At 36.4% G+C, this 124,801-nt stretch overlaps 12 protein-coding genes and 1 pseudogene across 15 annotated transcripts; 8 read left to right on the top strand and 5 right to left on the bottom strand.

Annotated features, from left to right (window-relative positions):
• Nucleotides 1-22,241: 22,241 nt before the first annotated feature.
• On the bottom strand, nt 22,242-22,642 carry LOC111466475 (cysteine proteinase inhibitor 5-like). Its single transcript, XM_023111142.1, has one exon. It carries the CDS (start codon nt 22,591-22,593, stop codon nt 22,249-22,251), a length of 345 nt encoding a protein of 114 aa, XP_022966910.1. The 5' UTR covers nt 22,594-22,642; the 3' UTR covers nt 22,242-22,248.
• A 4,889-nt stretch (nt 22,643-27,531) lies between these two features.
• On the top strand, nt 27,532-31,936 carry LOC111466554 (inositol-phosphate phosphatase-like). Its single transcript, XM_023111262.1, has 13 exons — nt 27,532-27,549; nt 27,658-27,786; nt 27,968-28,023; nt 28,120-28,170; nt 28,540-28,620; nt 28,719-28,822; nt 28,912-28,996; nt 30,102-30,156; nt 30,243-30,286; nt 30,900-30,968; nt 31,047-31,147; nt 31,221-31,277; nt 31,666-31,936. Exons 2-13 carry the CDS (start codon nt 27,774-27,776, stop codon nt 31,754-31,756), a joined length of 807 nt encoding a protein of 268 aa, XP_022967030.1. The 5' UTR covers nt 27,532-27,549; nt 27,658-27,773; the 3' UTR covers nt 31,757-31,936.
• Nucleotides 31,937-40,372: 8,436 nt separating this feature from the next.
• LOC111466302 (vesicle-fusing ATPase-like) lies at nt 40,373-53,117 on the bottom strand. Its single transcript, XM_023110898.1, has 21 exons — nt 52,902-53,117; nt 52,308-52,403; nt 52,123-52,204; nt 51,963-52,013; nt 51,408-51,578; nt 50,426-50,580; nt 50,245-50,353; nt 49,570-49,669; nt 49,429-49,484; nt 48,982-49,047; nt 48,780-48,862; nt 48,563-48,696; nt 44,902-45,112; nt 43,344-43,475; nt 43,165-43,225; nt 42,955-43,014; nt 42,698-42,756; nt 42,498-42,585; nt 42,146-42,268; nt 41,717-41,782; nt 40,373-40,859 (listed from the first exon to the last, which is right to left on the bottom strand). The coding sequence occupies exons 1-21, from the start codon at nt 53,084-53,086 to the stop codon at nt 40,716-40,718; spliced, it is 2,232 nt and encodes a 743-aa protein (XP_022966666.1). The 5' UTR covers nt 53,087-53,117; the 3' UTR covers nt 40,373-40,715.
• A 509-nt stretch (nt 53,118-53,626) lies between these two features.
• LOC111466304 (ras-related protein RABA5a-like) lies at nt 53,627-60,240 on the top strand. 2 transcript variants are annotated; one of them, XM_023110900.1, is made up of 5 exons: nt 53,627-53,806; nt 58,127-58,572; nt 58,707-59,018; nt 59,676-59,724; nt 59,816-60,240. In XM_023110900.1, the coding sequence occupies exons 2-5, from the start codon at nt 58,233-58,235 to the stop codon at nt 59,883-59,885; spliced, it is 771 nt and encodes a 256-aa protein (XP_022966668.1). In that variant the 5' UTR covers nt 53,627-53,806; nt 58,127-58,232; the 3' UTR covers nt 59,886-60,240. The 2 variants fall into 2 exon arrangements, with proteins under 2 accessions (XP_022966668.1, XP_022966669.1); XM_023110901.1 differs by lacking the exons at nt 59,676-59,724; nt 59,816-60,240 and adding an exon at nt 54,298-54,365 and having other exon boundaries at nt 53,781-53,806; nt 58,707-59,153.
• On the top strand, nt 54,359-56,750 carry LOC111466303 (pentatricopeptide repeat-containing protein At5g64320, mitochondrial). The gene has a single exon (XM_023110899.1). It carries the CDS (start codon nt 54,529-54,531, stop codon nt 56,722-56,724), a length of 2,196 nt encoding a protein of 731 aa, XP_022966667.1. The 5' UTR covers nt 54,359-54,528; the 3' UTR covers nt 56,725-56,750.
• A 1,187-nt stretch (nt 60,241-61,427) lies between the features above and the next one.
• On the bottom strand, nt 61,428-65,231 carry LOC111466370 (heterogeneous nuclear ribonucleoprotein 1-like). Its single transcript, XM_023110987.1, has 4 exons — nt 65,032-65,231; nt 64,509-64,733; nt 62,248-63,433; nt 61,428-62,012 (listed from the first exon to the last, which is right to left on the bottom strand). Exons 2-4 carry the CDS (start codon nt 64,722-64,724, stop codon nt 61,999-62,001), a joined length of 1,416 nt encoding a protein of 471 aa, XP_022966755.1. The 5' UTR covers nt 64,725-64,733; nt 65,032-65,231; the 3' UTR covers nt 61,428-61,998.
• Nucleotides 65,232-70,551: 5,320 nt separating this feature from the next.
• On the top strand, nt 70,552-73,156 carry LOC111466371 (thymidine kinase a-like). Its single transcript, XM_023110988.1, has 4 exons — nt 70,552-71,014; nt 71,965-72,109; nt 72,265-72,386; nt 72,576-73,156. The coding sequence occupies exons 1-4, from the start codon at nt 70,677-70,679 to the stop codon at nt 72,832-72,834; spliced, it is 864 nt and encodes a 287-aa protein (XP_022966756.1). The 5' UTR covers nt 70,552-70,676; the 3' UTR covers nt 72,835-73,156.
• A 2,130-nt stretch (nt 73,157-75,286) lies between these two features.
• On the bottom strand, nt 75,287-75,977 carry LOC111466374 (NADH-ubiquinone oxidoreductase 20.9 kDa subunit-like). The gene is made up of 2 exons (XM_023110992.1): nt 75,703-75,977; nt 75,287-75,613 (listed from the first exon to the last, which is right to left on the bottom strand). The coding sequence occupies exons 1-2, from the start codon at nt 75,854-75,856 to the stop codon at nt 75,465-75,467; spliced, it is 303 nt and encodes a 100-aa protein (XP_022966760.1). The 5' UTR covers nt 75,857-75,977; the 3' UTR covers nt 75,287-75,464.
• Nucleotides 75,978-78,021: 2,044 nt separating this feature from the next.
• On the top strand, nt 78,022-79,731 carry LOC111466372 (PLASMODESMATA CALLOSE-BINDING PROTEIN 5-like). Its single transcript, XM_023110989.1, has 3 exons — nt 78,022-78,141; nt 78,362-78,613; nt 79,422-79,731. Exons 1-3 carry the CDS (start codon nt 78,063-78,065, stop codon nt 79,454-79,456), a joined length of 366 nt encoding a protein of 121 aa, XP_022966757.1. The 5' UTR covers nt 78,022-78,062; the 3' UTR covers nt 79,457-79,731.
• LOC111466373 (PLASMODESMATA CALLOSE-BINDING PROTEIN 5-like) lies at nt 78,036-85,530 on the top strand. Of its 2 annotated transcripts, XM_023110991.1 has the most exons (4): nt 78,036-78,064; nt 83,864-83,940; nt 84,161-84,412; nt 85,221-85,530. In XM_023110991.1, coding segments are annotated over exons 1-4 (366 nt in total). In that variant the 5' UTR covers nt 78,036-78,062; the 3' UTR covers nt 85,256-85,530. The 2 variants fall into 2 exon arrangements, with proteins under 2 accessions (XP_022966759.1, XP_022966758.1); XM_023110990.1 differs by lacking the exon at nt 78,036-78,064 and having other exon boundaries at nt 83,847-83,940.
• Nucleotides 85,531-92,419: 6,889 nt separating this feature from the next.
• On the top strand, nt 92,420-95,148 carry LOC111466412 (CASP-like protein 2B1). Its single transcript, XM_023111049.1, has 3 exons — nt 92,420-93,085; nt 93,448-93,580; nt 94,705-95,148. The coding sequence occupies exons 1-3, from the start codon at nt 92,862-92,864 to the stop codon at nt 94,954-94,956; spliced, it is 609 nt and encodes a 202-aa protein (XP_022966817.1). The 5' UTR covers nt 92,420-92,861; the 3' UTR covers nt 94,957-95,148.
• A 3,091-nt stretch (nt 95,149-98,239) lies between these two features.
• Nucleotides 98,240-105,033, top strand: LOC111466411 (annotated as a pseudogene).
• Nucleotides 105,034-110,097: 5,064 nt separating this feature from the next.
• Nucleotides 110,098-112,576, bottom strand: LOC111466593. 2 transcript variants are annotated; one of them, XM_023111317.1, is made up of 5 exons: nt 111,977-112,576; nt 111,406-111,624; nt 110,865-110,960; nt 110,571-110,672; nt 110,098-110,487 (listed from the first exon to the last, which is right to left on the bottom strand). In XM_023111317.1, exons 1-5 carry the CDS (start codon nt 112,520-112,522, stop codon nt 110,281-110,283), a joined length of 1,170 nt encoding a protein of 389 aa, XP_022967085.1. In that variant the 5' UTR covers nt 112,523-112,576; the 3' UTR covers nt 110,098-110,280. The 2 variants fall into 2 exon arrangements, with proteins under 2 accessions (XP_022967085.1, XP_022967086.1); XM_023111318.1 differs by having other exon boundaries at nt 111,457-111,624.
• Nucleotides 112,577-124,801: the final 12,225 nt, after the last annotated feature.

Here is a 124,801-nt window from a genome sequence, read left to right as displayed (position 1 = left end):
GGGGGGGGGGGGGGGGGGGGGGGGGGGGGGGGGGGGGGGGGGGGGGGGGGGGGGGGGGGGGCGAGCTCACGTGTCTCGCGACGTCATCTTCGACGAAAGTACCTTTTGGCAGTGGAATGACGTGATCGAGGCAGACCACAACCCAAATCAATTTACGGTGGAGTACCTCGTCACGAATCTAGAAGAAGGAGGAGCACAGTGTCACGGTCCTACATTTTTGGCCGTGCGGATCGTGATCTTGACACGCTCACGACTAGCCCTGAGGGGGAATGAATCCCCATATATGTTTTTCGCCACGGCTTTGTGGCTTCATCAGACCTTAGGCGAGGTTTGTCTTCGCCCATCAAACATCACTTGTGAAGAATCCAAGCTTGTTCGAACACACACGCCGCCTGCTCGTGCATGTTCAATCGTCTATCACACATTCGACTTGCCTCTACGCTAGGCCAAGTCATTTGGCTCGACCTTGACTCTGCTTAGGCAAAGGTCTCTCAATGCAACGTCGCATCTCATCTCGTCATCTCGATCTCCATCGATAGGGTCCATATGTCTTGATGCCATCCCGAGTCTCGGGATATCATCGGCCATCATAACTTAATTAGTCATCCCATCTAGAATGGGCCCACGTGTCGTTCATCTCATCGGGACTTCCCGAACATCCATCCATCCAGGTTCTATCGAGGCATAGGCCCTCCCGTGCCCATGCCGAGTCATTTACGGATACCGTATTGGATAGTGGATGTATGTAGCAACCTCCAACACGCGGGCTAGGGCGCAATACCGGCACACCTGTGTCGTCCAGTACTGTCCTTCAAAAACCCATTTCAAAGAAAGTCGCCTGAGACACTCGTCTTGGCACGCTCACCCACACTGTGACACACGTATGTGTCACAGGATAGCTCACTTAGGCCACAGGGCCAAGGGGTGGTGGAGAGCTTAATGGTGTTAATATAACACATGCGGAAGCAATTTGGATCTTAGGCACTTTTAGAACATCAATTATAGTAAATAACTAGCATGTTCATATGTATTAAAACGTAATGAGTTTGAATACTAACCTTTTGTAGTTCAAATTCTTTTTTCCTCACGAACCGGTTTCAAACCAGCACTAGTGTCTTCTCCACTATCCTTCGACCTTAGAACGGGATTGTGGAATCTAGTGAGTGACTAAACTTGGGAGGATTTAATATTTATGAAGAGAGAGTTTGTGAGAGGTTTTTCTCAAGGTTTTTTTTTTCACAAAAACCAATTTTCCATATACCATGATCACTCTATTTATAGAGTCATATTGGCATGTTCATGCAAATTTGAGATCACCAAATTTTAACACTCAAAATTCCACTCAAATTTGTGGGGTTTATTTGGAAAGCATGCAAGTTTGGTTAAACCAAATTTTGACACCTCAAAATTCGACCAACATGGATTTTTCCATTAAATGAAGTCAACATTTTGACTTTCTTCATTTTGATTCAACAATCAATTTGAATTATTTAATTCAAATTAAAGTAATATTAAATGATTAATTAAACTATTTAATTAATATTTAATATTAATTCAAATGCCAATCCCAATTAATTCCGACACATATTTGATTAAGATATTTAAATCTTATTTCAATATCACAGATTCTCTCTTTTTGTTTAATTCGTAAATAAAACAAGTTAAATATATCGTATATATGTAGCGCATTCTCCCTAATTTTTATTCGAACTCACTCGTCACACTATTCTCTGGTTTAGTACGATATGAGCTAGTAGAGGGACCTAATGGATCTATAGATCATGGGCTCCAACGATCCAAGATTAATCGATTAAACTCATTAACCTTGTTAACCAACATTCGTTAACTACTAGGGCATTTCACTATAGCCTAGTAGTTGCACTCCCCTCACTATAGATATATTTCTGTCCATTTGATATAACCATGATAAGTAAGTCGATCATTCACAGGTTGTTCGTAACAAGATCTGGGTCAGTTAGCCATTTTACCCCTGAAGTTACTTCTTGTTCCTTATGTCTCACTTCTTGTTCCTTATGTCTCACTGATCGTCTTATGAACAATTGGTTTGTGGTCCAACCAATAAACCAAATCCATCTCAAGCCAATGAGTGGGTGGGGCCCCTTGTTCAAGACCTCGAGTCAGTACTTAAGGGAACTACCTCTCTTCTATCCCTAAAAGTGGGTAGGAGTGAATTCCATCTTGCACCCCACGTCCCTAGCCATTTACCAAGTCTTACCCCTAAAACGGGAGGCCTATTGAGTTGGCGAACTTGAGCCACTCTCACCCATGCAAATCTAAGAATAATTCTGAATAAACAAGAGTTCATGGTTAGCTCAGGATTAAGATCAAGTTACCTAGGTCACCGAATGAAAAGAAAATCAGTCTCAACAATAAACGACATTATAAAGTGAGAGTGATTTTTATCATGGTCCGATCTTATGCAATAAACGCCCCCACTCAAATGTCTCCACATGTACAATTTTAATGATCACATTGTTTATATCATATACAAAAGTGGGCCGCATCCATAGTGTCCCCAGAATAAGGTACTCAGCCTTATCCTTATACTAAAGATCATTTTGACTATATACTTGAACTTGATCAACTCTTATGTCAATACATATAGTTCAAGTAATCATACTATAGCCAGAGTTTTCTTAGTTTATTGGATTTAGATTAATGATCGTAAAATTCACTTTATTCAATAACAATTTTTACTGAATAAACAACAATAATAACTTTAATGAAAATAGAATATGTTTTTGTTTACAAACTATGAATTTTAGAACAAAAAACCCAACAGAGCTGACACCATGGTACCCCTATAATACATTTTTGAGCCATTTTCATTCTACCAGGCATAGACATGACTTTGGTGAGTTGTCATATTGTGTCGTGCATTGTTCGTCTGATGTCCGATTGACATCCAACTTGGCGAGCATTCATATTTCATATGGATGGACTTGACTCCCGAACCGCATGTCCAAATTCCTTCTGAAACCCTAACTTTTGAGGTTAAGGCTCGGGGCCCTACCCGGCCCTTCAACAAGCCTATCTTTGCTCTTCATATCTATTTTGATGTCTCTGTCTTGCTTGTGTCTCAATATGTCTTCAATGCCCATTTTGCGTGGTGGTGTGTTGGATGATGCATCTTCCTCCTCGATCGCATCATGGCACTCTTCTATATTTTCCCGCATATGGCCGGATGGGAATCTCTTGAGGGAAGCCACTTTGCTTGTCATGGCGTGAGGGTCACAACCTACTCTCTTCATAGTATGGATGTGACTTCTCCCCCACTTAACTTAGTCATCGTCCTCGACGACTTACTCGGCTCACAATCATATTGCAGATTGTGACATTCTCCCCCACTTAATTTAGTCATCGTCCTCGATGACTTTCCCGAGGCGCATTTGCCCCACTGATTGTGAAATTCTCCCCCACTCAATCTCGGCATCGTCCCGATGACGATTCGAACTCTCTAACTGTTGATGACTCGACTCGCTGGAATTGGTTGTGTTTCCGAAAAGTATAAAATTGTTGAGCACATGACTATCTTTTGTAATAATGCTCATCTTGCTAGCGTTTTCTTCCAACTTGGGGACAAGTTCGAGTGGATGCTTCTGACTTCTCTTTTGTCATGTGGCACCACGTTCTGACTCATGACTTGGTCAATTGTTGGGTGACCTTGCCTCAACTTTGGCTTGGTACTACTATCTACGGCTATCCCCCTTCGGACCTATTTGTGTTGTATGCCGATCTTGGACTCGGCCACCGAGACTCGCAACGTTGACGTGGCTATTCAGTGTTTGCCATAGTTGCGGGTGAGGCTGACTCTCTCTGCAGACACTCACCAAACAACTATGGACTTAATCTGTGTGTCCTCGAAATCACACGAACTAGTGCACCCCTCGGGGTGGGGCTCGCAAGCCCAGCCGCAACACTCTTTCGTCGCGACCACTTCTTCTATTGAGCAAAGTCAAAACTTTTTGACAGTCTCTTCAGTTGTTGGCACGGTGTTTCGGCCAACTCTTTGTACTTTGCCACCTTCGTGTGGCTATTGTTGTACTTGAACTTCTCGCGGTCTTCTCTATGTCCACTGCTAGTTTGATGATGCTCACTTCTCGAGCGGATATTGGTCTTGACGTCTCTTGTGGAGTCATCATTTTGACTTTCTTCATTTTGATTCAACAATCAATTTGAATTATTAATTTCAAATTAAAGTAATATTAAATGATTAATTAAATTATTTAATATTAACTCAAATGTCAATCACAATTAATTCCGAAATATATTTGATTAAGATATTTAAATTTTATTTAAATATCTCAAATTCTCTCTTTTTGTTTAATTCGTAAATAAAACAAAAATGCGGTTAAATATATCGTATATATGTAGCGCATTCTCCCTAATTTCAATTCGAACACTTCGAACGCACTCGTCACACTGTTTTATGGTTTAGTCCGATATGAGCTAGCAGAGGGACCTAATGGACCTATAGATCATGGGCTCCAACGATCCAAGATTAATCGGTTAAACTCATTAACTTTGTTAACCAACATTTGTTAACTACTAGGACATTCCACTATAGCCTAGTAGTTGCACTTCCCTCACTATAGATATATTTTTGTCCATTTGTTATAACCATGATTAGTAAGTTGATCCTTCACAGGTTGTTCGTAACTAGAGTTGGGTCAATTTTCCATTTTACCCCTGAAGTTGCTTCTTGATCCTTATGTCTCACTGATCCTCTAATGAACAATTGGTTTGTGGTCTAACCAGTAAACCGAATCCCTCTCAGGCCAATGAGAAGGTGGGGCACCTTATTCAAGACCTGGAGTCAGTACTTAAGGGAACTACCTCTCTTCTATCCCTAAAAGTGGGTAGGAATGAATTCCATCTTGCAGCCCACGTCCCTAGCCACTTACCAAGTCATACCCCTGAAATGGGAGGCCTATTAAGTCGGCGAACTTGAGCCACTCTCACCCATGCAAATCTAAGGATAATTTCGAATAAACAAGAGTTCATGATTAGCTCAGGATTAAGATCGAGTTACCTAGGTCATCGAATGAAAAAAAAATCAGTCTTAACAGTAAACGCCATTATAAAGTGAGAGTGATTTTCTTCATGGTCCGATCTTATGCAATACTCATTGCATGGGACGCCCCCACTCACATGTCTCTACATGTACAATTTAGTGATCACATTGTTTATATCATATACAAAAAGTGGGCCGCATCCATAGTGTCCCGAGAATAAGGTACTCAGTCTTATCCTTATACTATAGATCATTTTGACTATATACTTGAACTTGATCAACTCTTATGTCTCTACATATAGTTCAAGTAATCATACTATAGCGAAGAGTGTTCTTAGTTTATTGGATTTAGATTATTGATCGTAAAGTTCACTTTATTCAATAACAATTTTTACTGAATAAACAATAATAATAACTTTATTGAAAATAGAATATATTTTTGTTTACAAACTATGAGTTTTAGGATATAAAACCCAACAAATTGCTTGGAGATAGTAACATTTGCTTCTCCTGTTTGTCCCTTGTTCGTTAAGAGGGATTGATAAGTCTGTAGCTCATTGAGAAGAGCAGTCAAGTTATATTCTATTTTGTTCATCACCACATTTGTGCGGAATTGAAAGAAGCTCTTCGGAAGAGACTCCATGATAAAACTGACTTGACTCTTCTCATCAATGACAGCTTCATTTTCTTCTGCCACATTGAAATGGACCATCATGTCCAGGACATGTTCTCTAACTGAGGTCCCTTCTTTCATACGGCAGTTGTAAATGTATTTTATGGCTTCATGTCTAAGGGAGAAGGACGGTTGTCCAAACATCTCTTTTAGAGATTCCATAATCTCTTTAGCAGTACCCATAACATCGTGTTTCTTAGCCAAAACATCAGATATGCTGGCTAGAATGTACACTCGGGCTTTGTCATTTGTCTTTATCCATCTGTCATACGCATCCCGAACTGTTCGGTTTGCATTTGAGCTGGGGTTTGGAGGACATTACTCAGTTAAAACAAACCTTAAATCATCAATTATAAGTATTGTGTTTAGATTTGATTTCGTTTAATTTCTCAGAAGCGAGTAATTGTACTATTGAGTTTGTCATGCTGTAATATAAAGAAAATTCTATTAGCGATTTGACTTAATCCTGTTTAATCTAATCAGGTTTAGCATATGTAATAATGTACCCATAAATTATTAATTTGCAACGATACTTTAGTGAGTTAGAGCAACTGCTACCGAGGGGCAGTCAATCACTTTTTCACTAAACCAAGACATTCTTGACTTAAACATTAATCCCATAATAACTCTTGATCCTATAGTGTTTTAATTATCGCTATTTTGGTGAAGAATATACTAACTCTTAGTAATTTTTCGTAAGTTTGACCCACCATTTTCAGACCTCAGAGATCAGTCCCAACAATGCTATCAAATGAAAAAACAAAAGTTTGGAACGAACCTAAGAAATCCTACCCATTTCTGGAGTTTGCGTTGTTTCGCTCCCATGTTACGACCCTCCGAATGGGTAGTTGCTCTAGGGCAACATGCAGGCGGAACATGGGAATCTCACGGTGCAACCTAGTGGTGGAGACCATAGGACGTGTTGATATACTTCCTTCTCCCACTTACTATAAATACTTTCTCTATTCACCTTGTTATTGACTCATGCAAATGCCTTCCGAATGGAGGACGCTCCTAGGGCGACACGAGGCCGAGCATGAATCTCACGGAGTGAATTTGTTAGAGAGCGTGAAAGAAAAACGATGTATCTCATATACCTTCTTCCTCCCACTAAGTATTTTAGACAGTTGAGTATAATCATAACTTAGGTATATTCCGGCTAATTAAATATAACCTAAGTCTAGGTGATTTTTCCAAAACTTACATCACTCAAGCATGCTCATAAAACTGGGTTAACTATGCTCAAGTACTGGTCCGATCTCTAGGTAGTAGGTGTTCCGTAAACCGTCAACTTAAGTACCTCCAACCTTAGACAAGATCGTGCCAAGTGAGCTTTCTTGTAAGCACAATTTTACAAGACATCGACCTATTTTAACTATTAAAATTGATCGTGCTTGGTTCTTAACTCTAAGTGAGCATGCACTTATCTTTATTATAGATTTTAACGTTTATCTCGTTTTATGACGTTGAAAATAACCTATAACATGCATCTAACATGCTTTATATAACAATTACATAATCATCCATTCCAAACAATAATATAACAATTTATATCTATCACTCATGGAACCCTAAACATGCATACTATACATTATAACACTTATAACATACTTGGAATGAATGAAACATGCTTAGCCGATGGTGGGATTTTAAATCTATATGACATACTTTATGCATATACATTTTCTATTTAATTAAAACATACATTCATAATGCATAATTAATTAAACACACTAAAGTGGATTGATTTTGACATTTTAAAGCAAGCAATTAACTAAACTATTACATTAATAATTAAAAATAACTTGAACCGCTCCCGAGGATCACGAACTGGGCAAACCAACCCTTAAAAACGATAAACCTGACCCCAATGGGAGAAAAAACACCCGAACGGCCTCTTCCATCTTCTTCGGTTCATCTTGCTATCTCTTCCATTTTCGATCAATTACAACCTAAAATGCACTCTAATGACTCCATAAAAATTACGGACCTTTCTTCATTCATTAAAGCTCATACACATTAGGCTTATTACAATAATTGTATCAAATGGAAGCATAAAAAAATGCCAAAACCAAAAACCATCCACTTAAGCAACCACAAAATTTCATTCATGAAATGGTACCCACCATGATCAAATTAATGTAAATAAAGTGCCTACAACTTGCTCTGATACCAATTGATGGTGTTAATATAACACATGCGGAAGCAATTTGGATCTTAGGCACTCTAAGTATATCAATTATAGTGAATTAGCTAGCATGTTCAAAAGCATTAAAACTCAATGAGTTTGAATACTAACCTTTTGTCACTCAAGTTTCTTTTTCCTCATGAATTGGTTTCGAACGAACACTAGTGTCTTCTCCACTATTCTCTGGCTTTAGAACGAGATTGTGGAATCTGGTGAGTGACTAAACTTGGGAGGGATTTAGTATATATGAAGAGAGAGTTCATGCAAATTTGACATCACCAAATTTTGACACTCAAATGTTTGGGATTATGTGGCAAGCATGCAGGCTTGAGTTAACCAAATTTTGACACTCAAAATTCTACTCAAATTTGTGGGGTTTATTTGGCAAGCATGCAAGTTTGGTTAAACCAAATTTTAACACCTCAAAATTCCACTAACATGGATTTTTCCATTAAATGAAGTCAACATTTTAACTTTCTTCATTTTGATTCAACAATCAATTTGAATTATTAATTTCAAATTAAAGTAATATTAAATTATTAATTAAACTATTTAATTAATATTTAATATTAATTCAAATGACAATCAAATTCAATTCCGACACATATTTGATTAAGATATTTAAATCTTATTTTATTTAAATATCTCAGATTCTCTCTTTTTGTTTAATTCGTAAATAAAACAAAAATGCGGTTAAATATATCATATATATGTAGCGCATTCTCCCTAATTTTAATTCGAACTCACTCGTTACATTGTTGTATGGTTTAGTCCGATATGAGCTAGGAGAGGGACCTAATGGACCTATAGATCATGGGCTCCAACGATCCAAGATTAACCGGTTAAACTCATTAACCTTGTTAACCAACATTCGTTTACTACTAGAACATTCCACTATAGTCTATTAGTTGCACTCCCCTCACTATAGATATATTTATTTCCATTTGATATAACCATGATTAGTAAGTCGATCCTTCACAGGTTGTTCATAACTAGAGCTGGTTCAATTTTTTGTTTTACCCCTGAAGTTACTTCTTGTTCCTTATGTCTCACTGATCCTCTAATGAACAATTGGTTTGTGGTCCAACCAGTAAACCGAATCCCTCTCAGACCAATGAGAGGGTGGGGCCCCTTGTTCAAGACTTGGAATCAGTACTTAATGGAACTACTCTCTTCTATCCCTAAATGTGGGTAGGAGTGAATTTCATCTTGTACCACACGTCCCCAGCCATTTACCAAGTCTTACCTCTGAAATGGGAGGCCTATTGAGTCGGCGAACTTGAGTTAATCTCACCCATGAAAATCTAAAGATAATTCCGAATAAAGAGGAGTTCATGGTTAGCTCAGGATTAAGATCGAGTTACCTAGGTCATCGAATGAAAAGAAAATTAGTCTCAACAATAAACGACATTATAAAGTGAGAGTGATTTTCTTCATGGTCCGATCTTATGCAATACTCATTGCATGAGACGCCCCCACTCACATGTCTCCACATGTACAATTTAGTGATCACATTGTTTATATCATATTCAAAAAGTGGGTCGCATCCATAGTGTCCCCAGAATAAGGTACTCAGCCTTATCCTTATACTATAGATCATTTTGACTATATACTTGAACTTGATCAACTCTTATGTCTATACATATAGTTCAAGTAATCATACTATAGCGAAGAGTGTTCTTAGTTTATTGGATTTAGATTAATGATCGTAAAGTTTACTTTATTCAATAACAATTTTTACTAAATAAACAATAATAATAACTTTATTGAAAATAGAATATGTTTTTGTTGACCAACTATGAGTTTTAGGACATAAAACCCAAACGTCCCCCCATAAGGACTTACATTGTATACAGCTTTTGCACTTGGCCGACACTTGTCTTTTCTCTACTCTCGGCTTCTCTACTTGCAACCACTAACACTATTCCTTTAATGTGAATGGTTCTTTGGAAGGCATCGTCATGGTGTTTTCTGTTTCATCTGTCTTGTCTACTTTGGAACTACAAGCTCTTGTCAGGTGAGCTTAGTTTTGCTTGACGAGTAGATCTCCCCATATTGAGGTGTCGACACACGACACTAATGAATTTCGAGTAGTCTTGGCTTCAACCCTCAAATGATTATAATTCTGACCGGCAACTGTCCTGCCCACAATCTTGACACACTTGCAAGGTCTTCGATCAACTCTCGAATTTGTTTCTCTTGACTGTCTTGCCCAACTAGACACACAAAGTGTGGCTCTAATCCAATTGTCACGGTTCTACATTTTTGGTCGTGCGACGTCGTGATCTTGACACGCTCACGACTAGCCTTGAGGGAGAATTAAGCCCCATATATGTTTTTTGCCCTGGCTTTGTGGCTTCGTCGGACCTTAGGCGAGGTTTTTCTTCACCCATCGAACATCGCTTGTGCGGAATCCAAGCTTGTTCGATCACACACGCCGCCTGTGCGTGCATGTTCAATCGTCTGCGACACATCCGACTTGCCTCTACGCTAGGCCAAGTCATTCGGCTCGACCTTGGCTCTACTAAGGCCAAGGTCTCTCAATGAAACATCGTTTCTCTTCTCGTCATCTCGATCCCCATTGACAGGGTCCATATGTCTTGACGCCATCCTGAGTCTTGGGATATCGTCGGCCATCATAACTCGTTCGGTATTGCCATCGAGAATGGGCCCGCGTGTCGTTTATCTCATCGGGACTTCCCGAACATCCATCCATCCAGGTTCTATCGAGGCATAGGCCCTCCTGTGCCCATGCTGAGTCATTTACGGATACCGTATTGGATAGCGGATGTATGTAGTAACCTCCAACACGCGGGCTAGGGCGCAATACCGGCACACCTGTGTCGTCCGGTACTGTTCTTCAAAAACCCATTTCAAAGGAAGTCGCCTGAGACACTCTTCTTGGCACGCTCGCCCACACTGTGACACACGTATGTGCCACAGGGTAGCTCACTTAGGCCACAGGGCCCAGGGGTGGTGGAGAGCTGACACCATGGTACCCCTGTAGTACATTTTGAGCCATTTTCATTCTACCAGGCATAGACATGATTTTCGTGAGTTGTCATATAGTGTCGTGCATTGTCCATCCAATGTCCGATTGGCATCAAAATTTGCGAGCATTCATATTTAATATGGATGGACTTAATTCCCGAACCGCATGTTCAAATTCCTTCCGAAACCCCGACTTTTGAGGTTAAGGCTTGGGCCCTACCTGGCCCTTTAACAAGCCTATTTTTGCCCTTCATGTCTATTCTGATGTGTCTGTCTTGCTTGTGTCTCAACATGTCTTCAATGCCCACTTTACATGGTGGTGTGTTGGATGATGCATCGTCCTCCTCGATCGCATCATGGCACTCTTCTATATTGGCCCGCATATGGTCAGATGAGCGTCTCTTGAGGGACGCCACTTTGCTTGTCATGGCGTGAGGGTCACAACCTACTATCTTCATAGTATTGTTGTGACATTCCCCCCCCCCACTTAACTTAGTAATCATTCTCGATAACTTACTCGGGTCACAATCATATTGCAGATTGTGACATTCTCCCCCACTTACTTGGTTGCCCTTAACTGGCGTTATCCCTAAATTCGAGTATGTTTGCTTTTCCTCCCTCAAAATTTCTTCTAGTATTATTAGTTGTCATTTCCTATTAGAATGTCTATCTAATGTCTATCTAGTTTCATTAGTAATTACAGTTTCTTAACTCAATTTAACATAAATAGAGAATATGAACCTTATATTGAGTTTAATTTCCATAAACAAGGTCAATTTCAGCTTAAGGATTGTCGGAATGGTAAAACTTGGACAAAATACCTTTAGCGAGACGAATAGTAGGATTCTGAGCCGCAAAGCCGAGCCTAGCCGACTGAGCTGCGTAAGTCGAAGAAGTTTCTGGCTGCAACAATGAGGTGCGAACATGTGTTTTCTGGCAATTGAGTTTTTTTTTTTTTTTTCGCCTTTACACAATCTATTTGTGTTTCATTTTCTACCATGGTGTATAATTTTCATGGATGAATGAGCTCGAATACCTTTGTTATGCCATTATTTAAAGAAAAACCTTTTAATCTGCACGCCAAATGCAGTGTGCATAGTTGCAATAAGTGTAGTCAACATTTTGACTTTCTCCATTTTAATTGAACAATTAATTTGAATAATTAATTTTAAATTAAAATAATATTAAATGATTAATTAAACTATTTAATTAATATTAATTCAATTGTCAATCTCAATCAATTTCAACACATTGATTAAAATATTTAAATCTTATTTAAATATCTTCGATTCTCTCCTTTTGTTTAATTCGTAAATAAAACAAAAATGCAGTTAAATATATCGTATATATTTAGCGCATATTCCCTAATTAGAATTCGAATACTTCAAACTTACTCGTCACACTGTTCTATGGTTTAGTCTAATATGAGCTAGTAGGGGGACCTAATGGACCTATAGATCATGGGCTCAAATGATCCAAGATTAACCGGTTAAACTCATTAACCTTGTTAACCAACATTCGTTAACTACTAGGACACTCCACTATAGCTTATAGTTGCACTCCCCTCACTAAAGATATATTTCTCTTCATTTGATATAACCATGATTAGTAAGTTGATCCTTCATAGCTTGTTTGTAACTAGAGTTGGGTCAATTTACCATTTTACCCCTGAAGTTACTTCTTGTTCCTTATGTCCCACTAATCCTCTAATGAACAATTGGTTTGTGGTCCAACTAGTAAACCGAATCTCTCCCAAGCCAATGAGAGGGTGGGGCCACTTGTTCAAGACCTGGAGTCAGTACTTAAGTGAACTACCTCTCTTCTATCCCTAAAAGTGGGTAGGAGTGAATTCCATCTTGCACCCCATATCCCTTGCCATTCGCCTAGTCTTACCTCTGAAATGGGAGGCCTATTGAGTCGGCGTACTCGAACAACTCTCACACATGCAAATCTAAGGATAATTCTGAATAAACAGGAGTCATGGTTAGTTCAAGATTAAGGTCGAGTTACCTAGGTCATCAAATGAAAAAAAAAATCAATCTCAACAGTAAACAACATTATAAAGTGAGAGTGATTTTCTTCATGGTTCAATCTTATGCAATACTCATTGCATAGGACGCCCCTACTCGCATGTCTCTGCATGTACAATTTAGTGATCACATTGTTTATATCATATATAAAAGTGGGCCACATACATAGTGTCCCCAGGATAAGGTACTCAGCCTTATCCCTGTACCATAGATCATTTTAACTATATACTTGAACTTGATCCACTCTAATATCTCTACATATAGTTCAAGTAATCATACTATAGTCAGAGTGTCCTTATTTTATTGAATTTAGATTAATAATCGTAAAATTTATTCTATTCAATAACAATCTTTACTGAATAAACATCAATAATAACTTTATTGAAAATTGAATATGTTTTTGTTTACCTACTATTAATTTTAGAAATAAAACTCAACAGGTTCATCTAAGTACCATGAAGCTAAAGGAAAGGTTAATTCAAGATGAAGGGACTAAAGAGATGGAATTTGAAGTTACCCCTAATTCCTTCCATTCTTATCCAAAATCGAAAATTTCAAATTCCTTTCCCTTTCGAACTTGTTGGCCTTGGTGATTTTCTTAAGAAAGGTTGCTTGAGGGCTTAAAAAGTGAATGAAACGAATTGGAGGAGAACTCTCACTTCTAACTAAATGATTTAAATTATTTTACGGTCGATTAAATGAAATGAGAATGAAATGAGATTAAGCTCCACTCTAGAACTTATTTATGGGTCTCTTTTCTTTTCTTTCTTTTCAGGCGGAAATAACTCATTCACCTCTCCTTTGAAAGATGGTAAACTCGAACTCTTTATTCATTCTCCTTCACTTCTTCACATGAACCTCAATTCCCTTCATTTCTTCACATGAACCTCAATTACCTTCATTTTTTTTCTTAATGAATAGTAGAGTTTACAATAATATGGTTTATCTCATAATTCCATTGCCTTTAAAGTTAGCATATAAAATCCCCTTGGCAGGTTCATTCAAGTTTTTTGCCCTTGGATTCGAGTTAGAAAGAAGAACTTATTTGTCTTTTCTGATACAAGCGCACTAACAAATGAACCTCGAGAGTCACCTTATAAAGTTAGAAAAAGAGAGAGAAATGGAAGCGGAGGAGATAAGGTTTTTATACTACAACCGACGGATGCATACATTCCATATGGGGAGAACCTTGACTATTACGATGTTCACCCTTTCTATCCCTTTGTAATGAAGGAATTTTCAATGCTAGGGTGTTTCTATCTTGCATTATAATATGGAAGGCATGGACTTTGATAGCATATCTATGCCTTTGTACCCTATGAAGATAAAAATAATACTCTCTTCGAAGGAGCTTATTTGAAATTCTGAAAATGCTAATATCACATCTGCAATGCAATATCTTGGAGAATCCATTTGAATCTTATGCACTCTAATTAATCCATTTTAGTAAATTAACTATTTCTAGTTCACATTTCTTTCTTATTTTAATTCCATTTTCTTCAAGAATCGGTTTTGAACCACTACTAGTGTTTTTTTACTATTCTCCAGCCTTAGAACGGGATTATGAAATCAGTGAGTAACTAAATTTAAAACGAATTTAGTATATGTGAAGAGAGAGTTTGAAAAAATTTCTCAAAATTTTTTCGAGAAGTATTCTATATACCTTGATTACTCCATTTATAGAGTCATGTTTGGAAGCTCATGCAAATTTGAGATTACCAAATTTTGACATTCAAATTTTCACTCAAATTGTGAGATTATGTGGCAAGCATGCAAGTTTGTGTTAGTCTTTTCCACTAAAAAATTCCACTCATATTAGTGGAGTTATTTCAATATTCTACCACCTAACATTAAATCAAACGTCAATCCCAGTCAATTTCGGCACGTATTGATCATGAATTCCTTATTCATAATTACAATATTTAAATCTTATTTAAATCTTGTAATTAAAACAAAATACGATTAAATATATCGTATACATTTAGCGCATATTCTCTAATTCAAATTCGAACACTTCAAACTCTTTCGTCACATTGTTCTAATGTTTGGTCCAATATGAGCTAACAGGGGGACCTAATGGACCTACAGATCATGGGCTCCAACGATTCAAGATTAATCAGCTAAACTCATTAACCTAGTTAACCAACATTCGTTAACTGTCCTATGACACTTCATTCTAGCCTAGTAGTTGCACTTCCCTCCCTATAGATATATTTATGTCCATTTGGGACTTGACCAAACATCTCACGACACGAGCTGACGACAGCCATGCAGCACCTGTATGAAATGACCATCCCGTTAAGGACAGGTTTTCTTGTTCATATGTCATGTCCACAGCGTTACAACTCTCGTTTTGCTTCGCATCAAAGAACTGGTATTATGCATTAATCTTCCAAGCTTCTCAATGGTTTTAATCATAATTAGTAAGTCCATCATTCATAGGTTGTTCATAACTAGAGATGGGTCAATTTCTCATTTTACCTTGAGGTTACTTCTTGCTCCTTAAGTCCTACTTATTCTCTAATGAACAATTGGTTTGTGGTCCAACCACTAAATTGAATCCCTCTCAGGCCACTGAGAGGATGGGACCCCTTGATCAAGACCAGAAGTCAGTACTTAAGGGAATATCCTCTCTACTATCCCTAAAAGCGGGAAGGAGTGATTCCATCTTGCACCCCATGTCCCCAACTGTTCACCCAGTCTTACCCCTGAAATGGGAAGCTTATTGAGTTGGCGAACTCGAGCCACTTTCACCCATGCAAATCTAAGGATAGTTCTAAATAAACAGAAGTTCATAGTTAACTCAGGCTTAAGATCGAGTAACCTAGGTCATCGATTGAAAAAATCAGTCTCAATAGTAAATGACATTATAAAGTGAGAGTGGTTTTCTTCATGGTTCAATCTTATGCAATACTCATTGGATAGGACACCCCCACTCACATGTCCCCACATGTACGATTTAGTGATTAGATTATTTATATCATATACAAAAGTGGGTTGCATCCATAGTGTCCCTAGGACAAGATACTCAGCCTTATCTCTATACTATAAATCATTTTGACTGTATACTTGAACTTGAGCCACTCTTATGTCTCTACATATAGTTCAAGTAATCATACTATAGCCGAGTGTTCTTAGTTTATTGGATTTAGTTTAATGATCGTAAAATTCACTTTATTCAATTACAATCTTTACTAAATAAACATCAATAATAACTTTATTGTAAATAGAATATGTTTTTATTTACAAACTATGAGTTTTAGGATATAAAATTCAACAAATTCATGTGTAGGCACAAATGCAATTTATGAACCTTACTCCCTTCGAGTTAGTGATAGCTGAATTGTGAAAGTATATTTGAGACACTTTTAGCAGTCAATTGATGAAATATGACCCTCGAATTTAGAAGAAACATAAAGAAAGGATAGCCAAAAAGAAATACTTATAACTGATGATTGAAAGGCTTGATTCTTGTCTCGAACGACCTTTGCTTCAAAATGTAGACATAGCTTGCATTGATCTTGAAATTTCCAAAACTTCCTTCCTTTTAAACTTAAATGTTAGAAAGTTTGTCGAAAAAATCTACTCTTATAGAATGTTGCCGATTTCATTTTTTAAATTGAATCCGAAGAGATTTGAGTCTTCTAGATTATATCCGAATTTGGAACAAATCAACGGTTGGATTACAAGATTAAAAGGATTTCTCCAGCTCACCCATTCTAAAAATGAATTTGCAGTAAGTCTCGGTGGCAAGGGCATTTTCACGATTACGAACTTAGGGGTATTTTGGTAATTTGTCACTTTATAAATATTTTATTCTAAAAAATCTAAACATGTTTTAAAAATTCTTTAATTTTTAATTTTTTTAATTTTATTTTTATTTTTGAGCTGTCTTGAAATTCCATCTCCATAAGTGGTAAAAAATCTGAGAAGCTTAATAAAAAAATTTCTTTTGTATTTATGCTTACCATTTCCTTTCCAAAAATGAAATTTCTACTTACGTTAGGTGACTTCTTAAGCAAAAATAATCATTTAAAATATTTTTATATAACAATTTTATGGACATAAAAGGTCGTAAAAATAAAACATTAATGTCCTGTGTTAACCTATACATGTGTCATGGTCATTAAATTTGTAATACCGCTATCAATTGTGCAGCGGTGCCTTACTTTTACCTGACATATAGAAGTAACACATGACTTATTATCTTTAAAAAATACTCAGTCAGTGACCCCACTCTTGAGGCTAGATGCAAACACATGCAATCATGAATAAGATCTTTCATTTAAAACTGTATCCCCTCATGTGACTATCCTAAGCAGGTCATTTGGTGTGTATTTACTATTCTACACACGACTCATACATGCGAACAGGGATCCACTAGTTTGTTCGCACACCTCTTAGACCCCTTCCTTGGTCAGGCTAGCATTCTCTGGTGCTATTGTCGAACACCCGGTAGGAGTAGCGATCATCATAGTATCATGATAAACATAATGATCATATTTATTTTCGTAATGTATGCGTCGTACTCATTGTAAAGGGGGTAATTCTTTGATGCATAAGGTCCCAACATTTTCCGCATTTATTAAACCATGTAAAAACATCTTCCATTTTCCTTCAAATCATATCTTTTTATAACATAGCCTTTAAAACATATATCGAATTTGTATATCATGCCAAAACATATCTATTATGTATCATTCATGTCATCCATCGTAGTATGTCATATCGTGCACATAACATGTCCTTCAACATACCATATATATCATACATAACATGTATCATATTGTCAAATATATCATATCATAACATGTATCATATCATCAACATATCATATCATAGTTATATCATATCACAGACATATCATTTCATAAACATCTCACACATATCAAACATATGACACATGCAGAACCACGAGGCACATGTCAACATACAAAATACAAACTTCTAACCATGCCGATAATAATACCACTTACTTGGTTGACCTATATCAGAGTTTCTGACTATTGTTTGTACTAACTTGAATCTGCTCCTCAACATCCAATTTAACGTCGTATCAATCTTCTTGTTGATATAAATTAAAACAAAATGACTTCAAAGATTAGTCATCTTGTAGTTCAATTATTTTAGAATAAATAAATATCTAGACATATCTATTATATCTCTTTTTTTTTTCTTTTTTTCCAAATCAAGTCTATTGTTCTGTATTTAAAATTCTTGAAATTAAAAAATCATGTGGAGTTGGTTTTGTAAGGACCCTGAATTTTCACTTAATCTAAGTTGGCTACTGTTATACATATCATGAAACATTGAGTGTGGAAATACATAGTTTAAATTTCTTCATAAAACATAATTTCATCTTAAATCATAGTCATGGATTTACATGTTCGAAAATATCTTTAAAATGATACAATAAAATACTAAGGGAAATAAATAAACGTTAAAATTAAATACATGTTTTTTAACCTAAGTCTAAGAAATAAGTACAACTACCCTATGCATGTGTCATAGTCTCGAATTGTGATGTCGTCGTCAGTCATACAGGGATGCCTTGTTTTTACCTGAAAAATAAGAGTAGCACGTAGCTTGAGAATTTTAAGAAATACTCAGAAAGCAGCCCCCTATCGGAGTTAAATGCAAACACATACAATTTTATGAATAAGATCTATCACAATAGCCTATTTTTCTTTGGCGGCTATCCTAGACGGGCTAATTGGATGTGTATTTTTTGTCCTACACATGGTCCACACGTAGTATTTTTCATAGCTCGATACTCGACTTCTACTGATGATCTGAACAAATTGGTTTGCTTTTTAGACTTCCAAGAAATAATTGAATTTCTCAAGAAGATGCAGAACCCAGAAATATACCGTTTGAAAGTTCGACAACCACCCCAGTCAGAATCACAATATGCTTGTAATCTCAAGTTGTTTTCAGATGGTAGTAGAAGTTCTTGACCAGGAGTACCTTTGATGTACCTTAGAATTTGAAGAGTTGCCTCCTAATGTGGTTTTTTGATTCATGCATAAAGTGACTAAGCATACAAACTAAATACACTATGTCAAGCCTAGTAACATTTAAATATATTAATCTATCAATCAACTTTCTGTATTTGCTTGGATCATTCAACTTCTCTCCTTCTGTTAAGAAAGTTTCAGATTTTGCTCCATAGGAAATTTTTCTGGATGTGCTCTTGTAAGATCTGTATCTTGAAGAATGCCTAAAGCATACTTCATTTGAGACATAAGAGTTCCTTTTCTAGATCGAAAATTCAATGCCTAGGAAAATTTCAAATTCCCTAAATATTTGATAAGGAATGTCTCGAGTAAACAAGTTGAGATGTTGAATTTCTTTGAGATCATTGTCTGTCAACAGATATCATTAAAATAGATAAGAATTGTAGTGAAAGAAGTACCTTATTCTTAGTAAATAAAAAGTAATATGTTGTTGACTAAGTGTAGCCTGCATTTTGTATAGTGGTAGAGAATATGGAGAACCACTTCCGAGAAGCTTGTTTTAACCCATAAAGAGATTTATGTAGCCAACATACTGTATTCTCCCCCTATTGGTGAAGACCTGGTGGTAAAGACATGTAGACTTCCTTGTCTAGATTACCATGGAGAAAGGCATTTGAACATCTTGATGAGTGAACCATTTTCGAGAAGTAACAATAGTGAGTAAGCAACGAAGTGTAGTAATTTGTTGTAGGAGAAAATGTCTCGTTGTAATCAATACCTTCAACCTGAATGTATCTCTTTGCTATCAGTCAAGCTTTATTTGTTCAACAAAACCATCAGAGTTGTATTTAATCTTGTAAACCCAACGATAGCCAATAGCTTTATAGCTAGGTGGTAGGAAAACGAGGAATTAAGTGTGATTATGTTCCAAATCTGCAATTTCAGCATTCAAAACCTACTGCCATAATGGGTTTCCAATTGCCTCATCATAGATTATAGGTTCTGTCTGAGCTGTAATAAGAGATAAAAATGCATGTTGAGTAGGAGAAAAACGAGAGAATGAAAGGTAATGATGAAGGGGATAGGTGTCAATGCTGGGACTTGAGCTAGAGATTAAATGATTGACGGCAGAAGACATCTCATAATCATTATGCCAAGGTGAAGGTTGTTTAGTATGAGTAGAACCCGGAGTGGAACTGATATATCAGGTGGGATATGATTAGAATGAGTGGGTGAATCTAGAGAAGGAATAGAAGGTGAAGGAGATGAAGAAATAGGAGGAAAATGAATGTTTGAGTAGGATGCATCATGGAGTGGTAAAATGGGAGTTGAAGAAGCTAATGTCAAAGTTTGTGAAGCTGATGAAAAAAGCATATCATCTTCACAAAATTTAACATCATGGCTGATAAAGAATTTGTGAGATTGTATGTCATACAACATGTAACCTTTGTGACCACTAGGATATCCTACGAAAACACAAAGAATTGCGCAAGGTTCAAAATTTTTATTAAGATGTACTAGAATTGCATAACATTTACAGCAAAAAACTTTAAGATGATGAAATGTAGGTGGTTGTTTTTGTAGAATGCTTCAAAGTGTGTCTTGTTAGATAATAATGGGGATGATGTTTTATTTATAAGATAAACAGCCGTTAAAATGCATTCTCCCAAAAATTAAGTGGAACCTATGACTGAAAGAGGGGAGACCTAGCTACATTGAGGATATGACGATGCTTATGCGCTAGACTCCATTTTGTTGTGGAGTATAACAAGTGCGCTAAAATTCAATGCCAAAGAATTGTTGCAATGATAGAAACTCAATCCAATTGTTTGATCGTATTATCTTGATAGTAGTGTGAAATTGGGTTTGAACGAATTTAACAAAGTTCATTAACAAATGATGTACTTCTAAGTTATCTTGCATAAGTAAAACCCAAGTACATCAAGTAACATCATCAACAAAATAGTGAGAAAAAAACGCAAACCATAATGGGTAGAAATTTTATGATGTTCCCAAACATCAAAATGTAACAAATCAAAGGCAGAATATGTTTTTTTAAACGGGAAAATACTACAATTATGAGAAAAAGTAGTATTATTCAAATGCAATTGATCATCTATAAATTTAAAATGAGAAAATGAAGAATGACGTAGATGTAAATGCCACAAATCATGACTGAGATACTTGATGAAGTGAAGATTTGATTGGAGATGAACAAATATGATAGAGACCTCCGAATTGTTTATCCGAGCCAATCATCTTCCCCACGCCAATTCCTGCATAACACAAGAAATGACTGCAGCCTTTCATTCAGTTATAATAGAAGCTTTGAATATTATATGATACGTATCTCTACTAACGAGAATCCATGAATTAGAAGTAACATTGTTAATGGATAATGCATGTAACGCCCCAAGCCCACCGCTGGCAGATATTGTACTCTTCGGATTTTCTCCTATTCTCTCAAGGCTTTAAAATAAATTTGCTAGGGAAAGGTTCCCGGATCTTTATAAATGGTGTTTCATTCTCCTTCCCACCCACCGTGGGATATCACATCATTTACGAAATATCTTTATTTTATTTTATTTTATTTTTTTTATTTTTTTGTGTGCATATTAGACGTGTCATACCAAAATGACAACCAAATCTGGTCATCTTCATTATCTTTGGTCAAACATAAGCCGGTGGAACATAAGCCAAATCTACCATTTTTGTCTTTCTTTACGTTTAAGGTTTTCTCTAAATATATGAACTTGAGAAATTTCAACTTTGTGTTCGTAAGTTATCTTGACATTATTATCGAGCTTCAAATAAATTATTATAATTTTCTCGAGGCATAGGATTCTCTTACATACTTGTGAGAAGGAATAAATTTATATACGGGATGGGTAGAAGAAGTTGTAATATTTGGCTCGATCCATGATCTGAAACGACGCTACGGGATATAATATATTGAACAACTACACCAATTCTAAAGATCCATAAGCTTAATTGCAGATCCGGCACAACAACAAAAATGTTTACGTTGTTTGGTCTTGGCAAAAAAATATACAATAGTATCTTTGTATTGTATTCGGCTCAATCCTTTTAGTAAAAGATTGGACCGAGTTTTGTTTGGTACTGTATTTTTTTTTTAATTTTTATTTTATTTTATAAATATTGTGTTTTCTAATCCAATGAAATGGTATTGACTTCGATAATGCATGTTTGAATGTGTTTCCATACTTTATTTATTCATTTCTAAAGCGGTAGGAAGCATTTGAGATATTAATAACTTTTCCTTTTCCTTTTCCTTTTAATATAACATTACATAAGACTTTTTAGATAAGATTATCCAAGAAAAAAGAAAATTAAATTAGGATTTTATTGATGAATTAGGCGAGACGCGTGAAGGACACAAGCTGCTTGGAATGCTCCCATTTCTTCTCCAACACGACGGCCTGATATTGCGCATCTGAACTCCCATCCTTGACCTCGATAACGAGGCGATAGTTGATTCCAGAGGCGACTTGTGATTCGCCGCTAACAACCCTCTTGTATACGAGGCTGTTTTTGGATTCTAAGTTGTTCTCTTTCACAGCGAACTTTCCGATCTCTTGAATTTGCGGATCATTCACGTTTGCAATCGGCTTCCAAAAGCCGACTTGATTCTCGTTTTGAGCGATGGCTAGGATCGGGAGGAGAAGGACGAGGAAGAGTGAAGCGGAGTAGGATTTCATCGTAGGCGTAGAGGGAGCGGGTGAATGAACAAATGATAGAAAGGAAAGTTTTGGTGAGGAGTGTGGTGTGTTAGAGCAATTTATAAAGAATTTGGTCGTAAGGGATTCCAAATCATACTTATGGTAACCTAACCCTACTTTTTGTTTTTTCCTAGGATTAAGAGACACCGTTTCTAAAATTTACCATGTTCCAAAAACAATTAAAAAGAATGTTTTGATATTTATTTATTTATTATTTTTTAAAAAATAATGATTTAAAAAGGTTATACTTAACTCCTAAGTTTTGAGTTTGGTTTGTATTTAGGGTTTAAGTTTGACTTCCAACTTCCACTAATGTTAAATTTAGTTTGAAATTATTTTTAATTTATTTTTGCATCACTATTAAAATTAATTACAAAATGCTATTTCATAATATTTAAAATATCAATTTAAAAGTTCAAAAACTAAATTAAAATAGGATAGCACACGGCCTAAATATTTCAAAGAATATAGGGGTCATGAAAAATGTAAATTCATGCAACAATGCTCTAGGAACCTATGATTAAAACATCCTAGGGGTGACTCAAGTCCAAATTAAGTTGGATGTGTATTACTTTTCTACATACGACACACACGTGCGAGCGTGAATTTTCAGGTGGTTTGCACCTCCCTGAACCCATCATAGTCGAGCTAGTTGTCCGTAACAATGTCTGGAAGTCAGTAGACCCTTGAGTGTCGTATTTGACAAGTAAATTCAAAACTTAAATGTTGTCATGGACTTATATTTGCATAATTTATTTCAAACATCATGGATGAAATGATAATTATGTAGTTGAAAAAAAAAAACCTCTTATCAATGTTTTGAAATAAAATGTTATTCATACTAAAAAAAAAAAAACTATCTTTTTCTCATACTAGGGTCGGTCTCCAGTCTTAGACTACTATGGATGTGTAGTACTTTTCTACACACGACCCACACGTGCGAGTGTGAATCTTCAAGCGGCTTGCACACCCACTGGACCCTCTCTAGTCAAGCTAACTATTTGTAGCGACATCCAGAGGTCAGCAGAACCCCTGGTGTCATGCTCTCCATGAACACCCTCATCATCATACTATGTGCGCCTGCACTCATCGTCTCTAGGGAAGTATCCCTATGCTTATGTAGACACAACATGCATGAGGTCCCTTTAGTTCTCATCTTAACATCTCTTCTGACACAACCCTAGTCACATCTCTTTGTTACGTTTAGTAAAACATGCTCGTTAGATATTTATATTAATATCAATTTCATAGTATTAGGGTTATATCCTAGATCGATTTATCAACTTGATGCAATATGACTTCATCATCATATAGCATGCTTAATATGGAAAACATCAACATATTAAGATAAACGTCATGCAAACACATCATACTCATCATAACGCCATTAAGTGAATTAAGCATGTCAAGTACGTCATACATCGTAATATAACTCACGTACATCATCATACATCATAGCTCATACATCACCACATAACTAACATACGATATCATAAGATACAACTCATACATCATCGTAGCTCATACATCATAAACATAAATACACATGCGTCATCGTACATCATCTCAATCAATCATAATTGTAACTCATATAATTTCTAGTATATCCTATAGTAAGGCCAATTCCTTGATTAGCTTAGGCTAATGTCACCAATTTATATTTGATGAAAGTTTGATATTGTCCTTTTTATCGAAGGCAGCCTATATGAACCCATCACATCAATTTTAAGTTCAATTCTTTACATTTTACAATAGTCCATATATTAGACTACATGCGAGCACCAGACTCTTTGCATGAGTAGAGTGTATGAGCTATTTTATTTATATATGAGAAAAACAAAATGGGATATATGAAATTGATTAAACTATCTTTTATTGTCCGTATAATTAAGTAGCTGAATAATGTTTGAAAATTTTGTATGTGTACTGCCAACCAAACTCGACGAGAGCATATAAGTAGGTGGGTTATTAATATACTCACTCTTGCTACATTTCATGTTTTCAAGTGAGTAGTATTCATGGTGGGGGTATGCTAGGTGACACAATCGCACTTTTGAAGACAGCGGACTAGCGATTGTGTGACATTCACTTTCCAGCGACAAGTGAGCTAAGTCAATTTGTTTTTGCGTCGCCTACGGCCAAGCGACGTATGATCGAGCCTCTAGCCTCAGTTTTAAAAGAAGGTTTTAAAAAACGAGGGTAGAGAGAGATTTTTGAAAGAGACGTTATATAAGCAAGCAAGAGAGAGATAACGGCTTAGCATATATAACCTTGGGTAGGGAGAAGTTGACAACTAGTCATATCCCCCTATAACACATTCTGAGACATTTCATGTCTGGCAGGCCTAGACATGATATTTTTGAGGCGTCAGACGCCCTAGAACTACAAAAGTAAAAACACTAGGATGAAAAGACATGACAAGGGTTTGGCTTGCCATGGGCATGCGGCCATGGGCAACACGCCTTGGACGAGCATGACCGTGACATCCTCCCCCACCTAATTGGTTGATGTTCCTGTCAACCGACTACTTTCAAACCTTGCGATGTGGGTGGCGGCGGAGTTCATATCTTTGGCGCATTCCCAGCTGGTTTCCTCTGTAGGGAGATTCTTTCATTTGACAAGGAATTCACGAATCATCCGTACAGGGTCTTCCTATCTTCCTAACCCTGTCGGCCAGGATCTCCTCTACTTTTTTTGTTTCTTTTTGCCTCAGATCGATGCTAGGTCTCGTGATTGCATTTCGTTGGTCGTCGTCTGGGTAAGGGTGGTATGGCTTCAAGTTGCTCACATGAATTACTGGGTGGATTTTCATCCATGCAGGTAGTGCAACTCGGTAGGAGGTAGTCCCGATCTTTTTAAGGACTTCAACTAGGCCTTCATATTTTCGAACTAGTCTCTAGTCCTTTCGGCTGCGAAATCTGATATGTTCTGGTTTCAGCTTGATGAGAACTTGATTTCCTGCTCGAAATTGAAGGGGGCGACGCTTCTTGTTCGCCCACTTTTTCATATGCTTGGAAGCCTTCTCTAAATATGCCCGGGCTATATCTGTTGCCTGCTTCCATTCTCTTGTGAAGTTGTGAGTTTGAGGGTTTTTTCCTGCATAAGAATGATCAATAATATGAGGTAAGGCCGGTTGTCATCCACTTACAATTTCGAAGGGACTCTTTCACGTAGACGAGCTGGTTTGACAATTGAAGCAAAATTGAGCGACATCTAATAGTTGTATCCAGTTCTTCTGGAGAGTGTCGACGAAGTGACGTAAGTATTCTTCGAGCAAGCAATTGAACCGCTCTGTCTGTCCATCGGTTTGAGGGTGATAACTCAAGGAGATGTTTAAGGTTGTTCCCAAGAAGGCGAATAACTCAATCTAGAATGTCGTAATGAATCTATCATCCCTATCACTGATGATGCTCGACGGAATGCCCCATAATTTTACATGTGTTCGAAAAATAGTTTGGTTGTGAGTTCGGCTGAGCATAATTTGAGAGTGGGGATGAACGTCGCATATTTTGAGAATCGGTCTACGATAACCAAGATAGCGTCATATTCCCTGACTTTTGGGAGGTGTGTTATGAAGTCGAGAGATACACTTTCCTAGGGTCTTGTCGGCACAGGTAGAGGTTCCAAGAGTCCTGAGACTTTGGCTTTCTCGACTTTGTTCTGTTGACAGATGAGGCACGTCTTGGTATATTGCATGATGTCGTCTCGCATGTTTGGCCAGAAGTACCCCTTTTTTATTAGGGCGTATGTTCTTTGCCACCCAGGGTGTCCGGCCCATAAGGTATCATGACATTCCTGAATGAGCTTCTTCCTCAGTTCTCCCGTTCTTGGGACATACAATTTGTTTCCTTTTGTCATCAGAAAGTCTCCCTCAACCCAAAACTGTCGTGTTTTCCCAGCTTTAGCTAGTTCGACGACAGCTTTGGCCGATGGGTCTTTGTGTAAATGTTCCTTGATGATGTCGCGCATTGATCCATCGATCTTACTTGAGTGAATATGGGCTAACATGCACAGGGCCGCATGTTCGCCCTTCTGACTCAGTGCGTCGGCTGCTTGATTACTCTTTCCTGCTTTGTGTTCGAACTTGAAGTCGAATTCAGCCAACGAATCCTGCCACCGGGCTTGTTTTGCCGTCAATTTTGGTTGATCAAAGAAGTGGCAAATGGCGCTGTTATCCGTCTTCACTACGAACTGTGATCCCAAGAGATACTGTTTCCAGACTCGGAGGCAATGGACTACAGCTAGTTTAATTAATCCTTTAGTATTACTTTAATTTGAAATTAGTAATTCAAATTGATTGTTGAATCAAAACGAAGAAAGACAAAATGTTGACTTCATTTAATGGAAAAATCCATGTTAGTGGAATTTTGAGGTGTCAAAATTTGGTTTAACCAAACTTGCATGCTTGCCAAATAAACCCCACAAATTTAAGTGTAATTTTGAGTGTCAAAATTTGGTTAACTCAAGCATGCTTGCCACATAATCCCAAACAATTGAGTGTCAAAATTTGGTGATCTCAAATTCTTGATCATGGAACTTCTCCCTTGTAAAACCTTGAGAAAAACTCTCCCAAACTCTTTCTTCATATATACTAAATCCCTCCCAAGTTCAGTCACTCATCGGATTCCACAATCCGTTCTAAGGCCTGAGAATAGTGGAGAAGACACTAGTGATGGCTTGAAACCGGTTTGTGAGAAAAAAGAAACTTGAGCGACAAAAGATTAGTATTCAAACTTATTGAGTTTTAATGCTTTTGAACATGTTAACTAATTCACCTTAGAGTGCCTAAGATTCAAATTGCTTCCGCATCTGCATGTGACATATTGTGGTTCAATATTTTTAAATCACATTTTAACTTTCATATTAACAATAACCTGACTTTAATCGAATTTGAGTTTTAGAAGTATTGAAAGGCACTCTGGCATTCACACGTCACTTCATGAAATAAATAAAATAAAAGAGTGACATGATTTAAAAAGATCTAAAGCAGAAATTCTTTCGAAAGCTCTTCTCATATATGAAAGGAACCAGTTTCTTGCAACTCATATTTGTGTCTTCTATTTGATCGAAAATCGAAATCACTTGTTCCTAATCCGATCAATTTCTTCTGCTCTTTCTCTCTGATTCAAGCGAGGTTTATTCGGAAGATAGAACAAGCAATGGCGGAAAATGGTATAAACCTGTTTAATCCAATTTTGTTGTAATGCTTTACTCCTTGATTAACCTGCTTAATCCAATTTTGTTGTAATGCTTTACTCCTTGATTCGTACATTCAGTCCATTTTTCCTTTAGATAATGGATTTCATTTCTTATTCGAATATTTTGTTTAAAGGTTGTTTGATTTTGTTCTTAGTTTCTCTCGAGGAGTTCCTAGGAACTGCAGTCGATGCCGCTAAGAAAGCCGGAGAGGTTTTTTTCTTTTTCTTTCTTCGTCTCTGTTCCATTTGCTTCATTCAGTCTGCTGATGATTCCTTCAATTCCATTTGATTCTGTGGTTATTTTAAGGTAATTCGTAAGGGATTCTATCAGACCAAGCATATAGAGCACAAAGGGCAGGTAATCAATCCACTGCTCCTTTTCCCCCTTTTTTTTCTGTCAAAATTGCTTAATGTACTGAATTATTTATTGGCACATCTAGATGGTAGATTTGTATGCGAAGGAAGTAATTTGCTATTGAATTTTATCACTGATTGAAGTTGTGGAGAAAATGATTTGCTATTGAACTCTTTCACTTATTGAAATCTTATTCAAATTCGTATGCTCTTTAGAATGTTGCGAGTCATCTGAATGGTTTCATGGAGAACAGGGGAGGGATAGAAATGAAGCTAAATTTTAGTAGTAATTACATTCCTAACTATACTATTTTAGAATGCTCGAGTGTTTACTATAATATTGACAATTTACTGGTATTCACATGGTTCAAAGGTCGACTTGGTCACTGAAACTGACAAGGCTTGTGAAGATCTCATATTTAATTATCTCAAGGACCATTACCCTTCACATAAGGTCTAGTTCTTGTAACTCCTTTTAAATTCCCCATTATGTAGGAAGAAAAAGTATACTTTTGTTCATACTCCTAAATTGTTCCAAACATGCTACCTCAGTTCATTGGGGAAGAAACTACTGCTGCTTTTGGTCATACTGAGTTAACCGATGAACCAACATGGATTGTCGATCCTCTTGATGGAACGACAAACTTTGTTCATGGGTACCCATCCTTGCTTGCAATTTAGGTTCCTTTCCTTTATGTATCTGTTGCTTTTGCTGACGTTAATTCCGCTACATGACAACTTGTAGGTTCCCTTTTGTGTGTGTTTCTATTGGTCTGACCATTGGAAAGGTTCCCACGGTTGGAGTCGTCTACAATCCAATTATTGATGAGGTGAGACTCGCATGACAGGAAAATGATGTTTGATACTATCTCAGGTTCCTATATTTGTTTGGCAAAGTTCAGCTTTGTGATTATCTTATATTGCCTATAGGGACACAATGTTGCACATTTTTCTACCGTTTGACCAACGTTTTCCATAACCTTATGTAAATGCTGTTGGCTTTGATATGATCAAATTGACCTGTTTATCGTCAAATATGTGAAATATGTTTATCTTCCTCTCGAAGTGATAAGGCAACCCTAATCATCAGCCCCAACGATCCAAGCTTTTGTTGAAGCAAGAACCCTTGAATCAAAGAAATTAATGTCTTTTTATACAAAATTCAGATCAACCAAGAGATAAGACTAGAATTAGATTATCTCTTAAAATCAAAGATCTAGAAGTAAGATTTTGAACCTTGTTCTAAATTGAGTCACTCCACACTCGAACTTGATCATGATTGAATAGCTCAGATGCAATCTACCACAAGAATTGTATGAAACTTAGAAATGACAAAAATGATGCTCAAATTTTTTAGGGTGAAAGTCTCAACTTGAGAGCTTAATTTCATTCATTAAAATTATGTCTTTTACATAATAATTTGTAGGTATTTATAATTTCTCCACAAAAAAAGCTTTCAACTCGTCGAATGCCTACTAAAGAAGATAGTGGCTATGATTTACTCCCACTAACCTTTAAATCTCCACAAAAAAGTTATGGCCACTTTGACGAGTAATTTCCCACCCTTTTTTTCTCACTACAAGAAATTATGAAATTAAAATAATAAATAAAGTTTTCTAACAAATTATCAATAAAGTGCAATTTATAGCAATTTCATCCGCTACTTCAACTTTGCAAATATTCACTTCCGAAGCTCCAAATGGTCCTTCCTCAAAACCAGCTTCTAGCACATGAAATAATGGTTGAACCAAGCCTATCCAATTTTGTAGACGAAGAATAGATGCTTGTTGAATCTTCTTGGTCTTGGATTGTGTAATAGGTTCAGTTGAACATTTGGAACACCATGATTCTTATGAAAGAGACTTTTACATTGTTTTATTATCCATTTCTTGCTGAGCCAATTGTATTAGTTTTTTTTTCTTTCATGGTCTCTAGCTTTTTACTGGAATTCGTGGAAAAGGTGCCTTCCTTAATGGTAGGCCTATTAAAGGTGAGTATGTGGCATTTCAACCTCTCTGAAACTTTGAAATTTTATATAATTTATTTCTCTCAAACGCCTCATTTCTTATTTTTCAGTATCCTCCCAAGACGAATTGTTGAAGTCTCTTCTTGTATCTGAGGTATCTGTATCTCCTTAAAAACTGGTTAAATTAGTCAATGTCTTTACTGATTATGAGACTGCCATGGGCATCACTGGCACTTCTTTACTTTGCATTTCTTGTGGAAATGAATTAAAGTTTGTAAAACTGCATTCAACGTTCTGAATAGATTGCAAAACCTTCAGTCCCTATTCACATTTCTACTAACTCTCTTCATGATCTGTACCTTGATGTTCTGTTATGGATTATCTTTGGGCCAAATGCTTATCTGATAAGTACGATAGCAATGAATATGGCAATCATGTTCAAAAACCTTAGTTTGTAGAAATATTTTCTTAACCCTGTAAAGGGTCCTCTGTCAATTTTCTTCTCATTGGCCATTTCCAACTCCTTGAGTTCTCATCTCTGAAATCCTTCACCATCCCTTAATTTTATCCACCCGAGACCACATAGGGAAAAACACAATTCAAATGCTGCCCTCGAGTTCTCTGTCAAGTAGTGATTTTCTTTGTTTCATATCTATAAGCATATACTTGCATTAATCAATATATACAATGTTTGATAATTTTATCTACAATTGGCCAATCTTAGACTTTTGACCAAAATAAAAGTCGATCATAATGAATATGTACAGGTTGGGACCAAACGTGACAAGTCGACTGTAGATGCTACTACAGACAGAATTAATCGTTTGCTTTTGAAGGTATAGTGAGACCTTAACTCTGTTCCCTACAACATTCTGTGATCTTCACATTTATGTCAACATCTTTTTCGTATGTAGGTGAGATCAATTCGGATGAGTGGTTCCTGTGCGCTGAACCTCTGTGGGGTAGCCTGTGGAAGGATCGATTTGTTTTTCGAAACTGGTTTTGGAGGTCCCTGGTACAACATACTAACTTATCTGTTCATTGCTTGTCTGAGATATCACAATCATAATATTTCATTAATTGTTCAGGGATGTCGCTGCTGGAGCTGTTATTGTCACCGAAGCTGGTGGGCTCGTGTTTGATCCGTAAGTGGCATTAACATGAGTCCTGTCTGTTAAACTTTTAACGCTACTCCGACAAGCAAACACTTTTCTAACTGAAATACAGAAATACAAACAAAAAAAAGGAATTTTTTGTCAATCAGCTGATGCTCGAGTAATGGAGTTCTTTTGTGGCTAGTCTTATTTGATAACTATTTTTTTTTGTTTTTTATTTTTTAAAATTGGAGCGTATAAACACTACTTTCACTTGTCTTGTTATTTACCTTCAAAAATGTTGTCAAAATCCGAAGTAAATTTAGAAAAGTTGTGTGTTTCTTTGAAAACTGTGAAAGTGTTGGTAAAAAAATTGTGAGAAAACAAGGAAGTCTTGTTAACTTTGGTTTTGATGGATGGATGTTAATTGTAATGGCAGATCTGGCAATGATTTTGACATAACATCACAGAGGGTAGCAGCTTCCAATCCTGTTGTGAAAGATGCATTTGTGGAGGCTTTGGGGATGTAAGAATGTAATGGCTTTAATAAATTCATGAGTTCTTCAGCTTTCTATTTGTTGGTCATTCTTTCTTGTTTTACTCGAGTGTTTTTACAATACAGTTCAATTAGATTACTGTAATCATGAGGATCCACTAAAAGGAGAAATTATGCAACGCAACCTTTTTAATAGATCATAAGTTTGAGAATAGGATCGTCTGCCAATCACTGTTTTTGTCTCAGTTTTGAAGTCATTATTTTAAGTAAAATTTCACATAGTTTCCTGGTTTTATAAGTCCAATTTTAGTACATGACAATTTATGATTCGAGTCTCTCGAAAAGTAGGTCATTACATCAAAAAGTACCTTTCCCAGAGACGATCACACCAAAGTAAGCCACCATCAATCTATCTTTTCTGCCTTATCTTGTCATCATACCCGACCCAAGTTGAAATCCTCCCTCTAAGAATCTATTACAAGCTCTCTTACAGTTGGCTAGATGCTCAATTGAGTGAGCTATGCCCCTAACAGACATCTTTATCCCAGCTTGCTCTAGGTCAACCTAAATCTCTACCTACCTTGTAATCAATGCTGATGTGTGAGTCGTTTTCCTATTCAGGGTATAGACCACAATATTCACTTTACCAAGATGGTAAAGGATCTCGATGTTGTAATCCTCCTAGTTCTAACCACTACCTTTGCTTCATGTGTAGCTCATTTTGCGTGAATAAATATTTCAAGCTTTCATGGTCGGTGAAGATCAATATTCTCTCCATAAAAATAATGGAGCTATATATTCAACATAAAAAATTGATACCAACTATATAAGTCATGAGTTGTATAGTTGCACTCATAGTTCTTCACTTTGTCATTATGCATCAACCTTTTCCGAAGTGTCACTATTACTCCATTAAAGTTCCATGAATCATCTAGCTTTGTTATAACATACTGCCATCCTTAGTTTCTCCTTAAGACTAATATTAAGATGGCTTTTAATAATCTATAGGTAATGATTTCTAGAAAATATCATGAAAGTGAACAATAACTTTAATAACGGTTGTTTTGATTTATAAGTTGAAGTGTTTACGAGTCACTTAAAATGTATAGAATTACGAGATATGTCTAATTTTTTAAAGGACAAGTAGAAGAATATACAATGTATAGATATATATAGAGTATGCCTTAAGACACGTGTCTATGACTATGGTGCAAGTGAGAGATTATTAGAATTTAGTCATAAAATCTAGTAATTAATTATTTAAATTTTTTAAAAATAATTTTAATTATTTTATTAACCATGTAATATTATCTGTCGAATGAAAAATATAAGAATATTGGCAACATCCTACCATTATTAAAATCCATAAAATGCTGGATCAAAGTTGTATAAGGATGGTTAGAAAATAAATTTTAAAAAAATAGAAAAATAGCAAAATGATTCATAAACCCTCAATGTTGAAAAATTTTGTAATAACCAAAATAAAAAATAAAATTTGTCCAACTTCATCCATTGAGGTGGTTTATAGCTAGCCGGAGAATACATTTTCTCACGGCTCCGCAGTTCCTTGGCTGATCTAGCATGCTCGAACCCTTTCCTAGTTCCAACTCTTCAGACGCGTTTAAGGTTACTCCGACTACTTTTTAGTTAATTTAAATTTTTGAATTTAAGTTTAAATTATTTTAGGCAAAGTTAGGTAAATCAATTTCCATAGTACAATTCCAAGAAGCTACGTTAAGCTAGCATCAGTATTAAGGGAGCATAGTAACTTAATCCCGGTTTCAAAATTAAAATAGAAAAGGCTTGGAAAGCTTACGCACTTGTTGGGTTTGGACATTACAAATTCTCCTTTTCCTTACAAATTTCTGTCCCCAACAGTGGTCTAATCTAGGAAGAGCTCGGGATAGGACCCTCTCACATCCTTTTTCAATTTCTAAGTCTCCTTGTTATCTTGATGGTTACTCCATAGGGCTTTGACCAAAGGTCTCCTTATTGTGCAACCACTTTACACCACGAGCCAAAATCCTAGTAGGTTTCTTCTCATAAGATAAATCCTCTTGAAGAAGGAGTGCCTCATGTTTTATGATAGTGGGTAGGGCCTGGAGTGTACTTCCTCAACATGGAGACATAGAACACATTATGCACGATAGTAAGAGTTGGAGGTAATGCCAGTGTGTATGCGCTAGCCTCTATCCTCTCTAGGACCTATGAACCTCAAACTCAACTGGCTCTTCTTCTGGAACCTCAACACCCCTCTCCTACGTTCCAAGGTCATTTCTATGGGAGTTTGTGTCATTCTTCTGTTGGCTCTATGCGATAAGTATTCTTTGTCTAATCTTCTACGCTGCTGCATTAATAACATAAACTAACTCCAGTCTCAAAAGTCGGTTGTGTACCTACCTTTTCCTAGAAAATTAATATCTAACACCATTGCCTTATAAATTCTCAAACAGTGTCATCTAGATAGTCACTTGGTAACTGTTATTGTAGGCAAGAGGCAGGTGCTCATTCGAGCAACCTATGAAATCCATTACACAAGTTCTTAACATGTCCTCCAGAACCTGATTCAACCTTTCAGCTTATCTGTTAATTTAATGGTGGAAAATTGTACTAAACAACAGTTGCATATTCAACGCTTTTTGCAGACCCTTCCAAAAGTGAGAGGTGAACTTGGTGTCTCAGTTCTACACAAAGAAAACTAACACACCATTGGAAGAGATTTGACCTTGTGTTCTAGTCATATCAAGAACTATGTGAAGAATATTCAACCATCGGAGGAGTTGGAGCAAGTAGATTAAAGACCGCTATAACTTTCCCCATATTTTCTCAATGAAAGTTTGGTTAGCCCTTAGTTTTGTTTAATTCTAAATAAATTAATATTGATTCCAGTAATTTTCTTGCACGAACGAAACATTCATTCCCATCACCTATATCTTAATATGTGTCATCTTTTGAGCGCTAGTCGTAAGATCCCCTAATGATGCCTCATAAGCTCCCTATCCTCTTGCCATTCTAGCCTCTTGCCATTCTAGGCCCTTAAATTGTGCAAGACAAGCTCCCCCACTAAGCACACCTGTAGCTCTTTCAATAGTACCATTTAGTGTGCCACGAGCGCTAAGTGGGTGAAATTGCATTCACATATGCTAAGTAGACTTTCGTTAGTCGAGGTGAGCTCACGATTAATTGTTGTGCATCAACTGTCCCTACATAGACCTAGTCGTCACATAATGTCATAATCAATCCTAAATATGGGTCAAGGACCAAGGAAAAACAAGTCATAGAATAAGGCTTGCTAATAAGTCATGCATATCCTCTAAGTCACATAACACTTAGTCCATATATAAATAAGGTGATAAGTAGGTATTCCAATATCCTAATATGCTTCTAGGGGCATAAACAATATTAATTCATAAAAATTATGCATATCTAGCAAGGTACATACAAATCAAGTAAGGTACGATAAATCATATCATGTTAGAGTTCCGACAAAGTTTTTGGATCAATCAAAGTCAAATTATGCATAGCGGAAATCCTAAAACATGCAATCAAGTTAAACCATCATTATTCATAACCATAGGCCTCTCTATTCATTTTCATGTCAAATTCTTCTTAATCATGTTAATAGTTCATGTGTTTGAGTCATAGCTGATTCTAATAAGTATTCCTTATAAAAAAGTATGCAGAGTTACTTAATTGGTTGACTTCTTGAGATCAATTTGGGTCATGTTGAATACAATGGTCCAACTGAACCGACTTGAATTGAATCAAGCGAACCAATTTAGAACGTCTCAAGAATCGTTCAAAATGGCTGGAGATAACTCACGCTGGTTCTTCTCTTATAGGCCTCACGAACATATTTTTTTTCTTCATTGTTCTTATAGTACTCGTAATGTTGAATACAATGGTCCAAGATTCATCAAGAATGGTTTAAATGGAGGGTGATATTGCCATTAAAATCCTTAGAGAAACTAAGAATTTCACCTCTACAACTTATTCATGAATGGTCGGACCTTCAATTTTTTTAGTACATCAAACACTATCAATAATGAGTCAAGGAAGTATTTAAACAACTTGTTGATTACTTCCATAACTGTGGTAGGGATTTTAGGATTTTAGTCCATTCAAAGAACAATATCATAAACTGATAATGCTCGTATTTTCTCTTAAACACAGTCTTAGGTATATCTTCCTTTTGACTCCTCAACTAATGGTATCTAGAACATAGGTCTATCTTGGAGAATATTATGCTAGTGGATGCCTATTCTTGATGTTTACCCATTCAACTCCCAATACTATATACACAATGGCAGGAACCATCCTTCTCTTAAACAAACAACACTATGCTCTCTAGAGCGACGTACTGAGCCCTATGAAGCCCCCCTTTCGAGTAGATCCTACAACCTCTCCTTAATTTCCTTTGGCTCGATTGAGGTCATCCTATACAGAGTCTTCAAGATTGAGGTCATCCTGAGCTTGAGCTCAATCATAAAACTAACTTTCCTCGCTATCACTTATGTTCTATACATCTTGCCAACAAGTCCCAAGCCCTGTGGCTAACTAGCTTGTTCTCCATCAATGCAAAGATAACCTTCAACATACCCTTAAAGCTCACTCCCTAACTTAATGTTGTGATGAGTGAGTGACTTGATATCACTTCTCGATTGACAATAATTAATGTAGGCATTTTTCTCTACCAACTATCCAAAGGCAAGTATTATATCGAAGACACAAATATCTTGGACGATTAGGACTATATCGGGATATTGTTCGGATACTTCTACTTTTCTAGCCTTAGAGTCCTCTTATGCTAACAACACCTCTCTGAGCCGTGTAGACACGACAATCTTTACTCTAAAAGCTTTATTCCAAACCATGTATGTAACGACCCTAAATTTCTACATATTCAAAGTCGCTACTAATGTCTCATGCTCTTCTTATATGCGGAAATATAACTCTTAAAAGAAAATATCATCTATAATATAAATGTCGAAAATATTTAAAACATCTTCTCTAGAAAACACAGCCATGGTTTTACGTGTTTAAATAAAAAAATACTAAAAATTAGAGAAATTAAAAACAAATATAAAATAAGTTAAAACGATGAAATGCAAAACACCTTATACTAACCTAAAACTAGGAATTTAAATATGAGTCTACCCTATGCATGTGCCACAGTCTCTGCTCGCGATGCCACCACCATCTGTACATGTGCGCCTTACCTTGGTTGAAAAATGATTTGGCACACAGCCTGAGTATTTCGAAGAATACTCAATAAGTGGCCCCCATGCAAATGCAAACCATGCTCTTGGGACCTATCTCTATTCTCATCTAGGGGTGGCTTCCAGTCTCGGACAACTATGAATGTGTAGTACTTCCACCCACACCTGCAAGTATGAATCCTCAGGTGGGCTCGCATACCCCCTCGACCATCTGTGGACAGCTAATCTGTAGCGACATCCGGAGGTCAGCGAAACTCCTGGTGTCATGCGCCTCATGAACACCCTTGTCATCATATTGTGTGTGTCCGCACTCATCTTTTCCAGAGGAAGAGGAAGTAGCCCTATACTTATGAACATACCACATGCATGAGGTCCCTCTTCTAACACAACCCTCTAGTCTATCTCTTTGTTACATAAGTAACACATGGTCATTTGATATTTATATTAACATCATTTTCATGCCTTTAGGGTTGTGTCCTGTGTCGGTCTATCGACATGATGCAATATGACACTCATCATCATACAACATGCTCAATATAGAGAACATCGTCATATTTAGATAAATATCATGCAATCATCATACTCGTCATATTGTCATCAAGTGCATCAAGCATATCAAGTCCGTTATACATCGTAACATATATATTACGCACATCATCATGCATCATAACTCATACATCATCATAACTCATTCATCATCATGTACTAGTATACGACATCATGTGACGCCGCTCATACAACATTATATACTAGTATACGGCATCGTACGATACCGTTCATCATCATCATAGCTCGTACATCGTAAATTGTAAGTCATACAATTTCTAGTTTATCCTATAGTAAGACCACTTATCTAATTAGCTTCAACTGGTGTCACCAATTTATCCTTAATGAAAGTTCGTTTTTGTCATTTGTATCCAAATCAACCTAGGTCGACCAGTGACATCAATTTCAAGTTCAATTCTCTATATTTTACAATGTTTCATGCATTAGACTACAAGCATGTAAGTCACCCATCAGAGTGCATTCGGGTTTCAGGGTGCACTTAGCCTCTCATTGCCTACTTATCATGGTGCACATGTTATCATCATGCTTATTGCACAAGTCATGGTGACCTCGTACGTCTCGAGCTCTAGAAAAGTTTAACCGGCATGAAGAAGTTGTTGCTCACTATAAAGTGACCCATTAATCTCCCTAGATCTCTAGTGTATCTAATATTGAGCACTAGCCAGGAACTTTCCTAACCAACGAGGTACGTTTAATCATAATGGAAGTCCTAAAATATGCATTCTTATTAAACCACTCAAAATCCATAATCCTATGCTTATCTATCTATTTTCGTCCTCAATTCATTCATAAATCATGCTAAAAGCATATGTCCTAGTCGATTTTTACTAGTATTTCTTGCAGAAAATTCAAATAGTTACTTACTCAAACGTGTTCGAGACCTTGATTTTCATGCTTCTTGAACTCCAAGTTCTTTGAAATGAGTGAATATTAAGGAGTGAGAGAAAATTGAGTGAAAATGGGTCTAAAAGCGATCCAAAATGATTTAGAACCTTCTCCATAAATTGAATACTTGTTTCCACAATAGAATGCTTGCAGGATGTCTAATTAAAAAGCATACAATGTTAACAAACTCCATATTTCTTTACTAAAAGCATTAATTAATTAAAATCTTGGAATACGAAGAAATACCGCATGAACTTTTATAAGATCCTTACCTTATTAAAGGAAGGATTTAGGCACGAATTGAGGGCGAAGTAGAAGAAGCAGAAGAGAGGAGAAGCCCATTCGGACTCAAACTTAAGGATTTGTGGCCAATTTGGAGCAACTCTTTCAAGGGTTTCCATCCCTAGGCTTTGATCTTAGCGTTATCAAGCTGAGTTTTGGAGAGAACATCGGTCATTTGTCGGTTATTTAGTCCCAAATATGAATGCATTTAATATAAAAAAAAAAAAAAAAAATCCGCTTCATGAACAACCATGAGGGGTCTTCCCCTAGAGATGATGAGTGCAGACGTACACAATATAACGATGAGGGTGTTCATGAGGTGCATGATGAGATTATTGGCTAACTACCACGCTTAAATGATGGTGAAAGTTCTCTATTTATAATCATTTACAAAAAAAATTATAGTAAATTACAAATAATATGGAAATAACAATAATAAATGAATATATAATACATTTACATTTAATAAAACGGCAAATATGGTAAGTCGTAATGTAAGTCAAATATCTAGATATTTGCTTATAATAAACGGTCAAATATCCTTAACACCCTTTTGCAATCTGAGTGTCGGATTTAAACAAATGTAAAGCTTGGATATGAAAAATTCAAAGAGAGGTCGAGAAACACTTTTTGGGAAGATGTCAGCAACTTGGAGATGGGAAAGTACATATCGTGTGCGAAGTTTGCCAACGATGACAAGTTGTCGAAGAAAATGATAAGCTAGTTCAACATGTGTTTGGCCCACTTGTGAGAAACGAGATTAGAGTTAAAAAAAAAAAACACTTTTGTTTTTCACGTAAGATTAAACCTACTAAATAAGTTCTATTGTTCATGAAATTTTAGGAGAAAAATCAATGCGACATGATAAGGTTATTATGAAATTTTGGTGACCATTAAACTATGATAATGGGCTCAACAAGAGTAGGTGTAAAATGACTAAAATGCCCCTATAATTATGTACCACCTATATATGACCAAAGTGGTCTCTAAATAGCATGAATATTGATAAATAGCATGAAAATTGATGAGGCTTATGTCATGGTCTAAAAGGATTATACAAAGTTACAAGACCATTAAAATATGAGGAGGAATTAAACCCAAATTTGAAGTAGTAAATGACCAAAATACTCTTATGAAAATTCTGAGATTTTTCAAGATCTTGAAAGACTCAAAATACTATAAAAATGTATATGAAGCTCATTTACAATATGGGGTAAGTTCGAAAGATTTTAGGAAATTATGACAACTACAAAATGACATAATGACATGTACGTTTATTTTTCATGACTTTGAAATGATGAGGTTGAATGTTATCATGAACATCAATAGCATTATTCAACACTCAAAGTTATCACTTGTAGATTGTTGATGATTTCCATGGGTCCAAATTTATGTGGTGCACTGTAAAAGGATATCAAGAATGTCCAAACATCTTCACAAAATGTGATACTCGTTAAAACAAAATGTGATACTCATTGAAAAGAGTGTATGAGCAAATACTATTGCACATTATTTGATATTCCTGGAAAGACAACAGATGGATTAAAACTCGACTCGATTTGGTAGACGTGTCTAAAAAGAAATAAGACAACAAATAATAACAATAAACTTCATATAGAGAATGAGAAGCTTCAGATATTTCCCACGGCAAGATGAAACCTATCAATTTCCTAATAATTCTGGAAAGCATTCGAATATGAGATGAACAAACAATGCAAGTATATTCCAAAGAATCCAGCACAGTAACTCCTCCAATTCATCGTCTAAAAATAATAGTAATAATAATACACTCAGTTGTTACAATCAGCGTTTTGATTGAGCAAGAACATGATTCAGGTCAATGCTTAGTCCCAATCGTTCAACTCATCATTCTATGGAGTAGAGTTCATCATCTTACACAATTTCAAGGAACAGCCAGCCGGCCATCGTCAACCATGGAGTTCAAACTTATGGGATCAAACAGAAATCAAAGCCCCATCGTACGATACCAAAAAACGGGTTATAATTATAAGGTGCAAAAACAAATAAAATAATCAAAATCTAGTACCGAACAATGTCCTGGAGGCAATCGAAAAAGTGAGAGATCTTGATCTTCTGAGCACCAGAATAGATGGATTCTGCTCCTCCACCACGCTCACCTTGAGCAGCCATCTCAATTAACATGTACAGTTTCTTGATGGGCATCTAAGGCAGAGTAAAGGCTCGAGTTAAGAAGGTGTCATAAAATGATGATTTCTATTGAAATAATATCTATTCAATTATTTACAGTATTCACATGAGATTTATTTTACATTGATTAAGAATTTGAAAAGGATTCATTCAGCGATGGAAAGAGAATATGGAACTATTAGGCTTTTCTCAAAGAATTAATCAAACCCAAGGATCTCGTTCTCACACTAATCGAGGGGGGATAATGGAACCAGTTCCATTTTTACTCAGATGTTGTATTAAATCACTCATTATTGGGCCCTGAAGCTTAATACTATTTCTTAAAGCTTGAATCGTTGATTTGAGGATACAATATATTTTTTTCATTGTCTGTTTTTCCATTTCTAAAATATACTTCTTTAAGAAAAAAAAGGTAAAACTTGTTAGCTGATATTCTTTTTGTTCATAAAAAAATGTATAATAAGTTTTAGCCACATATATATACACACACACACACAAAAACAGTTCTTCAACAGAACTAAACTAATACCAGTTAGTAACCTATCCAACGTTCAAAAAATAAAAACTCCTAAATGCTACTTGCACCAATAGGTTTCTTTGTTTTGTTATGTACCAATAGGTTTCTTTGTTTTTTTATCTACCATTGACCTATGATCCCTAAAATCGATTCAAGTTTTGAAGACTAAAAAAGTAGTTTTTTTAAATAAAAAAAAAAAACTAGTTTTTGAAATTTGAAATTTGGCTAAAAATTAAAATGTTTTCTTTAGAAAGATGAAAACCATGGCACAGAAATGATGATAAAAACAAGCACAGTTTTAAAAAACCAATTGGTTATCAAACGGGAAGTAAATAACTATCAAAGAAGAACATACATCGCCGACAGCCTCTGCAGCAGCATCCACGTCATCGTCAGCAAAAACATTCAGTTGTTGCATCACCTATGATAAGATGAAACAGAGAGCATTAAGAGTTTAATACAAATCTAAATAATTGAATCCAAAGAAGAGGAACCTGCGTATGATTTTATAATTTCCAGACTTAGAAAACGAAGTATACTTTTAACTAATATTTCAATTAATATTTCTCCAATAGGCACACGCACAACAAGCAACTTTCACTCTTTTCTCGCACAATTTTTCATGATTATAGGTAAGTAGAAGCTTCTGAGAACTAACATGAACCGCAAAATAGTAATTCATGCCACATGGTACAGCACCTGTCTTTAATACTACAAGTATATTTAAAAAATGGCTGCAAATCTGAAAAGAAACAAAAAGGGTGCAAGAGTACTCAAAACTTACCTTCTTTGCATCATCCGCTTTCAGTGTCGGAACATGGTAAGTGACTGAGAAAGCATCACAAATACCAACTGAATCTAAAAAGCCCACTTCACTAGTTGTTCCAATTACCAGAAGCTTTTTACCCTGGAAATGTAATTCAAATGATATATCGATTAGTAACTATCAGTAATGTTATAAAAGACTGCCACGGATGAAAAGTCAAAACCTTAAGGCAATTTGTATATTTGTATTCACATGAAATATTAACTTTACCTCCCAGCTTCAGGATATCTACGTACCACTAATATTGTATTCCAATGAAAATGAAATAGTTGTGAATTAAAAACTTCAGATGCAGAGAGTTGACAGAAACCTTGGGAGGAAGTCGTTTGAGAAGAACCATCAGTGCTTGAGACATTAAATTTGAAAAACGAGGACCAATGGCAACATATTCCAGTAATCTGTAATAAAGCCACTTTAATATAAGAAAGACTCAATGGCGAGGATACTAATAAGTTCATCACTAGGAGGGAAATGTAGAGAGATGATTGTCAGAATCAGCATAAGTCACACCTTTCAATGTCATCGAGAATGATAATGCTCAATGGAGACTTGTATGCATCCTCAAAAACCTATCAAACAGTGAAACATCATATAAGTCCCTTCGAAAAAAATTGTGCAGGCGATTAGCCAACAATTCAACATAACTGTCATACAACATCGAACAGACTACATAACTATCGGGCAGGCATAAGTTTGCTTCAGTTTAAACTTTGTTCAATAACAGTAAGGTGAGTAACAAGCTAACAGCCCTAGAAACACTGTCGAACCTTGACAATCTGTGCGCATTTGGTGCTCTCAAGAAGGCCAATCATTGATTCAGCTGATATCTAATCATCAAATAAACAATAATTAACCTAAAATCAGGTAATTCAAATAAACAATAATTAACGGAAAATCAGGTAATGAGACAGAACAGAAGGATGTAAATGCATGCACAAGGAATGGAAAACTCAACACATTTGAAAATAATAACTTACAATTTTGACATACGGAAACTCACTGCGGATACCAACTGTGGCTGCCATTGCAGTTTTGCCACTGTAGATAGGTGAGGTCTTTTAGCCAAAACTAACAAATAGAACTTATATATACTAAAAAACTTATATTACAGAAAAATAATAATAAATGAACAAATAAGAGGTTCGATAAAGCATACCTGCCACTTGGGCCTTCAAGAAGACAAGTGACAAGAGGACTTCCCTTGCTCACTTTAACTTGCTCTACAAGTAGCATCGCTCTTTCATAAATGTGTTTATGTCGTCCACCACACTCAACTATTCCATTGAGCCTACAATTTAATTAACATAGTATATTAAGGACTAATATTTATAAATTAAAAAAAAATAAAAATCCAACAAGGTTTAAGGGTTCTAAATAACTTGGAAAGACATATTAGCAATTCAAGAGGTTGTCGCTCCTCCCAGAAATGAAAAAAGAAAGAGACATAGAAGTAATTGAATTAATTCTCCCTTATCAAATACAAAAGTCATTCTAATTCAAAAAAAGAATACAAAAATACACAAATACAAAAATCATACATTTAAATGCAACAAGCAGATGTTAAACTACCACAAAAGTATTTGACTGCGCATAATTTACTTAAATATTCATGTGCTATCAATTACTTCTGAAAACAAATGGTTGAGATCTTCCCCCCAACTATCAAATATGAGCAATCGGAAAATCTCAATGTGGATTTTAAGGTCCCAGTAAAGGGATCTATCCAGGTCTCAGGTGATAATTATGAAAGATAATGTCAATACCATTACGCAAGAGTATCGACAATACAAGACCCATAATTAGAGTTTCTAGATTGATGCACTGTATACTTGTGCAAAAATCAAGCGTGACCAACTCATGATAGATACCATCCTACATGAGAAATTCAACGTGAACACCTGAAGCTTATAACTTGTCACCAAATAACAACAGAACTAACCTCCGATATACGATGAAGAAAGTACTTGAGTGGTCAAAAAGGAAAGGCTTTTATGTTCTCTTTCATATATTTATGTATCTTTCGTAGAAGACATAAGAATAGTTTTTTCATCTTTTCCTTTTATGAAATTTTGCTTTGAAATTCTTTATCAATTTAGTATCCACTTGGTAATTCCAAAAAAGACGCCATTTTGGAAATGTTCATTTTCAACTTCAGGATAAGTAGTGTCTGCGACCACTTGAATGAGAAACAGAGACTTTCATTAAAGAAAAACCAAAAGGCCAGGGAGACCAAGAAGTCCCCTTCCTACGAAAGGATAGTTAAAGAAACAACTCAATTAAGTTGTGGCTGAAGATCCCAAATAGTTATAAGTTTTCCGTTGAAGATTTTTGTTCCCTCACCATATGTGCTACCAATGGTGGGTAATTTTGTGGGAAGGACTAGGTGTCTTATCAAATAGTCTGACAATTTCAGAAGTATTTGAAACAAAATTTTATTTAATTAAGTGGGATGGGAATTTAAACCACTGACCTATTGGTTGGAGTTATATAATGTCTAAACTAGTTAAATTATGTTCAGGTTAACAGAAAAAAATGTTAAAACTTTTGAGATTTGGTCTTATCCCTTGAAGTATTCAAGATGCATAAATTCTTTCACAAAGTTCCTGTATTCTACCCAAGGGATTCGCCGCCATCTTCTCTTGTAGTTATTTATTTATGGACAAATTACATTGATTTCAAAGAATATAATAACGAAAGGTAATTTGTAAAGTAACCTGCATCTTTCAAGGTCGTCTGTTGAAGCACCGAAAGCAGGAACGATTTCTTGGACTGCGTTTAGAAAGTCACTCATTGTAACCTTAATGCTCTCTTCATCAACTGGCTTTGTGAGGTCATCAAGACTTAATTGTCTATTCAATGCGTATGATACTGCACTTTTTACAACCCCTTCAATTTCAGCACCACTGTAGTTCTTTGTACGAGCAGCTGTCAAAATAAATAAAAATAACTCAGAAGTCTTCAAAATTATTATCCTCAACCATCTATTGTGTGTTTAAACAGTACAGTCAAGAAACAATCAAATCAAAATTTCAACATTGCATCTCCCACCTTGGTATTCATAAAAATAGAAAATAAAAAATAAAAAAAATTGACTCAAGTCTTTTTCATTCAAGATTCAACAACTTTTCATATAGGATTAATAAATTATGCAGGAACATACAATTGGTTAGACTCCAATAGAAACGTTTCCAAGAGAAGAGATTTAATAGGTATGCCAACTATTTGATTTAGCAAGCAGCAATATTTGGCTGAAATTTTCTTTCCACCAGGTTTGAGTATCCAATTAAACCAATCCTATCTTTTTCTAGAACTTTAAATATTTGAGAACATGTTTATGCAAAAGTCACAATTCAACGTAGCAAAAATTTTAAAAAGAAAAACCCATGAGTGAACTTCACATATCTCAATTAAAAAAATTCATTCAAACCCAACTGATTAAAGATTCTAAACCAACCATAAACAAATTTAAGATGGGTAGGATAAGAAGCAATTTACTATAGCTTTTTTTCAAGATAATTGGGATTGTGTGAAAGAGGATCAATGAAACAGATATTTTGGATAGCTCTTTCATTGAATTTTTGTTTGTCTTTTTCCTAAGGAAGGGGCAAAGAGGATTAAGGACTCCAAACCAATTAGTCTTGTGACGATTTATAAAATTCTGGATGAAGTGCTAGCCAGTAGGTTAAGAAGGGTCTTTCCCAAGACAATCTCTGATTCTCAGGGGCGTTTCTAGCTGAAAGGCAAATCCTGGACCAAGTCTTCATTGCAAATGAGGCCATGGATTATAAGAGTAGTAAGCAAGAGGGTATTAATCTTAAGATTGATTTTGAGAAAGCCTACAATCATGTGGATTGATATTTTTTGGATAAAGTCCTGGAAAGAAGGGATAAATGGAGATCTTAGATTTGGAGCTGTATTAGAATTGTCACATGCTCCACTCTTGTTAATGGAAGACTGGGTTAGAATTCATACTGGAGGACTGTGTCAAGGTAACCCTCTACCTCGTTCCTCTTATTCCTTCTTGTGTTAGATGTTATGCACAGAGTCGTTTCTGTGGAGGGAGGCAACATTCAAGATGGCTTTTTGGTTGGGAGGGATTAGCTTTCATGGGCTCATCTTTTGCTGGTTTACTTCCTTTGTTCGAGTAGGGAGGAAGCTTTTGTGAATCCAAACATTATTATTATTTTATTTTATTTTTTTTGTCATTCCTTCGAGTCTATTTCTGACTTAAAGTTCAGAGGAAAGAGTTTGATTCTAGGCATCAACTGTGATTCGGTGAATATTGGGTGAGGTTGGTTTCCTTGTTCTTATTTAGCTCTCCCCCTTGGTCACCATCTTCACAATTTATCTTTTTGGAACCCTCTCATTGTTAAGATTCAGAAATGTCTAGCTTCTTGGAAGAGGAGTTTTTTCTCTAAAGGGGACAGACTCACTCTTATTAGCTCGTCTTAATACTGCATTCTGACCTACTTTCAATCCTTGTTTAGGATCGCAGTGTTGGTTAGCAAAACTTTCGAGAAGCTTATGAGAGAATATGTGAGAGCTTTGACGAGGGGAACAGGTCTGATAGAGTATGGTGGGAGGTAGTGGCTAAACTTGTGGACCTTGAGGGGTTAAGCATAGAAGCTTAAGGGTCCTAAATGAGGCTTTATTGGCTAAGTGGCTATGGTGTTTTCCCCCGTGACCCAATTCTTTATGGCATAGGGTCATCACAAGCAAGTATGGGTCCCCGTCCTCATGAGTAGCCTTCGAATAGAACTGTCAACAGTACTTCCAAAAACTCGAGGAAAGTTATGTCCAATGTTCTTCCTTGTTCTCTTCATATATCTAGTGTGTGGAGGGTGATGAGAGGAATAACTACTTTAGGGAAGATAAGACATTGGAGTATACCATCTTTCATCAATAAGGAATGGTCCAGTGGCATCCGTTATTTCTTGTTCTAAAAATTATTTCACCCTCATCTTGAGTTTTGCCATCCATTAACCGAGAGGGAAATGATGGACATTGTTAGCATTCTTCCCTTGGCCGAGGGTTCTTCTAATCATCATGGGAGAGAGGAAGGTTCTTCCAGCAGATCTTTTTTTAGTCTTTGGTGAACCCCACTCCTTCAAATCAATTGGTCTTTTCCTTGTTGTGGGAGGTTAAAATTTCAAAAATGGTGAAGTTATTTACTTAGGAAGATCCTTCACAAAAGAATTAACCTAAGAAGCACGGATAATTTAGTTTGGCTAACGAATGTTGGACACTTGAAACTCCAACAATTATTAGACACATGCCAAAAACTTGTTAGCACAATAGAGATTGTTAGATACCAGTGGTACAAAGTCAATATAAGTCTAACAGTCGTTAGACACACATCAAACACTTGTCAAGTATGCTAAATAGACACATAATAATATAGGATAAAGTAATAAATTTTGAGAGCAAAATACAACAAACTAAGCATATAAATACATAAACTTAGTGACTTAATTTCTTTTTCGTGTAAAAATGATATATATTATGCAAATATAAATTACAATTAATGTGTCTTTGTCGTGTCCGCGTCCTAGATTTATAAAAAAAAAAACGTGTCACTGTATATGTGTCCATGTCTCATACTGTATATGTACTTCTTAGGAATTAACACTTTAGATCGTATTTCGAGGAGTTGAGGGATTCCTCTAGTTTGATGGGTCCGTAGTGGTGCATACTTTGCAAGGGTGCAGGTGAGGACTTTGCGCACCTTATTGGGAGTTGTCATTGCTGGCTCAACTTGGGATTGCTTTTTCGAGTAGTCCAATTTTCAAGCAAATCTAACAAAGAGAAGTCTGCTCAATGGTTGAGGTGTTCCTTTTTGCTTGCCTTTTCATGTGTCTTGCAGTGACTTGTGCAATTTTATGTGGTTTTAGTTAGAGAGGAACAGTTGAGTTTTCAAAGGATTTGAGAGGTCTAAGGAGGATGTATGGACCCTTATTAGGTTCCCATGTCTCTTTTTGATCCTCGGTCATTAAGTCTTTCTATAATTACCTCTAAGTCTCATTTTAATCGATCGGAGCCCATTTTTGTTTTAGTTCAGCCTCTTTATTGAGGGGTTAGTTTTTATATCTCCTCATCTTCCTACATTTATTCTCAATGTTCAATATTCCAACCAAAAATAATGCAATTTAACCTCAACAAGATATCGTCTCATAAAAAAACAATATTTTTAATATTTTACACATTTCCTTTATTCAATTCCAACTAAATTATTGAGTTGAAACATTTTTTAACTTGACGATGGATTTAAAAATTAAAACCTTTAAAATAATAGAAATATAACTTTAAAAAATAGTGCACTTTAGAGAACTAAATTATATTTTTACCTTAAAAGATTAAAATTGTGATTGAACATACCAATATCTTGAAGATTCACATCAGGAGCAATAAAAGAATTTTCTTTCATTTTGTTAGTGTGAATTTGAAGAATCTGTAAACGGCCATTCTCATCCGGCAGGCTGATTTCAACTTGAACTTCCAATCGACCTGGTCTGTAGAAGCAGATATGCTTAATCATAGAATCATTAACAAAATACTTTGAAGAAAAGAAAATTAATGCTTAAGAGAAAGAAACCTCAAAAGGGCTTCATCAAGTAAATCCTTTCTGTTAGTCATGCCAATAAGTAGCACATTGTTTAGTGATTCTACACCATCTATCTGCATCAAAACGATGCCTCTTAGACATGATGTCATCATTGTGATAAAAATAAAGGATAAAGAAAGTCCTCAAAACGAATTACTAAAATTAAATCTGCAACACAAAATTTCACACAAACCTTAGTGAGTAACTGGTTGACAATGCTATCATGAACTCCAGTTCCGTCTCTAGTTGATCCCCTTGCCTGCAAACATATTGCGAGAAAGTGAACATGTAACTTTTGGCATACATCCCGATATATAAAAAAAACAAATGCTCAAATGAAAGAGAGCCAAGCCTGGAAAATGAATGCATTATTGATTACAATCTGTGTTCAGTTACTATTTTATAGATTAAATTAGATTAATTCTTAGTTTTAACCACTGAAATAAAATTACAGAAGACGATTAGATTCAATAATAGCCAACACCATGAGTCAACTCTTTGTTTACCCAACATAGCTTTTTTCAACTATGAGAGGAATTAAAAAGATCTAGTGCCTTTTCTCAGTCAGGGAAAATTCTTTGTGAATCTACACAGAAAAAAAAATGGAAGAAAGCTACAATATACTAAAACAAACGCATACCTTACAAATAGCATCAATTTCATCAAAGATTATGACATGCAACTCACTTTGGTCTCCTGTCTTGAAAAACAGCCGTCTTCAAATTAACAAAATTGAAATACTTGTGTTGAAGTATCTGAATATCTATAGTACCACCATTACCGTGAGTCCTTTGATCATTCTCCGCATCAGCAAAAAGATCTCTCACATTCTTTTCAGTTTCACCAACAAACTTGCTCAAAACTTCAGGGCCATTGACGATCTAATAAAGTTGAGAACATGTGTTTGTGTGTGTGAGAGAGAGAGAGAGAGAAAGAAAAGAAAGTTTGATCAGATGTTAATATAGATGATCGCAATTGGCAGAGAATAAGATTCAGAGCCGTATCATTAAGAGACCATAAATAAATTGACCATTGAAAAGATGTAAATATTGACGATTGCAAATGCAGGAAGAAACTTTGTACATGCAAAATCAAGAATGACTATGCTTGAGCAATGTGGGTATTTATGCCTCCGAGGTCTTAGTTCTCACTTCTTTATTTTTTTCAAACCAATAACAGTCAACGTATTGTTATCTTTTCATTCTTTTCATTCTTTTCCTTTAGGCAATACCAAAATATAAGAGATCTCATGCACTAAAGTATACATCGGAAAAGAGAAAATGGAATAAGGATGCTAAATGTGGAGAATGATATGAACCTAGGAGGCAAAAAATACTCTCATTTTTGTTTTTTTCTTTTTTAAGAAACCAAGCATTCATCAAGGAAAATGAAAGAATATACAAACATCAATAAAATATGCTTCAAACATAAATGAATGGTTGAGTTGTGTATTAACCTTTGGTTCTCTCCCATTCAACATTTTTCCAATTTGACGGGCAATCAGAGTTTTGCCAGTTCCAGGTGGTCCATAAAGCAGCATTCCTTTTACATGTTTGATGCCCAACCTGTCCCAGGTATCTGCTTAGAAACATGGTAATAACAAGTAAAGGAAGTAAATTTCATTAATAGATTATTACTTGCTGGTCACGTGAGGAGGAAAAACACGAGAGGCAAAAGCTCTTCGAAATATGTCAGCAAACTCTTCACTTAATCCACCAATACCAAGTGCCTGAAGGTTAAATTCCTTTTGCCGAAAAATGTTACTACTGGCAGCTTCACGCTGATTTACTATCTGCAGAGTACAAGGGAATGCATCCAAGTCAGATAGACATAGCTAAAAAAATTAATCATCCATGAATAGTACACTATAGAAATCGAATATAGATGACTATCATGTCAACGTCCTTAGGACTCCCTTCACAGTTTAAAATGAGCAAAGAGGAAACAGAAAACACATACGGAGAGGCAAGGGAACTTTCATTGCTAGAGCATTTAAGCCAACACATGAAGCAAGCACCAAGAAAAGTTCCAGCCTAACTACAATATCTAGGACCTGTTCTCAGGTACCTTTTTCAATTAAAAGTACAGACAATGAGGGCAGACAACGTAGTTTTAAACTAGACTTGTGATGACATAGTAGGAACTTGTTAATAATTGTATCTACATTTCTATACTACAAATCTAGGATTGACTTTTTGCATTAGAAACAATAACGTCGATAAAATTAAAAACACAGAGAAGTGGGAAGAAAATTTCCTGCACAATAGAAAGTACAGGAAGAACTGCTAACTGATGCAAAGAAAGGTTAAACTATAGTTTTAGAAAGAATAATTAAGCTTGCACCAAGTAGCAGCCACGTAAATATTATTAATCCATAAAATACAACAATCCAGTGTCACAAACTTCATGCCATTTCATGGCTCTAAATGTAGCTCCTTCTAAGATAATCTATAAGAGTTGGTTAATTAATTATTTTTAATCAAATGAGTCAGTTAATTAATTGTAAGAGGGTAAAGGATGAAGACCAAGAAGATAAGCTTAAAATGAAATGGGTATAATATTCTCAAACAAAAAAGCTTGGAAGGAAATGGATGAACTTTTTCTAACAGGTGATCCGACCTTTATACCACTTCCATTTGATGTTTCAAATATAAAATAAGTATCATTTGAAATAATCCCCCTTTCAACACCATTGGAGTTATCTTGCCCTTCCACAACAGCTTGATTAACGGTGAAGATATAGTTAGTACCATGGTACTCAAAAGAAGCTCTTTGCCCTGCTGTCATTATCTGCATGCAAGCATAACCAGCAACTCAGTAAGGTATGGCCTTCCAACCTTTTTCTGTAAGATATCATATATTATCAACACCTAGATGAGTAACTCAAGATAAACTACATTCTAGATAATCAATATTTCCCTTGCAGATAAGTTAATTATTTAGTACATTTTAAAATAACATAATGATGGGAAAGATCAATGAATCATCAGGGAATTTTTCAAAAGATGTCCCAATTCATCTGCCATCACCATATCACCGTAGAAACCTTATGACATGTTATAATGGGGGGAAATTAACACAATCTACAAAAAAAAACACTTAGAAATTATCAGCTGGAAGGTTACCAAGTAAGAAAAACATGCATATCCGGTAAGTTAAGCCTCAAAATCCTACCTGGTTGATAAATCTCTTCCTCAATTGGTTAGACAAGAGAACAGCATCGACCTACAAAAATATAAGAGGAATAAAACATTAATAGACTTCCTTGACGATAAGCTTAGAAACTATCCTAGGTCAGGGGAGAATAGTTCAAATTTGATTTTATTCTACATACCTGCTCACTTTTGGACCCTTTTTTAACAAACTCCAATTCCAATCTGAGTAATGCCAGATTGAAATCATCTGGCGGGATAAATCTAAGAAAAGATCAGTTTGAAAGCATTATGATTACTGAAACAGCTGCAAAAGAAAAGAAAAGAAAAGAAAAGAAAAGAAATAGAGTAAAGTACAGGCAAAGACCTGGCCGCAGATATTTTGTCCCCAGTTGAAACTCTAGCATGACGACGCTGAATAGCATTTAAAGCAATGTAGCCACTGCCAATGCTTCCGTGAGGAGTTTTTCTCAGTCAAGAACACAAAAATAAAATAAAATGAAAGAGAACCCTCACCATAGAATATGCACATACTCTCCCTTTTAACCTAGTATAATTGAATTTTACTAGTTACCAATTTCCATTACAACCTTTGCTTGATTTAGTAGATAACAAAAGCAGTAACAAAAAAAACTAAACGAGCAGTACCATAAATGTCAAAATTGTCATGCAGAGCACAGTGGTTTTCTCAAAGAACAGGCAATAATCTCAGCTGATTTAGAAGTAGGATAATCCATAGCCTTATACGACGCTCTATCCATAGCCACAGATTAAGCTTTAGACGAGCTAAAACCTCACCAAGCTAATGAACTATGCTCATTGAAAATAAGGCATAATTAAAAATTAAGGCACCGTAAAACAGGATATACACCTAAGAGAAGGAAGAGTAAAGCGAGAATATAAGAATCAAAATCCGAAAATTGAAAATGATTGGGTAAAAGTAAAGAAATGGAAAGGATATGCGAGGGAAAGAACAAAGGAATCGGCAACCAACGCAAGGAAGAGCTTAGTGCCAGGGACGGCGTAGTTTTGCAGATCAGAAGCGGAGCAGTAAGCAAGATTAGTGAGGGCGAGGTCCGCCGCCGGTGTATTGGTAACGATCATGGTGGCCGGAGCAGTTGAGGAAAGGCCGAACCGACCAGCCATTTTCCCGCGAGCTGTTTAGATCCCTGCGATCGCCAAGGAGAAAGAGGCAGAGACTGAAGATGGAACAAATCGTGCAGAGAAGACGGAGAGGAGAGGGAAGGTCCTTCCAGGAAAATATTCACACGTAAAAAATACTTTTCAAAAAAAAAAAAAAAAAAAAAAAAAATTCTAAAATTAAAAAAATTAAAATAAAATAAAATAATTAACAAACAAGAAAATAAAGGAGGCTAATATAATTTCTTCCGAAAATTACCTTTTTACTCCTAAAAATTTAAAATATCCTCAAATTTTTAAAAACGCTTTATTATTATTATTATTATTATTATTATTATTATTATTATAATTATTATTATTATTATTATTATGATTATTATTTGGTGGACATTTTAGTTGATTAATTTTTTTTTTTTTTTTTTTATTTGGTAAAAGAACTAATTTTAAGGTTGACTCATCCAACAACTAATTTTCTTTTGAAATTTGTTCATGGTTAAAATCGGAAATTTTGTACTGTTTTGTTGAAGGAACTTGAGAGAGCGCGCCTACCCCAGCCCAGATTCTTGCTTCAGTTTCCAATTCAATCAATTCAGATTTTAGTACTGTTTCTCTTCCGCTTCCACTTCGAACGAATCAGGATTCACGTCACATTATCACTATCCCACCAGGTGATGAACGTTGATGAAGCTTCCTCCCCGTAATTTGCAACCCTAACTCTCATTTCAGGTATCGATTTTCCCCCTTTTCCTTTTCATTTCAATCCCTTCTTACTCTTCAACTTCTTGCAGTTTTTTCGCTTTCAGCCCTCACTTGCTGCCCCCACGTGCCCACTCCGTTCTGTTTTTTTTCCTCATTCTGATCACTAGAACTCAAATTCAAATTAAGACGAACTTACCCATTGCCATTCCTCACCTCCAAATCTAACCACCACTCTGTTGGAGTTCCATGTTCTTTTAAATTTTTCTTGGGACTTTTGTTTTCTGCAATTCTGGGTTTTGGTTGATGTTGGTTTCAATGAGCTGTTTGATTTAGGGAAAAAGAGTTCATTTTCCTTTCACTTTTGTGTTGTTCGATTCTGGAGTGAACTCATCTTGATTCATCGTGCTATTCTAGTCTGAGCTTATTAAGATTTATGGGTTTCGGTGCCATTCTCTGGACTTCTGTTTATTTCTTTTCCCATGTCCCTTATATTCTTGAATTCTATTTCTTCATTGTAGATAGGGAAGAGTTGATGTTTAGGTGGAATTTCAGAATTTGACTTCCTGAAGGATCCAAATTTCAGAAGGTATTCTAAGATAGTATGATTCTAAGCTTGGACGATGGCTTAAGATAGTATGATTCTGTTTTAGTTAGTGATTTTTCTGTGGGAAAATCAAAATTTCTTGCAATATTTGTAAGCGATTATTCAACAGCAATTTAAAGTCAACCACCAGTACAATCTTCTATTAATGTATACTTCTTTTGGAAACATTGTTAAACGGACCAAAAATCTTTGTTCATTGGAGCCTATGATTATTAATCATATTGAGAACTCTTGCAAATCTAGCTTCTTAGCTGGGAATATTGGAGATGGAAGTGGTTGTCCCACCAAGATGAATATTGAATCAGAGCGTGAAACCGAATGGGAGAGTTTACTCGAACCTTTTGATCTCACAAAGCTTAGAAAGTCTCACATTCTGATTACCCCTGTTCAACTTTGCAAATTGCTTGAGCTTCCACTTGATATGCCCACATTGTTGGAAATATTTGAACGGGTGGGTGCCCAAAAGGGTTATTGCCATACATTTGATGTATACTATGTGCTAATAAATAAGCTTGGAACAATTGGGGAGTTCAAGGTTATAGATAAACTGTTAACACAGATGAAAGAAGAAGGGATTGTTTTTCGAGAGTCCATTTTCATGATCATTATGAAACATTATGGGAAAGCTGGACAACCTGGACAGGCAATTCGATTGCTCCTAGATATGAGAGCTGTTTATTCATGTGAATCAACTTTTGAATCTTATAATGTAGTTTTGGAAACACTCGTGACGGGCAATTGTCCAAAAGTTGCTACGAATGTTTATTATGACATGTTGAGTAAGGGTATTTCGCCTACTGTTTTTACTTTTGGCATTGTGATGAAAGCTCTTTGTATGATTAATGAGGTTGACTCTGCATGCTCACTCCTTAGAGACATGACAAAGCATGGATGTGTACCGAATTCTATAGTTTATCAGACGTTAATACATGCGCTATCCAAAAATAACCAAGTTAGTGAAGCATTAAAGCTTTTAGAAGAAATGTTTGTTATGGGATGCATGCCTGATGTTCAAACCTTCAATGATGTTATTCATGGCCTCTGCAAGGTAAATAAAATTCAAGATGCAGCAAAATTGGTTGATCGAATGCTTCTTCGAGGTTTTAACCCAGATAGTATGACTTATGGTTTTCTGTTGCATGGATTATGTAGGATTGGAAAACTCAATGAAGCAAGAGCATTATTGAACAAAATTCCTTGTCCAAATAATGCGATCTTGAATACGTTAATCAATGGGTATGTTATGAGTGGACAACTTAAGGAAGCTCAAAGCTTTCTTAATGAGACTATGATAAACTTTGGTTTTGACCCTGATATTTTTACATACAACATCTTGATGCATGGACTTTGCAAAGAGGGGAGTCTTGGTTTTGCTCATGATTTGGTTAATGAGATGTCTAGGAGGGGTTGCAAGCCGAATGTGATCACATATGCAATATTGATTGATGGGCTTTGTAAAGCTGGGTGTCTTGAAGAGGCTGGTCTTGTTTTACATGAGATGTCAACAAAGGGATTGACTATAAATACAGTTATATACAATTGCTTGATATGCGCCCTATGTAGGAATGAGAAGGTTCATGCTGCTCTAAATCTGTTTCGTGAAATGCCCACGAAAGGTTGCAAGCCCGACTTATTTACATATAATTCTCTAATCTTTGGATTGTGCAAGGTTGATCAGATTGATGAAGCCTTCAGGTTGTTTCATAATTTGTTATTGGACGGTGTAGTTGCCAACAACGTGACTTATAATACACTGATTCATGCACTTTTGAGGAGGGGTGCATTCCAAAAAGCACTCGCACTTGTTAACGATATGTTGTTCAAAGGATGCATCCTTGATAAGATTACTTACAATGGACTGATAAAAGCATTTTGCAAAGCTGGGAATGTTGAAAAAGGATTGGAGTTATATGAGAAAATGATAATGGATGGACTTAGCGCCGATACGATATCATGCAATATTCTCATCAACGGGCTCTGTAAAGTTGGAAAAGTGGACAATGCATTTGAGTTTCTAAGAGATGTGATTAATCGAGGTTTCGTGCCTGACATAGTCACATATAATAGTGTTATAAATGGACTTTGCAAGGTTGGACGTATCAGGGAAGCTTTAAATCTATTTGATAGATTACAAGTCGAAGGTGTTCACCCTGATGCTTTTACGTATAATACTTTTATCAGTTGGCACTGTAAAGAAGGCATGGTGAATGATGCTTGTTTATTTTTTTATAGAGGAGTAGAGAATGGTTTTGTACCTAGTAATGTGACTTGGAATGTGCTGGTCAATACTTTGGTAAAACAAAGTCACGAGAATTTGTTTTTTGTGTCAGATGAGTTCTGATGATAAAATGCGCTCGTGTTGTGTTAGATGTTATTCTGGTAATTACTCTTCTCTTGTCATTATTTATAACTGAAAAGTGTATTATGAGACATTTCAGTTTCTCTCTGTGAAGCATACATTTATCAGAAAGTTTAGAAATATATGTAAATTAGCGAATTGCCAACACCCTTAGAAATAAAATTACGAAGCTAAGGAAATTTTCGCTTGATTGAATAAGTTGTGTGTGTTCATGCCTCGTTCATATTAGCCTGTTGCTTGATTTGAGTTCCTTACTTTCACTGTTTTGCTCGATTATCGATTTATTTTCTTCTTTTGAAGAGTTTCATGATAGAATAATTTGCACCAAAGTAGATATCATAGTATTTCTGCTTCTGTATGATCTTTGAAGAGGATTTATGATGTAGATTTTCCTATATCACTTTCCGACCAAAATCACTAAAACTAAAAAAGCTCTTATAGAAGACCATGAGATCGTCCTCTCCTTTTAAAACGATGAATCTGAGAATATAAGTTATGTGAGTGATGTTATTAGTTAGAAGAGTTGTTTGTAAGGAAAGGGGATTCTTTTCTCTTTTTTCACCAGGAAATGGGCTGGGCAAGTAAAGAAAAACATCTGATCATGTGATTGCCTTTTGTTGCATCCTTTGCATGTAGAATATGAATTGATCTTGTCGTCACTTTTGTGGACGATGAAATTGTGTAAATTAATATTTTAGTCTTGGTCGGAAAGTGAGATATCCCACATTGGTTGGGGAGGAGAACGAAACACCCTTTATAAGGATGTAGCAGACGCATTTTAAAGCCTCGAGGGAAAGCCCAAAAGGGAAAGTCCAAAGAAGACAATATCTGCTAGCGGTGGGCCTGGACCTAGGCCGTTACATAAAGAGACTCCAATCGTCACGTGTGACATTGGTAGTTACTCTTTTTTGTGCTTGTGTGTCTGTTCCAATGTTTCGCTCGAGAAAGTCATTCTCTGCTGGTGCCAAAATCTTGTATGTTGTTTCATCTCTGTAAAGTATTTGAATGTATATAAAAGATGAGGAAAATACAGCTTATCTATATATGTATTTGTGAATTCATATCGGTTACTGGATGATAAAATTGGGCTGGTCGCCCGCTGGTCACGTGCAAACGCATTGATCTCAAGGTATTAAGTTCAATCTTGCTTGGCAATAGTGTCCTATACATGTATATTGGTCTATTGGTGATATGTTACTCATTTAATAATAGAATGTCATAATATTGTCTATTGGCTTCAGAATATAGGTAGCTCATAGATTCTTTCTTTACTCCATCAAGTAAGTACTCACGAAATGTGTCTGCCAGCCTATTTTATACCTTTCCCTTCCTTTCAAGTTTCCCTTTATATCTTCACGAATTCTATTTCTTTGATTGTGAATAGGGAAGAATTGCATCCTGATGTGGAATTTGAGTTTGTGAAGAACCCTGAGTTCAGAAGGTATTTTGAATCTATTATGGTTCTATAGAGTCTGTGTGAGGTCTGGGCAATGGCTTTTTATTCTGAGGAGGAAAAAACAGAGGATTATCTTTTCAAGATTGTTTTAATTGGTGATTCAGCCGTGGGAAAATCAAATTTGCTCGCTCGATTTGCTCGAGATGAATTCTACCCTAACTCAAAATCAACCATCGGAGTCGAGTTTCAAACCCAAAAGATGGAAATAAATGGAAAGGAAATCAAAGCTCAGATATGGGATACTGCTGGACAAGAGCGATTTAGAGCTGTTACATCTGCTTATTATCGAGGAGCTGTTGGAGCTCTCGTGGTCTACGACATTAGCAGGCGTCCGACCTTTGACAGCATTGGAAGATGGCTCAATGAACTTCACAGTGAGTATTATAATAACAATGCGCTTTTTATTTGTAATGATATTGTCACGGTGTTAGGTTGTTTATGTCGGGAAGTTTTCGTCGTGTTTATAACCTGAAAGGACTGATTGGGTAATCGATGTTTTATTAAACAGCTCATTCCGACATGAACGTAGTAACCATACTGGTAGGCAACAAGTGTGATCTGAAGGATGGTAGAGAAGTAGGTACTGCTGAAGGGAAGGCTCTGGCAGAAGCTCAAGGTCTGTTCTTCATAGAAACCTCGGCCCTCGATTCCTCGAACGTAACAAACGCTTTCCAGACAGTCGTGAAGGAGATCTACAACATACTGAGCCGAAAAGTTATGATATCTGAAGAACATAAGAAGGATGGGAGATGGATGGAGAATGGAAGAAGTACCGTAGTGTTACATGGAAAGGAGGAAGTAGAAGAGGAGGCCAAAAGAGGTAGCTGTTGCTCATCCTAGTACTTTACATATTCCATTGTTCTGAAACCCTGCATCTTATGTTGTCTTCTCTGTAAACAATATTCATGTTTGTACTTGAAAATTAGGAGTTATTGATTTGATTTGATTTGATTTACTGGAGGAGTCGTGTTTGTACTTGAAAACGATCAGGGACGGGGGCACGAATATGTTCTCGTACTGGTTTAGCTGATGGGAAAAAATTAATTAACAAAACATTCCATCTTTATTGAAGAGTGAGTAGCACGCTGCGACCCACTCGAATAGTTTCTAATAATAAAAACCTAGATATGTTTGACACGTTTAATTAAAATAATTAACCTATCGAAAAGTCTAATTATCGTGTGATTGTATTAGGTAAGTTTTACACCGTTCAACCTGTCCATACCTAATACAATCACACGATAATTAGACTTTTCATACCTAATACAATATTTATGCAAGTTGTTATAAATCACACAATTTTCATTGTCCATCAACTCCATTCTTACTCTCTAACTCGAACAAAGGAATTGAATTCTACACTCTCTCTAACTATCTTTTTCGATTGGGTTGTCATCGTCAGAAAGTTGTATGATTCAGTGATCGTCATTGCATTTTGATTGAAATTGAGGGGTATTGTTGCCATGGTTTGTCTTAGATTGTCATCGCACACCCAGATTTGTGAGCAATCAACCACAGATAAGTCGGTAAGTCCTTGAACTTGATCCTTTGGGACATCAATTTTTATGAGTTTGGTGGCTATTTTATGTTAGATTTCATTAAGCATGGGTTGTGCAGTCATCAAATTGGTAGAGGAGTTAGGATAATCACCGTAGCTCGGTCACTGCCATTGAGCTATGCTGCATGAGTTGGTGTGGATCACTAGAGAACGACGAAAGGAAACGTGCAAGGATGCTAGTTTGTGCTTGGTAGTTTGTTTTGCATCTAATTCGATCTAGTTCAACATGCGCCTTGGTTCATTTCAATTCATGCTAGAGGTTCGGGTCAACAATCAACTAATTAACCGTCAACAGTTCAGTTGGACCGATTGAATTCAAGTTTTTCTCTTGATTCATTTTTAAAGTCTATTTACCCTAGATTTGTGTCAGAGCCATTACCTATCGACATGCATAAAAATTAAAACAATTACCTATTTGTATGCATAGAAATTATAGTAATTTGATATATGTGTATATGAGAATACATTTCTTACTTTGGTTGCACATGTTTTCATTGTATAGTCCATTGGTATTAATCTAGTTTTCGAATTTTCGAATTTTTGGGTCATGAAAAAAACATCTAACATTATTATCTTGCTAACACTGTGACTCATTTTGTAATTGTTACAAATGATTTAATCCAAGTCTTTTATATGAAAACATGTGGGTGGAGACATCCTATACAATAAGTTTGTATACCGAACAATAAAATATTTACCTCTCTCTATAAACCTATTAATTGAAAAAATTAATATTCACATAATTATCATATGCAATTTGAATGACTGCTTGCATGATATTTGAGGATTTGTTTTACTTATTGACACCCGACTATGATGAGTCTAAAAGGTAATTATAGAAATTGAATGTGATGCATGTGGTTTGGGCATAAGTGTTGTTTTAATTCAAGATGGAAAGTACTTAATATATTTTAGTAAAAAATTAAATGAGCCAGCATTAAAATATGCTACCTATGATAAAGAATTATTTGCTTTAGTTCATATATGGCATGTGTGGCAACCCTACTTATGGCCTAGAGAATTGGTGATCCATTTTGATCATGAAAGCTTAAAGTATGTGAAGGGTCAAAGCAAACTGAATCATAGACATGCAAAGTGGGTGGAATTTATTGAAACATTTTTGTATGTCATCAAATATAATATGGTAGCTGATGTGTTATCTAAAAGTAATATGCGAACCACCGAGTGGGCTCACGCTCGGATGTGGAGGTCGTGTGTAGGAAAGTTTTACACATATAATTTGTCTAAACTAAAGGTCACCTCTATGATAATATTAAATGATAGGTCCATAATCGTGATTGCATATTTGCATTCCATAACTCCACATTGCATATGTTTGCATTCTTAGCCCCAAAGTGGGGTCACACGCTACTCACTCGCTACTCCAATATTATTGTATTAAAGGATAAGTCTCTACCTGATCATAATTGCATATGTTTACATTTTCCGACCCCAAAGCAGGATCACTTACCAAATGTTACTCAAACCACATGCTATTCTTATATTTTAGGTAAAGACAATGCACCCTGTACGGTTGACATTAAAATACTCAAACCATTTACACCTTGTACGGTTGATAGTGGCATCGAAAATAAAAACCATAACACATGCATAGAGTAATCGCTTGTAGATCCGTTTTTGCGGTAAAGAAAGAATTGGAAGGTAGGTAGGTGGAGAGTATGATATATCTGTAAATAAATGAACCTCAGTTTCATACAATCAATCACATGAGAAGTAAAAACCCAGAACCGCTAATAATAATAACAAGAGATGAAACAACAAGAAGAAAGCCTGAATGAGTTGTTCTAAAACGAACCCGAAACCAAAGAAAAGAAGAAAAAATATGATGTCGATTCGTTCGTGTGACACCGTTTCTTTGTCGGAGTAACGTATGATCATACCTTACCCACAATCCAATTATACATATCAATCAAATCAAATTACAAGTAAAGAAAGGAAGAAAAGGCCTATATTTTCAAGCTCAATCCAAAAACCAAACCCTCTGGAACCTGCTTTCTTTTATGGGACACTTTCTCAAAACAGAAAACAAATTAGCTCTCACAGTATCATATCATCATATGGGAGGAGGAGGAGGCGGAGGAGGCGGAGGAGGCGGAGGAGGAGGCGGAGGAGGCGGAGGAGGAGGCGGAGGAGGAGGAGGAGGAGTGTATCACAATTACCAAAAACATCATCACCTACTATTATAAAACTCTTGATTTCTGTTGCTTCTATCTTCTTCTTCCTAAGCAGCAATTCCTGAATCAAACAAACATTTTACCATTCATAAACAGATCTTGTTCAAGTAACGTCTACCGATGTAAAGCACCACTAGTAAATATTGTCCTCTTTGAGCTTACCCTCAAAGATTTTAAAACGCGTCTACTAAGGAAAGGTTTCCACACCTTTATAAAGGGTGTTTCATTCTCCTCCCCAACCGATATGGGATCTTACATGTAACGACGATAAAAGAACGAAAGAGAGAGAGATTCACCTCTATTCGATTGTGTATTAGAAACACCATATCCAACAGTATAACCAGAAGCATTGTTTCTACTAATAACATCTGAAGCTGCATTGCCAAGCCCAAACCCAATTGAGGAAGAATCCTCAAGCTCTGTGGGCAATGACTGCCAACTTGAATGCCCATAAAATGAGTTTCCTTCTTCATTATTCCCATGAACTTCATCATAAATATTTGGTGCAGAGTACAAAGAAGCTGAAGAAACATTGCTTCTAACGCTTCTACCATAACCTACAACGCTTCCTCCGTTTCCAAACTCGACATTACCAGCACCATTGAATGGAGAAGAACCTGTGTTTTCGCCATGACCTACACCCCAAAGCCCTCCAATACCGTTCAATGAACTCGTTCCCGTATGCACACCACCAGAGCCAGGAAACGTCCTCAGGTGCGAGGCATTCGTACCAGCCGAGTTACCGACATTTCCCCACAGATTCTGAACCGACGAGCTTAAAATAGAACCATTACCTCCACTGCCTCCGCCATATACCATGGGGCTTGGACTACCATACCTATTTAAATTTCCACCATAGGAAGAACTCATTACCCGTCCGTAAATGAGGTTAGAACTGCCATTGGGACCGGTCCCATAGTTCAGGTTCAACCCTGCGTCGAGATTTAGACCTATTCCATAACCAGGACTAATTGGAGACAGCCCACCCCGACCGACCGTAACAGGACTAAACCTACCATCAGATCTCAGTCCATATCCCCCAACTGAGGTTGTGTTATATCCTTGATTATAACCACTTAAATAGCTACCAACTCTACCAAAACTGTAAGGGTATGCACCTAATTGATTTCGATTTGGCACTGGTGATAATTCTTTTGGAACAGCTCTCTTAACCTCAACCATTTTACCATTGAGCTCATGAAATGTTTTGTATAACACTTTCTCCACCGATTCCTCCGACTCGTACGTGATAAATCCAAAGCCTCTCGGTCTCTGAGTATTGTGATCATACATCACCACGGCATCTGTGATCGTTCCAAACTGATCAAAATATTTTTTAAAGTCGCTCTCCGTGACCGTTGATGCCAAACCCCCTACAAATATCTTCTTTGTGCGAGTCGGGCCAGGTGACCCAAGGATACCGGTATTGTTCCTGCTCAAAATGTTCTGATCGTCTCGAGGAACAGCCTTCTTTGCTTCAACCTAAAAGAAAAAAATGAATATCGAAACATGAACATGATAAACTTTACTCTAATTACGATACAAATAGATATATCTTGACGCAACAAAATGTATCATTTTAATATAAGCGGTGAACATCACATGTAAATCCTAATGTCCGTGCATCCACGAACTCCATAAGATATCGAGCCCCCTAATTTTCACAAATCTGAGTTTCAATTCTTCCGATGTCCTTTCTTGGTTGAGGGTATAGCTAATTACCATTGACTAGTTTCGAACCTTTTTTTCGTGCAAATAAATTCCTTTATTGTCATCGTACTTCTTACCTTTTCTAGAACATGTATAAACAATCGGTTCCCGAAACGATTGAAATTCGGGGCAAATGCAGGCGGCATTGTACTTCCACAAAAATATGAACAACCACATCAAACAAAATTCACCCTGACCCATCCAAAGCTCCAAAGGAAAATTATAGTTTATATGTTTTTCAAAACAAAAGTGATTAAAATATCTCCCCTTAGTTAGAGGTGTTAGGAATCACGACTCTCCACAATGGCATGATTGTCCACTGTTTGGTTTCCCCAAAAGGCCTCATACTAATGGAGATGTATTCCTTACTTATATACCCCTAAATTAGCCAATGTGAGACACACCGCTTGAGTCACTTTTGACTACACCTTCGAGGCTCACAACTTCTTTGTACAAATTCATTGACATGGCTAAGTTAAGGGCATGACTCTGATACCATGTTAGGAATCCCGAACCTCCACAATGGTATGATATTGTCCACTTTGAGTATAAGTTCTTGCAACTTTGCTTTTGGTTTCCCAAAACGGCCTCATATTAATGGAGATGTATTTCTTACTTATAAACTCAGTATCATCCCTAAATTAGCCAATGTGCGACTCCCTCCCAACAATCCTCAACAAGAGGTTCAAATTCTCATCCCGAGTTGTTGAACTCAAAAAAATGTAAATGTAAGAAGAGTTCTGACAAGTTTCAATCATGATGAACGCCAAAGAACAATCAGGAAAACCATGATCCTTCCATGAGCATATTTATTAGCAAAATCAAAAGAAGAATTCAAAAAACTTACAGTTCTTCCATCAATAACATGCTTCTCCAATACAACTCTAGCTGCAACAACAGGGTCAGAAAACACAACGAAACCGAAGCCACGAGCACGCCCAGTGTTCCGATCCCTCATGATCATCACCTCCACCACTTCTCCATAGGTCTGAAAATACTGTTTAAGTCGATCTTCATCTGTGTCCCACGAAATACCCCCAATAAAAAGCTTGCCAGGATCCATGAGCCCACTCTACAAATCCATCCCAACTAACCCCATCAAATATCATTCAACAAAATGAATCCACAAACAATCGGAAGAAGCATTGATTAGGGAAACATGAAAATGCAAGCTAAATTAAAGAAACAAACGATTGAAATCAGATTCGATCTCAGAACATCGGAGCGGCGGCCGATGGATCTAGAAGGCAGAAATGCTCAAAAGGCTCAAGGAAGAAAAGGGAAATGAGTTATGATTGAAAACCCAGAAACCCATTGGAGTAAAAAGGATTTGCAAGAAAAGAAAGAAGAAAAAAAAAACAAAAACTTACCGAAATGAAAAGGACCCAGGTGGGAAGTGTAGAATCTAAGATCTAAGAGAAGGCATAATAAGAAGAGAGGGCGAGAGGCCCTCCTTTTTGGTATCTCTTCCTTCGTTCCCTTTGGTTTATGTTCAACATAAATATGCAATATCAAGTAAGGTAACCAACCGCAAGGGCATAATATATGCAACAGGGAGGTGGAGGTGAAGGATATTTGTGTAAGAAAAGGAATTTGCTATAATATATATATAGGTAGGAGAGAAAAAACCAGAAAAGAAAGAATAGAGAGTAAAGTTGCCATTTTTTTTATTCATTTATTTGAGGAATAATTATTGATTTTGTGGCATTGGAAGTAGTCAATATGAATTTTAAAAAATGAAGCTTTTAATCAATTAAATTACTTTCTTTCTGTGGAGGCAAGGAATGAGCCATTTTAGGATGAACTAAGCTTATCCACTTATTGGAAAAGAATCAATTTTTTTAGTATGAAAATAGAGACGCATTTACCTAACCAAATCGTGCATAGTACCTCCATATTACGCTGAGTGGGGTTCGACAATAGGTTTGAGGTTCGAGTCAATGATTGAAAAACTTCCTTTTCTCGATCTTGATTCGCGTAGAAATTCAGGACCTATTGTCCTAGTTGAACCGGAGAGAACTAAATTCATACCGGTGTCATATAATTACTTAGCTGAGTGAGATACCAGATATGAGCAGGCCCGGCAAAATCCTTGTATAGCCTCTTCGATTTCTCGATAAAGAGAAATATGACCAACAGTGGTTCGAATGTATATACAAAGAATTTCTTTTTTATACTTTTGACTATTAAACCGTTAAGATAAATTTACATTTTTTTAGGGAGAAATTTTCTTAAAAATGACTGAGTAGAGTATATTAAATATAATTAATAATATATTAAATTTTTCTTTTTTCTTTTTTTAGAATTCAATCATACATATAATATTTAAATGATTAGATAAAATAAAATAAATGAATGAAACAACTATAAAATGGTTATATATAGTATATATATATAACTCCTAATTCTTTATTTTGATTATTTTTTATTTAATTTTATATTGTATATGTATGAAACCAATTTATAAATTTTAATTAAAAAAAAAGAGAAAATATAATCAAAATTATGGACTACATAACAATAGCTACCCACCACATAACACTAACAATCTTCAATATCACACTCACAACTCGAGAGGACGACATTTAAATAAACAAAACCGATTAATCTTAACGTTCTTTTCATTATCAATGTTTGTATGATTCAATATCAACCCATATTATTCGATTCAAACTCCAAATGTTGGGTTGAGTTACGTTTTTTTTAATATAGGTTGGGTTTGGAAAACTAAAAATTCAGGTCGTTTTGTGGGTAAACATTTTTTTGTTTACTCTCTCTAATGATATGATATTGTCCACTTTTAGTATAGACTCTTGTGACTTTGCTTTGGGCTTCCCTGAAAGTTTGATATCGATGAAGATATATTATGTTTTTTATAAACTTATGATCATTCCCTAAATTAAGGTCGTGGAGTTAAAATAGTTTTTTTTTAAGGTTTAATTATATTTTTTAATATTAACTTTACCTTTCGAAACATTGGTTGAAAATAAAATTGATACCAATCTAACTCAATTGATTCAAATTAATATTATAAGAATTATGAAATTTATGCATTTTTTTTATATGAGTATGAAACAATAACGAGAACTAATATGAAATGGGCTCGACACAACTAAAAATCGAATAACACACAAAAAACTCGAGCTTGAAGTTAAGGAAAGAAGAAAAGATTTGGGTCGAACACTAATTCCACTCTTCAACGTGGTCGTGAAATAAATTTCAATTTATGATTTTTTTATCGAATTATACAAAATACTTTAAAACTTTGGGCTAACATTGAATTACGCTATAATGACGCTAATTTTTTTCTTTAAAAATAAAATTGTTACTCCGTGCATGTTATGACTCGTTAAAACGATAAACAAATTTAAAATGTTTTTCATTTAAAATTGCCATGAAGTTAGATAATCATAAGCTTGTAATCATATAAAAAATAACATAATTTAAATAAGGATTAACAACCCCTAAAAGAATTTAAAATTGAAAGGATTAACATGGTATTTAATTTGCATCATGTTAATAAAGTTTCGAACAGATTAACTTGAAGATCAAGATCAAGATCAAGAATAAAGAAAACTCGTTTCTAAACTCGCAATTCGAATCATTCATAAGAGGTATGATCAATACGACTTGAAATTATAAACCTAAGTATTTGCAAAGTAAAAAAACTTAGCTCTTAATAAAATTAAAATAGGAACTATGTTCTTTTCAATTCTAAAATGTGACGTCCGAAAGAGAAGAAGACTTTATATAGCCTTTGACATTATTAACGTATGTGAGTTGAGTACATATATAACCTCCCTATTAAAATGGGTAGTTCAAATTTGCACAAGGAAGGACTCGAACATCTTCAAAAATTTCATTTGATGAGCTCACCATCACTTGAATGTAAGTGATTAAAATTTGTTGTAACTTCATGGTTCTCGTCCTTGTAATTGGACCTTGAGGTATGGAAATTCCTTGGTCGTGGTTCATATCAATAACTAAAATGTGGAAGAAACTATCTATGACTTTGTTTCATGGCCTCTTTAGCAACGTCATCATTCGTACATGAGTCACTTGCATTTACTTAGAAAAAGGTTAATAATTATAGAACGAGTATTTAAAAATACTCGTAAGTGATGTCATTGTTGGGGTTGAAAAAATGCAAACACATGCGACTATAGTTTCACGTTTTAATGTGACCTAAAATCATGTCTACAACCTTAGGTTCAAAATTTATTCGAGTGGGTTTGGTTGTATAGTAGTTCTCTACACATGCAAGTAGACCCATTAGGCGAATACCTCATTTTCGTAAGCCCTAAGCATGCATCTGCACCCCTCTCCGTAATTGAACCACAAAAAGAAAATAGGACTTGAAAGTATTTTTATAGGTACACATTCATACAAATATATGAATTGAGCGAATTTATGCTCAATGTACACCGATAAGAATCGGGATGTTCCAAATGGACCTATTGCCAAGGAGATTAAAAAAATGTCAAGAAGATTCAATAGGGCTCAAACTAAGCCGGCAACAATTGATTTCAAGTCTATCTCGTTAGCTACTCAAACATATGAGCTTTTATTGGAAAGTATTATTTTTAATTTTATAAATTATGTGAAGGGTCAAATAGTCAATTTGACTTCGTCTGTGAAGATTAAAGGGGATCGAGATTAAATCCTGGCCACAAATATTTTTGTCGGAAGACTATACATACCCACAATATGTTATGTGAAAATCAGATTCGTGGATGAACAAAATTCAGATATCAAATTGAGACATTTATCCTTAGAAATTCGAGCATCATTTTTGTCATTTCTAAGTTTCATGCAATTCTTGCGATAGATTGCATCCAAGCAATTCAATCAAGTCTGGATCAAGTTCGATGGTGGAGTGACTCAATTTTGAACAAGATTTCCAAATCTTGCTCCTAGATCTTCTATCGTAAGAGGTAATCTAATTCTAGCTTTATCTCTTGCTTGATCCGAATTTCGTATGAGGAGGTGTTAATTACTTTAATTTAAAGGGTTTTTGTTTCAACAAAAGCTTGGATCATTCGGCTCAGGATTAGAGTTCCTTATCATACACATGCATGCATGAGATATCGCATAAAAATTATGGTTTCAAAGGATGATGCATACAATACTTCCGAAATATAATTGATATACCTTTTCTATGAGGCTAAGATACATAATCAAAATATTTTTGTCATCCTTTATAACTAATTGAGAGTGCACCGAGAGTCATACACATGGTCATATCATTGTGATCATGAGATTTACATGTATGGAAGTAGAATACACATCAAGTCAAACATGCTTAGTGTAACGTCCTTAATTTTCTTACTTAGATAAAAAAACGTCACTACATGAATGCCTTTATTAACATATGCAGAAAGTTGAATAAAACCTTTCATACGGAGCCATCAACTTATACGTTTAATTTAAAAATAAAGAATAAAAGTAACATCAACATCAAAACAAAACATTACATAATTTTCATTACGAAATTGAAAGTCACCTATGAAAACAAATGCACACTATTGATCTGTTTTAGCTTCTAAAGCCATTTTAACATTCAGCATCATCTGTGCAAGGATACTTTACCTTTATCTGAAATATAAGGGTAGCATGTGACTTAAGTATTTTAAAAAATATTCAATAAGTAACTGTGTTGTTGGGTCAAGTGATGCAAACACACACATATATGATGAGATCTATCATTTTAAAATAACATAGCATGACCCTGAGTTCTTTCCGGTCTAGGCAGGGTTGAATGTGTGGTACTTTCCCACACATGGTTCATGTACACGCACATGAACCCACCAAACAACTCGTATACGTACCCTTGGGCCTAGCTCGTCTGGCTAAACACACTGACGCGTCGTCGAGCAACACATAGGGAAAGACTCACATGATATCATGATGAACATGGATATCAAAGGTATGTGTCATAACATAATAGAGAAGTATCCCGACATGACATACATAAATGCATGAGGTCCCCATGGTTTAAAATCATAGCATATAATAAGAATAATTTCATTATTTCTTTCATTCATGTTATAGTACACCTATGAGTCATGTATGCAATAGTATCACAACTTCACTAAGAGAAAGTAGGTTGACCCCCACACACAAGACAAACAAGGGGCGCTCTCAAGTGGAGCCCATCTGGCCACGTGAGGGACAAAATTGAGAAGTATCATTTGCGACCGAGGATGATGGTGCATCACCCAACACGCCAAGAGTGTGTAATGAATCTAAGTCGAGGCATACACAAGGTTCCAGAGAGTGAGGCGACACTCATGTCGAAGACAAGCTCGAAAAGGGTTGGACAAGGACCCAAACCTTAACCTAAGAAGTCGAAATTTTGATATGAATTATGCATGTAGCTTGGGAATTAAGTCCGTTGATATGAAAGATGAAAGCTCACCAAATTTAGTGTCAATTAAATACTCACGGACTATGCACAAGTCGTATGTCTGCTTGTGAAAATGTCGTCTACTTGAGAAATTGAAGATGCCTCAAAATGTACTATAGGGGAGACATGATGTCAGCTCTCCACCACCCCTAGACCCGTGGCCTAAGTGAGCTACCTTGTGGCATGTATGAATGTCAAAGCGTGGGTGAGCGTCTTTCTTTGAAAATGGTCTTTCAAGAACAGTACCGAAAATCTTAGAATTTACGACTATTGTTATCCACTTTTTCTATTTTCCAAGACAGTATTTTAAAACAATATTAATTGTTTTCATCCAAAACTTTTTTAATTTTTATCTTTGGCAAAATTTAAAGATATTTTTTAGAAGGGCATTTTTATTAATTTACTTTATTTTAAATATAAAAGGGTCAGAAATGGACATTTATTTTTGTATAATTTAATTAAATTCTTATTGCTGAGTTGGGAACGTAGCTTCAACAAAACAGAGTTTGGGGCAAACCAAACCCCAACGTCTCCGCTCTCCAAATCAAAATTTACAGACCTTTCTCAACCCTTTGCCAAAACCCCATCAAAACCCTCCTCAATACGCTTATGCTACCCATTTCAAAGATGAAATCCTTCGTATCATCATCATCTTTCTCAACCCTCTCGCCCTATTTCCCCATTACCGCTTCTCCAACCCTCTCTTTGGCTTATAAATCGACGCAATGCAACCCTATATTCACCCACTTGTCCAATTTTTTCTCTCTGAAAACGCCCAGAGTTTCGTTGCCCAGAAACGAGGGGTTTTCAACCCAGAAGCGAACTGCCCAAATGGGAGCTTCCTTGTCACCGCCCTCCGGCGAGGTTCATGTGATAGTAGGGCCGATGTTTGCTGGGAAAACAACCTCTCTTCTTCGGCGGATTCAGTCCGAGAGCATCAATGGCAGGTATTTTATGCTCTGATTTTGTGCTTCTATTCATTAATCTAATGGGTTGCGAGTGTTTATTGTAATGTTTTCTCTAGTCTCGTTTGGACTTGTCTCCCTTGTATTTCTAAGTTTCTACGATTAATGGAAATGGGGCTTATTGTTATGATGGTCGGTGGTAAGTTTGCTAATAGATTGGGAGAATTTTATTGGCTTGAATAATAGCATGAGGGTATCCAATAAGAAATGAGAAGAAAATGGTACTCTAAGGTTTTTGTGAAGAATGATGATCTGATACTACGTTAAGAATAAGAATGAGAAACAAAAATGGGATTGAAAGTCCTCTGTTCCGATCTTTGTCACTTTCTTCCATTCTTCCTCTTCTCCCGCTTTGATACCATGTTAAGAATAACCTATGTTTCTCATTCTTAACCGTTTTGAACGGTTCTAATATGATTATTCTTGTCTATTCGTACAAATTCTCAATATTAGAGTTCTGCATATTGGTGATAAACGAGGGGTTAGGCTGAAATATGATGTGGGTTTTGGCCTCTTGATAAAGAATTTCCCCTTTAATGTATCTCTCAACACCCTAGAAGGCAGCCCTTTTAACATTAGACCATATGACCCTGACTCTTTCTTTGAAACAAGGCTATTGATACATAGACATTGTTGCACCAAGTTCTAAGGTCTAAACAGTTTCCATTTGAACTGTAAAATAAAGAAACATTCAAGAAGTAGGCGACTTGCATTTTCACCATGCCTTTTGGCTTTTGCAAATGTATGCACCAGTTCTGTTGGATTGTACAATTTGGCGTTATATCTTATAATTTGGAGATGATACAAGAGTTCAATGGTGATCACCTACTTGGGATTTGATAACTTGGATTGAATTTGTGCTATGAGGTATCTTGATTGGTGTAGAAGCCTCTTTTTTGGGTACAATTCATAAGAATTATTATTTTTTACAGAAGTGTAGCCATTATTAAGTCGAATAAAGACACGAGATATGGATTGGATTCGATTGTGACGCACGATGGCATGAAACTGCCTTGCTGGGCAGTACCGAACTTATCGTCTTTCAAACAAAAGTTTGGCGAAGGTGCTTATGACAAGGTATGATAATCCTACCTTCTTAAGGAAAGCTTGATATCTCTGTATGAGGCTAAAGATTTGGTTTACAGTTAGAATGAGCAGATAGCTGACTAATTGGGCATACTGATTTTCCTGTTAACTAAATTGTTAGTTTGCTTTTGATATTGGTATGACAGCTTGATGTGATTGGAATCGATGAAGCTCAATTCTTCGATGATCTTTACGATTTCTGTCGTGAAGCTGCTGATATGGATGGCAAAACTGTTATAGTTGCTGGGTTGGATGGGGATTACTTGAGGTATTATCAAAGTTACTGGCGTAGTTTTCGTTCGTTCATTCGAAATATTTGAATTATTTTCTTCAAAACTGATGGCCTTTCATTTGGCACACATTCAACTGAAGCTTTCATATTGATTTAAACTGAATACGCATTAGTAACTCAGCTAAAGCTTTTTTGTGTTGGGGTTTATCTGAAAAACATGAACAGGAGGAGCTTTGGTTCAGTTCTTGATATAATTCCGCTTGCCGATTCTGTAACAAAGTTAACTGCTCGATGCGAGATCTGTGGGAATCGAGCTTTCTTTACATTAAGGAAGACAGAAGAAAAAGAGACAGAGCTGATTGGTGGTGCTGACATGTATATGCCCGTATGTCGACAACATTATGTTAGCGGGCAAGTAGTGATAGAGACAGCAAGAACTGTTGTAGAAGAAGCACACAAGGTTGAGTTTACGACCACAGCATAGTTGTTCTTAGTAGTAGGTCTGCAGAATGACATACAGCCCAGCAGCCTATGCCGAAACATAGCAGTTGTTCGGTTGTCCCGACGATTACGTTAAGCAAGGAACGGGCGATTTTGGAAACGGATGGAATTGAATTGAAGAGGAGTGTAGCAGTTGTAGGTTTAGAAAATGGGATTGTTTTCATGGATTGGATGATAGGGAAAAAGGAGTGAATGGTATTGTCATATGTATTTGTGTTAGTTGAAAACTCAATTCATTATTGAGGGAGGAGACATTCATGTGTGTATTATTGGGTAAGTCGTTGATCACCCACCTGTTTCTTGTATTCTTAAAGAATTATCTCACCCACTGCCAGTTTCCATTGCAGTATAGCAACTACTTTTCATAGTTAAATAATGAAAAAGTTGTTTGGGTCAGGCCTATATATGTTGAAAAGTTAAACAAAAGTTGTATTTTCTTCAAATTTTCTTTGAACTTAGATTAGACCTTAGAATAGAACTTGACAATTCTGGCTAGACTCCATGTAACCTATACCTCTTTGTTGATGAGGAGGAAACTTTTGATTCAGTAATGTAAGATCTCACATCGATTAGAGAGCGAAACTTTCTAGTAGATGCATTTTAAAATTATGACTGAGGCTGACGATTGTACGTAACAGGTAAAAGTGGACAATATCTGCTAGCAATAGACTTTATCGATATTAGAAAGATCTTATTTATTCACGTCATTTTCTTGAAAAGATATTAGATCACCGTGGGACACTTTAAAATAAGTAATGGGGATCATTCCTTTATTCACACAAACTCTTCGATTACTTATCAGCTGCCTTGCTTGAGGAAGAGTTTCACTAAAATGGAGACGACCCGGAATAACGTCGGATCATTTCTGGATGGAGTGGAAAAGGGATATAAGAATTCATCTCTATATCTATTACAAGGTGAGAAGTAGGGGTCAATCGTTGGATCTTAGGATGCAAAATGAAGCAGTGTTGACAAACCACTTTCCTCAAGACTCATACCTAATGCCATGAGGTAAGGCAGCAATCATGTATACTCGCATCATTTTCCTAATTCTTCCTGCCAATGGAGTTTTGTCTCACTAACAGAGTATCTCACTAACTTATTGACTTCTAATTTCTCTCCATATACACATAAATACATATTTTCCAAGAATCTGAAACAGAAACAGAAACAATTATACTCCAGGAAAAAAAACAACATTATTTAGGCATCCTATGAACCATAGAATATCCCACCACCGGATGATCCAAACCATTCTAAGTGTTCAATTATTTGTTGACTTTATAAAGTATCCACAAAGACCAAGGTAAACACATTCGAAGTTTATAACGATATCTATTTCTTTCTTTAAAATCGAAGGTTTAACCCTCCACCGCACCGAAGTTTATGCAGTCACATATAGAGACTGCTTTAGTCTAGTCTGATCAAATATCTGTAATAAACAAAAGGGCATCCCACAAACAACCATACAAAAATTAAAATTTTAATTTATAACCCTCAATACTTCCTGTTAGAAAGAAGAAATCATAATTGCAAGAGTAAGATTTCAAAATCACTGTCAGAAAGAATTTGTTGGTGATAAAATGATATATAATCTACATCATGCCATCCAACGAGCACAAAATAGTAGCTTCACTGCTTAATCATCCCATAAGTCATAGGAACTTACAATGAAGGCTATCCTTTTATGAGACTAAAGAAAGCATTCAAAACATCAAGAATCATTTCCAATTTTCATCATATGAAAAGAAAAATCATTGAACCTTTCTCTTTAAACAAAAGACCATACAGCCAAAACAATGAGAAAGTAACAAGCAAAACAAGAAAAAAGAAATTGAGCAAAAATTATGCTTCAACTTTCTCAGGAGCTTAAAAACATCCAAGGTTCAAACAAACAAATTTCATAGTCCACCAGATTGTCAGCCAACTTTCCAAATATTCTACCTTCTGAAATGCTGTGACACCCATCAACGGAAAAGTAATAAAGAGTCTGATATCTAGGATCTATCACAGCCACATCAGGAAGAGCAAAATTTGCCTATTACTAAGAAAAACGTTACCATTTGTGGATGACAATCACGTAATCAGAAGAAGACCGCTTGAAAGATGAAATGCTAGCACAAGAGATCACATAAAAGAGCATCATAGCAAAGTGTGTGAGAACTTTTTCTTTGAAGTTCATTGGTGTTATACTGTTTGGATAATAAAGAACATTTGTTTCCCTCTTAAAGCTACTCGCGTACTACTGCCAATTTCCTGGTTACACCCTGAAACTCTGGAAATCAACTTGAGTTTATGACAATGTGGCAAGAGATATTATATTCTAACCATACCAACTAACATAGGAAATAAAAAATGGACATACAAATTACACAAAGGTTCATTTCTCCAAACCCCTTAACGGGCATCTTTGTTTATGGATCAAAAACAAAGAATCATGTGAAGTCTTCAACTATTTCATTTAGACGAAAAGGAGCAAAACAGAAACAGAATGAAGCTTCATTTAGCTTATTGACACAACCCGGTCGCATGGTTAATAAGTAGAACATCGTAAAAATGTCCACAAATAGAACTCGAAATTCAGAAGAAGAAAAAACCCTAAAACGCACAATCTTATTTCTTGTAACGAGCTACCTCGCCTTCATTGGGGAAAAACCCCATAAGCCGACCGGCCGAGTTCTGATAAGCATACATGAAGCCTCCCATCAGTCCAATTAGACCGCCGGTCACCATTGACGGTCCTCTAATCCCGGGCTTAATCCCTAAAACGCAAAGAACACAACACATTTCCAGATTAGTAAGGAAAAAGGAAGAGAAACAAAGAAGAAAAGAAGAAAGAAGAAATTGGCACCGGAAAGATAGCCGACGGTAACGGAAACGCCGGTGATGGTGACGAAACGAAGGTAATCGAGAGTGTCAAAATTGCCGACGACTTTGGTGAATGGAGGGTTCCGATCTATTACCGGGTACTCCGGCTTGGTCGATGCTGTAATGTCAGTGTTCATCTTGTCTTCTCCGGAGCTGAAACTGAAACTGAAACTGAATCTGATATCCGCCGGCTCTCTCTCTCCCTAAATTGCTGTGGGACTCTGCAAAAACTCGGTTGCCGAATCGCTGGGAGTTGAAGACGATGCAAGTGCGAGTGATTGCGGACTGATGAATGGGCTTTTTCATGGGCCGGGCCCAAAATAGTTACATCGGCCCATTATAAAAATGAGTTTTGGAAAGAGACATCTAGATAAACGGCCATATTTAAATTGAATATTGTCCAACTTCTCTCCATAACTAACCCTAATCACGCAAAACTTGCAAACTTCTCATGCAAAACTCATTCTATTTTACACTAAAATTTTGCTGTCGTAGACGAGCCGTTTCTCTTTCTTATCGAATGGTCTTACTATCAGTTCGGTTGGAAGACTTATCTTATGTAACATGTGTCCAATGGCTCTTGCACATGTCAGGTATGCTTATATAATATAATGATGTATTATGATGAGGTTATGATGATACAATGACGTGAATTGATACAATATGATTATGCATTATGATGATGTTATGTTGATATGATGGTACGTTGGAATGATGATTTATTATGACATGATGACATAAGATGTATAATGCTGATGCGACATAATATGATAATATTTCATATTACAATGATGTGCATGTATGAGATGTCATGTTGCATTATGATGAAGAGTTTTTTGGTACACGACCTTTATGAGGTTATAAATGATGAATGTATGGAAGCTTATGCATGCATGTTACCCAAGTAAAGTAACCCTTCAAATTTTTTTGAAATATTACTCGCAGAGATTCTTAAAATGTGCTGATGTGCGAGCATATCTTACCTTAAGTGGTTAGAATATTCATGATTACGACTCTAGACAAAAAAATTTGGTTGAGAAAGCTATGTATGATGTGAAAAATTACCAAAGTACTTCTAGGATTAGAGTAGACAGTCGATAGGATTATCTCCTTAACAAAGCATGTGTGAGTGAGCCAAGTTAAGATTAGGACGCTAGAATTAGAGCGGCTTCACGTGGACCTAGGTCAATATGTTTCTAGTAGACCGAACAACCTAGGATCATAAGTAGTGATTAGAGGTCTAAACCTTAGCCCCAAAGAGTTAGTCCCAAGTATTTTAGCAATGTGAGATGAGATTTAAACCTTCTATACGCCCTAAGAACCTAGTAAACCTCCATGACAAGGATGACTAAGAAAACTCAAGAGGCCTAGTTGCAGTGTGAATGATATCACCCGAGTTTCTTACTCATATCTCCTTGAGTATACTATTAGGGCTAACAGTGACCCAGATCGAACCTTTAGCACCCTTCCAAGCAGTAGGAGCTCATGTGCGTTACTGTCGAGCCAAACCTAATAAGCTGGATAGTGTAACACACTGAGACGATCATGTGACATTATCTGGTGGAAATGGGCAGGGTTCTCTTGAGGGCTCCTACATTGTAAACACATCTTAGTGCGTTGGACCACACAAAGTAACCTAATAGCTTATAAGCACCATGGTCACTCTTCCAAACTCAAGTGACTCTAGAGCCATGATTGGTTTTTAACCTCGGGATCGATTATAAGCCAAGACAAATAAAAATCAAATTGAAAAAAAAAAAAACACGAAGGAAACATATATTCGATCTTGAAAATAAAGTTCTGATAACAAATGATAAGGAATGTGGAGCGGGACAAGGAATTGGGCGGGGACGAAAAATATAATCTCGTCTCTGTCCTATTTATCTATCAAAGAAAAAACGTTCTCGACCCCTCTCTTATTCCTCGACTAAGCAGGGAATCTCTTCCCCACAATCACGAGATCGAGTAAAATGGATATCAATAACTTAAAAAAAAAAACAAAGGGAGCTCAAAGTGCATCTAACACATCCAAATAAAGTAATGTTAATGAGACATGTTAGCCTTTGTCATCTACACACCTTCCACTATGTTACATCCACTAACTTGATTCCCCTCTTCCCATAACTAAAGTGTTAAGCATGTGAGTTCAAAAAATTATTAAACTCCAAATCTATGTTTAAACCTAAATGATTCCCAAAAAAAGAAAGCTTGAAGTGTTTCTTTGACGTAAGCTTGAAGAAATGAATCTTAACTTTCTCGAAGGCTGTGAAGTCCTATCATTTCTTAAAGACCAAACCTTTGTTGAAACATGGCCACACAGATCATTTAGAACAAAACACTACAATGTCTTCTCGTTCTACTCGGCTCACCATTCTCCATCTGTCTGTGCTGCTCGCTTTCCTCGTAGCTCCACGAAGATCAGGTACTTAGCTTCTTGTTTGTCTTGTTTTTATTAGGAATCACAACTCTCCACAACGGTATGGTGTTGTCCACTTTGAGTATAAGTTCTCGTGGCTTTGTTTTGGTCTGGGCTTCTCCAAAAAGCCTCATACTAATGGAGAGTATTTCTTGACCGTCTTTTTGTTATGAAAGAAAAATGGGTTCGATTTTTTTTTTTTCTTTCCTGTGTTGGGTTATGAAAGAGGGGCAATTTGAGGAGTGGTGCATAGCTGATGAGCAAGTGCCGGATGATGAGCTGCAAAGAGCTCTTGATTGGGCTTGTGGGAAAGGAGGAGCGAATTGTGGTGATATTCAAGTGAAGCGTCCTTGTTTTTACCCAGACACTGTTAGGGATCATGCTTCTTATGCTTTTAATAGTTACTATCAAAAGTTTAAGCATAAGGGTGCCTCTTGCTTCTTCAATTCGGCTGCCATGGTCACCGCTCTCGATCCTAGTAAGTGTTCTTAATCTAACCCCATCTTCTTGATCTTCTCGTCTTGTACTTCATGGTTACTATATAGTTTTTGTAATGGTACAAGCTCATCGCTAGTAGATATTGTTCTTTTTGAGCTTTTCTGTATAGTTTTTGTAACAGTACAAGCTCATCGTTAGTAGATATTTTTCTCTTTGAGCTTTCCTGTATTGTTTTTGTAACAGTACAAGCTCATCGCTAGTAGATATTTTTCTCTTTGGGGTTTTCTTTTCGGGTTTTCTCTCAGGTTTTTAAAATGTGTCTACTAGGGAGAGGTTTCCACATCTTTATAGAGAATGTTTCATTCTTCTCCTCAACTAATGTGGGATCTTGCAATCTCCTACGATGTGGGATCTCACAATCCACCATCGAGAGGTTTCTACACCCTTGTAAAAAATATTTTGCTCCCCTCTTGAATTGACGTGTGATCTCACAATCCAATCCTCAGAGGTTTCCACACCCTTATAAAAAATGATTAGTTCCCCTCTTCAACTGATGTCGAATCTCACAATCCATCCTAACAGGTTTTTACACTCTTATAAAGAATATTTCATTCCTCTCTCCAATTGACGTGGGATCTCCTAATCTACCCTCGAGAAGTTTCCACACCCTTATAAAAAATGTTTCGTTCCCCCTCTCCAACCGATGTGGGATCTCACATTTCACCCCCTTCAAAGTCCAGAGTTCTCGTTGAAACTCGTTCCTTTTTCCAATCAACGTGGACCTCGCCGTTTTCTTGGTCAACTTGCTTATACATTTTCCTTAAAACTAATCTTCCTTTCCTTGGCAGGTCATGGTTCATGCAAGTTTGAGTATGTACCTTGAAGAAGGGCATGGCTTAGTCATCAAAGAGGCTTCCTAACTTTGAGTATTCAACCGTTTTTTATATGGATCAAGATATCTCAATCATATAATATGAACTACGAAGAAAATAAGTTTTACTTATTTTTAGATGGTTACAAATTTTGAGTGAATGATAGTTTAGAATTATGGTGTTTCGTTACGGTGTTTTATGACTTTTTTGTTACTTGATTTGCAAAAATTCAAGTGTACGGATCAAATTTTAATATAATGAGTTTGAGTGTTTTTGTTTTATGCAACTATTATGAATATTAACCTCCAATTTTATCCGTGTACAAGACATTTTCATCAAAAGTCACATCACAATGTCTTAGGATTCTTTTATTCTTGATGTTTCGAAACTTGTACTCGAAATTGTCAAAATCACAGCCTATGAAGTAGCACTTCACAGCCTCAACGTTAGGCCTGCCATTCTTCTTTGGATCAACACGAACATACATAGTGCAGCCAAAAATTTTCAAGTGAAAGTACTTGAGTTCTTTTCCTGTCCATACCTCTTCTGTCAACGTGATCCCCAAGGGTACTGATGGTTCTCTATTGATCAAGTCAGTTGTATTTATAACATCGGTCCAGAATGCCTTTAGCAATCCAAAATGAATCACTATACTTCTTACTCGCTCATTTAATGTTCTGTTCATTCGTTTAGAAACACCATTTTTTCTTACTTTACCAAAAACTATCCTCGTTAATCTAATTCACTCAAACTGCACAAAATGTTGAATTCTGACTTGTCGTAATCTCCTCCATTATCGGACCTCAAAAATTTGATCTTCAAGTCAGTCTGATTTCCAACTTCAGTTTTCCACTTCAAGGTGGGATACACACCTTCCTGCTGAAATCATCAATAAAGGTGACGTAAAAGTTTGATTCACTAAATGAAGGAGCTGGAGATGGTCCCTGAATATCTGTATGGACTGTTTTCTATAGGGAATGAACTCCTCATCCACGTATTAGAAGCATTGAGAACCATTTTGATTTTATTAAGAATTAAAAAAAAAAAAAGCAATAAATTCGAGAGTAAAAACTCTACGTTTGTAAAAATCCTTGCAAGACTGCTTGGATACAAAAGTTTTTCCACATTCCACGAGATCTTCCTTGCTATGACTCGAACACAAGTTCAAGGCTTGTGGGAGTCTCTTGAAAGAAAATCCCAAAGGGATTGGAGAAGGAGAGATTCGAGAATTCTCCAAATATATAATTTCATTCTTCAGAGGAAATGGGAGAGATTCGTATGTCTTTAGCTCAATCCTAAACCCTAAATATATTTTTTATTTATTTAATATATTAAATATTAATTTGATATTTAAAATTATATTTAATATATCAATTTAAACCCTTCAAATTTTCTTTCAAATAAATTAAACCTTTTAGTGTTAATATGAATTAGCAAGGAAACCGTATGGACTTATAGATTATAAGCTCTGATGATACAAAATTACAATTGAGCCAAAAGTTCGTTTTATCCCTGTAATTACATCTTTCAACATAAGTACCACCGATTCTCTAAGGAAGAATTTATTTATGATCCAATCATAAACCAAGTCCCTCTCGGGCCAATAAGAGGGTGGGGCCCGTTTGTTCAAGTCCCGAAATCAGTACTTAAGAGAACAATTCATCTACTCTCAAATGAGTGAATTTTATCTCATGATATTATGTTCCCAACTCTTTATTTAGTCTAATAGTGGTATATTGAATCGACTAAAAAAGTCATTTTCATTCATGTAAATTAAAGGACAAACTCTCACAGGCAAGAGTTCATAACTCACTCAGGATTAAGATCGAGCCGCATATGATCATCATGTAAAATATTAATCTTCTCGATTTATGAAGAGTAATTAAATATTTCTTGGTCCAGTCTTATACAAACTCATTGTATAGGATACCTCCACTTACATGGCTCCACATGAACGATTTAGATCAGATCATTTGTAACGATTACAAAGTGGGCTATATTAATAGAGTTATCAAGATAAGACGCCCAACCTTATCCATATACTATAGACTCTTTAGGTTATTACTTGAACACGATCCTCTTGTGTGTCAACCACATACTGTTCAAGATTACATTAATAAATTAAATTTAGATTTTCATACCATAGATAACAATTAAATTACAAATAAAATAATAAAAATTATTTTTAAAAACTAAATAGTTAATTACTGGGTTTTAGGGCATAAATCCCAACACTATTTTCAACTGCAATTTTTTCCGCTCATAACACAGCTTTCATAAGAACTCATATCAACAGATTTCAAACCTTCTAAAACTTATTTCGCAACCGTTATCTTTTTTTTCCTTTGACGCTCATATGTCTAAGTTTATTGTGTCATAGACTCGAATTTAAAGCACTCTCCGCAACAACAACCATGTTTATAAACCCTATAGTGGTGCATAAGGTTCCAAATTTTTTGTGTCACATGCTACCACCATTGCACCCTTTACCATCTTCCATGAACTCTTCCCAAACTCTGTTGCATAACTTGTGGTGACCAATAGAGATCAGGTTTTTTTTAGACAAGGAATATATTTGACAACCTTTAATGTCCACTAATTTCCTCGGTGAGTTTTTATGCAGAACCCTCCTTTTCTTCAATCTCCAAGTGTAACGATCCTAAATTTCTACATACTCAGAATCATTACTATCCCTTGTGTTCATCTTTAATGCGAAAATATAACTCATAAAAGAAAACATCATCTATATCATATAAATGTTGAAAGCATTTAAAACATCATTTTCTCTTCTAAACATAATCATGATCTTACGTGTTTAAATATGAAAAACTAAAATTTAGAGAAAATACAAAATAATTTAAAAACGATGAAATATAAATATGAGTCTACCCTATGCACGTGCCACAGTCTCTGCTTGTGACGCTGCCATTCTCCGTACATGTGCGTCTTGCCTTTACCTGAAAATGATGTGGCACACGGCCTGAGTATTTCGAAGGATACTCAGTAAGTGGCCCCACTATAGGGGGTTATGCAAATGCAAACACATGCAATCATGCCCTTAGGACCTATCTTTATTCTCTAAGGGTGGCCTTCAGTCTCAAACTACTATAGATGTGTAGTACTTCTTTACACACGACTCACATGTGCGAGAGTGAATCCCCAGGGGGCTTGCACACCCCTTGGACCCTCTCTAGTCAAGCTAACCTGTAGGGAGGTCCAGAGGTCAGTGAAACCCCATAGTGTCATGCTCTGCATGAACACCCTCATCACCATATTGTGTGTGATTGCAGTCATCCTCTTCGGGGAAGTATTCCTATGCTGATGAACATACAATATGCATGGGTTCCCTCTAAATTCCATCGTCTCTTCTAACACAAGCCTCTAGTCTTATCTCTTTGTTACATTAAGTTACACATGCTCGTTGAATATTTACATTAATATCATTTTCATGCTCTTAGGGTTGTGTCCTATATCAGTCTATCAACATGATGTAATATGACACTCATCGTTATATATCATGCTTAATATGGAAAGTATTAGCATATCAAGTACGTCATACATCAAACTATATATATTACGCATATCATCAAGCATCATAACTCATACATTATCATAACTCATAATCATCATATATTAGTATACGACATCATACGATACAACTCATACATCAGAAATTGTAACTCATACAATTTCTAGTTTATCCTATAGTAAAGTCATTTACTTGAGTAACTTAGACTGATGTCACCTATTTATACTTGCAATTTCAAGTTCAATTCTCTACATTTTACAATAGTCCATATGTTAGACTTCATGCGAGTATTAGAGAGTAGAGTCTTTAAATGTATATATGTATGTGAGTATTATCTGCTTTCTTGATGTCTCATATTTCAAAATTCAATTCTTTTTCCATGGTTTATGGTCTGTAATTCTTATTCTTAGAAATCAAGTTGTGTTTGACAGTACACATAAAAAATTGTCAGTGTTATTTCGGTGCTTGAATTACACAGATAATAAAAGACAGTTTAATTCATTCTATATCTCTCATTTTTACTTCTCTATATTTCATNCTCTCTTTATTAAGACCAATCGAGAAGAGAATACAAGACACTCTGTAGAATACTTCTGCTTTTTATTGTTTTTAGATTTCTTGGATGAATAACCTAGGTAGGGTGGGGGTATTTATACTAAGAGTAAACAATCTATATTTAACCAATCTAAATCTAGACCTAACCGATTTGAATCTAGACCTAACAAATTGAATCTTTCTCCTAAAATATCTACATCTCTTTCTCCTAAAATCTCTACTAAAATAAATATACTGGGCTCGTACAATTAGGCTTGACTCTATTGGGCTAGTACAATTATTGGGCTTGACTCTATTGGGCTAGTGATGATATTTCAACACAAAACACTACAATGTCTTCTCGTTCTACTCGGCTCACCATTCTCCATCTGTCTGTGCTGCTCGCTTTCCTCGTAGCTCCACGAAGATCAGGTACTTAGCTTCTTGTTTGTCTTGTTTTTATTAGGAATCACAACTCTCCACAACGGTATGGTGTTGTCCACTTTGAGTATAAGTTCTCGTGGCTTTGTTTTGGTCTGGGCTTCTCCAAAAAGCCTCATACTAATGGAGAGTATTTCTTGACCGTCTTTTTGTTATGAAAGAAAAATGGGTTCGATTTTTTTTTTTTCTTTCCTGTGTTGGGTTATGAAAGAGGGGCAATTTGAGGAGTGGTGCATAGCTGATGAGCAAGTGCCGGATGATGAGCTGCAAAGAGCTCTTGATTGGGCTTGTGGGAAAGGAGGAGCGAATTGTGGTGATATTCAAGTGAAGCGTCCTTGTTTTTACCCAGACACTGTTAGGGATCATGCTTCTTATGCTTTTAATAGTTACTATCAAAAGTTTAAGCATAAGGGTGCCTCTTGCTTCTTCAATTCGGCTGCCATGGTCACCGCTCTCGATCCTAGTAAGTGTTCTTAATCTAACCCCATCTTCTTGATCTTCTCGTCTTGTACTTCATGGTTACTATATAGTTTTTGTAATGGTACAAGCTCATCGCTAGTAGATATTGTTCTTTTTGAGCTTTTCTGTATAGTTTTTGTAACAGTACAAGCTCATCGTTAGTAGATATTTTTCTCTTTGAGCTTTCCTGTATTGTTTTTGTAACAGTACAAGCTCATCGCTAGTAGATATTTTTCTCTTTGGGGTTTTCTTTTCGGGTTTTCTCTCAGGTTTTTAAAATGTGTCTACTAGGGAGAGGTTTCCACATCTTTATAGAGAATGTTTCATTCTTCTCCTCAACTAATGTGGGATCTTGCAATCTCCTACGATGTGGGATCTCACAATCCACCATCGAGAGGTTTCTACACCCTTGTAAAAAATATTTTGCTCCCCTCTTGAATTGACGTGTGATCTCACAATCCAATCCTCAGAGGTTTCCACACCCTTATAAAAAATGATTAGTTCCCCTCTTCAACTGATGTCGAATCTCACAATCCATCCTAACAGGTTTTTACACTCTTATAAAGAATATTTCATTCCTCTCTCCAATTGACGTGGGATCTCCTAATCTACCCTCGAGAAGTTTCCACACCCTTATAAAAAATGTTTCGTTCCCCCTCTCCAACCGATGTGGGATCTCACATTTCACCCCCTTCAAAGTCCAGAGTTCTCGTTGAAACTCGTTCCTTTTTCCAATCAACGTGGACCTCGCCGTTTTCTTGGTCAACTTGCTTATACATTTTCCTTAAAACTAATCTTCCTTTCCTTGGCAGGTCATGGTTCATGCAAGTTTGAGTATGTACCTTGAAGAAGGGCATGGCTTAGTCATCAAAGAGGCTTCCTAACTTTGAGTATTCAACCGTTTTTTATATGGATCAAGATATCTCAATCATATAATATGAACTACGAAGAAAATAAGTTTTACTTATTTTTAGATGGTTACAAATTTTGAGTGAATGATAGTTTAGAATTATGGTGTTTCGTTACGGTGTTTTATGACTTTTTTGTTACTTGATTTGCAAAAATTCAAGTGTACGGATCAAATTTTAATATAATGAGTTTGAGTGTTTTTGTTTTATGCAACTATTATGAATATTAACCTCCAATTTTATCCGTGTACAAGACATTTTCATCAAAAGTCACATCACAATGTCTTAGGATTCTTTTATTCTTGATGTTTCGAAACTTGTACTCGAAATTGTCAAAATCACAGCCTATGAAGTAGCACTTCACAGCCTCAACGTTAGGCCTGCCATTCTTCTTTGGATCAACACGAACATACATAGTGCAGCCAAAAATTTTCAAGTGAAAGTACTTGAGTTCTTTTCCTGTCCATACCTCTTCTGTCAACGTGATCCCCAAGGGTACTGATGGTTCTCTATTGATCAAGTCAGTTGTATTTATAACATCGGTCCAGAATGCCTTTAGCAATCCAAAATGAATCACTATACTTCTTACTCGCTCATTTAATGTTCTGTTCATTCGTTTAGAAACACCATTTTTTCTTACTTTACCAAAAACTATCCTCGTTAATCTAATTCACTCAAACTGCACAAAATGTTGAATTCTGACTTGTCGTAATCTCCTCCATTATCGGACCTCAAAAATTTGATCTTCAAGTCAGTCTGATTTCCAACTTCAGTTTTCCACTTCAAGGTGGGATACACACCTTCCTGCTGAAATCATCAATAAAGGTGACGTAAAAGTTTGATTCACTAAATGAAGGAGCTGGAGATGGTCCCTGAATATCTGTATGGACTGTTTTCTATAGGGAATGAACTCCTCATCCACGTATTAGAAGCATTGAGAACCATTTTGATTTTATTAAGAATTAAAAAAAAAAAAAGCAATAAATTCGAGAGTAAAAACTCTACGTTTGTAAAAATCCTTGCAAGACTGCTTGGATACAAAAGTTTTTCCACATTCCACGAGATCTTCCTTGCTATGACTCGAACACAAGTTCAAGGCTTGTGGGAGTCTCTTGAAAGAAAATCCCAAAGGGATTGGAGAAGGAGAGATTCGAGAATTCTCCAAATATATAATTTCATTCTTCAGAGGAAATGGGAGAGATTCGTATGTCTTTAGCTCAATCCTAAACCCTAAATATATTTTTTATTTATTTAATATATTAAATATTAATTTGATATTTAAAATTATATTTAATATATCAATTTAAACCCTTCAAATTTTCTTTCAAATAAATTAAACCTTTTAGTGTTAATATGAATTAGCAAGGAAACCGTATGGACTTATAGATTATAAGCTCTGATGATACAAAATTACAATTGAGCCAAAAGTTCGTTTTATCCCTGTAATTACATCTTTCAACATAAGTACCACCGATTCTCTAAGGAAGAATTTATTTATGATCCAATCATAAACCAAGTCCCTCTCGGGCCAATAAGAGGGTGGGGCCCGTTTGTTCAAGTCCCGAAATCAGTACTTAAGAGAACAATTCATCTACTCTCAAATGAGTGAATTTTATCTCATGATATTATGTTCCCAACTCTTTATTTAGTCTAATAGTGGTATATTGAATCGACTAAAAAAGTCATTTTCATTCATGTAAATTAAAGGACAAACTCTCACAGGCAAGAGTTCATAACTCACTCAGGATTAAGATCGAGCCGCATATGATCATCATGTAAAATATTAATCTTCTCGATTTATGAAGAGTAATTAAATATTTCTTGGTCCAGTCTTATACAAACTCATTGTATAGGATACCTCCACTTACATGGCTCCACATGAACGATTTAGATCAGATCATTTGTAACGATTACAAAGTGGGCTATATTAATAGAGTTATCAAGATAAGACGCCCAACCTTATCCATATACTATAGACTCTTTAGGTTATTACTTGAACACGATCCTCTTGTGTGTCAACCACATACTGTTCAAGATTACATTAATAAATTAAATTTAGATTTTCATACCATAGATAACAATTAAATTACAAATAAAATAATAAAAATTATTTTTAAAAACTAAATAGTTAATTACTGGGTTTTAGGGCATAAATCCCAACACTATTTTCAACTGCAATTTTTTCCGCTCATAACACAGCTTTCATAAGAACTCATATCAACAGATTTCAAACCTTCTAAAACTTATTTCGCAACCGTTATCTTTTTTTTCCTTTGACGCTCATATGTCTAAGTTTATTGTGTCATAGACTCGAATTTAAAGCACTCTCCGCAACAACAACCATGTTTATAAACCCTATAGTGGTGCATAAGGTTCCAAATTTTTTGTGTCACATGCTACCACCATTGCACCCTTTACCATCTTCCATGAACTCTTCCCAAACTCTGTTGCATAACTTGTGGTGACCAATAGAGATCAGGTTTTTTTTAGACAAGGAATATATTTGACAACCTTTAATGTCCACTAATTTCCTCGGTGAGTTTTTATGCAGAACCCTCCTTTTCTTCAATCTCCAAGTGTAACGATCCTAAATTTCTACATACTCAGAATCATTACTATCCCTTGTGTTCATCTTTAATGCGAAAATATAACTCATAAAAGAAAACATCATCTATATCATATAAATGTTGAAAGCATTTAAAACATCATTTTCTCTTCTAAACATAATCATGATCTTACGTGTTTAAATATGAAAAACTAAAATTTAGAGAAAATACAAAATAATTTAAAAACGATGAAATATAAATATGAGTCTACCCTATGCACGTGCCACAGTCTCTGCTTGTGACGCTGCCATTCTCCGTACATGTGCGTCTTGCCTTTACCTGAAAATGATGTGGCACACGGCCTGAGTATTTCGAAGGATACTCAGTAAGTGGCCCCACTATAGGGGGTTATGCAAATGCAAACACATGCAATCATGCCCTTAGGACCTATCTTTATTCTCTAAGGGTGGCCTTCAGTCTCAAACTACTATAGATGTGTAGTACTTCTTTACACACGACTCACATGTGCGAGAGTGAATCCCCAGGGGGCTTGCACACCCCTTGGACCCTCTCTAGTCAAGCTAACCTGTAGGGAGGTCCAGAGGTCAGTGAAACCCCATAGTGTCATGCTCTGCATGAACACCCTCATCACCATATTGTGTGTGATTGCAGTCATCCTCTTCGGGGAAGTATTCCTATGCTGATGAACATACAATATGCATGGGTTCCCTCTAAATTCCATCGTCTCTTCTAACACAAGCCTCTAGTCTTATCTCTTTGTTACATTAAGTTACACATGCTCGTTGAATATTTACATTAATATCATTTTCATGCTCTTAGGGTTGTGTCCTATATCAGTCTATCAACATGATGTAATATGACACTCATCGTTATATATCATGCTTAATATGGAAAGTATTAGCATATCAAGTACGTCATACATCAAACTATATATATTACGCATATCATCAAGCATCATAACTCATACATTATCATAACTCATAATCATCATATATTAGTATACGACATCATACGATACAACTCATACATCAGAAATTGTAACTCATACAATTTCTAGTTTATCCTATAGTAAAGTCATTTACTTGAGTAACTTAGACTGATGTCACCTATTTATACTTGCAATTTCAAGTTCAATTCTCTACATTTTACAATAGTCCATATGTTAGACTTCATGCGAGTATTAGAGAGTAGAGTCTTTAAATGTATATATGTATGTGAGTATTATCTGCTTTCTTGATGTCTCATATTTCAAAATTCAATTCTTTTTCCATGGTTTATGGTCTGTAATTCTTATTCTTAGAAATCAAGTTGTGTTTGACAGTACACATAAAAAATTGTCAGTGTTATTTCGGTGCTTGAATTACACAGATAATAAAAGACAGTTTAATTCATTCTATATCTCTCATTTTTACTTCTCTATATTTCATCGGTTTTCTTTTAATTTTGTTAACCATTATCTTTGACCAATTTTAATAGATTCTAGAATTGGACCGAGAATAAAAAACTCACATTTTTCTTGGCTCTGTTTTTAACTCGGTTCACAACTAACTTTGGCTAGTTTTAATAGTTACTAGCAAAAATCTAAATAAATGGAATATGATAAAAGAAAAAGAAAAAGAAAAATCTAACTACTCATAAAATGACGTCGTTTCCCTCTCTAATCAATGTGAGATCTCACAATCCACCTCCTTCGGGGCTCAGCGTCCTAGTTAGCACTCGTTCCTCTCTTCAATCGATGTGGGATCTCACAATTCACTCCCATTTGAGGCTTAGCGTCCTTGCTGGCACACCACCCAGTGTCCACCGCTCAACGTCCTCGCTAACACACTGCCCCACATCGATTAAAGAGGCCAACGAGAATGTTGGACCACGAAGGGGGTGCATTGTGAGACTTCTCATTGGTTGGAGAGAATAAACTAAGTATATCGTTTTAGGGTGCAAAATCTCTACGGTGCCTTTACCAATTACTATGCTTTAGATTTGTACTAGTTTTGGTTGCCACCCGATAATATTGCAATTTTTAAAAAATAAAGGTATTTTCAAAATAAAGAAAAAAATTATATTAAATATCAATTCATTTCATTAATTTGGATCACTTATCCTATTTCTAGCTCGAGTTCTCGTCTTTTGTTGCTTCTCGAACCACTACTAGTGATGGGCATCCTTCCAAGGGTGTGAGTTTTCTATGCTCAAGGAACTTTAGGTTCCATAGGTTGTGTCGGGGTTTTCAAGGTATCCAGAAAAACTTCTCCCCATCTCTATTTATGATCTTCAAGCTCGTATTTAAGACTCTCAATCAAATACGGCTTGTCTACCATGCTCTCTTGAGCTTGAAGTGGCTACCAGTCAAACGGCCAGACATACTCATAGTCTTAACTTAGCACTTAGTGTGTCAGTCAAGTGGTTCTGCTAGGGCCTAGTAGACTAATTGGCAATGTTATAAAGTGTATATGCGGGCCCCTTGTCACACAAGGCATAATTACAACAAGGATTCGTTTGGTGAATCTCTAGGGCATAACAGAGATGATAGTCATTACCAATACACTAGTCATGCAACCTAGCACAAACCAACATGATCGAGTCCCTAATCACATATTCAATATGCTCATCACATATTACAAGTTTAAATTTTGCTTGGAAGCTCCGAGCTGCTGCTACTTGTGTCAATAATTTCCTTTCTCACCTAAAACGTTCCTACCTTAGTTATTATTCTCCAAATTCCTACCGTTAAACTTATAATCAATAACTTTTAGGTTAATATAGATAATGAATCACAAAATAGTCGAACCAGAGTTGAATGGGACAAGACGAACCCAGCCACACACTCCCACATGCCTACACCTTTTTGCAATGCACGTGCACGTGATTCCTACGTACCTTTCTTCCCTCTCGACATCTTGCATAACTTTTTCAGAACTTGTATAAAAAATTCCCTCCATATCCGTCGTATACTATCTCGTTTTGCACTCACATCTTTATTGCAAGCTCAAATCCCCCGTTTTGCATTTTTTTCTATAAAAAGTTATTTTCACATCATTTCATACCCATAAATGAGTCTCTTGAATGTGACCATTGATTCATTCATAAGCGAAACTTTTGTTAAAAGAAAACATATTCCATTAATGGAAGACCACGGGTGTTAAACACGTCTGGTCCTTTACATGAAAATTAGAAAACAAAGGGCCCATTCCCTTGACTCGGAACCTATAAAAACAAAAAAAACAAAAAAAAAAANAAAAAAAAAAAAAAAAAAAAAAAAAAAAAAAAAAAAAAAAAAAAAAAAAAAGACTACGAAAGAAACTTAAAGAATAAACTTGATTATTGCTTTAATTAGAAATGAAAAAGAATAGAGGAAGAAATTACCATATTGACCTAATTAATTTTGATTACATCACGTGAAGGGTGACCAATTGAGTCATTTTACCTACCGCATACAATGGCCTACCAACAACAATGTGAATGCTTTTAAAATTTATCCCAAATTTAATCATTCCTCCCCCAACCACTATCATCCACTTATTGTACTAATAATGTCCAGATTCTTGTCGTTATCATGTTTGCTAGGGAGAGATTTTCACACCGTTCTAAGGAATACTTTGTTTTTCTCTTGAAACAGATGTAGGGTCTCACAACAACAAAACAATACCTGTGAATATAAGGAAGAAAATAATGTTGTTTTGCTTTTCCTTTCGGGCTTCTCCTCCCCAACCAATGTGAGATATCACAATCTACCCCCTTCAGGACCCAGCGTTCTCGTCGACACTCGTTTTTTTCTCCAATCAATGTGGGATCCACACCAAATCCACTTCCCCCCCTCCCTTTGGGGCCAGTGTTTTTATTGGCACACCGCCTCAGGTCAAACCTCTCTGGGAAACAACTTCCCAACTGACACATCGCCCCGTGTCTGGCTCTGATACCAACTATAACAACTCAAGCTCATCCCCTATTGTCATTTTTGGACCTTATTATTATTATTATTAAAAAATGAAATGAAATGAAATTAAATTAAATTAAATAACAAATTTAATCGGCACCAACTATATTAATAAAGAGGATTGGTGATGAAGATTCATTGATGTTCGTAGTTTTCAAAAAACATAAATAATTTTAATTCTTAAATATGAGTAGTCAATTTTAACCCATATTTTTAATTGTGAAATTAAATATAATTAATACGTTAAAAACATTTACAATTTTTGTAGCTTAAGGGTTTAAAGAAATAAATAACATTTTAATAAATTTAATAACTTAAAAATATGATGATTATGTGCAAGACACAAAATTAAAAAAAAAAAAAAAACCCTTAAAAATTGAGAAATTTTATTTTTTTGAAAAATTTTAATTTATTCTCTATAATATTAAATATTAAATATTAAAATGAATTATTTGGTTTGATTAATTATTGAGAATTTTATTCATTTATAATTAAATGTGAATTTTAAGGTATATTGAAAATATTGAAAATTGTATTGAATTAAGGTGATATTTCAGCTATAAAAGTGTCGGCGTCCCCACCTTATCTGTCGCCACGCTTTCTCGGGACTAGAAAGCTTCTTCTTCCTAGAAATGAAAACCATTAAGAAAACCCATTAAATTCACTCTCTACAAATACCTCCCAGTAATGCCATTCAATGCCGAACCAGATTGAGATCGACTCCATTAAAGCCCGCCTTTATTTCGCAGCATGAGGTGCCTTCATCTGTAAAATCTTTAAACCCGCTTCCAGAATCTCCGTTTTCGCCACTCGTCTTGATTTTGCTAACTTTGCTGCGATTTTTCGCTACCTTATATAACATGTTATTCAATTTTACCCGTTGTTGTCACGTATTTAATTGGCGCTAGTGCGGAGCGGCTTATAAGAAGGGTGCCTTTGTGCATGCCCCACAAGTGTTTGATGAAATGTCTGACTGAAAATTGAGGCGGTTTTTTTTTTAAGTTAGTGTTTCTCTCTCTTGATTTGGGTGTTGGGGTTGAGAAAATGAGCTACTCTGGCGTTGGTATTAGCCCTGGGAATGTCCCTGTGTATCATACCTCGAATTTGAAGGTGTTTGATAAGAGGGTGAGAGTGGTTGAGTTGGTGTTGAGGTTTGTGATATGTGGCCTTGGAGTTCTTGCTGCTGTTCTTGTGGGGACTGATACTGAAGTTAAATATATCTTTTCCATTCGAAAGAGGGCCAAATTCACGGACATGAAAGCTCTTGTGTAATCTCTCTCTGTCTCTGTCTCTCTTTCCATCTCTTTGTTTGTATGTTTGAGCCTGACAGTAACAGTGTATTTTGTTTCTGTACTTGGTCCGAGTTTGGTCCTACCTATTAACTACTACAAACTTCTGAGATGATATTGGTCCTGCCCATTTACAGTTACTAGCCTTTTTGTTGGATTTGACCCAGCGATGGAAATATGTTTGTTTGTTAGATTCTGGTGTTGCAAATTAAACTATTACTAAACGCAAACCCTTAATTGTACAAGATTAAGAATGATGATTTTCCCTTGTAGGCTAAAAAATTAGCACAAAATTATTACAGCGGTTCCTCTTGCTTCTCTGATACTAAGATATAACACAGGTTTTTGGTGGTAGCAAATGCAATAGCTGCAGCTTACTCTATGGCACAAGGACTAAGATGTGTGGTAAACATGGTGAGAGGGACTGTGCTCTTCAGCAAGCCTTTAGCTTGGATCATTTTCTCTGGCGATCAGGTACAGTATATAGACCTGGGAAATTCCCTTTGTAAATCTAAACTTTTTAGCCCTTTTTGCTATTTTCACTGAATAAACTTGATGACCATTTTACACAGGAATAATGTTCTTTGTATGCTTTTGCTTGTTTCTTATCTCTTCTGCTGCGAGTAATCTTTGATTCTGACCATGATTAATCGATTCATGACTTGGATTGTTATTGACTAAAGATTCCATTATCATGGACTAAGGGAATATCACTTCTTATATGGCTATAACATGAATAAATGCAAGTTTCCATTAAACTTTGGTTCTACCAACCTCTGTTCTATGATATCTTGCCATTTGTCCATACATTTTTTACGTGTTGTCGTTTAGTTTTGGTTAAATCACAAGTTTTTTACTCCATAGATTTCAACCATAGTTTAAATTACTTCAGTTCTGATACTTCCAGAAGTTTCATTATTGCCCCTTTGCGGTTAAAACTTGTACAAAGTCCTTTTTAATTAAATTATTTGTGGTTGACTACAAACAGAGTAAAAGAAATTCGTGCACATCATGGTGGCACTTCCAAAGAAGATTAGTTCTGGTCTTAAAATTTGCTTTTCAATGAAAATAATATCTTAAAACTCTGGTCCAAATACTTGTTTATCGACCAATATAACTTGCTGCACCCCACATTATGAAAATATCGTAACTGAAGCCTATTTCTCATGTTCATAAATAATGTGAGCTAATAAATTTGAGCTAGTTGAACAAGTTAGTAACTTATTCTACTCAGTGTACTAATAATTTTCCTAAGGTTACTTCATAAGTTGGTAACTTGTTCTACTAAGTCTAATAACAATTAGTACTAAAGTTACTATAAGTTAGTAACTTGTTCAACTAGCTCAAGTTTCTCAGCTCACAATCTCCTCCGTAAACTTGATTTTGTTTGAGATTCTTCACTCCCAGCAATTCCCTCATCTCTGCAAACTGAACCCTTGCTAGAGCCTTGGTTAGAGTATCTGCACGTTTCTCTCTAGTGCATACGAACTCTACAATGGTATGATATTGTCCACTTTGAGCATAAGTTTATTATGAGAGTTCTTAAGAATATAAGGGCGAATAACGTTCCAGTTTGACAAGTAAAGTTACTTGTGCAGATCATGGCATATGTCACGGTGGCAGCAGTGGCATCGGCCGCCCAATCAGCAGTGATTGGGAAGTTGGGGCAGCCGGAGTTGCAGTGGATGAAGATATGCGATCTGTACAAAAAGTTCTGCAACCAAGTTGGGGAAGGACTTGCAAGCGCGGTGGTGGTTAGTCTGAGCATGGTGGCGCTGTCTTGCATTTCAGCTTTCAGTCTCTTCCGCCTTTACAATGGTGGCAAGAGCAAGAGTAACCCAAGATGGTAGGCTTTTCAAGTTCATCAATAACCATCAGACCTCCATATCCTTATCCTGATGGACACTCCATGTTTCTGCTAGGAAATGTTAGGATTTTTTGTGATTCTGGTTAAAGAAATGTATGTTTAGGTACTTATTTCTCTTAAAAAACTATGGTGCATCGTTCAGAAATAAAGTTATAAGTTGAGGAATAAAATTTTATTTGTGACAATTTGATTCGTATAGCTCAAGCTGATAATCTGGCTCAAAATTGAGTATTCTTCATTTATCATATTTGTTAGGTTAGGAATTTAGATCCATAATACACTATCCGGGATATGGCGAAAGAAATCGGAAAGTTGAATCTCGAAACCATAATCGGCATTGGCGTTGGCATTAGCATCGGCATTGGGACCTTCCTCTTAGTTAGATAGGTCTCAACAATTTTTTTCTCAAACAAAGTATACCATAGAGCCTCCATTGAGGGCTCTCTAGTGCTCCGAACAAAGGGTAGTACATCTTTTGTTACACTCAAAGAGTAGTACACCCTTTGTTTGACGCTTGAGAATTATATTGGCATCGAACAAAGGATAGTACATCTTTTGTTACACTCAAAGAATAGTACACCTTGTTTGATGCTTGAGGATTCTATTGGCATGACTAAGTCAATGTCAGCTAAGTTAAGTAAATGACTCTATACTATGTTAAGAATCCACTTCCTACTTATAAACTTATGATCTTCCTCTAAATTAGCCAACATAGGATCCAATGGAACGATATGTGAGCATGATGGCCCAAGAAATGGAAGATCAACATATAGAAATAAAGGATGGAAAAACTAAAATCGTCTTTAATTTATTCAAATTAAACAAATCTAGTCAAACAAACTTACCTTAGAGTAACTATAGAGAAAATTCTGGATGGTTTGAATGTTCTTGCTTCAATTCAAACAAGGTCGGAGTATTCTCCATAGAATCTTCCTTACTATGACTCAGAATACAACACCAAAAATTTATGTGAGCCTCTCAAAGAAATCATATATATAGGATAGCCCTAAAATAGGGATTTGCAAAAAATGACCCTAAAACTATAGTATTGCATAAATAAGTTAAAATTGGAAAAATTGCCTCGAAATATCGAGATTTCACACACTCGTTGGATTTGTACGTGAGTTTAGAATCAAATAAATTTTACATGATCAATTTTTTTGTGGAGTGATTAAAATCTCAAATAAAGTGATATTTCCTTGAGATATTCGATGAACAAAGTAATCCGAATCTTATTTCTTATCCTTTGGTATCTGAAGTTTAAGCTCAAGACTAAATATATGTTTCCTTAGGGTTTCTTTTCAATTTGGTTTTTATTTATTTTTATTTTTTTAGTTTTTAATTAACACAAAGGAATCCGAATCTTACTTTTCGTTAGAGTGATTCCTTATCGGGGCGAGTATAAAAATACTTAATAAGCAACCGCTCTCATCATATCCTTAGTAGATATCTACGGGCTTTACTTAGGCTTTAAGAAATTCGTGTCTAGTCTCTATTCCTATCGGATCATCTAGGATGCCTCGAAATTCTAACAACAACTAACATGAACCAACAAAGTCCATCTTTAAGACTCATTTACAAAATTGCAGTGTCAACCTGATCTATTTTTACACACAATAGAAACGTTCATCTCTAAATGACTATCTATCTAGCCTCAAATCTCTCTTCGAGACCCGTCTACGAAATCACGACGTCTGCCTTGATCCGTTTCTACATATAATAGAAACATTCACCTTGAAATAACTATTTGTGTAGTCTCAAATCTCTCTTCGAGGCCAATTTAACAAGTCGTAACTTCAACCGTGATCCATTTCTAGACACAATAGAAGCCCTCACCTTAAAGTAACTATCTGTATAATCCCAACCCTCTCTTTGTTTACAGTGTTACAACATCAGCCTTGATCCATTTCTACACACAATAGAAGAGTTAACTACCACTAGAAACGTTCCTACCATTTCTACACTCTCTATAGTGCTAAATCCACTAGAAACGTATTGACCTAGGTCAACTCGAAGAACGCTCTAGCTCTAGCGCCCTAAATTCAGCTTGGTACAAACATGCTTTATTACAGAGATATTCTTATCGATCACCTTAAGCATGAGGAACGTATTAAAAACCTTCTTACACACTTATTAGAGAGATATTTCTATCAAACACCGAAACACATAATTCATAACTTAGAAACATATAAGTAAACTCAACGGGGAGACAACATCCATCAATCACCCTAGAGCACATGTGAATGTTTGATTAATCCACCACACCTAAATGGTGTGAAAATTATCTTATTTATAATCAAATGAATTACAAGGATATGAAAATAACAATAAATGGAAATAGCAATAAATGGAAAGATACCTATGATAATAAGGCTAATATTAGATATTTGCTTTATAATAAAATATCAAATATAATATATATGGTAAACTATAATTTATTACTAAATATCCTTAACAGCACAGATCATAATATTTCATCCTCCATTCTATCACAACCGAAAACATTAAAATAGGCATGCAACTTAAATTTGCATCCCAGGGGAATTTTCATAATTTTTCATAAGTACAATATTCAGAAAGTTCATGTGACTACTTATTGTGATGAAGGCTGAACTTACTTTTTAGCTTGTCGGAAGCTCCAAATTTCGTGGTCCTATTTCAAGTAAAATTATGTTTAACATTAAAATTGGGATGAAAAATAGTTGAATAGAGGTCTAACAGGTAAAAAAGTGGCACTCATGCATCTGAAGGGCTCCCCACGTGCAAAGCTATGCGTGCATACAGACGTGCCTAAGGGGAGGAGATGCGTGCTCCCTACTTGACCGTGGTGCATGTGGATACGTGCCTCCTGATCAGAACAGGTAAAGGGGGCGAATTAGGTTGCAGATGCTGACTGTTGAGTCGAGCCTCGGGTTAGATGTTAGACATGTTGGTCTACTCAGAATGTGACATGTATTCAACTGGTGGGCGAAAAGTTTGAACGGAGAAGGAAAAATCGACAAATTAATCATAGTTGGAATTGAGGTGTTTTAAGTAGGGATGTTTTAAGAAAGGATAATATAGTAATTTCATACCCTTTGTCCTATAAAATAAAAAATCATACCACTAAAAAATTTGGAGATAATTTATGAGGGGTAAATAATATACCTAAATAATTTTTTTAAAATTTTTTTTAATAAGATAAAGGGTAAATTTTATAATTATATATTTTTTTTAAAAAAGTTGAAAACTATTAATTTATTTGGTCCTAATTTTGGCAAATTCCCAACATTTTTGAAGGTGAAAGAATCAAAATTGGTTTCCACGTGGAGAGCGTTCAAAATAATTCTGGTGTAAAACTCTATAAAGATTCTCCACCAATTCTGGAGCTCTTGGTTGCCATCGCAGATCCTCGTCGTGGACCGATTCCGACCGCCGTCACTCTGTTTCACGCAGTTCCTTTCTTTGTTCCGTTTTGCCGTTTCTCCTCATCGCCGGCGCCGGGACCGGGACCGTGCTCTGCCCTTCAATACCCTCTCATTACAGCCCCATCATCCGCCGTTCTTCTACACGTCCATATCCGCCGTCTTTTCTCTTTCCTATATTTTCCCCTAAAACCCTTCTCCTGTCGCTCTGCTTGGGATCATTTCTATTAGCTTCCAGTGATTAGGCCGCTCCAAGTTTCTGGTAAGGTCACCGGCTCTGACTCTGACGGACGGCTTCAGTTTGTTCTTATCTCTATCCTTCTCTTTTCAGGGTTTTGCGTGCCTTGAAGCCCTAATTCATTTCGGGAAGTTTCCTTGGAGTTTTGATTCTTCTTTCTTTTTTGTGTGGCTATTTTTATTGGGTTCTGTTTTATTCATTTTGTTAGTTCTTGATTTGGAATCGGGCAAGTAGGAGATGTCTGAGAAATTCTCGGCAACATTGAGGATAGGCGATCTGAATGATTTCATTGCGCCTTCTCAGGCTTGCGTTGTTTCTCTCAAGGGGCTTAAAGCCACGACCACGAAGCCGGATAAAGTTGAGGTACTTTTTCCATTTGATGTACCTGTCGTTGATGATTTTTGTGCTGTTGGTTTTGAGTAATCTGTAGGAATTACCACGCTTAAAAACCGAGTGGTTCTTTCATAATTTTTCCATTTATTGATTCTCTTTGCTTTTTTGTGTGTTTCTCCCCTTCATTTCTGCATATATTATCTAGGTTTCGGCTTCTAGGAAGCAATTGAAAGCAGAGCCAGTTAAAATTTCACTGAAGGATTGCTTAGCATGCAGGTACTTTTTACCAAAACAATCGCTATTGTGAACTATTTTCTCAAGGATCTAGCTGGTTTGATGGTCTAAACTTTAAACTGGGTTTTCAATTTGGTATAAGTTGCTTTTACTCTATGTATCTGGATAAAATGGAATTTCTGGAACGTTTTGAATACAAGGTGATGTATTTGAACAACTTTGACATTTCTGATAAACCACTTATCAGATTATTTATGAAAACTGAGTTTTGGAACTCCCTGATTTCATAGTATTGAGTTGGAATATGTAATTGAATATGGATTATTGCTCTTTAATTTGCCTTGTACTTCCTATCTTTCCCTCGCGACGGAGTGTAATAGACCTAATTATGTATAATTGTAGTGGTTGTGTAACATCAGCATAGACAGTGATGCTGGAGAAGCAAAGTTTGGATGAATTTCTTTCCAACATAGATAATGGAAAGGTTGTAACTGTCTCATTATCTCCCCAATCTAGAGCCTCACTCGCTGTACATTTTGGTATCTCCCCTTTAAAGGTAAAATTTGAGTTTTCTGTTTAAATCATTTCCCATGATTATCATGAGTTTTATTCATTGACAAGGGTCACGAGGAAAATCTTTTAACGTGATTGGGTGGTGAATTTTAAAGTTGTATTTATGTCATTACAATGCTCAAAATGCTTATATTTATGAAGGCAATAACTACATATAGTGTTTTGCATTGCTCAGGTTTTAAGAAACTCACGACATTTTTGAAGTCCATGGGAGTAAAAGCTATATTTGATACAAGTTGCAGTAGAGATTTAACCTTAATTGAAGCTTGCAAGGAGTTTATAGCAAGGTACCGACAAAGCCAGTCGGTCAATGAAGAAAAATGCAAGTCATCCGTTCCTATGATCTCATCAGCATGCCCAGGTATACTTTTTGGTCTTTAGCTACTCTAATTAGATGATAATTGTGCAATCCACACTTTCTTTTCCAAAGTATCTGTTGTGGTTGAAGATTAATCCTCTTTTCTTTTCTAGTAGCATAGAGTTAGTATGGATATTTTCTTTTCTTCTATTTAATTTGGTTGTAAATTGGTCAGTTTGGGTTGTTTTGAGAGCTATAGTTTTGAACTTGCCAAGTTTTCTGCAACTAAGAACTGACAGTGTTATAATAATAGTGCATTGTAGAGTTTGGTCGGTGAGAAATAAAATATCATTTTCAATGCCCATAGTTTTGTAATCTGTGAGAGGAGAACAGCGGAATCTCTGAATGCCTAGGACAAGCAGAGTGTAAATCCCCTTGTGGGAAATTAGTCCGGATGAAACTTGTGCGGTTGATTATATTTCTATAATTATTACAACTAAAGATTACAACTTGGTAAAATACACCAAGAAAAGGCCCTAAAAGTGACACTTTAATTTCTTTTTGTGTATATCGTGGGTGGCCTTTAGGGGTCCTTTTTTTATAAAGATTATCCTTGTCTTTGTTATGTCTCAGATTGGGACAAATTACCATAATTCGTCTCCGCCTACGGGTCAGGTGACATTTTACACAAATTTTCCGAATGGAGGCCCTTATTTTCATATTATGTTATAAAAAAGTATAATAAATTTAACTTAGCATAAAGGTTATTTACATGAATGCTCTAACTTTACGGGAGAGGTCTTATAGCGATGTTTGGTCCTTATTTTAAGTTTCTTTTTTGGTTTCGGTGATAAGGTCTTTTCATAATTACTCGCTAGGACTTATTTTAATTCATTGGAGCCCTTTTTTTGCGAGCTTCTTTTATTTTTGGTGCCTATGTTTTGTTTCATTTTTTTCTGAATGAAAGTTCAAAATGCTCTAACTTTGACACTTATTTTCAACAATAAACATATCATGAACCCATGGTACAAGGACGTAATCTAGAGCTTCTCTTCTCCCTAAAAGAAACTAAGAAAATGGCTATACATCACTATCTCATAATTACTCCCCTTCCTAAAGGTAGTTATAGGGTTTTACATTAGCACACCCTACTAATCAATTCTGTGATGTCCTTCCATTTCCCTTTCTACCCCCCACGACTAGATCTTCTCTAGTGAGTGTATGTAAGGGATGGCTATCATAACCATTAGTGTTTTAAACGAACTCCATGAGATGCAAGTGAGAGTCCTGTGTATTTTCTATCCATGTCGTTCAATACATCTAAGAGGTCTCATAAACATTTCAAGATAACATTTTTATGTTTGCACAACCATCACAACAATCACAGAACAAACAAAATGCATGCATATCTGACTATCACTAAAGCATTCAATAAGAAAATCACTTACCTCAATCCAAATAGCGATAAATAGCTTGCTCCGCTCCAAATCCATTTTTAGCAAGCAAATACTTAGTCAACTCCTAAAAACAACCTAAAACAATCTTATCCAAAGTAATTTTAGCTTAAACGAGGGAAATTGAAGCAAACTGACCTTTAAATTGAACCAAACAAAGTGGCTGACCAAATCGATCTAACCAAACTTGATCGTGCCAAACCAACCCAATCAAACCGCTAAACTTAATTGAACTGATGAACTGACCGAATCGAGTCGTTGAATTTGTCTAACTGAAGCAACAGCTTCAGCGCGAACTCTAGGTCGTTTGTAACATGTTAAAGCTTGTCACCTAGTCCAATTTTCAGACTTAACTGACTGGAATTATGGTCCCATATGATTTAAAACCTTACTCCATTTATTAGATGTGTACATGGAACCAAGTTTTCATCTACATGCCCGTCATTTTCTTCAATTAGAGGATAGACGTTGATATGAGGGCTCATACCTTTTTAGTGAAATCTTGTGGAAATGTTAATGGCATGTCAAGAAATCTACAGTCAAAATGTCTATAATGAATTTCTTTACTTTTATTGTGATTTGAGGTAATTTTTACGAGTTTATTTGATTTCAATACTTTTTGGGATACCTGTTGGCATCAGTGTTTTATCAATGTTTTTATATATTTAAGACCACAATTTTCGTTCAAACTGACATTTAACTTCTTTTTCAATGTAGACCATCTTTTCTTCTCAAACCTACACATCTCTTCCGATTTCAGGATGGATATGCTATGCTGAGAAGCAACATGGATCCTACATTTTTCCTTGCATTTCATCAGTGAAGAGTCCTCAGAAAATGATTGGATCAATAGTCAAGCATCATATATGCCAAAAATTGGGTATTAGGTAACTACTGTATTTCTATTATTCATGATCTTTCTGATGTAGTTGTTTTGAAATTGTGGTGGTATGTGAAGCTTAGTATTTACAGTGGAGAGAAGTGCTTATATTTCGGCTTATAAAATATGGTTACTGTTGTCATGGCATGAATAGATTTACTTAGGATGGCATGCAAAGCAGAGACTATTTTGTTTGTTTCATATTGGGATTTTCTTTATATTTTATATAGCTAACTATTGGGATGGATATACGGACATGTTATATCCAACTATTCCAAGTTCTTAAACAATGCTTCCAAGTTCCTTATAGAAAGCCACTGGAGAGAGATTGTTTTTGCAATCACCGTAGCGTAGTATTTGAGTACTTAAGATTTCAATCATTTCTTTTTCTTTTTTGAAATCTATAGTTCATCTTTATTTGTCAGATCAGATGATGTTTACCATGTTACTGTGATGCCCTGTTATGATAAGAAACTGGAGGCAGCTAGGGAGGACTTTGTTTTTCAGTTGGACTCAGTCAACAAAACTAGGGAGAATGAGGCCCCCAGAATTACAGAAGTAGATTCTGTACTGACTTCTAGTGAAGTTCTAGAATTGATACAGGTTCAATTTTGTCTCGCCTCGAAATTCTTATGTTAGTATGTCTTTAAGTTTTGGCTTCTCAGAAATATCTTCTTTCTATTTGTCGATGCTTGCAGCTGAAAGAGGTCGACTTTAAGAATCCTGAAGAATCCCCCTTGGATAGAATGTAAGACTAAAGGACTTTTTTAAGCTTTTATACAGTTTAGTCACCAAATTTATCCAAGGCTGTCATGCTTGGCTATCTTTCTACAGACTGACAAATGTCAATGAAGAAGGGCATCTGTTTGGAGTTCATGGAAGTTCTGGTGGTTATGCAGAAACAATTTTTAGGCATTCTGCAAAGGTACTCTTTGGAAAAGAAATTGAAGGCCCTTTGGAATTCAAATCCATTCGAAATTCAGATTTCCAGGAGCTCACTCTAGAGGTAAGTTAATATCTTTTTTAAATGTTTTTATGCATGTTAAAACCCACGGCATTGTAACAGCTCAAGCTCACCGCTTGCAGATATTGTCCTCTTTGGGCGTTCCCTTCTAGGCTTCCCCTCAAGGTTTTAAAACGTGTCTACTAGGGAGAGGTTTTCACATCCTTATAAGGAATGTTTTGTTCTCCTCTTCAAACGATGTGGGACCTTACCGGCACTGAGGGGTTTATCAGTAATTGAGTATTGCCAAAGAACCAAGCATTGCTGGCACGGGGTCCAAGCATAACTTTTAAGATGATTCTTGTGTAGTTTTGTATGAAACAGATGAAAACATAAGCTCCAGCTTTGCCGGAGTTTGCTTTTTTCCCCCTTTTTCATTCCATCACTGATCTGTATTTGTTTTTCTAATGATTCTGTATTGTTAGAATATTGGTTAATATTTAAAATTATTCCACTAGTTATGCATATTTTGAGTTGCATCGTTAAAACCTCTTGCAGTTCAAACCATTGTTCAAGTTATGGGTCATACCGAATATGATCGTTTTATCCAATCTTTTGTTTCCTCTCCTTTTAGTCCCTGTTAATGAATTGTTATCTTATGCATATGTCTGTCCAAATTGTAGGTGGAAGGGAAGACCCTATTGAAGTTTGCACTATGCTAGGGATTCCGAAATCTACAAAACGTTGTCAGAAACATAAAAACAGGAAAATGCGGGTACCATTTTCTAGAGATTATGGCCTGCCCTTCAGGTGGGTTTCTGCTTAATAATCTGAAGAAATGTGACCAAATTAAGTTATATGAATGTTAGATTTTGATCATTTAATATCATTGTTGTTAAAATAATAGGTTGTCTAAATGGAGGGGGCCAAATTAAACCCAAGCCTGGACAATCTCCAAAGGGTTTGATTGAATTATTAGAAGCTGCTTATGAGGAAAATGTAAGTACATTCATGTAGGATTTATTGTTTATCGTTTCAATACCGTATCTGGAACGTCTTTCAATAGTATCTTTTTGTTTGTTCTGGTTATAAGATGTCACATTCATATTGTTTGTCTGTAAAAGTTGTGAAGATTCACCATCCTGCGTTTGAGTTTGTATATAAATGGATGGGGGTGTTGTATATGTTGCCACAGGTTATAATTAGATATCCTTTTGAGAACCCAGTGGTGAAAGACATATACAAGTTGTAAGATAGGCAAAGAAGCATATGCTGCACACTGAATACCACCCAGTGGTGAAAAGCATTACTGCGCAACTCCACGACTGGTAACAAACTCCCACTTCCTATCTTACAACTTTGTGTTAGTAGATGAATCATAATCATATACCTCATGGTTGCTGTGATAATGTCACCCGGTGCTTCTCTTCTGGAAAGAAAAGCTCAGTTTTGATAGATTTAAAAACTTCAAAAATGTAATTCTTATTGTTCTTTCACCTCACACAAGTCAGCCTCTGCTGGTCTTCATCTTGTACATCATGATCTGTAGTTATGTTGTTTGAGCAAATGTGCTCTTTCTTTGTGCCACTGTGCCTATTGCTATGTAATTGTATTGGCTTAAGGTGCATCCACAAATTTGTATAAAGCATATTTTTACTTGTAAATGGAGCACTTTGGTAGTTCCTTGTTATTGGCTGATCAAATTTTTATCCTTTTGGTTCATCTGACATAATTCTTGAGAACTGATTGATCTGAGTGCCAGAAGATGCTGAATGTTTTCCTTAGCATTCTTTGAGCAAACACTCCACTTACATCTGACCCGCAAGAGGAAGTTGACATTAAATGAGTTGTGCGAGAGTGATGGCTCTGTTGAGAATTATGATGTTGAATGCAATAGACGTAGATTTGCTCGAGTTTGTGAGCACAGAGAAGATGAGGATCAGTCATTTTATTGCGGGTCTCAGGGATGAGATCCAGGGATCCGTGGTAGCCCATGCCCCTCCAGATTATGCTTCAGCCCTACAAATCTCTATTCTCATGGATATGCACCGTTTGAGGGGCAAGCAGTTGGTGTCTTGTGAAGGAACATAGTAAAATGGTGTGAAATTTATAAGTGCAAGTATACATAAATAATAAATAAATTATCAATTTCACATCGAACCTGTATTTTTTAGTTACTTTTGTTGCTGAAAATTAAGTGAGTTTTAAGTGTCATTTAAATGTGAGTTATTAAAGGTTCGACTAGGTGAGTTTAAATAAATAAGTTGTCGGACTATTGTGGTGAACTGTAACTACTTTTAACAAATTCTCAAGCCCTATTTTGAGGATTATTCTTAACCCTTCAATTACTTGCAATGAAACTAGAGTATCAAAGAGGATTTTCTAACTCTATTTTCTTTTAAACAAGGGAAACAACGATGAATATAAAGTGACCAACTATACAAATAGGTAGATTACTAATAAGAACTCTATTTAGAGTTGGAGCCTCTGGAGTAAACTCTTATTGTTTTTGCATCATCGAACAAGTTGTTAATAGTTACCCACAGGGTGAAGGTAGGGTGTGTAAATTGCATGACAAGTCTTGGATGCCATTTTAATTGTGTTAAGCATGCAAGACTTTGATATTATTTTGCGAATGGATTAGTTAGGAGAAAATTGTGCCTTGATTGATTGTGAGGCACAAGTGGCGACTGTCAGACTCCCTACTGGGGAGAGTCTTGTATACAAAGGGATGTCGTTTAGGGGAACCCCTAGAGTTGTTTTAGCCATAAAAGCCAGAGAAATGATCCACGTAGGTGTTCTTGGCTAGTGTGACAGCTTACAAAGGGATTAAGCTGACAGTTTCCTCAATCCCATTGATCAGAGATTTCGAGTATGTCTTTCCTGAGGAATTTTCCTTCAAACAAAAAAGTTGATTTTGGGATTGACTTGAAACCTGATATAGCGCTGATTTCCAAGAGACCTTACATAATGACACTTGTCAAGCTCAAGGAATTGAACAATCAGATATAGGATCTCTTGGACAAGGGTTCCATTCGGCCCCGTGTCTCACCATGGAAAGCTTCTTTACTCTTATGTAAAGAAAAAGAATGGTTCTTTATGTCTGCCGAGAGTTGAACAAGGTCACTATCAAGAATGAGTATCTCCTCTCGAGAATAGATGACCTATTTGAATAGTTGCAGGATACATCGGTGTTCTCCAAGATTAACTTGAGTTTAAGGTACCGTTGGTTGAGGATTAGGGAGGAGGACATACCCTAGCCAGACTTTAGGAGTCGTTATGGACATTATGAGTTTATAGTATGTCTTTCAATCTTACCAATGCTCCCACGGTGTTCATGGAGCTTATGAACATGGTAAATAAGGAGTATGTTGATGCCTTTGTCGCTGTGTTTGTTGATGACATCTTGGTGTACTCTAAGTTAAGAGCAGAGCATAAAGACCACTTGATGAAGGTTTTGTCTGTGTTGAGAGGTCATCAATTGTTCGCCAATTTTTCGAAGTGTGAGTTCTAGATGCACGAGGTGGCTTTTGTGGGTCACGAGGCATCCAAAGGGGGAATCACTATGGATCCAATTAATATAGAAGCAATTATGAGGTGGTCAAGGTCGACTATAGTCTTTGAGGTGTGTATTTTTTTACGGTTTGACTATTACAAAAGGTTCGTATGACATTTCTCTAGAATATATACAGCTGACTCAGTTGACCAAGAAGGGGAAGCCCTTTGTCTGGACTCGAGCCTACAAACAGAGTTTCTAAGAACTGAAGAAGATGTTATTGATAGCACCAGTTCTCATTGTGCTTGATGCGACGGGTAACCTCGTGGTGTATAGTGAAACCTCAATAAAAAGGATTGGGTTGCATGCTTATGTAGAATGGAAAAGTAATTTGCCTATGCCTGTCAGCAATTAAAGGCACCAAAACAACAACCCGTTCGATTGTTGCAAGCACTAAATGTACCCCAGTGGAAGTGTGAGGAAGTGAGCATGGACTTTACATTTGACTTATCTAGAATCATGTGGGTTCTGATGTGATTTGGGTTGTTGTGGATAGGCTCACCAAGACAACTCACTTTATTCCTAACAACGACACATTGTGTGTGTACTGTTGAGCTTAGTTATAAGTTAGGGAGATAGTCAATCTGCATGGGGTGCCAGTATCGATCGTATCAGATTGAAACATCAGATTCACCTCTCATTTTTGGAGGAGTCCATAGAAAGCGTAGGATATGCAACTCTATTTTAGTACAGTTTTCCACCCCAAACAAACGAACAAAAGGAGAGGTTGAATCAAGTTCTTCCCAAGCTTGTGCAATGGATTTCACAGGTTGGGGGATGAGCACCTACTCTTAAACTCACATATAATTATAGCTACCAGCGATGATGCAAATGGCTCCATTTGAGGCTTTGTATAAGCGAAAGTGTCGGAAACTGATGTTTTGGGAACAAGTTGGTTCACAACAGCTCATGGGGCTGAAATTAGTTAAGGTTACAAACGCATCACTGTAGAAGATCAAACACAAGATGCTGACTGCGCAAAGCCAACAAAAGAGTTATGCAAATTCTTGCCAAAAGGATCTCAAATTTGCTGTGGGTGATCACGTCTTCTCTAAGGTGGCCCTGGGTGTTGAGGTTTGGAAAGAAGGGCAAGTCAAGTTCGAGGTTCATAGGTCCCTTCGAGATCCTCAAGTGGATAGGACCTGTGGCGTACAGGTTACCACTGCCACCCACCCTCGCTACTATGCACAATGTGTTCATGTTTTTATGTTGCGAAAGTACATCTTGGATCCTACCCACATCATAGAGCACGAGGCGCTCCCACTTCGAGAGGATCTATATTATGAAGAGATCCCTAGCACGTGATGTCAAGCGGTAGCAAAACAAGGAGATTCTAACAAATCTAGATTATCATATTCAAATATTAGAACCTAATATCAACAAATACATCTAGGATCTTGAAGATAATCCGAAGCCAAACACCTACAGTTTTACCTCGAGTTCTTGGTGGAATTTGTCGATCCAAATGCCCAGAACTACTCTCCTTGATCCAATGAGCTACTCTTGAGAAGAATCCTTAGCCAAATTCATTGTTCATGTGTTGGATTAAACGAATTTGAATTCTTCTTAATCCTCCTACAAACCCTAGTTTTCCTCACTCTCCTTTTTTTTTTCTTTTTTTTTTTTTTTAAAGAGTTCTTCCTTGACTTTATTTATTTCTTTGTACCGATAAGCTTTGTTGATAGGCCATTATTAGGGAATATTATATCATACTGAGACTTGAACTAAAGCTCATTTTGTCTACTTGAATCGATTTGGAGTGCTAATGTTACGTCTGGACAACTAATACAATCAATGTTTTGTTGCATTTTGGAGGAAAGAAGAGATAATCGGGTGCTCATTGAACACAACTACACTGTTTCAAAGCTTATCTTCCAATAAAGTGGGAAAATTAGAGATAATAATCAGCTAATGCACACTAAAAATTCTTAAACAAAACAGTTCAATGGAAATTAGAATGTTAATTAGTAGAAGTTTGGGAAGAATCACGTGATCAAAGGTGAGAACGTTAGAAATACTTATCACTTATTGCATGGACTGTGAATACGAATCAATAATCTTATGAACTGTAAGTAACCAAATCCTGAAGGGAATTTGTAAAGACCTACTTTCAATGTTTCAAATTACAGATCGTTAAAGTAGATTTATGGAAATAATTTCAAACAAGACACAATTAGATAATTCAAAATCAAAGTTTACAAACATATTCTATGCAAGTCATAAATACAAAACAGTTAATAAAATAACAGGGTTTCAATAACTGAGAAGTAAAACACTCAGACATGGATCTAAGGGTCCCCCCTCTGCAGCCACTCGGCCTGCACGCTTTCACCCACAATCGACCATCTATGAACCATCCTAAAAACAAATAGTAGCAAAAGTATAAAACTACTAAGTAAGCAACCTACTTATAATCTCTCATCACATCTTCTCATTAGAATTTTCTAAGTTTTTTCTCATCAAGCTCATCAAGTCTCATACCCTAAATACACCAAGTCTAAGGGGTAAGCTCACCCACTTAGGGTTTCATAATCTACCTATTTTCACATTCGGCTTCCATCAAACTATTTGTGGATGAGTCAGGCCACCCTCATCTATCTCAGGCTCTAGGGTAGATCTAGTAGGTATGGAGAAGCCCGTGCTCTCTATAGGTAGCCTCTCAGGTCACCATGTTACTCCACACATGCCTACTACTAAGCACTAGCCGGATGCTCCCATAATGGCACCCAACAAGCTGACTATCCCTATGTCATTCTAGACTAGCACAGTGGAAGGCAGGCTCCCCACTATGCACAACCTCAATCTCCTAATTTTCATGGGCCCTAAGTAGGCAACACGGAAGTCCTAAATCAAAGTTTAGAATGCCTGTTTGATTGCTTAAAAAATAAAACCAATCCCAATTTGGTACAAGTTTGCCTGTTTGTACTAGTGTGCCTGTATATGGCACACTAGTACTTCAATACAACTACTTGGATGAAAATTAGAACCTGATTCGGTTGCTGCTGGCTAAATCACCGCCTCCTGATTTTATGAAATGGGATATGCACCTTCAAAAGTTGAGTCTGAAATATCCTTCTAGCTGTTCATCCACTTGTTAGTGTCATCTTGAAAGAAAATATTAAGGTGTAAAGTAAAACACACAATCTTAATACTAATGGAACATTGGCTCAGGCACACAGGCTACTGTGTAGATCTTAGCTTGAATGCAAAATAGTAACATTCTCAAAGAACGAGAACCATTTACGATTATTGATGAGCTTTTCAAATGTAGCATGTACACAATGGTATTACTCCCCCTAAAGCTCTATTGGTTCATACAGTGATAGTAGGCGATGGCAAAAAAATTATGTAGAAGGATGAAGAATGTGAACTACAACTGGAAAAAAAATGAGGTTCAGTAAAATTTATGCATAGGCTTTCCATACGTGTACTTGGCCTCGTCGGATCTTCGAGCTGTTTTTGTAGTCTTTGCTTTGTTGGAATTCTGTCTGCAATCAGAACTTTTGGACAATTTCCTGGAACATGATGTAAAATCAGATTCCATTCTGTTATGGGATAAAATTTCATCTCGCGGAGAATCATATCCCATTGCCTCAAAGTCCTGTAGGAATGAGTTCAATTAATTACATTACTGAATGAACACTCGTGAAGTGAGAAATTAATGGCAGAGATAGGCAGTTATACCTTGGATTTAGTTGCATAATAGGGTGTTAGACAGGGATTCACATCCTTCAGCAAATAGTCATCTGGACGGCTAGGGGACGTTGGATCACAGGCACTGAACTCCTGAATTACATAAATGCTGGATGAGTGATTTGCATCTAGTTGATGAATGGACTGTTTTGGTGAGGCAGAGTCCTAGATGATTTTAATAATGAGGGCTCGCATTGTTGTCTTTCTAACCTCTTATATTCAGGATTAATACATATCAACACTAAAAAGATGAACATGAGATCCAAGGATATCTTCAGTGCTTACTAAAGGGTTAGAAGCATCCTCGTGATCATATGTTGGTGTGTGAGGGGAACTGCTACCTTGTAACCAGCCCTTTCCTGAATACTTATCCGCCTTCACCTGCCCAAAATAAAATGCCAGTCGTTCTATCAGTTAAATCCATCAACTCACCTTCGAAATAGCAGTGAATACCTATTCAATAAAAGCTAGTCGGTACCAGAAACATAACACGGCGTGTCCAAATTTCATTTGAGGCTGTGTTTTAAGCTGTAATTTCATAGTTCATATCAAAGAAATAAAAGCTTTCAAGGTCTAGACCTAAGTTGTGTCGAGCATTGTTGGGGGAGTCCCACCTTGGCTAATTTAGGGAATGCTCATGGGTTTATTAGCAAGGAATACATCTCCATTGGTATGAGGTCTTTTGAGGGAGCCCAAAGCAAAGCCATGAGAGCTTATGCTCAAAGTGGACAATATCATACCATTGTGGAGAGTCATGATTCCTAACCAGTTGTGACATCTACGGTTAAAATCATTAGGTTCAACTTAACAATGCGTTCTTTCATACCTCGGCAAGGTCCTCTGCAAGGGAATAAAGCTGGCCAGTGAGAGTAGTGACCTGCTTTTGTAGAGTGGGGATGATTTGTTTGGCTTGCTTCAACTCTGAGTCCTGCTTTTCTAGGATGCCTTGAAGCTGAGAGTTCATAACATCTGGGAACAATATTGCATTCTTCAGTGACTTTATTTCTTCTCTTTGCTTCAAACATAAATCTTTCAACTTCTCAATCTGATAACAACAATGAGCAACAATGTTCTGTTAACAAACCATGTGTAGACGATTACTACCCCATAATTCACTGCTCACAAATCTTTAAAAATAATCCAATTATATAAATGCAGAAATCCAACCATTATAATGTTCAAACCTCAGCATAAAATCAATCAGGTTGAAAAACATCCAAACTTCATAATGAAAACATAAAAATCTAGTAAAGACATCAAAAAAATGCAACCAATCACGTCAAAGTTTCATTTAAAAAACTGAAAAATTAACTAAAAGTGTATTGTTCTTACTCTAAGAGATGATCGAGTAGAATTGGAAGTTTAATGTAAAAAGTAGAGATAATCCTACTTCTGACCTCTCCATACTTCTCCTCTAGGACTAATTTGAGCTCGGTGATCTCCAGTTCTTGTTCCTTATTCAAACTCAAAAGCTCTCTTTCACTCCTCAGCACCATCGCCAATGTCCTTGTATTCCCTTTCACCTCAGTCAACGCCTTCACCTCCTTCTCCTTCTTCTCCACCATTCCCTTCCCAAACAGCTTCTTATGCAGCCCACCGAAGTTCGTTCCCTTCCTCGCCGTCTTCTTCAGATCCTCCGCAATCAAATCCGACGGAATCACCAACCCAGTCGCATGCTTCACCGTCTTCGGCTTCAAACCAGATCGCTTCTCCATGAATTTCTTCACCATCGCCGTCAAATTCTGATCCAACGGCTTCGTCTTAGCCCTAGCCAGATCAACCGCCTTGCTCTTAACAATAGTGCGCGAAGACGACGAATCCGCCTTCATAGGAGACTTGAGCTTGAACTCAGAGGAAGAAGAAGGATCGGAGAAATGCGAGGAATTGGAAGACCGCACATCGTACGAACTGTAGCGCGAAGAAGGATTGATGACTTTCGCCATGGATGAAAAGCTCGAGATCTTGAAGAAGAAAGATTGATTCAGCGCATTTTTAGGGTTTCTTTGAATTGGAGAAGATGGAGCGAAGAGTCTGGGGTTCAAAAGGGACAAGGATTTGAATTTGCTTCAGAGTTGACACGTGGCAGCTTCTGCAGCTCTGTGTTCGGCGTAGTCTGAATTCAAATAATCATAAAACTATATTGGCGGGAAAATGAGAGGAGAACGAACGGTGTCGTTTTAATATTATTTCGAATTCAAAAAAATTGATAAGAAAGTCCAATTTTACAGCTGGAATTTTGAACAATTTTATTTTCTAAACGTGGAATTGAGTAGAATGTCTCAATTATTGGATATTGAATGCAATTTGATTTTTTTCAAATAATCTTCGAGTGAAATGGTATTGTCTTCTAATGTGTTTTTGTCTTTGAATGATAGACAGAGTTCTTCACCAACTGTATGACACTCTGACTATCTATATAAAAAAACTTTTTGCGCTGCTTCTTGCCCAATTCTTCTAAATCATCTAGTTTCCAGCTTCAGTTACTGTCACGTACTCAGCCTCATTAGATGAAAGAGCAACATGTTTCTGAAGTCTAGACACCCAACTTGTTCGCACTTGGATGTATCTTCCAATTGTAGGGTCTCATTAGGGAACTATGGTTCTTCTTAATCAGTCGATGTCTATTTGGTACTCTGATGGTTATGGATGATCTTCTCAACGCTTGCTCAAGTGTCACTTGCTCCACTTCTGATTCCTCAGCAAGAGCCTTAGAAGTCTCTTGAGTATCTGTTACAATATCACCAGGTGAATTTTTTCGCAACTCAACCTCGAGTACCACTTGTTTCGTTGTCCCAAAACCTTTCTTCTTTTTGTCCATATACCAGACATTTTCATCAAAAGTCATGCTACAATATCACCGAACATTTTTGTTCATGTTAGAACCATAGCCTATGAAGTAGAATTTCACAGCCTGAATATCAAGTTGTTCTCTCTTTTTCTAGATCAACATGAACATACATAGTGCAATCAAAAGTTCTCAAGTGAGAGTACTTGAGTTCTCAGTTAAACTCTAAAGGGTACTAACGACTCTTTATTGATCAAGCAGGTTGTTGTATTTATATCATCAGCCTAGAATGCCTTTGGCAATCCAAAATGAATCCTCATACTCATTGCCCGCTCATTCAATATTTTGTTTATCCTTTAATCAACACCATTTTGTCTTACCTTATCAGGAACTGTCTTTGTTAACTTAATTTCTTCATCTGACAAAGTACTTTGAATTCTGACTTGTCGTACTCTCCTCCATTTTCAGACCTCAGACATTTGATCTTCAAGCTGGTTTTATTTTTAACTTTAGCTTTCCACTTTTTGAAGGTGCCAAACACATCTGACTTGTGTTTTAGGAAATAAATCCTTACTTTCCTGTTGAAATCATCGATGAAGGTGACGTAGAACTTTGATCCACCAAGTGATGGAATTATATATGATCTCCAAATGTCTGTATGAACCATTTTCGACCGCACTTTTTTTAGTTCTTTGGCAGCCTTTGGGAAGTTAACTCGTTTTTGTTTGCCCATAACGCAGCTCACACAAGGACTCATATCAATAGATTTCAGGTCTTGTAAAACTTCTTTCACAGCCAACATCTTCATTCATTTGACACTAATATGTCTAAGTCTATTGTGTCATAAACTTGAATTGGGAGCACTCTCAGCAACAATTATAACGACCTTAGATTTTTACTTACCTAGAGTCATTACCATCATCATAGCGTAATCTTTATTATGTGAAAATAACGTTTAAACTTCTTCATAAAACATAAACTTTATCTTAAAACAGTGTTTTGGACTTACGTGTTCAAAAACATCTTTAACACAATAAAATACTAAATAAACGTTTAAATTAAAAACATTCTATTCTAGCCTAAGTCTAAGAAAATAAATGTGACTACCCTATGCATGTCTCATGATCTCGAGTTGCGATGTCATCGTCAAACGTATAGGGATGCCTTGCCTTTACCTGAAATAGAAGTAGCATGTGGCTTGAGTAGTTAAAGAAATACTCAATAAGTGACCCACTATTGGGGTTGAATGCAAACACATGTAATTTCATGATTAGGACCTATCATAACAGTTTATTTTCCTACCGCGGCTCTCCTAATAGAAAATTGTGACGTGTACTTAATTTTCCTACACAAAGTCCACACATGCGAGTATGAACCCACCATTCGGTTCTCACACCACTTGGGCCTCCTTTTTGGTCGGGTCAAGGTGGACGTAGAGGACTTATGCAAGAATCATTTACTCCCAAAAAGTCCGTACTTAACTCATATGAGTATTATTACTCAAGCGATCTATGTGACTGGGCGTCTCACTGTGAGGAAAGACCTATGTTAACCACATGAGAAGAAACTACACGGTTCTTTTTGGTGAGGTAGTAAAGACCATGAGGGTCTTGGCAAGGTCAGGATAACTTCGTATGAGAATCAAAGAGAGGGACATATCGAGGACTACTTTTAAAAGTTGTCATGAGTAAGAAGAGATTATTGTTAAGTCCTTCAATCTGATCAATGCCCTATAGAGTTTTAGGTTTAGACTAACTAAATATTGATGAGACTTTCTCGACAATATCATCATAGTCGTCTTTGACTATATACCAGCACACACCAAGATAGAGTTAGTTCATTGAGAACACCTGAGGGGATTTGTGATGGTGTTATAAGCTCACCAGTTGTACACCGAGTTCTCGAAGTGACGAGTTTGGTTGTTGGTAGTGCCATTCTCTGGTCACGTGATATCAAGTTCAGGGATCAAAGGAGCGAGAGAAGCGTGGATAAAGACTATAAAGATGACCTTCCAATATTTGAGCTACTTACATAGTATCTAGTACATTGTGACACATACATGGTGAGAGGCATGAAACAATTTAGTAGAAGAGCAGCCTGAAGTACTACCTAGTGGTCTAGTGACGTAGGTACTACCAAATGGTCAGTGGTCTAGGAAGAACCAGTGACGTAGTCCCAATTCAAATGTGTCTATCTAATGAAGTACTACCTAATAGTGGTTAGACTCAAGAATTAGGTAACCTTCCTAGAACTGAAATAGGATGTGAAGATAGTCAATGAGCACGATTTAGTGCCCAAAAGACTACAACGTTAACACCAAAGTTAGCTAGCTACAAAGATGATGAAGATGGACAACTTCATTGCAGATCCCAAGTACGAGATCTAGGGCTTCAGATAGCCTAGGCCTCCTCAATTTATGTAGTAAGTATTGTGTGATGCTAGGAAGATGGACATGTGCACTTGGATTAAAGCCTATATAACCTATGTAATTGTTAACACATTTTCATAGATGGTTATACCCTAGTAGTGACCTTTAAATTCGGGGAGGGTGAAACATCACAAGCAAGAGGCGAGGTAGCTTTAGGAGCACCTTTAAAGTTGGAAACATGTATATGAACAAGGAACCGAGGAAGTGTTCACAAGAGGACTATGAGGTTTGGTATGTCTTTAATGTCCATAGGAGGATGTGTAGTGAGCGAATGTTCGGGTCATGGGTCAGTTGAGTTATTGTTGAGATAATGTAGCAACTTGGTAAGGAAAGTGGACAAGAGAATGTCAATCTTAGAAGAGAAAAATTCTTAGAAAAATCTCATGAATTCAAAAAAAAAATATATATATATAAAACTAAATAGTAAAAAATTGAAAAAATTGTTAAGTCAACCTGAAGGGTAAATCAACCATTTGCCTAATTATTGGTCTACATTAGTCGTAATTAGGGGTGTACATTCAACCCGAAAATTCGGACCAACTCAACCTAAACTATAAGGGTTGGGTTGGGTTGAATTAGCATTTCGGGTAGGGTTGGGTTTATTTTTCTAAACCCGAATTGTATTGTTGGTTCGATTTCGGGTTCGTAGGCAAAACCTTCGAGTTGACCCGAGTTAAATAAAAATATATTAAATATATTAATAATCCTTTCGTATTAATAGGTTTGTCAAAGTGGTATTTAGGCCTATCTTCCATGTAGATAAATACATTGTTTCTTTTTATTATTTTGTTTATATTATTCTATTATTTTATTATTTTATTATTTTATTATTTTTAATTTCTGTGTATAGTTTCTTTTATATATGTACATTTTTTTTTATTATTATTTTGTTTAATTTATTTTAAATATATGGTTTATTTATTATGATTTATACCTTCATTTATTTTGAAATAAATGTTTATATCAAACTAATTTTAAAACTTATTCTAAATTTTAGTGTATTTATTATCTATTTGTTGCAACATTATTATATTATAATTGGTATTTTATTTTATTTTTCTAATATGTAGTGATCTTTTCATAGCTTACGAGGTTTTTACCCATAAGCGTATTTCAATTAAAATATTTTTATATATTTTTTATTTTTGTTATATATAATACCTTTAAATTAATTATTTTTATTGTTAATTTAATTTCATGATATATCCTTATATTTTATATTTTTTTTTTTAAGTATTTTTTTTTGTTACTTTAACCAATTCTTCATAAATGTTGGTATTTAGTTATCTTTAGTTTTATGATAACCAGATAAAATTACTTTTGTGACAATTTCTAATAAATGTTGATATTTAGTTGTCTTTAAATGTATGACAATGTTGAACTAGATCCTCAGGTACACCCCTAGCCCTAATTAGATAAAATGAAAGAGAGTTTTATGGTTCATTGATAGAAAGTTAGAGAGAGAGTCAAAATCCGATCCAAACAATCATTTAGAGTCGAAATTTCGTCCGAATTTCTTTAGAAGACTTGCTCAATAGGTTGAGAGTAACTATCATGGGCTTTTAAATCACTCAATTCCATCAAGAATCAAGGAAAACCCAAAAGTAAGCGTTTTGAGTTCTTTATTTCGTTTTCATCGAATTCAAAACTTTTTTTTTGAAATTAAGATCTAAATTTTTAGTATGTTCGTATTGGAGGGATTTCGCACAAGTTTTTTTTTAAAGAAGTCAAAGTTGATTCTGACTGGAAGGCAGTGTTCCCAGGAATGTCAAGAATTTGCAAGATTGTAAGCTTAACAATTTTAGATCGACTTTAGACTCGATTATTGGTTGTTGTGATTGATAATAAATTATGATAAAAATATGTTCGTAAAGATGTATGAAAATAACTTTGGAGAAAATCGTGTTGATCCTGAGTTATGAGCAAATATTTATAAAAATGTTAAGAAAATAGGTTGAAACGTGCAAATTCACCATAATCTGGAAAATTTTTGCGCAGGTCACGTTGGCTGTCGGACATGCCTCGCGCAGCCAAGTAGGAAGCACGTGTTAGTCGGCCCTGGACACATGTTAATGAACGACTGGAGCAGCCATCATTTCGCCAGTGGAGGCGCGTCATCTAGACCCGACCTGGTCCAAGTTCGAACCGCCAACCTGCACTCAATCGACAGTCCAACCCGACGAATTGCGTTCAACTCGGATGATGTCTCACAACTCCACACGTGCCACGTGTTGTCTCCGCATAATTTTGAGGGTAAGTTGCGTCTACCAAGGTCGGAGTGTAAACCTGCCCATGTGTGGTGGTGAGCAAGTCAAGCGTGCATGGAGACACATGAGATCCCTAATTCATGTCCATTCAATGCTCGTTTGTTAGTTTTCATCTCAATTTCAATACTAACCTTAATTTTGCATCAACTATGACCTACCAAAGAAATTTTGAGAATTTTGAAGTTCGTAATCCATGGTAAAACTAACTTGAAAAGGCATGCGTCATCCAAATAAGTAAACTTGCCGACTCATTAGAACATACAAGTATTCCTTACTGTAAGTAGCATGTAGATGACCCAGATGTAGGTGCCCAGATGCATGTCGCATACAGGCTTGGCAGAGGTGTCATGGGCTTTGGGCTGAATGTTGGGCTAAGGACACATGAAGCTACGTTTGTCTACTAGTTTTTTGGACGGGTTGAGGCATTCGTGGCCCTAGACTATGCCTTCGTGTGGTTGGGGGAGTCCCTCTTCCAAGACTTATGTGTCACGATTTGATTAATCCATGATGTTAAATATACATTTTCTATTCAATTTTATTTCCTAGTAATTCAAAAGGCGTTTGAAAATCATTATTCCAAATTCTACGTTGTAGACACTTCAAAACACTATAATTATTAGCAATTAAGAGCAGGTTTGTTATCATTAAAATATCAATTAATTTAAAATTAAAGGCCAAACAACCCACGACTAATTGTGATATATATATATATATATCATGTAGTTGAAGTAGCTTTGAAATTTTGGATGTGGGTAGGGAACCTTGTGTGTGCTCTTCCACCATATATCTTTCTTAAACCTTGGTTCACCAACTTCACAATTGTGCTCTCTAGAGGCAAACTATAAAGGATATTGACCTACTTTATCAACTTCCCCATCCAATTCCCAACTTCTTCATATACATATGACTGAAAAGACCCTTTTGCCCCTTCCCCAATCTTCCCTTTTCCCAATATTGTTTTCCTACCAATAACACTACCAAGTGGGTCAAAGATATATGAATCAAATACTTTCTTAATGAAGCAGCCTTGTGGTCAAATTCACATAAAATAGAACCCATCTTTTTCATCTGGTAAAAGCCTACCCCTAAGAGGGGAAGATGGTCAAAATCCAACGCACAAAGAAACTCCCACGCCAATGTCAAACGCAGAAAGGGTATTTCAGTAACTTCGACATGTCGAGAAAATGGAAGATGTCTTGTTCTAAATAGATTATATAACCCAAGGAATATGCATCTAATATGGTGTCAGATTGATTTGTGTGATCATATTAGTTTCCTAAAGCCTAAAGAAAGAAGATGCTGACCAGAGTTTGCAGCTTCCACCATTGTTTCTTCTTCTTCCTCCTTTTTGCCTATGGATTTCCGACGGTAGTCGAATCTGCGGAACGTGAGACCCCGTTATCCAATCCGTTGAGTCGAGACGAATGGAGGCAGATTGCAGGATATGGCGAGGAGAGACTGTCCACAGTTCTGGTCACAGGCTCTCTTCTTTGTGAAGCTTGTTTGCATGGTGATGAACCTCGAGTTCATGCATGGCCTGTAAAAGGTACTATAATTGCAGCTAGCCTTTAAGAAAAACTATGAGATCAAGCTTGGTTTTTACCTTTCTGATGAATATCAATCACTGCAGGTGCCATGGTGGGTGTGAAGTGCCACAACTCTGGAAAAAACAGCAAATCTTCTGATTGGGTACGTGGAATCACAGATGAATTTGGAGACTTCATTATTGATATTCCATCCCGGTTTCATGCAACACAGAGCTTTGAAAAGGTCTGTTCCATCAAGATTCTTCGCACACCAAAGAACACGCGATGTCGACCTGCTCATTTTGCAGGTCGTAAACAGCTGCAATTATCGTCGTTTGGAGGAGGCATCCGCACGTATACTTCTGGTATCCTCAGGTTGCAGCACCAAACATCTCAACCCCTGCAAGCTTGTAAAAATAAGGGAATTGATGATCAACAGACATGGTAGACCATAATATACGGCTCATGTAGATGGCGCTGAAGTCACAACGATGAGTTATTGGTTTGTAGTTAAAATGATAAATGGAGCTTGCAGAAATATGTATTGTTAGTGTATAAACACAGATATGTTTATGTAATACAGCAATTTATTTCATACCATATATGGCAGAAGTGTGAGTGCATCGAGTCCTCCTGTACATCGGCACAGCAAGTAAGCTTATCGGCATTTTCATCTGGAATTTCAATAGAGAAATCTTGTTCGAATGCCATTACAAACTCCACAGTGAGATCCCACATCGGTTGGGAAGGAGAACGAAACACCCTTTATAAGGGTGTGGAAACCTCTCTCTAGTAGACGGGTTTTAAAAATCTTGAGAAAAAACCCGAAGAGAACAATATCTGCTAGCGATGGGCCTGGGCCATTACAAATGGTATCAAAGCCAGACATCGGGCGATGTGCCAACGAAGAGATTGTTCCCTGAAGGGAGGTAGACACGAGGCCACGAGGCGATATGCCAGTAATGATGCTGGGCCCTGAAGGGGGTGGATTTGGTGGTGGTCCCACATCGATTGGAGAAAGGAACGAGTGCCAGCGAGAACGTTGGGCCCTAAATGGAGGTAGATTGTGAGATCCCACATCGGTTGGGGAAGAGAACGAAACACCCTTTATAAGGGTGTGGAAACCTCTCGAGGACGCTGATCTCACATCGGTTGAGGAAGAGAACGAAACACCCTTTATAAGGGTGTAGAAACCTCTCGAGGACGCTAGGCCCTGAATGGGGGTGGAGTATGAGATCCCAAATCGGTTGAGGAAGAGAACAAAACACCCTTTATAAGGGTGTGGAAACCACTCGAGGACGCTGGGCCCTAAATGGGGGTGGAGTGTGAGATTCCACATCGGTTGGGGAAGAGAACGAAACACCCTTTAGAAAGGTATGGAAACCTCTCCCTAGCAAACACGTTTTAGAAACCTTGAGGGGGGACTACATGTTTTAAAAACCTTAAGGGGACTCCATGTTTTAAAAACCTTGAGGGGACTCCATGTTTTAAAAACCTTGAGGGGAAGTCCGAAGGGGAAAACACAAAGAGGAGTGGTTCATTACATCCACCCTGTCCAAACTGTCCAGACTTAAGTCTTTCTGGAAATCAGCCGTTTCAGTAATCTGCTCGGCTCAACACAACATCCAACGTTGAGAAATGCCTTTATTTCAGCAAATATATTGTATTGAACTTAATAGGATATGATAATTAGGAAGGAATCTACAAACTCCTGACATGATATAAAAATACAAAGATGAGATGATGGGGTGACCATGGACTAATTACCTTACAGGCATCGACTCTATCGAATTTCTTAACCAATCCAATCACCCGATCAACTATTTCGTCAGAACTTGAACCTGTTGATGAACACAGATGGCGAGTTAGTTTCTCCATTACATTCTCATCCTTCATCAACAACTGTGTTGTAGGTCCTCTGATCTTTACGTGCTTCAGAATTGAATTTCTGATGTTTTGCACGTTTACAGGAGCTGAAATGAACAGGCACCACATCAGTCCAGGTAACAAATAATTGAATCATAGATACGCGTACAAACAAATCATTGGAGGCCGGAATGTGAAATGTCCCTGGTGTGTGGAGGGAGTTGAACAAAGAAATATACACGTGCATTTCGAGTTATCAAGACCTAACTTTTCTCAAACATGGAACTTCAAGAATTACTGAAATAGATAACCATACCAGAGTCCTTGAAGGGAAATACAGATTTTCCCATTGAAAATAATATGTAGCAACTTTCAAAGGGGTAATCACATAGAATTGGAAGAAATGGAAGTGGTTTTGTTGAACAAAAAACCTAATCATTGTTCTTTCCAAATATTAACGAATCAAATCTGTGAGACCACCAATGGTCAAGTAGTTCTTTTAATCTCTTATAATACATTTGTATTATATTTTATCCTTGTCTTGTGTAACGACAGAAGCCCACCGCTAACGATATTGTCTTCTTTGGGCTTTCCCTTTCGGTCTTCCCTCAAGGTTTTTAAAACGCATCTTAAAACCTTGAAGGGAAGTTTGTAAGGGAAAGCCTAAAGAAGACAATATCTGCTAGTAGTAGACTTAGGTTGTTACAAATAGTATCAGTGCTAGACACTGGGCGAGGATGCTAAGCCCGGTGTGCCAGTGAGAACGTTGAGCCTTGAGGGAGTGGACACCAGGCAGTGTGACAGTGAGGACGTTGGACCTGAAAGAGGGTGGATTGTGAGATACCACATCAATTGGAGAGGGGAACGAGTGCTAGTGAGGAGGTTGGGCCACAAGAGGGGGTGGATTGTGGATCCCACATCAGTTGGAGAGAGAAATGAAACATTCTTTATAAGGGTGTGAAAACCTCACCCTAGTAAAGGCGTTTTAAAAAACATGAGGTTGGCGATGACATGTAACAAGCCAAAGCGGACAATATGTGCTAGCGATGGACTTCGGGCGGTTACACGACCTAATCCAAGGAATTTCTAAAGTCTAAAGGCCTAGTTTAGAGATCTCCAAGTTTGAAAAACTAATATCAACTCCAGCAGAGGATTAGAGTTTTTAATGATCCAGCATTCAGAAACATTCCACTTGGGGGCTTAGACCCAAACCTAGAACTGAACTCCCAGTCCCATCTAAGACGCCAACCCCTATTACCACGGAAGCTCCCAGTTGGGATATTCATAGAACCATCATTCAACTTCCAATGATCTAATCTGTTGACCACATCTTTTTTCCAAGGAAAAAATCGAAACAAATTCCCCAAACAAACAAAGCATCTAAAAGTACCTCACCTTTCATCCTCACAAACCAACGAATTTTTACCCAAAATCGTGGGAAAATTGGCATATTAGCAAACTAGAATACGAGGCAGATGTAAAATTGGCAAGGAAAAGCAAGAACGAGGAAAATTGCAACAAAAGTAAAGCATAAAAAGAGGAAAAGGCGAAACCTCATTTACCGACGAGAGTTGCAGCTACAGTAATATGAACTGGAAGACATATTCGGAGCGTCGCGCCCGCCGAATTGCTGGAAAGAGAAGCTGAAGTATGAACTGCGATTGTGCTACCGTCGTGAATTCGATTTGAAGTGCTCTGGCTCTGAGAACATTGCGACTTTTTCTAATGTTTTCTTTTAAAAATAAAATGACTATTATAACATGATTTACTAAATTCACTTCGGCTTCCTGCCTCGGCTCCGATAGATTCAAACCCTTTCCTACCATTTTCGACTCTCTCGAACCACTTTTGACAATTTTAACCGTAGATTTAAGTTAGTATCAAACGAGCATAGTGACTTACACCAACCAAGTAATTTGTTTTACTATTGTTTTGGATGGATGACTTGTTTGTTGTATGAACGATGTGTGCCCTATGGATCTTGCACATGTCTTATTTCATGATTGTATAATGTGTACTATGTTATGATATATGTTATGTCGTGCACAAGTTATGCTATGATGTCAAATATGTTATGCTACGTCATGAAACTATTTTATGTTATCACTATTATTTGATGCGTTTGATGCATGTACCTCTACGTACCATGTCTGACTAGTTTCATGAATATAAATCATGTTTAATGTTGGGGGATCTCATACATTTTGTATGTCATGTGCATCGATATACTTCTTGGTGAGTTCATGTACACGTGCATGGGCTGTGTGGGGAGAAGTACTACAATCCAACCCTGCTCGGACTGAAAAGTATAGTCCAAGGCCATGTCGTGATACTTTTATGAAAGAATAGGTCTTACCATAATTGCTTATGTGTGCATTTCCTGACCCCAACAATAGAGTTACTTACCGAGTATTTCTTAAAATACTCTAGTCACGTACTACTCTTATTGTCAAGTAAATGTAAGGCACCTTATATGGGTAGGCGGCCAAATGGTAGCATTGTCCGATTTGATTTCAATAACGTTGACTGCTCCATAAAACTCTTCATCTTTCTATGGAGCGGATTTGATTTCATTAAGAATTAAAATAAAGCATTAAATAAGAGAGAGAATCCTACCTCGCACAACTAGTACAAACCTCCTTGGTGTGTTCCAACCGCGTAAAAATTCCTTTACAATATCTTTCTTCATCTTTCTCACAATCGACCCCCTTCGGAGCCAAACATTCTCGTTGGCACTCGTTCATCTCTCCAATTGATGTGGGATCTCACAATTCACCTCCCTTCGAGGTCATCGTCCTCGCTGGCACACCTCTTGGTGTCCACTCCTCTTCGGTGTTCAACATCCTTGAAGGCTCAATGTCCATTCAAATTTTATTTTAATGTTTAATTTATCAAAATACAATAAATATTTGTTGTATCAGCCCATCGCTAGCATATATTGTGAGAGGTTTTGCCTTTCGAACTTCCCCTCAAGGTTTTTAAAACGTTTATGCTACAGAGAGGTTTCCACACCCTTATAAAGAATTTTTCGTTCCCCGCTCCAACCGATGTGAGATCTCATAATCCATCCCCTTCGAGGCCTAGTATCCTCGTTGGCACATCGCCCAGTGTCCACCCCCTTTTGGTGCTTAGCGTTCTCGCTGGCACACCGCCCAATGTCCACCTCCTTTTAATGCTCAACATCCTCACTGGCCCAATTGTCCGATGTTTGGCTCTAATACTATTTTAACAGCCCAAGTTTACTATTAGTAGATATTATCCTCTTTATACTTTACATTTTGAGCTTCCCCTCACGGATTTTAAAACGCGTTTGCTAGGTGAGGTTTTCACACATAGTAAAAAATGTTTCG

Source organism: Cucurbita maxima, unplaced genomic scaffold (genome assembly GCF_002738345.1).
Source record: "Cucurbita maxima cultivar Rimu unplaced genomic scaffold, Cmax_1.0 Cma_Scf00031, whole genome shotgun sequence".
NCBI lineage: Eukaryota > Viridiplantae > Streptophyta > Magnoliopsida > Cucurbitales > Cucurbitaceae > Cucurbita > Cucurbita maxima.
Note: the sequence above shows the minus strand (reverse complement) of the source record. Positions and strands in the feature narration are given on the sequence as shown.

Coding starts and splice junctions, on each gene's coding strand:
- LOC111466475 (XM_023111142.1), bottom strand. CDS start 22,593: ATGAAATCCTACTCCGCTTCACTCTTCCTCGTCCTTCTCCTCCCGATC.
- LOC111466554 (XM_023111262.1), top strand. Junction 28,024..28,119: donor CCGCTAAGAAAGCCGGAGAG/GTTTTTTTCTTT, acceptor GGTTATTTTAAG/GTAATTCGTAAGGGATTCTA. Junction 28,621..28,718: donor ACCATTACCCTTCACATAAG/GTCTAGTTCTTG, acceptor ATGCTACCTCAG/TTCATTGGGGAAGAAACTAC.
- LOC111466302 (XM_023110898.1), bottom strand. CDS start 53,086: ATGGCTGGTCGGTTCGGCCTTTCCTCAACTGCTCCGGCCACCATGATC. Junction 52,014..52,122: donor AAGGGTCCAAAAGTGAGCAG/GTATGTAGAATA, acceptor ATATTTTTGTAG/GTCGATGCTGTTCTCTTGTC. Junction 48,863..48,981: donor TCAACCAGTTACTCACTAAG/GTTTGTGTGAAA, acceptor GTTTTGATGCAG/ATAGATGGTGTAGAATCACT.
- LOC111466303 (XM_023110899.1), top strand. CDS start 54,529: ATGTATACTTCTTTTGGAAACATTGTTAAACGGACCAAAAATCTTTGT.
- LOC111466304 (XM_023110900.1), top strand. CDS start 58,233: ATGGCTTTTTATTCTGAGGAGGAAAAAACAGAGGATTATCTTTTCAAG. Junction 59,019..59,675: donor AGAAGAGGAGGCCAAAAGAG/GTAGCTGTTGCT, acceptor GGTTTGTCTTAG/ATTGTCATCGCACACCCAGA. Junction 59,725..59,815: donor AATCAACCACAGATAAGTCG/GTAAGTCCTTGA, acceptor TGGGTTGTGCAG/TCATCAAATTGGTAGAGGAG.
- LOC111466370 (XM_023110987.1), bottom strand. CDS start 64,724: ATGGATCCTGGCAAGCTTTTTATTGGGGGTATTTCGTGGGACACAGAT. Junction 63,434..64,508: donor ATGTTATTGATGGAAGAACT/GTAAGTTTTTTG, acceptor TTTTTCTTTTAG/GTTGAAGCAAAGAAGGCTGT.
- LOC111466371 (XM_023110988.1), top strand. CDS start 70,677: ATGCTACCCATTTCAAAGATGAAATCCTTCGTATCATCATCATCTTTC. Junction 71,015..71,964: donor TCCGAGAGCATCAATGGCAG/GTATTTTATGCT, acceptor TATTTTTTACAG/AAGTGTAGCCATTATTAAGT. Junction 72,387..72,575: donor TTGGATGGGGATTACTTGAG/GTATTATCAAAG, acceptor AAACATGAACAG/GAGGAGCTTTGGTTCAGTTC.
- LOC111466374 (XM_023110992.1), bottom strand. CDS start 75,856: ATGAACACTGACATTACAGCATCGACCAAGCCGGAGTACCCGGTAATA. Junction 75,614..75,702: donor TACCGTCGGCTATCTTTCCG/GTGCCAATTTCT, acceptor TTTGCGTTTTAG/GGATTAAGCCCGGGATTAGA.
- LOC111466372 (XM_023110989.1), top strand. CDS start 78,063: ATGTCTTCTCGTTCTACTCGGCTCACCATTCTCCATCTGTCTGTGCTG. Junction 78,142..78,361: donor CGTAGCTCCACGAAGATCAG/GTACTTAGCTTC, acceptor GGGTTATGAAAG/AGGGGCAATTTGAGGAGTGG. Junction 78,614..79,421: donor GGTCACCGCTCTCGATCCTA/GTAAGTGTTCTT, acceptor TTTCCTTGGCAG/GTCATGGTTCATGCAAGTTT.
- LOC111466373 (XM_023110991.1), top strand. Junction 83,941..84,160: donor CGTAGCTCCACGAAGATCAG/GTACTTAGCTTC, acceptor GGGTTATGAAAG/AGGGGCAATTTGAGGAGTGG. Junction 84,413..85,220: donor GGTCACCGCTCTCGATCCTA/GTAAGTGTTCTT, acceptor TTTCCTTGGCAG/GTCATGGTTCATGCAAGTTT.
- LOC111466412 (XM_023111049.1), top strand. CDS start 92,862: ATGAGCTACTCTGGCGTTGGTATTAGCCCTGGGAATGTCCCTGTGTAT. Junction 93,086..93,447: donor ACGGACATGAAAGCTCTTGT/GTAATCTCTCTC, acceptor GATATAACACAG/GTTTTTGGTGGTAGCAAATG. Junction 93,581..94,704: donor TCATTTTCTCTGGCGATCAG/GTACAGTATATA, acceptor TTACTTGTGCAG/ATCATGGCATATGTCACGGT.
- LOC111466593 (XM_023111317.1), bottom strand. CDS start 112,522: ATGGCGAAAGTCATCAATCCTTCTTCGCGCTACAGTTCGTACGATGTG. Junction 111,625..111,976: donor TAGAGGAGAAGTATGGAGAG/GTCAGAAGTAGG, acceptor TGTTGTTATCAG/ATTGAGAAGTTGAAAGATTT. Junction 110,673..110,864: donor AGGATGCTTCTAACCCTTTA/GTAAGCACTGAA, acceptor TATGTAATTCAG/GAGTTCAGTGCCTGTGATCC.